At 56.2% G+C, this 116,300-nt stretch overlaps 3 protein-coding genes across 3 annotated transcripts in view; all 3 read right to left on the reverse strand.

The window, feature by feature from the left end:
* The window catches only part of TWF2 (twinfilin actin binding protein 2), an 8,163-nt gene extending 8,072 nt beyond the window's left edge, over nt 1-91 (reverse strand). Inside the window, exon 1 of the mRNA XM_054594523.1 lies at nt 1-91. This exon is cut by the window's left edge and continues 54 nt beyond it. The gene's annotated coding sequence lies outside the window, so the exon portion shown is untranslated.
* Nucleotides 92-14,306: 14,215 nt separating this feature from the next.
* Nucleotides 14,307-36,116, reverse strand: EDEM1 (ER degradation enhancing alpha-mannosidase like protein 1). The gene is made up of 12 exons (XM_054594518.1): nt 35,544-36,116; nt 29,676-29,748; nt 26,683-26,786; nt 25,483-25,654; nt 24,362-24,545; nt 22,285-22,459; nt 20,821-20,941; nt 20,218-20,388; nt 18,970-19,043; nt 17,938-18,034; nt 16,124-16,327; nt 14,307-14,463 (listed from the first exon to the last, which is right to left on the reverse strand). The coding sequence occupies exons 1-12, from the start codon at nt 36,047-36,049 to the stop codon at nt 14,374-14,376; spliced, it is 1,971 nt and encodes a 656-aa protein (XP_054450493.1). The 5' UTR covers nt 36,050-36,116; the 3' UTR covers nt 14,307-14,373.
* A 6,982-nt stretch (nt 36,117-43,098) lies between these two features.
* Nucleotides 43,099-78,257, reverse strand: ARL8B (ADP ribosylation factor like GTPase 8B). The gene is made up of 7 exons (XM_054594524.1): nt 77,968-78,257; nt 53,805-53,885; nt 52,136-52,209; nt 51,660-51,753; nt 49,503-49,570; nt 49,157-49,227; nt 43,099-45,336 (listed from the first exon to the last, which is right to left on the reverse strand). Exons 1-7 carry the CDS (start codon nt 78,088-78,090, stop codon nt 45,287-45,289), a joined length of 561 nt encoding a protein of 186 aa, XP_054450499.1. The 5' UTR covers nt 78,091-78,257; the 3' UTR covers nt 43,099-45,286.
* Nucleotides 78,258-116,300: the final 38,043 nt, after the last annotated feature.

Below are 116,300 nucleotides of genomic sequence, written 5' to 3' on the forward strand. Positions count from 1 at the left end.
CGGAGCCCTCGGCTCGGCCCCGGCCCCGCTAGCTGGCTCGGCCCGGGAGCAGGAGGAGGATGTGGCGGGGGCCGCCCAGCCTCGCGCAGCTTCCCGGGCGGGGTCGCAGGACCCGCCCCCAGCGCGCCCCGCCCCCACGGGTGCGGCCGGGCGGAGGCGGGACTTGGGGCCGCGCGTGCGCGCGCAGGGCGCAGCTTGTTCCGGGTGGGCGTCTAGCGGGGAGCGGGCGGGCGTGTCCCCGCGCCTGCGCGCGCACTGGTGGTGGAGAAGGGGTCCTGCGCGTGTGGGCTTGCAAGCCGGGTGGAATGCGCACATAACCCCATTTGTGGCCGGGAAGGGGATCGCGTGTAGATGGGCGTGCAAGTGTTTGTGCGGCATCCTTTGCCCCGGAGACCTTGACCGAGCGCTTCCTGCGGGGCAGCGGGCACCAGAGAGGCGGCCCCGCCCTGTCGCTGGGAGTCCACACTGACCTCCCTGGCAGGCAACCCGCAGAGTGTGAGGGGCCTCTGGGAAGAAGAGAAATTTGAGTGGAAACCTGGAGGGAGGTCAGCCTGGCCGAGCGGACTCTCCTCCCTCCCCGCCCCCACCCTCACCCTCACCCCCCGCGCCCCGACCCAACCTCGGGGGCGGGGGTGGGGGGAAGCTGCATGTGCAAAGGCCCAGAGGTGGGAGGAGGGCCAGACCTTGGTGAGTCTGGGGAGCTTCCCAGCTGCTAACGACTGGATTCTCACCAGCAGCCTGGCTTTGTCTGACATCAGCTCCTGCCTGCTGCTCCCGGCCAATCAACATAATGTATCTTCCAGGCCACTTGATTGAGTGCTCGATGAGTACAGGACCTTGCTCGGTCCAATCAGAGCCTGTCCCAGGACTTTGGCTGGGAACAGTGGGGAGGAGGCCACCTTTTGGGTTTGCGGTTGCTGATGGAGTGTGGCCGCTCGTGTCAGGCCCTGGCTTGAGCTCCCTGCCCACTTCCCTGCTGCCTCACTCTGATCCGCTTGCAGCAATGAGCTGTCTCCTCTGGGCTCTGGGCTCCCGGGCTCCCCAGGGTCCAGCACACACAGGACGGAAGGGTTGGCGAGGCGTGCTCACCATGTCCACGCCAGCACTCACTGGGGAACGTAAAACCCTTGTGTGTCCCTGCGGCGTGACCTTGGAACAGCTCATAGCCAAGTGCCCTCTCCCCCAACTCTGGGCCCTGCCACAGCCCAGAGCGGGCCAGCAATGCCGAGCCTCTGGCCCCATCGGCTCAGACCTGGCCGCCTCCACAGGTCCTTGGCCATTTCACGGCTCGACCAGTCGGAGACAGAAATCAGCCAAGAGAACAGATTAATGAAAAACAGGAAGGTCACGTTCTCTAGAAACGTCCATCACTGGGTGAACTGTGACTGCCTTAATGACAAGCGCTCCCCTGCCGCCTGGCGGAGAGCTCCCACCTCACCCCCGGTTCCCATTGCTGCCTGACATAGATGTATCAGGTGGCGGTGGCTCTATATCTCTCTCTGCGACTGTGTCCGTTGTCGTCCACCAGGAGTTAGGTTTTTGTCCCTGCTGTGTCCCCAACACCTAGAACAGTGCCTAGCGTCGGTAGGTGTTCAGTAACATTTGCCAAGTAAACCAATGTCTCACGTGCCTGGCTGGGCAGCTCAGCTGGTTAGAGCAGCATCCGGATACACCAACGCTGCAGGTTCGATCCCCAAGCGGGGCATGGACAAGAATCAACCGGTGAATGCATCAGGAATTGGCACAACAAATCGGTATCTCTCTCTCCCTCTCCCTCTTTCTCTCTAAAATCAATTAAAAAACAAAAACAACAAAAACAAAAAAACAGCCTTGACTGGTGTGGCTCAGTTGGTTGGGTGTTCTCCTGCAGACCGAGGGGTCGCCGGTTCAATTCCCGGTTGGGACACAGGCCTGGGTTGTGGGCCAGGTCCCCCGTTGGGGGCGTGCAAAAGGCAGGAGGGAACCGCTCAATGTTTCTCTCCCTCTCTCCCTCCCTTCCCCTTGCTCTAAAAACAAATAAAATCTTAAAAAATAAAAAAAAACAAACGTATGTCTGAATGAACCATTAGAGCCTGTGTGTTGCACACTTACTGCAGGAGGGGCACGTGTATTTAATCCTCAGGATGGCCCTGCGAGGCAGGTGGTATTGTCTCCCTCTTGCAGACACAGCATCGGAGGTTCGGAGAGCTGAAGTGATTTGATCTCGGTCACATGGCAGTGCGTGTTCCCAGCCACCGTAGTTTCCTTTACTTAAGAGGCTGGTACAAAGGAGGAGAAGCCCTGCTGGGCAGCGGCCATTGTTCACTCCGTCCACACCCCACGGCTCTGCGATGGGGGTTTAACCGCAGAAGGGCACCTCCTGGGAGGCGGGCGTTGGCGCCCTGTCCCTCTCAGCTCCAGTGCCTGGGGTGCGGGCCAGGAGCCCCAGGCCAGCAGGGTCCCCAGGCCAGCTCGTCTCTGGCCAAGGTCTCACTTTGGGCACAAAGATGAGAAATCCACACAGCTCCTCGGTGAGGCCTGGGCTGAGCAGAGCGTCTGGGAGGAGATTGGTTGTTCCTTTTTTCCTGATGTTTCTCAACACAAAGTCAACCATTGAAATTACTAGAACTTCTCTTTTTTCAGGTGGGTCAAAGGTGTGTCAAAAATAAGCAAACTATAAAAATAGTGGAGAAAAAGGGAGAAGCTTGTAGAACCTTGGAGTGGAGGGGACCTTCTGAATGTCACCAAACCAGGAAGCGTAAAGGGAAAAATGAGTAAGTTATTCCACGTTTAAAACGAAAAGTCTATGTGGTAAAAATTCACCATCAAAGGCAAAACACAAACTAACTGGCTACAAACAATATACGTGTCATTCACTGTAAAATAAAGAGCTGATTTCCTTTATATTTAAAGTATTCTCATAAATCAGTAAGAAAAAGACAGCAAGTAGGAAACTGGGCAAAGGATACAGACTATCCAAACAGAAGGAAATACAGATAATCTTTCTCAAAACTATGAAAAGTTGGTTCTCCTTTCTTACTAAGATAAACAGAAATCAAACTAGGCCTACAGATTTTTTTACCTATAGGTAAACATTAAGAACTTAGTCACGGGGCGCAGACATGGGCTGCGGGAGAGTGAATGGGTGCCACCTTCATGTAGGACCATCCCTACAAAACGAGGAATGTGTATTCCCCGCCTTTTTAACACTGAAATGCACATAACATAAAATCAGCCCTTGGAAAGTGAGCCCGTCGGGACCTTCACTAGGCTGTGCAACCTCTGCCTCCAGGTAGTTCCAAAGCTTCTCCATCAGCCGCTCATGACACAGCTCCCCGCCCCGCCCCGGCCTTCCGCCGGCGGCACCCGGCAAACACCAGCGCACCGTCTGTCTCCACGAGTTCACCTGCTCTGGGTGTTTCACAGGAAGGAATGGAGGCGCGCATCACGTGGCCTTCTGCGTCCGGCCCCTTTCACTCGGCTCAGCGCCTTGGAGGGTCATCCGCACCGTGGCACACGCGTCCGTGTGTCCTTCCTTTTCACGGCAGGACAGGGTGCCGTTGTGCGTCTCTGCCGCGATTTGTTTATCCATTCCTGCCGGCTGAGGGACACTGGGTCGTGTCCCCCTTTGGGCCACTGGGAATAGTGATGCCTTTGATCCAGCAATTCCCTTACCGGGAACTGATCCTACCAGTGTGCCCACACGAAAAAACGAAAGCAAGACATTGGAAGCCGTTGAAACGCTCATCACGGGCAGGGGCGGGGGCGGGCTACGGGAAGTCTGCACGTCTGCAGAGTTGGCTCCACAGCCTGGACAGAGAAACAAGGCAGGTCTTCGAAGACTAAGACGAAAAGCGGAGTCTCATATGATAATTTCAAGTCAGGCCTCTCAGGAACTTTGTCCTGCCCTTCCGAGAACCGTGGTCGGCCAACGTCAAGGTCGTTGCTTCCATAAGGAAGCGAGTACAGCCTTGTCAGAATTGTTCGTAACATATTCTTTTAGGACTGGTCAGCACAGCCGGCCGAGGGCTTTGAGGTGGTCTGGCACGGCCATTGATGGGCCCAGCGAAGCAGCCTGCTGCCCTGAGACTCTCGTGAGACCTAGGTGGGGGGTCCCCATTCGGGTCAGCGGGCTTTTCCCAACAAATCATTCAGCTCTTTGCGACCCTGGCTTTCTGGACCCCCGCGTCCTGTTAGTACAGACAGTGAACAGTCACATTGTAACCGTCGAAAATTCTAGCAGTGGGAATGGTAACCTGCCCCGCCATTCTTTTGCCCTCGTTTCTGTGAGCGCTGACTCTGCCTAATACGTAGCCTGTAGATGAAGTGTGTTTGCGTAAGACTCCTACGAACTAACTTCAGAAGATACCGACACTGACCTTCAGCCGCCCCAGGTCCGGGAGGTTTGCTGACCTTCCGCGGCGGAGCCGGGACGACGTGAAGCGGGATGACCGACCCCCAACCATCCGCACTTGCCCTGTGGGAAGGGACCGTGCCCCTGTGCACGTGAAGTCTGCAGGCCCTCCCTTGACCTCTGTCTGTCCCCCTCTTCCTCTTTATAAAAGCCTCTGCCGCCCCTGAGGGGGGAGACGGGCTCCGAGACGTGAGCCCCCATCGTCCAGTGGCCGGCATCTGAATAAACCCCCCCTCCTTTCCGTCAGCACCTGCCACTCCAGGGCTGGCTTTCGCCGCCGCGGGCAGCCAGACCTGCGCTCGGTGACAGTCCACTGCCTTTTTCAGGTCCCAGTGGCTCCTGTCTCTCTGGGCTCAGGTCCACTCCCCCCCATCCTCAAAGTGCCTTCTCCTTTCTGCCTCCCTCTTACAAGGACCCTGTGGTTCCATTCAGGGACCACCGGACACTCAGGACACTCTCCCTGTCACATGATCCCTACCGTCATCACCCCTCAGAGTCCATTTTGCCACATAAAGTCGCACTCCCGGGCTCCAGGGGCGGGGGAGCCGCCGCCGCCGCCGCACCCAGCTCATTGGCCTGTGCGGCAGGAGCGAGCGGGCCTGCCGGCTCCCAGGGCCGCTGCTTCCCTCCCCCGGCTCACGCTGTGTCTTTAACCCCAGCCTCCCCCCCCCCCACCACCACCAACACCTGCCCAGTGCCGTGGAGAATCTTCCTTTGCTTAGAGAGAGCTCTGGACTTTGTTCTCGGCTCCTGGGAGCTCATGCCACACCTGATGGTCAGGGGGTGGGGGCTGGCCGTGCCCGAGAGACCGCCGGGTGATTTGGACGGGACTTTGGGTCATGGGGTGGGTATCCGTTGACAAGGAGACTCAGTTCAGTCGCCGGGCAATCAATCAATCCATCACCCAAGCAACCACACCTGTGTAACAAAGCCCCGGGAAAAAACAGAAGCCAGAACTTGGGTGAGCCTGTCCTGCCTGGCGATGCCCTGTGCCTATGATCACAGATCAGTGCCAGGAGACAGTGCACACCGAGAACAGCAGAAGCCACACACTCGAAACTCTTCCCGACTCTGCTCTACGCGTCTTCCTCTCAACCAGCCCTTTGAGCGGAAGAGGTGATGACTCAGCCCAAAACAGGCAGAGACCAGCGTTGAACCCATGTTCTCTGAGCTTAATATCATAACCCCCTGAGTGTCCGGGGACTGCGACAGTTCCAGCCGAAAAGATGGAGTGCCGGCTCCGCCGTCTAAACCGTCCAGGAGCACGTGCTCAGGCCCGGCTGGACCCCGCGCGCCGGTCCCCGGGCGGGCGCGGCTCCCCAGGGAAGCCCTTCCCTCAGGGCGGCCCCCGGGAGCCCCGAGCTCAGCCCCACACGCAACTTCAGCAGCTACCAAAGCGGTTTTTCATTTCCTTCTCTCTCCACTGGTTTCTAGAAAAAGCCCGGGGACTGAGTCTCCTCCAGGAAGTACAGAGCCCTTCGCTGAGGCTATCGCTGTCGGGGTGACCGGGCCGTGCCCCCCTAAACCATGGGTGCGGACAGTGGGGCCTTCGACCTGAGCAGGGCGCGCTGAAGGCCAAGGCGCTCTTCCCAGAACAAGGATTAAAGGGCAAAATATGAGGGGGGCCCAGAAATAACCCCAGAATTGTCTGCTGGAGGGTGGGCCCCTTGTAGGACAGGCTTCCCCGCTGTGGGATTGTCCTGGGAACCCCCCTGGACCAGTGCACCCACTGGCGTCGTTGTGAGAGGCTGCGTTCGGCCCCAGTGAATTTTTTTTGAAAACTCTTTCAGCACATTTGCCATTTCACGATGGGTGATTTACAATGCACCTGCATACACCGTGCTCAGTGTTCAGCAGCTTTTGACCAAAAACGGCCTGACCCCTGTGCCCCACCCTCCCTAGTCACCCAATCTCAGTCCGAGAGACTTTTTTTTTTTTTATTTCCCCAAATGAAAAAAAGTCCTCAAAGGGAAACATTTTGCTGACATGGAAGAGCTGAAACAAAAACTGGCAGAAGCACGAAGAGGCATCAAAACGAACGAGTTCAAAACCTGTTCTGAGCCGTGGAAAATACATCTCGATGGGTGCATCACCTCATGGAAAGGACTTTGAAGGTGACTGAGCTTAAACGTGTAAGAATACACAATTGTTTATAAATAAACTATGGGTTTTTTGGGGTCCCCTCCAGTATAGCCACCCAGACATATCCGTGTCCTCTCTCATCCAAGAAAAAACCAAGAGCACCCCCCCATCCCACCCTCGCCCCCTGCTGGCCTCGTCTCTCTTCACGTGCTGACACTTCAGCGAAGGCACAGTCTCGTCACTAGGCCCCGACTGGGCAGGGTGCCTGGCGCGGAGGCGTCCCCCAGCCTGCCTTCCAGCCCGAACAGCACGTGGCTCCGGCGACAGGCACGTTGAGGGGAGAGCAAACGCTCGGCCGCCTTCCACCCCTCCCAGCCCAAGACTGGCAGGACCCGGACCCGCCTGTGGCAGGAAGAGCCCCGGCCGCCCCTCAGCTGCAGAATCCAGACTTTCCCTAAATCCTGGGGGCCGTGATCTGTGTTTGGAAAGAGTTCCGGGCACTGCGGCGGCTTCGGGAACCGCGGCCTGAGAAGGAGCTTTCCTGACAGCGAGGACAGCATGTCCAAGTGTGTCCACAGTTGGCAGGCGGCTGCCGGATGCCAGGGGGTCCAGGGAGGGTCCAGCAGGGAGCTGCCGCCATCAGCCTCCTCCCAGCCCCTTGGAGAGGCTGCCTCAGGCCACCCAGGAAATGGCCAGCAATCACGCAGGGGATTCTTTTTTTTAACAGATGTACAGAAAGAGGCTTATTAAGAGGGATCAGCCTTGCAGGTCGAGCGGCCCCAGGATGAGCTGCTGTTGGCAGGGAGCTCAGGGCGGGGCAGGGCCAGGTGGGGAGTTCCGGTTCAGGGCCGAGGCCGGAGGAGGGGCAGCTCCCCTGGCGGAGGACGGCGGTCCCGGCTCAGCACAGATCCGACCTGCCCTCCTCCGCGGCTCTGTCCTCTCCCGGCCCCCACGGGTCGGGCCAGGCCCGCGCTGGGGAGGGCCACCTTGTTTCCTGGGCCAGGGAGCCGGGAGGGGCTGGTGGGAAGGGCCGTGGCTTGTCACGCTTGCAAGAGAAAGCGTCCCACAGGGAGGTGGCTTGGCCAGCACCTCGGGGCGGAGTGGGAGGAATGGGAGAGTCTCCCTCAAGTGTGAAAACTGCTGGCCAGGGGACCTCAGCGGGTGGGCAGCAGCGCCTCCTGTGAGCCTCTCTCTCAGCGCCGGGCCAGCTGCCCGGGGCAGCCGATCTGAGGGCCAGGCCGGTTTGCCGAGCAGAACCGCCCCTGCGGGCCGGGCCCTTTAGGGGCCGCGGCTTGAAACCCCGCAGAACCATGCGAGGTGGGAACCATGGGTCCCGCCTCACAGACGTGGAGACCGGACTCAGAGGTCTGCAGGCTCGCCCAGCCGAGGAGGAGAGTCCAGACTGAGACCCGCCACGTTGCCTCCAGACCCCCGCGCCTGCCTTCCATCTGCCCGCTCGGATGCAGAAAACGCAGGGCTGGGCGGCGACTTCCAGGAGGGAGGCCCCAGGGGACCTCGTGGTGAGAGGCCGAGCGGGGGGAGGGCTGAGGCCGAGGCGGAGTAGGCAGCCCCGCCTTCCCCCTCGGCTCCGTGTGCGCCCACGCCGGGTCGGGTGACAGCACCTTCCCGAGGGGGAAGGCGAGCCCCCCGCCTGCCACTGTGGAAGACCCGCCGCTTCTTTCCAAAGGCCTGGGCAGCACCCGCTTCCCGACGGACTCACCCCGCGCTCGGACACATCCCCGCCCCCGGTGCGGCCCGCGGCGTCTCCCTAGATTCACTCTCTGGCCACCGAAGCCCCAGGACACCGGGCACTGTGAGCCTGGACTGGGAAGTGCATAGGAAGGAGCTGGATCGCAGGGCCCGGTCCGGCAGAGACACCCATCACCACTGTCCTCGCCGCCGTGGCTGGCATTTCCATGAGCAGCGCACGCCGCGAGTTCCCCCAACGAGATTCCAAAGGCCCGCGAAGGCCCGCGTGCGCACGGCCGCCGCGGTTTCCTGGGCGCCTGCGCTCAGGGCTGGAGTTCCGGGAGCGGCACCGAGAGAAGCGCGGCAGCAGCGGCCTCTGGTGGACACGGGCAGCGTGGACAGCCGCTCTGGGAGCAGGGGCTGGCGAGGCCGGACGGTGGGAACCGGCGCGTTTCCAGACGCAAAGGGGGACTGGGCGGGCAGAGGCGTGGTGGACGGGGACGCTGGAAGGGCCCCAGAACACGGGAGGCTTCTCCAGAGGGGCCACACTTGCATCGTCCCCAGTTTTGAGGCCCGTTTTGCTGTTTTTCACACTGTACCAGAACAAACCAAACGACGACTTGTATTTCACGTTTGTGAAGCCCACTTCACGTCCAAGGTTAAAATTCGCGTGTTATGCGTTTTATGACACACACGCCGGAGTGTCCAAGCCATGTGGGCGGTGCAAAGAGCGGACGTGAAGGGGGCAGCCGCACAGCCCGGCCTGCCCAGGAGCCGGGTGCCTCTCCACCGTCGCACGCGCCCCGAGGTGGCGCCGGGACACGCACCGTCTGCGGCGATCGTGGCCCTGTTTCTCCGTGTGGCCTTCCGCCTGTGTCTCCGGCTCTAAGCACCGAGTTCAGTCTGGGTGACCGCGAAACTGCGTGTGCACGCGCGGTCCCGCTGTGACGCGCTCCTCCCGTCTGTGACGTTCCGTGGGCACATCGATTCCTTTAGAAGGACACTTGGGTGACTTTCCAAGTTTTCGCTTTGGGAAACGGCGCTGCTGTAAATTAGAGCCTCCGGTGTCCGCGGAGGCCCCTGTGCAGCGGACTCCCTATACCCGAGAGCGGCAGACATTTTGCATTGGCGGCCAGAGGGTGAATATCTGGGCTGAGGGACTAGAGTTTCTCTCCCAACTGCTCAGCTCTGCCTTTGTGCTGGGGGGAGCGGCCACGACCACGTGTTAAAAAAAAAAAAAAGGTGTGAGTTTAACAAAACAAAGCAGAAACAGGCAACAGGCAACAGGCCCGGATGGGAACCTTGGTCCAAAATTTGCAGACTCCTGCTGAAGATGACTTGCTTAGAAGGGGAATTGCCCCCCGCCCCCGCGCTGCTGCACAATGGCACAGCAGCCCCGAGTGGGGCAGGGCGCGGGCGGCCGGGTCAAGGGGCAGGGGCACACCCAGCTCTGCGCGGTCAAGGCGAACTCTCCCCCGAGCGGTTCTGCACAGCTGCGTCCCCGCCCGCAGGGCAGACGCGCCCCGGCCACTCACGACCTCACCAGCACTGGTATCGCTCCTTGTTGCCCAGCTCCCGGGGGCGCCACTGCGCAGCGTCCCACCAACAGGTGGCGGACGTGAGCGCCCGTGTTTCTGGCAGCAGTGCTACCTCTGCGGGACGGAAGGGAAGCCATTTCCCGTGGGCGCTTGGAGCTCTTGTCCGGGCCCAAACGCCGCGCGCACTCGCGGTGGAGCAGGTTATCTCGGTCACTCAGGTCCTGTCTTAAAGCTCTGACCCCCCCACATGCCAAGGAAGGACAGGCAACCAAGACTGGCAGAGGCCGCGGCCGGAGGACCGTGGACCACGCTGACATCCTGACACAGGAAAGCCACCAACTCGGGAAGGCAAAGGGGGGGCGGGGGGTGGCCCTCAGCGGTTCCTGGGGCCTCGGCTCCGGTGAGACAAGCCTGCGGGGGGAGGGGAGGGGGGCCGTGCTGAGTGCCCCAGGTCCCCATTCCCTCCCCTACTTCACCGGAACTACGAGATTTGCTGTTTTTATATTTTTTAAAAATTCTATCACTACATAATACTTTATTTTATTTTTTAAAAGATTTCATTTATTTTTAGACAGGGGAAGCGAGAGAGAAATAGAGGGAGAGAAACCTCAGTGTGTGGCTGCCTCTTGCGCGCAACCCAGGCCTGTGCCGTGAAGGAAATGGAACCAGAGACCCTTTGGTTCGCAGGCTGGTGCTCAATCCACTGAGCTGCACCAGCCAGGACATACGTCACATTTCATCTGAAGATTTTAGAAGCTGCTGAGAAAGACTGTAAACCACTGTTCAATATTAATGAACTCATGAGACCCAATCTCTGCTCTTACGCGGGGAAATGGGATGTGGAAACCCAGACCCAGGCCCTGCATCCAGCCCGCCCGCCCTGTGCCGCCCGCCCCTCCTCAGCGCCCCTCCCTGCCTAAACCCCTGGGCTCGCCCTGGGGCCGTTCGACTGGCCGTGGCTGCAGGACGGGTCCCGCGGAGCCTGCCAAGGGCCGGGCGCTGTTTTAAAGCCCTTCACACGGACCGGTCCGCCCGGTTCACCCTGCGGACTGTCACCACCCCATGTAACCGATGGGAAAACGGAGGCTCGGGGAGGTTGTGAGCCTGGAGGCTCAGCCAGGACTGGGCGTGGCTCCTCCCGAACGTGGTGCTCTGCTGGGCCACCCGCTCCCACCGGCAGGGCCCCTTGGAGAGGGGGGCAGGGCCCAGGAGGGACGAATGGCCCTTTGGCCGCCCCACAGCAGCGTCTGGGCGTCTGGGCCTGCTTGGCCTGGGCCCTCCTGTGCCCTCGGGCTTGCACTGCAGGACTGGCCACGTCCGCCAGGGCCCTGGCCTGCGCCTCAGGTGACTGTTCAAAGGCCCGTCAGGACTGCCCGGGACGGGAGCTGGGGCACAGCCGTCCTGGGGCAGAGCCAGCCATCTTCTTCAAGACCCCCTGCCAACCCCCGCACGCCCCTGACCTGCACCCCTGTCCGCAGGGACCCCGCAGGCGCCATCACTGTTTTCCAAGAGGGCGGGCAGGAGGACCGTTTCTGCCCCCAAACCCCCCCGAACAGACTTGGCTCCGAAACCTGGAGGCTCCAGAGCCTCAGGGGCTGAGAGCGAGTCCGTCCTGGGTGGTGGCAGGCTGCTGTGCGGGGAGGGGGGGACAAAGGCCGTGAAAAGGGACAGTCGGGGAAGGTGGCAGACAAATCTGGTGGCTTAGCTGTAAAAAACAGGAAGCTTTTATTCATCTGACTTTTACAGTTTCCCTTAAAGACCCCGCCCCCGTGTGCTCTGTAGGTGACTTGTCTGTCTGTGTGGGTCGGACGGAGAAACACAAGGACAACTCAAAAAAGAATCTTTTAATAAAAATTGCTCATAAAAATCCTAATAAATTTCAGAGCAGGATATTTCTTAGTACATTTATAAAAGAACATTTGGTCCTTTTACAAAAAAGCTCCCTTTTAATTTAAATACACTTCTTATTTACAGATTAGACATAAAATATCATCTCTAGTTGCAAAGCATATTGCACATTACAGAGAGAAGCCATTTGTGAATTTCTAATAGGTTTTTCCAGAGTTTCCGACTCTAGATTTCTTTAAAAAAAATTTACCTTTCCTGTGCATAATAAATAAAAATGCAGCTTGTGTTTTGCTATTAAAACGACCACAAAATACCTTTAAAAATAGTTCTCTGACTTTGGGCGGGGGCAGGTGGGGAAGGTCCACAGGAACTGAACACTGGCACCAGACTCGCGCCCTCATGGGCCACTGCCGGCGGGAAGGTGACCCTGAGCCCTGCTCACACTGGCGGGCTGCCCCCACTGTCCCGGGAGCAGCCCCAGGACTGCCCTGCAGGGGAGGCCCCGGGGCGGGGGTGGACGTGGCTGATGGGAGAGGAAAGACGAGGTGGAAGCCACCGCCAGCCCTGCCTGGCGGCCAGCGCGGAACAGGAAGCGTCTGAGAAAAGAGCTGCGGAGCCCCCGGGAAGGAGGGCATGCCAGACAGTGCGACGGGGTTGCCCACACGCTGAGCTAAGAGCGGAGCCGGGGAAGGGGGTGGCCGGGCTCGGCCCTCCACGGCACGGCAGCGCGTGCCTAGCCAGGTCCGAGGCTGTCACCTGCAGACACCGCCCTGGGCACCGACAGAGAACGAGGGCTCCACGGGTGGCCGCCCCACAGTCCGGGCAGCCTCCATGCAGAAGCAGAAGCCGGAGCCGGGAGGCCTGCCCGGAAGAGGCGGCGACGGGAGCTGGATTTCTAAAGGCTCTGCACGGCTGGAGAGCTGGCTGTCACCTGTCCTCCAGGAAGGGGAGTTCCTGTCCCATCACCTACAGCAGCGAAACCGCCCTTCCCCATGGCCCCCCAAACACTGGCATTGTGTGGACCACAGTGAGGGAGACACCAGCTGCTCCCCAGGGGGCTCCCCGGCAAAGCCCTAGCAAGGGAAGGCCCCGACACGGGACAGAACAGCCAGAGGCCTGCGGAGCGAGGCCCAGCCAGAGGGGATCGCGGAGCGCTAGCTGTGTCACTGAACCGGGAGGGACCGGGATGGCACAGAGGGGACACTCGAGGGGCCTGCTTTCTTGCCCAAAGGGACCCATCCTGCCAAGCGGGTCGGGAAGGCCTCTCCTCGGTTTCTCCCGGAGAAAAGCTACGGGCGCTTCTGCCTGCAGGGCTGGATCTGAAAGGAGACACTTTGGTTTTACTGGGCCAGTGAGACTGTAAATTTTCTGTGCGGCCAATGAGACAGTGTTGCTAAATAGAATGCTTCTGAAATAAAGGAAAAAAATGGTAACACAGAAGCATTTGATTCTTTTACTTTAAAACAACTGGAGTAGTAAATGTTTAAAAGATGGTGGGGATACATTATTACTGAAAATTACCCTTTTAAAAGTGGAAGAACTGAATTCTACATCTTTTTAAAAACAGTAACTAATTTTCAAGAAGGAATACAATGTGTCCCTTTGGCTGATGACAGAGGTAAACAGACCACAGACCACCTGTGAGATCTCGCGCAGAGCCGTGAGCGAGCGCGGCGCGTGCCCGGCGGGGCCGGAGGCCGCAGCGGGGCCAGGCCAGGGGTCCGGGTCCGTCTCTGCCTGAGCGCGCAGCATGTGGTCAGAGAGATACAAAGAAGGAAGCGAGAAAGAAGGCGCTGCAGCACACATTTCTCCCTATAAATGCTTGCTTAAAATGTCAAGTTGAAAGGCAATGACTGGCCAAGAAGTTTCCAGAGTCCTGCTAACTAATACCCATCAGGCCCCCCTCCCTCTCACCATGGTCCCGCCGCAGAGCGGTACAGAACTCGCCTCTTGGAACCAAGGCAGGAGCTGTGACCCAAACCGAAGCCACGTAAGGCACTGACCCAAAGCCTGTATGACAGAGAAACGGCTCAAGGATGCTAGAAAGTCCTCTGATCACTCCTGCCCCCAACTGAATGGATTGGCACTAGACACAGGAAACAAAATTCTAATCCTCGGTCGGAACCGAGGGTCCTTGGTTAGTAAGTGAGGCAGACGGAAGCTCAGACAACCTTGGGGTTTTCTCTCCCTGAAAGACACACACCCTGGTTCTGGAACCAGGCGGGCTCCTCCAGCAAGTTCACATCAACGTGAAACACATCCACAAGGGCCACCAGCGAGCTCTCCAGAGCAACGTGACAACTGAAGAGACCGCCTGTTAGAATTCAGGCAACGCCATTATTTGTAAGCGGATAACTAATAATACTGAGATGGTTACTTGGCGTGCAACTGAATAACTAGGTTATTTCCCCTGTACGTAATCCCAAATCAGGGGTGGGTATCGGGGAGAGCCCAGCTGTCCAATGAGAGGCAGGATGACAAGGTGCAATCAACAGGGACGCCCAAGGACTTCCCTGCACCCACAGCCGGCTGCCAGCGAGGCGGCCGCCCGGGGGAAGCTGTGGAGGTCCGTCCAAAGCGGCCCGTCGGCTGCGCTGAGCGCCATCAGCACAGTCACCAGGAGCCGCCTTCCAGGGGCCTCCCCACTCCAAACTGTATCCATAAGAAAAACAGGGCATTTTATTGAACAGAAGAGAAACAGTGACGTGAGCAAGCCTCTGCTGGGCGCGGGCGCGGGCCGGGCGGCCCCCTTGGCCCGGGGCGGCCCGCGGCGTTCGGTCCGCCGTGTTTGGTCCGGTGCGACTGGCCCACGGGGCCGGGCGGTCAGATGAGGCCCACCATCTGGTCGATCTGCCGCATGTAGACGCTCTTCAGGGGCAGCGAGTACCTCCTCTCGTCAGGCACGCGACTGCACTGGGGAGAGAAAAGCGGTGGGGGACAATGGGGACTTCGCAGGAGAAACCGCGCTGAGCCTCAGGGCTGGGCTGGGTGGCCGGGCCCAGGTTTCTCAGCCGGGCGCCGGGACGTCTGGGGCTGTCCGGGCGCTGTGGGAGCGTTAGCAGCGTCCCCGGCCTCTGCCTCTCGGTGACCCCCAACCCCACCGCCTAATGTGGCCACTGAGATTGTCCCCAGACACTGCCCACTGTCCCCGAGGGCTGACGTCCCCCGTGCACAGAGGGGCCCGGCCTCCACCTTCCACGGACTGCGGCCGCGGTCCCTCGTCCGCCCCCGATGGGCGCGTTTGCTCTTAGGAAAAACTGGTTTTTCTGAGTTTATGGCTCTTCTCATCCACAACTAAAACCTAAAGGCTTAAGAGTGCTTTTAAAAAAAGTTATTTTTTTGGTAATCAAAGGCGTTTTTCCCTCTCCCCTCCAAGGAGAGCGAGTGTGAGAAACAAGCATGAATCTGGGACAGTCCCCACACACATGGTGACGGGCTCTTCCCCAAAGGACCCGCCCCCGCCGCTCCGAACGGACCGCGCCTGGGCCTGGGCCTTGTCCTCAGGAGCCACGCCCGACAGGCCCCTCAGCTGGCCAGGTGTCCCACCCGCACTCTTTCTGCCTGAGCACCTGGCCCGCTGCCCCCGGAGGCCCCTCCTGCCTCCACGACCCACTGAAAGGCCAGCTCCTCTGAGAAGCCCTCCTGACTTCCGGCAGCCTGCGGCCGGGCCCTCCTCCCAGGACCTGGGGGACTGGCGGGCGCCCCACTAGGCTGTGCCCTGTCCAGATGGGGCCCCTCAGCGCCCAAGCGCCGGGCCAATGTGGCAGCCGGCTCTACCACGTGAGCGTCGCCTTCTGGTCCACAGGGCACGACCTGAACCTGGGAGTCGCGGGACTTTGTGCTTTGGCCTCTCACTTTTGTTCACAGGCTGACAGCCAAGACCTCCGGGCGGACACAAAGGGGCAGGGCCTGGGGTAGCGGGCATCTCAGCCCCAAAAGGCTCTGCCGAGGGGAGATGGCATGCAACGCCTTTGGGACAACGAGGCCTCCTGTTCCAGCCGGTGTCCGGCCCGCTTCCCGGCCTCACTCCCAACCTCCCCCCGCACCTGAATTAGTTGCTGGGCAGCGGGGACCGTGGCGAGAGACGCTGGCCCCGCTTCCACATCTCCCCCGCGGTCTGCCGGGTGACCCGCCGGCCCAGGGTGCGGCCGGACCCCCATGGCCCTCTGGAGCGTCTACACGAAAGGTGCGGTGGCCAACGCCGCTTCCTGCTCCTGCTGGGGCGGTGCCGCCTCCCTTCCACCCGCCCTCCGGCCCACGTGCCCCCCAGTGCACCCTGCTCCAGCCAACGCGGTGACTCTGACACAGGTCCGCCGCCCTCTGGCGCCGGGCAGGTCGGAAGGAAGGAGGGCGAAGTGCACCCTCAGCTGGCTCGGTCCTGCGGGGGCTCCTGCCGAGGCTGCCCTCGGGCACCTCCCCCGCCCCCGCCCTTCCAGCTGCTGTGACCGCTGTCCCCACCGGCCCCTGCAGCTTGGAGTGACACAGCGCTGCTCCTGTGGCTCCCCACCCCTGACGCCGCCAGCGTGCCTTCCTCCGCACACGAGCCGCCCTGGACAGAGCGGGAGCAACTCACGTTGGAGCTGGAGTTGATGACCTTCGCATCGTGGGACTTGGGCCTGTGCGCGGGCTTCCCCGCGGGGCCCCGCCCGCCCTCCTCAGGGAAGAGCCCCTTCCACGGCGGTTCCCGGATGTGCTCGTCCACAGACATGATGTGCCCCTCCGTTGTGAACATGTACCTCGTCCCGGACCTGTGCACTGGGTTCTCCTCATCGAAGAGCTAGTGGGGAGAAAAGAGAAGAAAGGTGTAACTGGCGACCTCGGTGCCGGGGGACCTGGCTCCCGGGCGCAGCCCCTGGGCTCTGCAGTGACAGACGCGGGGAGGCATCAGCGAACAACTGCGGTTCCCAACTTGGCTGCGAGCCCGAACCACCAACTTTGCTTTGACTCGGGTGCCCCCGCACCCTGGCTGAGTCACAGGGTTCGGGGCGAGACACAAACCCGGGCGGTGGGCGGAAGCCCTGGGCTTCCTGCTGGGTCCAGAACTGCCCGCCCCCCCCCCCGGCCCCCGCACTGTCAGATGCGGAGGGAGGAGGCAGGTGGCCTGTCCTTGGCACCCGCAGCTCGCGGGCCACCGCCCCGCGCATCCATGTGCCTGGGTGGGACCAGGCTCTGGGGACACAGGGTGCCTGGGACGGTCCCTCCTCCAAGGGCTGGCGGGGAGGAAGCAGGGCTCCATAAAGGCCCAATGACTGGACGCTGGGACATCTCAGGTGGAAAGCACCTGGGAGTCTCCTCGAGTGCTTTACAAAAGAGGGAAAACGGGGTGCAGCGCCATCCGCCATGCCTGCGTGGCAAGTGGGGGAGGGCAGGCTGGGCCCCGCTTCTGCCAACCCTGGGTCCTTCCCCCAGACCCTAGGGGCCTCCTGCGCTCCCTGCAGGCCCACACTGCAGACAGCCCCACAGCGCGGCTGCCGCACGGGGTGCAGCCTGGCCCTGGTCAGCCTGTGCCGCCACTGGGGACCCAGTGAGAGGGGACCCGGCAGGTGGCATCTGGGAGCAGGACACTGGCTAGACCACATGGCTGCTGGGAGGCACGCCTCCTCGGCGGCCTCCTGTGGAAAGTGGCACTGAAGCATGGGACTGGCACGTCCAGCCCCAGCTTTGCCCGTCACGAGCCCACTGTTGGAACGGCAGGCCCTGCGCCTGCGGAACGGGACGCAGCAGGGCTGTGAGGGCGGGCCCGGCTGGCTCAGCACCCCCCCGGAGCCGCCCATCGGGGGACCACGGCCCCTCGGTCTCCGTGACGCAGCGCCCGCTCTCGTCCACTGCGCTGTCCCCACCAGGAAGTCCCGCCCCTCCGGGCCTTTGTATGGAGCCAACCGTGCACAGGTGCACCAACGCCACGCGTGCCTGTCGCAGAGTGCAAGGCGGGGAGAGCGCTCGAGAAGGGGTCAGCACCGGGGTTTAAGCCTCGGCCCTGCCCGTCGCCTGGCGATGATGCTCAGGCAGGCCCCCCGACGTGTCTGTGCAGCCCCCACCACGGACACTGACTGGGAGCTCTACGTGACTACGAGCCCCGCGGCTCCTTCTAGGTGCAGACTCTCTGTCTCTCCGCACACGCGAGAACGTGCGCGGGGCCGGAGAGTCAGCCCGGCCGCAGATCTCTGCCCAGATCACACCGTGAGGAGGAGGACAGACGCCACACTCTTCCCGGAGAAGCCCCCCAACCACCTCACTATGTGGGCCCTCCGTGGGCCGTGGCCACGCTTCGCACTGTTTGCAAGCTCATGTCTCTGCTTGACAGAGCCTCCCCAATGCCGAGGTTCCAGGCCACGGGGAGCAGGGCCAACCGCTTCGGGTGGCCGGGGGACCTCACGACACACATACCAGGTACAAGTACTTGCAGGTCTCGCTGAGGAAGAAGCTCTCCATCCGGTCCTCCTTGGACTTGTCGATGACGTGGTGCAGCGTGGCATACCCGCACCTGTGGAGGGCGCCCCGGTCAGTGCCGCCTCAGCCCCGTCGCGGCCACGCCCTCACTGACGGGGCAGGGAGGCCTAGTGACGGAGGGGTGACCGCACTGCCCATGCCATGCGACAAACACATTGTGCTGGGTTCAGGGGCTGTCTGTCTTTAGCCGGACTGTCTGCAAGTCACTCACAAGTGGCCTAGGCAGCCGAGTCCCCGGGTTAATTGTAGGGAAAGGGCGGTGGGGTGCTGGCCGGGGTTTGCCGCAAGCATAGCAGGCCGCCGGGAAAACGGCCGGCTGCCACGTGGGAGGCCTGGGTTACACGTTCTTGTCCTAATGTTTATGGAACTGACGTGTCATTTGGATAGCCTATGACAGTTTCTTTTTAATTAAAAAATACTTATGACATACTACCTAGGTGAAAAAAGGTCACAAAATTGAAATAGGGTTTTTTATACATACATAGATACACACATTAAGGATACACACAGTTCCCCTGGCTGGTGTGGCTCAGTGGATTGAGCGCCAGCCTGCGAACTGAAAGGTCACTGGTTCGATTCACAGTCAGGGCACAGGCCTGGGTTGCGGGCCAGGTCCCCAGTTGGGGGTGCGCAAGAGGCAACCACACACTGATGTTTCTCTCCCTCTCTTTCTCTTTCCCTTCTCCTCTGTCTAAAAATAAATAAATCAAATCATAAAATGCAGTAGGGTTAAAAACAAAAAATACAAAGTCTGCTGGAACCTTACAAACAAAAATGGTGAGAAAATAAAAAGCCATTCCTGCTATAATGGACAGGCTCTATTACATAAAAAGGAAGCAATTTCCCTATAAAATTAACCTTAATGACCCGTCCTATAAATTAAAATGCTGGAGCGAATGAATAGCATTTCCCCAGAACAGCTGAAAGTGCATCCAGAGGGGCCGCCAGAGGCGGGGCTGGCGGGCGCACCTGACCCTCGTGTGCTTCTCCAGGCTCTGCAGGATGTCCATGCCCACGTGGAGGTAGAAGGGGTTCTTGGTCGCCTGGAGGGAACAGGAGAGCGTGTGACCCGCAAGCCCTGAGGACATGCTGGCAGCAGACCTCGCAGGCACTGTGGGCATTTGGAGCCGAAGGGCCACCGGCCAAAGGGAGGCAGCGTGCTGGGGCAGAATGCACCGGGGAGGTGCACTTCACCCACTGGGACTCCCAGAGCCGGGGCTCCCGCTTGCTTCCTGCTTAGCGCCAGCGCGCAGCAGCGAAAGCAGAGACCTCAGGCAGCTGCGGCTGGACGCGGGCTCGGGGGAGGCTGCCGAGGCCAGGCCGCGAGCAGGCAGCTGTGCCCTGGTCCTAGGAAAACAGCGACCACGAGGGCGACGCTGAAAATGGGAAGCAGCGCAGACAGAAATAGCGAGAAACCCCAGGCAGCTCTCCCTCTCTGGAGAGGCCCCCTCGCCCAGGAGCACGAGGGCCCCCGCCAGTTTCCCTGGGCTTCTCCGCTTTGCATCGAGAAGCCGAAGAGCGGGGCTCAGCATTAGGACGTTCCCCACTGAGCCTGGGCCCCAGCACCGAGGCCGCTGCCAAGCACACGCCGGTCACTGGGGCCGGCCCCGCAGGTGCTGTTCTGGGCGCACCGGCTGCACTGCACGCCGCCAGCGCCCCACGCAGTGTGCAACGGGAGGTTCTATGTGTGTGCATGTGTGGCAGGCGAGGGACAAACACCAGCCCGTGACTGCGGGGGAGGAGACCTCGCAGGGAGCGGCAGTCCCTCCGGCACGGGAGCCACTGCACCAAGGACGAACACTCCGTGCTCTCAGCATTGAACAAGGACAGGCGTTCAGACATTTCCCTGACTTTCCCTGACCAGCAAGAAAAAGAACTGTTTTGTCTGAATAATTATTGCAGAGACCGGGTCCCACAGCACACAAACTGCACCCCCAGAAAGAGTGTTTGGCCAGATCAGTTTGGAAAACGCTAGGCACCGAATCGACCTTGATTATCCAAGGACGTGAGAAGGAGCCCTATGGTGAAGACACGGCTCGGCTCGCAGAATGGCAGCTTAGCGCCGTCGTATGACGGCAGACACAGCCCTGGTCCCGTGGAACCGCGAGTGGTGCCACCACGGAACACTGCAGCCCTGCACCGACCAGCAGGTGTGAGCCGAGGGCCCGCTGCCCGGCCGCCCCCACGCTGGACCCCGCAGGCCGGGCGGCGCAGCACCTGGTAGAGCAGGTACGTGGACTCCACCAGCTCGGGCCGCAGAGGGTAGAAGAGCACGTCGGGCGCCTGCAGCTGCCAGTTGTACCTCTCAGGCAGCGCCCCGTACCGCTTCCAGATGGCGTAGTAGAAGGCGTGCAGGCAGATGGCGTCTTCTACGTCTCCCATCAGCACCTGCGGGCGGACACAGGGCACCAGGCTCAGGCGCTCTTCCCACGGTGGCAAGACGTGACACGGAGGCCGCGGGCCCTCCACCACCCACCCCGGGTTGGACACAAGACCAACCCCAAAAGCAGCAACTTGGAGCCACACAGCGCTCGCTATGGGGCCCTCAGGGCCAGGTGGGCAAGAACAGCATAGGTCAGGGGTTGCTGAGCTCAGAACAAGAGACAGCTGAGTAAGGGGACATCCAAAAAGACACGCGGTCACTTTTCAGGCGTGGCTACGTGTTTATCTACAGCCCGGATCAACACTCTGGCAACTAGCGGCACAAACAGAATCACTGAGACGGACTGTGGCCTGGACCTCCCAGGTCCGAAGGGACGGGGGTGCGCGGGGTCCGGAAAAGCAAGGCCCTCCCCTCGGGGCGCGATGGGGCGCCAGTACCTGCAGCCCGGGGAAGAAGGCCTGCAGGGAGTCGATCCACGTGTTCATCAGCTGCCCGCTGAACATGTTCACGTTGACATAGAGCGGCGGGTCTCCTTCTCCCTCGTTACAGGCTTCCCGGCTACGGGCCCAAGCAGAGCGGTCAGGGTGAGGGGAGGGACCTCCGGCGGCCCGGCTCTGCCCCGCAGCGGCCCTGGGTAGTTTGACTTAAGTGACATCAACATCAGCCTTCCTCCCTCCCCTTCTTTTACGCCCTTGGCGACGGGAGCCCGCACCTGTCGGTCCTAGAGTCTCGCGCCAGGGCACACCTGCGGCAGCACCGAAGCTGCAGCTCAGCCTTGGGATGGGTCAGACCTCGCTCTGCTCGCAGAAGGCGCCCTTAGGCCCTGACGCTCGGGTCTAAGAACAGGGCCACGTCCGTCTGGAACGTGGCGCAAGGCCAGGGTCTACGCGGGATTTGGCCTGAGTGGGGAGCCTGGTTATTTCTGCAGAGAAAAGGAGCCTCTCGTCTAACGGCCCCACGCCACGGGCCGCAGGAGCGCATCAGAGCTAGACGCTCAAGGGACTGCCACCAACTCTGCTGGGGGCTTTCAAAAGCCAGAACGCCAGCTCCGGCCAAGCAGCCGTGAGTGGAGCGCAGCCCCTGCAGAGGGGAGCCCACGACGGCCGACGTGGGACTGGGTCCAGGAAAGGCCCTGCCGCGCAGGCAGCCCCGGGGCCGGGACGGGCCGGCCCCGAGAGAGGGGGCACCCAGGTGGCCGTCACACTGCAGCGTGACGGAGGGGCAGCAAACGGTGCCGTTTTGTGGCACACGGAAGGGAGAAGCGTGGCCACTATCCTGCTCCCACCGGGCACGCAGGCCGGTCCTGACAATTCTTTGGAAAGTGAAAGACATGAAGTCTTCGTCCTGTTCCATCTGCAATGAACGCCCCGATAAACAGGGGCACCTGTCACTCCGCCAGGCAGCTAGGCTCCAGGACAGTCCCCAGGGGCCCCACCTCCCTGCCGTCGCGCCGGGGCGGCCCCTCCCGCGCGGTGCCAGGCCGGTCTGGGCCGCCGGTTTGCCACTCTGAGGTCAGGTCGTGAAAGCATGTGGCCTCCTTTTGGGCCTCCTTCCTCCTCAGCAGGATGCACCCGTGAGCTGCTGACGAACAGCTCCGAGGGACCGAGGCCTCCGGCTGACAGCCAGCGGGGGCTGGCGCTTGACGGAGCTTGGAAGTGGGCCCCCCAGCCCCGACTGGACCGTGACAAGGCCATGGCCCCCATGAGAGCTTGGGGGCCACCTCGTGAAGCCCTGGTCAGCTCAGCCGCTCCGGCTCCTGACCCTCGGACGCCGTGTGGGACGCTGCCTGCTGCCGTGAGCACTGGGTTTCAGGCGGTTCGTTATGCAGGAGCAGCGGGCGGCTAATACACCTCTTCGCCCCCAAGTGGCTGACAAACAACGGGCGCGGGCAGAGGACGTACCCCCTCCGTAAGTAGTTCTGGATGCTCTGGTAGGCAGCGTTGAACATGTCGAGGTCTTCCTGCTCTCCAAAGAGGATGTAGGATTTCAAGAGGTACTCGTAGAAGGAGTCCAGTCCGGCTCCCAGGCCGCTCTGCTTCCCGACCCAGTGGCCTGTCTGGATGTTGACCACATTGCCTGTGGGGACAAACAGAGACTGTCAGGCCCCAGCTTGGGGGCGGGGGCGGGCGCAGCCTGCTTCTGGGGTCCTGGTGCCTCAGCCCTTGGCAGTCAGAGAGAGAAGGACAGCTGGCCCCCGCTGAGGCCAGTCCTAACAGCAGCCTGGTCAGCCGGGGGCCTTTCCGAATACACGGGGTTCCGTGCGGACTCAGATGCGGGGGAAACACCGCATGCCAGAGCCAAACAGGGCGGGCGCGTCGCTTCTCCAGACGGACGGCCCGTTTCAAAAGCCAGAAGTGTACGCAGCTGTTGGCGCAGGTCTGCCACTCCTGGGGACTCACCCTCAGAACACTTTTAAGGGAAAGTGTTGCTGTGGTTCATCAGGGAATTACAGATCATATAATTTACATTATCTGTAGAATGGAAAAAAAGGGAAAAAAACAAATAATCTAAGGGTCCGACATCAGAAGGAGAGCTGATGGACTACTGGGTGGATTTTAAAGACAGTCACTTTGATGGCTCTGGCTGGTGGGGCTCAGTGGACTGAGCACTGGCCTGTGAACCAAAGGGTCGCCGGTTCGATTCCCAGCCAGGGCACAGGCGGGGGTTGCAGTCCAGGCCCCCAGTAGGGGGCATGTGAGAGGCAGCCACACATGGGTGTTTCTCTCCCTCTCTTTCTCCCCCCCTTTCCTCTGTCTAAAACCAATCAATGAATCAATCTTTTAAATAGGAGTTGTATTAAAAAAAAAAAAAAGGCAGCCACTTTGAAAACAAGGTACCCATGACTTGCCAGCTGGGAGGCAGAATAAAAACGTTTGTTTACACTACAGCTTGAAAGTCCGTGAAAGCCGCAGTGACGCAGGTCACTGTCCGGTGACGTGGGGTGACAGGCGGGGTGGCGTTTTTGTTTCTGCTGGCGTTAACTGCGACTAACTTGTAAATCAGTCTAAGAATGTGAGGTGTAATCACAAATCACTGTTTAGAAGTGGAGCCATACGGCCCCACGACAATCAAGTCGCTTCCCAATGACAAAAATGCATTTCTCAATGTCCAACAGCGACATGAGGGGGAACCCGTTTTTAAATCACACCCCGCGTCAGCGAAACGCTGAAGACCACCAACGCTGAAGGGCGACCCCACGGGGATCCGGCGCTCCTGATCCCTTCTTCCTGCTTTTATCTATTTGGAAATTTTTGCAATTAAAAATAAAAATACCTTGGCCTAACATTCTCAAGGGAAAAGTAAACCCACCTAATGCAGGTTTAATCCGAGCTTTCAACCTACAGGTGACGCTGAACGTGGGCCTTTGGGGGCTGGCCCTGCCGTGCGATCGAAATCCACACCCACTGCTGACAGCCCACCGCAAACCTTGGCGAGGTCCAGGCGCCACATATTCTGTGCCTGTCCTGTATACTGTATTCTTAGGGTTAAGTAAACTAGAGAAAAAAGTTGCTATGAAAATCATAAGCGAGAGCAATTTTATGTGTAGTTTTCACTGCCCAGCCCTGCGTCTGAGCGGGCACGCTGCTCAGGCCGACCGGCCGGCCGCCGGCCTGGACTCCCCGACAGGACGTGCAAGCGTCCTGTGTAGAACCTGGCATCAGAGCGGCAGAGCCTGCCTCACGGCGCTTCCTTTCACAGCATTTTCGGGGACAATGGCTTTGGGGTGGCATCTGCCGAGGAGCAGGTCGGAGGGGGTCTCAGAGGGCAGCAGCGTCCTCTGCCGGCCGAGCCTCACGGCCGGGCGCTACGCAGAGGCGGCAGGGAGGGGCCGGACAGGGCGCACGCTGAGGGCCAGCCTCCAGCTCGGATTCAGAGGCCCGAGGAGGCAGGCGTGGGGAGGAGGGGGGCGCCCGAGAGAAGAGGGAAGGACACAGGCCCATGCTCGCAGTCCCCACAGCCGGGGCAGGTGCCCCGTACCTAACAAGCCGGTGTCATTGCTCCGGAGGTTCCAAAGGGCTTTCACGGCGCGTCTGGCCACCCACTCGAAGGTGGAGTCCCCCAGCAGCCGGCTCAGGATCCCAAACTCCACCAGGAGGGAGCCAGCGCCCGCTGTGCACGTCTCGTTATTGCTGTCGGGAGGCACGCCCGTCTTCAGGTTCACCTGGGGACAGGAAGAGACACTCACGCAGGCCCGGCTGGAGGACCATGGGGCCAGGGGGGCGGGGCCAGGCTGCACCACTGAACGGAGGGCCACACCCACTGCAGTGGGTCGGCTCGCGGCCTCCCCAGAAGCAGGAGGGTTTCAGATATACACACAAGGCAATGAGGACGCCGGGGCCTCGGCTTACGCGTAAGAGCAGGCCTTAGGGAGTCATGGGAGGGCTGTCTGCTAGTCCCCCCCCCCAGTTCTCCTCGTGGTCATGCAGTGCCCGGTCTGGCGTGAGACCAGGCGGCTGGGATCCCGTGCGCATGCGGAGTGGGCTGTGAGCTCACTCCTGCGGGGAGAATGTAAATGAACCGCAGGCTGGAGGGGAGGACAGTGGTCCGCGACAGACTGCTCATCCCTCGGGCGCTGTGGCCGCCCCAGAGGCCGGCTCGGGTCCCCGAGGAGTCTGCGTGCGGCCAGCCAGCTGCCACAGGAGGGCACCTCACTCCAGATCCTGCCCTTAAGTTGGCAGCTAACTGGCCCGTCTGTGCAGGCTGAACTGGGAAGATCCGCAGGAAGGACAGTCACCGAGCTCCCACAACACCCACGGGAGGGTCTCGGGGAAACGTGCCCCAGCTGGAGATGAAGACAAACCCCCAGACTATTCTGCAGCAGGGACAGAAATCCCCCAGGCGACCCGACAGTGCGGAGCATGGGAACGCAACTCCTTCCTTAACGAGGATTATGATATCAGGTGTGTCCCTGAACGCCCAGCACACAGTAGGTGCTCAGCACATGCCAAAAGGACTGAAAAACGTTTACATCATCTCTAGGGCCAAACTCTCTCAGACACAGCTTTCCTCTTGCATACCAGCCCCCTCCTCGCCCCACATAAGCCAGTCAGCACAGACCCCCGCGCAGGACGGCGGTGGACCAGGGGCCCTGTGCTTACCCGGGGGTAGGGGATCCCCGTCTTGGTGTTCTCAAAGGCAGGGAGCAGCCGCACGGCCAGGTCGTGAGCCATGTGCAGCAGCTCGTTGTCGTAGTCCTCGATGGTCATGTCCCCGAAGGGCTGCTTGGAGTCCGTTATTATTCTGTGGGCGGAAAGGAGGCTCCCCAGGACCCTGGTGACAGAGGGGCACAGAGACAAGGGAAGCAGGTTGGCCGGGCATGCGCACAGGCCGGGTCAGAAAGACACAAGCAGCCTCAATCTGCGTGACTCCGAGCGGCTTGGAATCAGGAGGGCTGGACCTTGGTTTCCTGAAGCTCCCCAGTAAGAAGAGCCCGTGTCTAGTTCACCACGTTACCGAGAGGAAGAGAGGCATTGCGCCAACGACCCCACGCGAAGTGACAGCTGAGGTCTGTCCCCTGACCCCCTCATCCGAAGTGGGGGCTCCAACTGCGCCCAGAATAAACACTGCCTTTTCTTTCTGATGATCGCTCTGGGCTTCTCTTGCTTGGGGAAAACGCTTAGCGTTAGGAGAAACAAAATAGGGCGTGGTGGCAAATACTAAGTAACTTCTGGTTTTGGCCGCCAAGCAGCTGATGGGGAAGAGGCCCGGTGAGGAAGAGGAGGTGATGACCCGCTCGGAGCGGGGGTCCTGTCCCCAAAAGGTGGTGAACGATCTGACCTGGGCTGTGACAAGCTTTCATAATTTTAATTTCAAATAAATGGTACCTCTGGAACATTATGAAGTCAGACAATTTTCAAAAATAAAATTAAAAAAAAAAATCACAATATATCAAGCTAAAGAGGCAAGATACCAACCCGGGAACGGAACGCACGCCCAGTCCCTCAGGGGCGCACGCGGGGAGACGCGCCCTGGGCGGCCAGCGGTCCTCTGCGGTGGCAGCAGAGGAGGACTCTCACTTCCTGCCGGACCTTGCAGGGGTTTTCTTGGGACACAGTGAAGGGAGGAAGTGAAGCCAGACTTACATTAAGGGAACATTTTCTGTTCAGACCAAAATGTAATTGCTCTGAAATGTCAATTGTTGCGGGTTTGACAAACGCAAGAAACAAAGGCACAAAGTGGCCAGAGTGCCACACGTCCCCATGGGCCCCGGCCTCGATCTCGCAGCTGGGGGACCTGCATGGGGGTCCCTGGCCTCACACGCACACAGGGGGCCTCTGTCACCTTATGGGCTATGTTACCTTATTGTGGCCTCAAAGACTTGGACGGTGGAATCTTTGTCAAATGAAACTGTGTTGATCACTAACTTGACTGCTTTCTGGAACTCGGATGAATTTCCCATTATCTTTAAAAAGAGGAACACAAACCATTACAACAGCCTGGAACGAAATGGACGCGGAAGGGTTGCGGGGGCTGGGCCATGTCTCCTAGCATCTGCGTGGGGTACAGAAGCCCAGCCAGGCCTTAGACTATCGGCAGGGACACATGGCAAGCCACTTCCTCCAGCTCCACAGCCACACCTGCAAATGGCAAAACCGTGGACGCGATTCGTCCTAAGACCCCCGCAGCTTCCCCTTCCGCTCTCCCTCACACAGGCGTTAGCGGTCCTCGAGTTCTGGAAATCGCAACATTGAAGAAACAAAACTCGAGTTCTGGAAATCGCAACATTGAAGAAACAAAACTCGAGTTCTGGAAATCGCAACATTGAAGAAACAAAAATACCACCTCCTTGCTGCTCCTCAGATAAACGGGCAGCTTGGGTGCTTGGCTCCCGGGAGACTAAACATCTGGAAAATGGTCCAGATGTCTGAACGCTTGGAGAAATACAACTGTTATCTTTCAGAGCACAGCATAAAACCAGGGACGCTGGAAACAAACAGAACAGCAATCCGCGCGGTCCCTTTAGGAATGTGCCCTACAGCCTGGTTCCTGTTTGGGGGGCGTGGCCGTGACACCCTGCCAAGCGCTCTCTCCTCTGTGGAACGCAAACTGGGCACCAACGTTTTCAGATTAACCTGAGCGGAAAAGCTTTTGTGCTGTCCAAAGTTTTACAGCGTCGTAAGGATACACACACCGGGAGGACGCGTCACTTACTCAGACCCTCTCTCTTTCACGTCTGCCCTGGTTCCTAGCGCGTCCTGGTTGGGGGCATCTCCCCTCACTTTTACTTCCCTGGACCTCGCAGAGCAAGTACAGGCAGCTCCTTTCTGGCCTGAAAGCTCTTTCCTTTTAAAAGACCACGTGACCGCGCTGCAGGCCGCACCGCAGGCCGGCAGATTGCTGTCTTCGAGGGGCTCTGCTCTGCGTCTGGCAGGGCAGTGTGCACGACACACGTGCGGGAGCCAGTTTGAAATGTTACCAAAGAAAAGGAAAACCTCAACAGAAGTAGCCCCTGAAAAACAAGCCTAAAGTGTGAACACAGCAAAGGCCGGATGTTGTACAATGGAAACCACAGAGAGGGTCTGTTCCTCCCAGATGTGCACTGGTGCCAACATCTGCCAATGCCACGGCTACCGGGCTGGTCTCGGGTTGAGTGGAAGGCGGAGGAGGAGGCCACGAGGGCAGCTTGGTGCCACAGTTCACTGCCATCGTCAGCGCGGACAGCAGGGCGGACACCCTTGAGCAGGCTCCGAGCGCTGGTTGCGCCCAAGGAGGGCAGCGGGTCTCTGCCCTGCGGGGCTTCTCGGAGCCTCTGAAGTGCTGGGGTGCGCGGTGGCTCTCCAACAGTGGGACAGACATGCAAACTTCCCCAGGTTCAGTTGAGGACAGAATTCTACTTTCAAGGATGCCCTGGAGTCTGTGTTGGGAAGCGCTGGATTGGCAGGAATTCGTTCTTGGAACACTTCGTACTTGCAGTGGGTGACAGAGATAAGGTCCTGAACTTGGTGAGCGAGGCAGGGGATGGCGGGGGAGAGACAGGTGGGGTGAGAGGGCCAGGCTCCCACAGCCGTGTGGGAGTCTGGGGACTTTGTGAAGCAATGCATGCGGCTGAGTCAGATTGTCACCTTCTGTGAGTCAGCTCTAACCGGGCCGCACACACCAGCCTCGGCACGTCTGGTTGCGGCGGGGGATGGTGGAGTTGGAGTCACAAACGCTGGAGGGGATCCTGGGAAGCCAAAGTGCTCTGCGTCCCCCGCTGGGCAGGCTCCCAGCCCTGATCCCCCATTAGACGGAGGGCCAAGCAGAATGCAGACTTCGCAAGGCCCTTTCCAAGTTCTGGAGCTTCTTTACAAGCTGCGCTGCACGCACCCATGCAAGCTTCGCCAGCGCTGTGCAACTCTGGCTCCTGACACTCGAACCTCTCGCCAGGAAAGCGAGGGGGTAAATTATTAAACGCAGGACCGGGGCCTGCACCACATTTTCTAATGGCAAAGGCAGGCTGGACAATGGAGGGGAAAGATGTGACAACTGCCTGGGGCACAGTCCCCTGGGAGCTGTGTTCAGTCAGGGGGTCAGGAGACCAAGCACCCCTCCTGCCTGACCACGAGCACCTGCCACAGGGCCAGCTGCTTCCCACCCGCTCAGCGACTCTGGTCAAAGGTCACTCGCTCCCCAGAGCCGACTGGGTGAAGGCAGTACCCGAGGCGGGGCCCAGCATGTGGCGCCCCCAGAAGTCAAAACAGCGCGGCACAGGGCCGCACGGGGCTCCCACACTCGCGGGGCCCAGGAGCTGACAATGTGTTCTTGTCTGCTGCTCCAAAACACCTCTCCTGCCATCCCAGTTCACAATCGCTGTGAACTGGAACGAAATGGGTCCTGGCTGGTGTGGCTCCGTGGAGGGGGTGCTGGCCTGCACACCAAAGGGTTTCGGACCAGGTCCCCACTAGGGGGCATGTGAGAGGCAACCACTCATTGGTGTTTCCCTCTCTCTCTCCCCCTCCCTTCCCTTCTCTCTCAAAATAAATAAGATCTTAAAAAAGAAGAAAAAACTTCAATGAAATGCTCTTTTGATTCTTTGAGGGAATAAACTAGTGGGTAACTGGGAAAAAAAAGAGATTCCCCCCAAATCATCCCACTTTCCTGTTCATTTCTTAGGGGGATCACCTTCCCCTCATCTCTCCTCCGATGCTTTTCTTGCTCCAGGTATTAAGGTCAATGAGGGACACGAGTTTGAGAGCTAGGAGACCATTCTGAGTGTCAGGTTTGCTGGAACTCCCATCCTTGGGGAAACTAGGATTACCACACTCCAAAATAGCTTAATTAATTTAAAATAAAAACGAGGCTGGATACTTACTGCAAGTGTATCTAACGCATCAACCAGGGTCAGAGAGTAGTTCCCCAGGACGTCGTTGATGTTCAGATTGGAACTGAAAGAGAAACAAAGTAAAGTTCAACAAAGATGCTTTATTTTAAGAGAGGAAAAAAAAGACAGTAAAATACAACATCTCTCAGAAACTAAAACTGTGGCCGACTCTCCTTACGATTCGGGGGAGAATCAGGGTGGGGAAGGTCCTGCTCGCTCACAAGTCCAGCTTTTACAGTGTCTGCAAGTTGAACCAAGTCCCAGAACAGCCGAGACAACTTCTACCACGGGGGGAAGGAGACCCAACCGGAGCCGGCAGACGTGACAAGTCACCTGCCGCCTCTGGGACGCACCCTCATCGCCCCGAGTGATGTGTCTGCTCAGCGCCAGCAACCTGCGACTCTAAAACCAGTAGGAACGTGGGGCGGAAAGGGAGAGCCCTGCCCCACGCCTGCCCCACGAGCGCGCGACTGCGGACGTCGCCCACTCTGCCCCAAAGCGGCACGTCCTCCGGGGCGGGCGGCCTCCGTCCCCCTCCTCGGTCCTTGGGCTGGGGCAGTCCATGAGCTTCTTCATCCCGTGTGTCGCTACTGCCTCGCCCAGAGTCCCTTGGCCCCGTGGATTCTGGGATGGGCTGTAACAGGAGCCGCCACACACCTCCTGCTCCAGCCGCCTCCGCCCCCACCGACGGGCTCCGCCCCCACCGACGGGCTCCGCCCCCACCGACGGGCTCCGCCCCCACCGACGGGCTCCGCTCCCTGAAGCCACCGGAGACCAGGCCCAGGCCTGCAACCAGGGCGAGGCTGCTCTGGCACTCTGGTGGGTCTCCTCCGTAACACTGACTGTGACAATGACAACAGCTCGGGCACCCCGGAAGGGCAGGGAGGGAGAAGCAGTGAATGTCATCTGGGCAGCCCGACAAGTTCTGGGGCGGGGGGTGGGGGTGGGGGTGGGGGTCAGGGATCCTCTCCCCACAACCCAGGGCTACCGCAGGATCGCAAAAAGCTGAGAAGGGGAGAAATACGAGGGCATTCACAGGCCAGAGTGACAGCCCCAGTTTTAGGGTCGTCGGTATTCTGGCATCTTCCGTCAACCCTGGACCACTCTCTCTGCCCCTTGGGATGCTCTAGTGTGTCCTTGTCCCGCTGTCTTGGCTGGACTGATGGCCTTACAGGGAGCACGTGGCAGCTCGACATGGCAGGCGCCTCTTACCTTCCGGGGCCTCCTGGTCGTTTTATGCTGTTATGCCCCTTAATCTGGGACAAAGCCTAAAGAGCAACATTTTAGGTCCATTTTTTAAAAAACAAACTATGTAGAAGGCTCCAGAATGGGGGCTGTCTTGTGTCTCACAAGCCATGAAGGCACAGGGCTGAAAAAGCTCCCTTCCTGCCTCTTCTGTTTGTCCATTCTTTTTTTTTTTAAAGATTTTATTTATTTATTTTTAGAGAGAGAAGAGGAGGGAAGAAGAAAGAGAGGGAGAAAAACATCAATGTACAGTTGCCTTGTGCGCCCCCTACTGGGGCCCTGGCCTGCAACCCAGGCCTGTGCGCGACTGGGAATGGAATCGGCGACCCTTTGGTTCGCAGGCCTTTGGTTTGCAGGCTGGCGCTCAGTCCACTGGGCCACACCAGCCAGGGCTGTGCATTCTTTCTAAGTAAATGTATGGAACTGCAGAAGGCCCTCTGCAGACGAGAGCTCTGGGCTGGAGTGAGCGCCGCGAGGGTGCTGCCGCCAGAAGGCGCGCAGGAGCTGTGGGAGCTGGAGGAGGGCACAGTAGGCAGGGGCAGCCTCACACTCCGCCCGGCCGACTCCAGGCTCTGCTGGGCGTCCACACTGAACCACAGGGCCCTGCTGCTCAGAAAGAAGAAGAGGCCTCCACCCACCCACCCAGCGAAAACAGCTCTCCCACCAGCGAGCACCCAAGCCGGACAGTGAGCCGATTGCAGGGGCTGCCCGCGCCGCCTGCACAGCCGTGGGGGGCGTTACGAAGCAGGATCGCTGCGCCCCTTCCCACGTTTCACTGCGCCTTTCCTCTCGGGCTATAGCTAAAAGGGGCCCAATTTTAAAATGCCTTTCGATGCAATGCCCGAGCAGTGGCCAACAATGAATGACTGCACGCGCCGCCGTGGCAAACGCACTCGTGGCCTCACTCAGTCAGGCGGATCCGCTCGAAGAGCCCAGGTGGTCATTAAAGCACTCGTACCTCTTTTCTGTCCAGTAATTGCTCTACACGCTTTCAAAATGTGCCCAAGTGGAAAAAAGAATAACAGGGAGGGGAATGAAGAAACAAGTAGGCTCCATAAAACCCTCTTGGCCTAAACCACCAAAGTATCCTGAGTCCACTTATGCCCAACCACAGCGTTGGTGAGACCGCGCACTCGCTCTGCATAGAGCCTCCCGAGCAGCGGCCGGCCTGACTCGATCCCGTCTAAGTGCTGTGGGTCCAGAGATCCACCTCCTAGGGCAGGGCTGGGCCCCGAGGCCCACGCCACGCTGGCTGGCCACACCGCGGCGACGCCGACCCAGCCCCCCACTTCACGACCCTCTCCCGCTATGAACCGTTCAGGGCTTCTCACCCCAAAACAGAGACCACGCAAGAGACTATGGCCTTTGATGGAAAATTTTTTGATCACATTGTTAATGAAATCAAATGTGTGTAAAAACATTTCCCATGTGCACTTAACCCGTACCAGCAGCTCAGAAGTCTGTCTGGTGCTGGGCGGGCACAGAGGGGACCCGAGGAACAGTCCTGTGCTCAAGAGACAGGTGGCCTGGGGAAACGGGCCACGGGAAGGAGGCGTGGAAGCTGGGGTGGCAGCTCAAAGGGGAGGAGTCCGAAGGAGGACGGAGTCGGTCAAGGAAAACCACCTTCAAACAGGTCAACTGGGCCGCGAGGACGACTTGGCCTGACCTGGAGGGAGGACAGGATCCGAGAAAGCGCGAGGAATGTGGACGAGACCCTCTCGGGCCAGGGGTGCCCAGGAACGACTTGGTTCAGGGGTTCGTTAGTTTGAGATTTGCTTTTTTGTTTGAATAGCAACAGGTTGGGAGAAAGCAAAGAAGAATCTCGTGCCCGATGCCTGAAGCATCACTATTCACAGGGTGGCAAAATTGTAATATCCAATTTACTTGAAGGAGCTTTGTGTTGTTTTTTTTTTGTTTTTCTATTTTTTGTTTTAGATTTTATTTATTTATTTTCCGATGGGGGTGGGGAGGGAGAAAGAGAGGGAGAGAAACATGAGTGATCGTTGCCTCTCGCACGCCTCCAGCCAGGGATCTGGCCGGCAACCCAGGCCTGTGCCGACAGGGAGCCGGACGGCGACCTTTCGGTTCTCAGGCAGGTGCTCAGTCAGCTGAGCCGCACCAGCCAGGGCTTGAAGGAGCTTTGAATTTGGACCCTCCAACCCAAACTGGGGATGTGAGAGGAAATGACTTTGCATAACAATCTGTAGCTGGACAGAAAGACTTGCTATTTTTAAAGAGTTCAGGTTATATTTACTTCATGTTAACCACTCACCCTACCACTAGTCAAATAAGATGGCGAGATAAGCCTTGAGAAAATGTGACTAGAAAAAAAAAACCACACACATGTTCAGCGGCCGTATTTTGGTTCTGGACCTTTTAAATAATATTCGAACAGCTCTGCCACTCTATGTTTTAAAAGGAACCCTAAGAATACATTTGACAGCAGTCATTGGAACACATTTGATTTTTTAAAGTAGCTGAAAGATTTCTGTCACAGGGTATTTATTTTGGAGAGCAGAACGCGCCCTGTTGTTTCAGAGCCAGAACGGCGAAGCTTAGCTAAACATTACTTGAAAATACTGAAGTCTGGGAGGAGTGCAGGTAGAGGAAGGGGCCTGAGCAAAGCCCACCTTGCCACTGTTCAGACAGGCCCAGTGGCAGGGGCGACTCAAGGCCCCCGTAGCCTGGGCTTTTTCACCTCCTCAAAGACGCCAACGCCAACCCAGATGCCACCGCCCTTACACGCCACCCTTCCTATGGCCTACGTGTCTCAAAGCGCCCTAACCTCACTCTACGCAGAATGGCTCTGCAGAGCGAAACCCAAACACTGGCGAGTGGGCCCCCCCTGAACCCAAGGCCTGTGCTGCCCAGGGCCCAACAAGCGAGCCGGCTGCCCGCTCCCCTGCCCGGCGAGGGGCTCCGGGTCTCCAGGGTTCTCGGACGCATTAGGGAACGCACAGAAATGTCACCAACTCACTCTCCAGACTGCGGGAGTGCCACCCGAGCGTGCTACACATCACAGGTCGTCATTAAACTTTGTCCTCAGGTCCCCGCCACAAAGGAAGGCAGAGAGAAAGTCTGTGACAGGCAAGAGGGTCCTTTTGAACGTGTCCTGTCCCTTCTTGTAACCCCATGAGCACAAGACAGAAAATACTAAACTCCAAAACATGCACACATGCTTTGATTTCAACTCTGCAGAGGACGCGTAGGCGCAGTGGCAGGGGCTGGTAGGAAGGCCAGTTAAAAATAGCTGTCTGGTGGCATTTAAGGCTTTCGTTTTCCAAATTTTAATTTTTCACAAAAAATTAAGATCAAAAGAAAATATATAGGTATAAAGTCCCATAGAGTTAAGCAAAAACAAATAACTCGTTAATTCTCACAATTTGGAAAGGCCCAGTACTTTTTTTCCTCCAAAATTTAATAAAGCTTTCCCTTAAAAAAAAAAAAAAGAAAGAAAATACATTTAAGTGTATAAAGACTGATAGAGAAAAGCGAGAAAAAGCTCATCAGTTGGTCCAATTTTGGAAAGGCCCAGTCCTTGGAAGTCAACCTGGGACGTGACCACGTGTCCCTGAAAATCATGCTCTCAAACTGCACCATAACATGTGGACTTGTAGAGAAACAAACTGTTTTAAAAACCCTTCAAGCCTCTTCAGGCTCCTTTTCAAACCTAAGGATCGGACTGGCTGCTTTTCACCAGGTGAGGAAAAACCTGTGCGGAAACGTCCAAAGGCACCCACAGGGCGTGGTCGCGAAGGACCGAGCAGCCCATCTCCTCAGCTCCCACCTCGGGGTGGGGGACCCGGAGGGAGGCAGGCAGTCACCTGTCTGGCCCAACAGGGTGAGTGACAAAGCACACCTTCCCTCCGGGGAGGAGGTCCTTAGCTGGGCGTGTCGTCCTCTTGGACTCTGAGGTCAACCGCGGTAGCCCCCGAAGCGCAGCCTTCACAAACAAGGCTGGTGGAAGGCGGAACTGGCCGGTGGAGCTGGGGACTTAGGGGACGGACACAGAGGGCAACGCGGCGACAGTCACCTCAGCGGCCAAGGAACCGCACCCTGAGTATCAGGACCCCAAACCTGGGCCAGATGGCCCCTCCCTGCTACCTAAGTATCTGCTGCCCAGCAAGCAGCCCCGTGATGAAGGAGAAAGGGTGTCGCTCCGCTCTACCTCAAACTCCCTGCGGGGCTCTGCGGAAGTCCCTGCCCGGGGTCAACTCCTGGATTTTTATATTTTTAGACAGAAGAGCCAGGGGTAGGGGTGGCTCCCGATAAGGGCTTATTTCGAAGCTGCGTTTACAAGAGATTTCATTTCACTCTATGTTCATCTGAAGACGGGCTCCAGATGGGAGCCCAAAGCCCCCCAAGTCACCTCTTGGCACTGCCACGGTCCCTTCCGGGCCCCGGGCCTCAGTTTCCCCATCCGTAAAAGGGGCTGCGCTGGACAGCCGTCCTGTAGTTCCTGATTCCGGGAGAATGAAGAAAGAGGACAGCCTCCGGCCCATCCAGGCGCCGCCAGCCCGGGGGGCCTCACGGGGACCCGCCGAGGCGGCGCGGGCGCCGGGCTTCCGGGGCACCGGCAGGCAGAGGGCGGCCCGGGCGCGGAGGGCTACTTACGGGTCTCCGCGGTCAGGCCCGCGGCCGCGGCAGTCGATGGGGTTGAGCTCGTCCTGCGGAAAGGCGTGCGCCATGTAGTTGTCGTAGCCGAAGACGAACATGCCCCGCGCCAGGTCGCGCATCTGGGCGCGCAGCTGCGGCGGGAAGGCGCCGCTGTAGCGCCGCTCGTACTCGTCCGGGCCGCGGCCCCGGCCGCCCAGGACGTCGCCCCAGTGCGCCGGGCCGCACACGCCCGGCCGGGGCCGCCGCGGCGCCCGCTGCCGCCCCGCCGCCGCCCCGGGCCCCGGCGGCTGCAGCCACGACGGCCCCGTCGGCCCCTCGGGCGTCCCGAGCCCAGGGGCGGGAGACGCGGGGCCGTCGGGGCCCGTCAGGCGCTGGAAGCCGAAGCTGAGAGGGAAGCGCTGGTAGAAGCCCATGCTGGGCCCCAGCCCGAAGACGAGCCACAGCGCACCGTGGAGGCCGAGTCGCAGGAGCAGCAGCCCCAGGACGAGCGCTCGCCATTGCATGGTCGCGCGGACGCCGCGGGCATCCTCCCAGCGCGCGGGGCCTCCCGCCGCCGCACCCGCGCCGCCCGCCGCCTCGCTTGCTTCCCCTTTAAGGAACTCCGGGCTGACGCACCAGGAACCGGCCCATTGTCTCCCGCCCCCGGGCCCTCCGGCCTGGCCCGCCAGGCCTCGCGTTCGCCCGCCCGGCCGCCCGGGATTGGCCCGGCCCCCCAGCCTCGAGGGGCGCGGCGCTCTGCCTCCCGCGCCATAGGCCGCCCGGACGTCCGCAAGCCCGCCCGCTCCGCCCTAGGCCACGCCCGGCAGGGCCACGCCCCCGCACTTGGCTCCACCCCTGGGCGGTCCGGAGTCCCGACGGGCTGGCGTGGCGAGTAGAGGCCGCTCAGGCTCCGGGCGACGGAACTTCCAGCCAATGGGAGCGCGGCACGGGAGCGCCCGCGGGTCGCGGAACACAGACGTGGCCCGGACCCGCCGGGCGGAGCCGGGACGGGCAGAGCCTCTCCAGCTGTAGGTCAGGGGTGGTGACAGTTAAAATACGTAGGGAAAGAGGAGGGACGGGGACACATCTGTGTAGAAGGAGCTACTTTGCATAGCGAGGGCAGAGGTTAAAAAATTTTTTTCAATTGCAGTTGACTTTTGATATTATTTTATGTTACTTCCAGGTGTACAGCATCAGGATGGTGTGGTTAGACAGTCATATACTTTATAAGGCGTCCCCGCCCCGATATTTCCATCTGACACCATACGTAGTTATTACAATATTGCCTGTATTTCCTATGCTCTACTTCACATGCCCGTATTTTGTATCTACCGGTTCCTATTTCTTAATCCCGTCACCTTTTCCCCCAGAAGGGCAGGGTTTTTAACTTGCCTGTTCATAATGGGGGCAGGATACTACCATTTAGCTCCAGATTGCGCACAATGGTATCCTGAATTGTGCTCTTTTAATTAGAACGCTCTAATTTGTAAGAAGCTCTCATATATTGTAAAATACATGTTCCCAGGTCCGGTCCCGGGCCAATCAAACTCCGACGGAGGCTCCTGGAAATATGTGTTAACAAGTGCTCTTGGGCGATTCTTGGCATCTGGCAATTTCAGGAAATACTGAGTTATGTTGTTGCCTTTGTCTCGAAATTCGGTCTCCAAACAGGAGCGGGGGGGCGGGGGCTGGAGGAGTCAAGACTGGTACCGCCCCCGAATGAGCGCTCCCAGATCCATGGCACCAGGGCCGCTCCCGCGCCTCCCACTTGCCCTTCTCTCTCCCGTGCACCGCCGCAGGAGCCCAGCCTTTGAGGCGTGGGCTAGATTCCCGATCAGATCACTCTACCCCTCACCCTGAAGGGCAGTGGCTTTTAGGTAAACATTCCACACAGGATTTTGTTTTCGTTTGTTGGCTGCCTTTGGTGATGTCTGCTAAGGTTTGTGCTCAGTCAATTTAGACCATGTGCCTGTTATGCCAGGTTCCTGAGAAGCTTGGGAAGCGAGGCCTGTGGGGGGGCCCACGTCAGAGACTGGCTGAGTGACCGGGGAGCGGTTAAGGGGGCGGCGGAGTCCTCCTGCGGGACACTCATCACACTCTCACGGGGCTCTGCCAGACCAGGGAGGCGTAATGCAGACTGGGAGGGGACCCAAAGAAACATTGAGTTACAGCACAAGGTCTAGTGAAAACAAATCTCTTTTCATAACCCCAAATTACCCAAATTGGGAAAGATGCTTTTGATGGTAAAATCGGCAATAGCTGCCAATTGTACACATCCTGTGGTTTCCAAAATATTTCACTTGTGTTTTCATTTACTCTTCACAGAAAACCTTGTAAGGCCTATTCTGCATGCCGTAAGGGAAGAAATCACGTGGGCAGCTCAAGTCCTCAGAGCTAATTGGCTCTTGGCAGAAAAAGAGCTACTGCCCAGGTCCCACAGGGTTCCCGGGAAACTGACTACTAGCTGGCCCCCAAGGCAGACGGCCTGGTCTAGCTGCTCTTCCCAACCACTCCCTGGGCGACACCTTTGACATCACTGCTCTGCAGGGTGCAGCCTGACTCAGAGGCTGGGGTCAGAACAGTGCTTCCCACCTGAATTCAACTGAACCACATGGCCCTGGCTGGTGTGACTCAGTGGACTGAGTACCCACCTGCAAACCAAAGGATGGCTGGTTCAATTCCTAGGCAGGTCACATGCCTGGGTGGCAGGCTGGGTCCCCAGCAGGGGGTGTGTGAAATGCAACTATACATGGATGTTTCTCTCCCTCTCTTTTCTCCCCCTCTTCCCCTAAAAATAAGTATTTTTTTAAAAAAGACTGTGCCTTCCTAAAAAAACAAAAAACCTGAACCAAATAAAAATGGAGTACCTTGTGCTAGCCCTTTAGGTTAACCTAGAACTCCCTTCAAGGTAAACGTGCCTGATAAGATTGGTACAGCCCCCATATCTAATCAGACAACCCGACTTCCTGAAAAATCAATTCTTTTAAGGAACTCAGCTTGTTTTGTGATAGGTTTTCCTGCACATAATCTCACAAGAACATCTAGGGACAGATAATAAGGTTTAAAAAAACTTCCATGAAACTGAAATGCACTATGGTAAAATGGCTTTACCTGGGCTGGGGGGGTGCCAAAAAGATGATAGCCCCAAAACCCAGACTCGGAAGTGTGATTGCCAGGGGTGTTCAGACCTAGCTCTGCCCTCTGAGTGACCTGGAGAAGCTCTCTGGACCTGTTTGCTCATCCCTAAAACAAGGGTGCCAGGACCGGCACTTGCAGTGCATGCCGGTTGTAGGGCTGAAATTACTTAGCGTAAAGAGTGCACCCACGATGGGACCACGTACCTAGTGAGCCAATGGCCACGACCGTTCAGCTCTGTGAACTCAAGGGCAGAGTCTCGTCAGAGCACCTGGTCCAGATACCCCTGAGGTGTTGGATGAATTACACGGAGCCCCTCTTATTTTCAAAGCACTGTTTGCAGGGGGTGGGGGTGGGCGGGGGATGGGCTTAAGGACAGTGTAAAATAGGACAAGGGCTAAAACTCCATGGTCCAAGAACAGCGGAAAAAAGCTCTGCGTCTTCTAGTCTAATTCCAGTTCTATTTAACTCAACCGATTCCAGCTGGGACACATCACTGTCCTAAATCTCTGTGGTGTGGGGTCCTATCCCAAGTGATCCGAGTTCAAGCTCCCTCTTTGCTGAAGGAGGTGAACTGGCGAGTATGGGTTGCAGCACCTCTGAGATGCCCTCCGCTGTACGGAAATGGGGACACTCCCGTTTTCAGAACCAGTCTCGCGAGTCCAGGCGCGTGAATCGGTGCTCTAGGTCCTTAGAACAGCAAAGCCAGAGGAAGGCTCGGCCCCTACCACGGGTCTCAGAGCATGTATCAAATATCAGGGTTAAAACAGGCTATTAAAAGGAGAAGGCCGTGGCTGATGTGGCTCAGTGGATTGGGCGCCGGCCTGTGAACCGAAAGGTCGCTGGTTCAATTCCCAGTCAGGGCACATGCTGGGGTTGTGGGCCAGGTCCCCAGTTGGGGGCAACTGATCTATGCATCCTTCCCACATTGCTGTTCCTCCCCCCCTTCTCCCTCCCTTCCCCTCTCTCTAAAAGTAAATAATTTTTTTTTTTAAAAAGGAGGAATTTTCCTACTCTAAGAATTTAGAAATAATTTGTTATCCAAAGCAATGTTGTAAAAAACTCAAATTATGTGATGATGGCTTTTAAAACTCGTTATTGTGTCTTTCTGAAGCAATATGCGCTTGCTTTTTAAAAAGGGGGTGATAGACTTAAACAAAAAATTAATAAAAGAGGGGGGGTTCCCTATAACCCCACTATTAATTTGGTGACGATCCAACTCTAGAATTACGGTACCATTTTTCCACAGCTCGGTAAGAGCGCTAAATTGCACATTTGGTTTCAGACTGAATCGTGTATTACCGTTCCCTCCTACTGGGTGGGCAGAAACCTTTAGGTCTGCCAACGCAGGGTTGGTGGGATCCCGGGGTCAGAGGCTGGTCCGAATACAAGCCGGCATGCCTGTGGAGGACGCGTGGCGGCACTCACGGTCAGGATGAGCACGCTCACCCTCTAACCCGGCCATGCTTCTGTGGACGGCTGCACACCACGCCACGACCCGCTGCAGTGCTGCTTACAACGTAAGAGGTTGTAGCCCCAGCGGGCGGGGCTCAGTGGATTGCGCACCGGCCTGTGAACCAAGGGGTTGCAGGTTCAATTCCCGTTTGGGGCACAGGCCTGGGGTGCGGCGCCAGGTCCCCAGGAGGGGATGCGTGAGAGGCAACCACATTGATGTTTCTCTCCCTCCCTTCCCCTTTAAAAATAATAAAAAAAAAAACATCACTCCCCCCGCTGCCAAAGACAGTGGCAAGCTGTCCCCCGGAATCAGCAGCAGCCACTGCCCACTGAGGACTGACGTTGACGACCGGCCTGTCTGTGTGCCCTTAGGTTCCTGAGGCGTCCGGAGGAAGTGGGAGCCGTGCAGATCCCGACTTTCCAGGGCGCAGCGAGCCGGCGCTGCCATGGCAAACGACGGCAAGTCCCGGCCCTCAGGCCGCCGCCAGCAGAAGCAGGAGATACTTCATTCACATGATGGGCAGCGAGAAAGGACAGGCTCTCAAAGCGTAGGCACGGCGGAACGTGCTGTGGGACACAGACCTCCTGGGCTCAGGGTCTACGGCCCCTTGGCGGGGTGCAGAAGAGCTGGCGGGAGGAGAGGGTGTAATTAGCAATCCTTCGTGTTCTCCTTGCCACGTTCAACAGCGAACACTGTTGGCTTTGTGGCCCCCCCCAAACTCTGTCTTCTTTACTGTCAAAGGAAGTAGCTTCTAACCAACGCTCGAGGTTTCTCCAAGCCCCAAATGAATTCTGGCAGACTAGCAACGCAGCAGCTATAAAATGTTCAACATTAGCTCTAAACCACTTAAGCCCAAATTGGTAAATATTTGTCCATACACCAGTACATAGTTCTGCTTTAACTTTTTATTTTTAAGACTTTACGTATTTTCAGAGAGAGGGGAAAGGAGGGAGAGAGGGAAACATCAATGTGTGGTTGCCTCTCCCCACACCCCCTACTGGGGACCTGGCCCACAGCCCAGGCCTGTGCCCTGACTCGGAATTGAACTGGTGACCCTTTGGTTTGCAGGCCAGTGCTCAATGCACTGAGCCACACCAGCCAGGGCTGCTTTAGCATTTTTAAATGGCTTTTAAAATATAAGACGCTCTGCTTGTAGCATTTTCTTCAAAAGCAAGATGATGTTACTGTTATCATTTTGCAAAATGCCTGTGATCTCCAGCCCTTAAATATTTGTGTTCTGGGATATTTTCAAGTGGGAGAAACATGCAACAATATTTACAAGGATAAGTGGGCATTTTCATCTCTCTCTCACCAGCGTCCACATCTCTAGGCTGCCAGACCACAGCCAGTTAGTGGGAGAAATTACTCAGGTATGGATTAGAAACCCAGTGCTTGTCATGTTACAAATGGGAAACTGCGGGGCCAGAGGTGGTCAGAGGCTCACAAGCGGTTTTCACAAGAAAAGCGGCCGGTCTCTCAACGCCCATGGGCAGAGCCAAGCCACGGTAACATTCTCCATCGGCAGCTGGTTTCCAGGACGTCCCTTCCTTTTATGAAAGCCCCAGTGAAACCCGAGGCTGTGGTATTCTCCCCGGCTCACCATCCTGCTGGGAAGCCTGAATTACTCAAAGCACCGCTGCCTGGAGATCTTACCAAAGATTGGGGAGGGGGGGGGCGGCAGTGACTGGGACAGGGAGGTGCAGCTGTGGCTCAGGCTGAAGAGCCTCCCCAGGCTTTGCATCAGAGACCTGCTCGCCTCTGCTTCCCCAGGAGCGTCCAAGAGGAAGCCATTACAAAAGCGCCTGTTTTGATTGACCGCTGAGTTTTAGAGCTAGCACGCGGCGGCTGTTTAAGGGTCCACAGGAAGCACCTGCGGCGGTCTGCGCGCAGTGGTAGGGCCGGCCGTTCCCGTAAGGGAAGTGGGCAAGGCAGGTGTTGCTCTCCGGTGCCCCTTTTCAGTATCTTCACCGAGGACTCAAGGCATTGAGGTCACCACCTTTGAAGTTTGTAACAAAACAAAAACATTTCAAATCCCAAACACAGCGGTTTCCCTGGCACCGCAAATTTGAAGCCAGCTGTTGGGCCCCCGGGACGTCCCAGTTTTGGTGCTGGCCAGGGCGCATCTGAACATCCACTCCAGTCGCAGCGCGCCAGACCTGCTGGGGCTGGAATGGCCGAATCTGCGGGGTCCTAGTGGGACCCTGTCCCACGTGGAGAACGAACACATGGGCAACGACCCCCTCAGCCAAAACAACGAGCGCTCACCGAAGGGGCCCCATCCTACAGTCAGCTCACCTGACAGAGTCAAGCGGACCCATCCCAGAGGTCTCCATTTTCACAGCTGGAGTCCTCAGTAAGAACTCTAATAAGCTGAGCATCAAGGGGGAAGTAAGCTAACTCTACACCCTGCTCCCCCCACCCGCTTCAAGAGTTGCTTGGATGGGAGGGCGGGGAGAACAGCGCTCAACTGAGCGCTCGACTCAACACCCCACCAACTCCAGGACAGGACCGTGACCTGCCGGCTGAGGGCGTCTGTCCCAGGACGCAAAGCCCCGCGCCCAGCTCGCCAGGCGCACAGCTCGGACAGAAAGAAAACGCCAAGCTGAACCTCTCTGAGTGAAAACAAGTACCTTCACTTCTCAAAGAGCTGATGAGGTCAATGTTCACTTTTATAGTGCAAAAGGGCAAAAATGAGCGAAACAGGCCAAATGGTCTTCTTTAGAAATGTCCCGTTGGGGGAAAACCACTAAGTTTAACATTTAAATCTGTTCTTTCTGGAACTGATGTAGGCATGGCTTGCAATTTCAGTTTACCAGCAGAGTTCTGGTATGATTTTGGAAACAAAAATGGATATAAAATGCTGAACTAGCTCTTGCAACTTCAGAAGTCCTCGATTTGGTCAATCATGAGAGTTTACAAGCAGTAGCACCTACGGTACCCACCCTGAAAAAAAAAAAATCACAGTATCAATCACATGGATATCTTAAAAGTTTATTTCTTCTTCCACTAGCCCGGACCCCGCCCTCTGCGAGCTGAGCCGGTGTCTCCCGCGCCCACGGTCTGTGGACACTGCTCATAGGAACGCTCTTCCTCCTCTCCCCGGGAAGCACACGCCTTCCACCACGACACACACGTTTCAAGTTAAAACTGTCAAATACAACCCTCAAAATGCAAGTTTATTGAATAAAGCTGAGAAGAGCAGTAAACAGACGAAAAATGCATCCACCTAAATAAAAAATTCACGTATGTATTTACAAAGTTCAGTAACTGTGAAGTTTTCACATGCAGAGGTTAAACGCACAGGAAAATGGCGGTAGCGGTGTTTGGATGTCTTGAAATGCTGAAAGCAACGGACATACAAACACGTTAAGGTCGAGCTACAGGTCGACTCACGGACCTATGCAGTCCCTACAGTCACACGTTCCAGTTCCGATTCCTCCTTTTAGGCACAAGCAAATTGCCACATTCTTTGTCCTGGTTCACAGTGACCACTCATGGTGCTGAACCACAGCAGCAAGTTTAACTATCCCTTGATTTACAGAACCATCCGCCCCCATCAGGGAGTATGTAACATGCTTCAAAAATAAGAACAGAATTTTAAAAGCTGCGATTCTACTCATAAAAATGTGGCTGGAGAACAAGAAGCAGGGTCCGTGCAGCAGAGCGCAGTCCTCCGTGCAGACCAGCGCCGAGGCCGCGGCCGCCTGTGCGTGGAAGCGGGTGCTCGCGAAGGACTCGCTGCTGACCGCACGCTGAGCGTGCAGCACAGGCCACACGAGTGCTGCTGGACCAAAGGATCAAAACCTGGGGGTAGGAGGCCACCCGGAAGCGGGAAAGCCACGCTCTCGCCTACTGCCCTGGCCAACGTGAGCCACAGCTTACGGTGGCCCGGCAGGAGCGCGTCCCGTCACGGGCATGGAGGCCACTCGACTACAGAGCAGGCTCGGCTGCTTTGCCATCTCCGTCTCACAGGCGTCAGCGGCCCACAGCCGCAGACCCTCAGCTCTGTGTACCACTGACTCTGCCCCAACCTGCAGACACACTGCGGGATCACATTCGGTAAAGCAGGCAGGTCTAGAGTTGTCACGATAATCAAGATGTCTAATGGCACCAAGCAAAAGGGTGCCAAACTTTATGTCAGTAAGAGAGAAAAGAATTTTTTCTGTGTTAAGTATCTGTTGTGCTGAGAGTCAACTTTATGGCTGGATATAAAAAGTCAGGAGTTAAGAGTGTCGTGCAGCTGCACCGATACAAATGATTGGAGATAGAAAGAACCAAGTCTGACATTCTTAACACGTTTTATTATATTGGCCGGAATGCTCTAAATTCATGAAAGCTTTTGAGGAATTCTTCAATTTCCAACTCCTTAAAAAAGTGTGTTGAACCAGCAAAACAAAACAAAAAAAAAAGGAGAAGAAGAAAAAGAAAAAATAGAGAAGTGATGGTCTGGACAGATATAAAACAGCACGCCCTACTCAGCTCCTCCCATGTCCCGGCTGCTCTACGGTGATGAAGAAGTCTCAGAAGGCAGCAGGTTTTAAAACTTCATCACGTAAGGTCTCACCCATGTAAAGAACCAACAACACTGATCTGGCGCCTCTGCTCACTCCTTGCAGGCCGTCTTTAAAATTCCTAAGGCGTAATTAGACATTTCACATGCATTGCTGGGTGATGGAAACATTAGGTTTATACCCCACACGACTCAGCTAAAGGTTCTCTAAATACTGTGTGTGGCACTAAAAACTTCATGCTGTATCAAGTCAGTACCAGTGTTAAGCTACTAGACTCTATAATGAAATACCATAGACAGACGTTTACCAAAAACCAATATAAAAATCTGGCCCAGAAAGACCAGAACAGAAATATGCAATTTTCTTGATTTAAGATGGTCAAAAGTCATGTTTTTTTTTTAAAAAAAGCTCTACACACTGTTTAAGACAAGTATGTGTAAGAAGCCTTTGTGTGTGTGCTGACTACCATGACGACGCTAGCTGACTCTTTATGAAGGGTTAGGTACACACATCTTCAGCAGTGCACATGAGAAATAAACTCTGAAAAAGGCAATGTCTTGGGTGTAGGAAGGACCGTGTTCTGGGAAGTACTTCAGAGGAACGGACAGTAATTGCAGGGTTACAGCCAGGAAGGACTGGAAGACTTCAGGAGATGCTTTTCAGCTTCTTCTGGATTTTGAGTGTTGAATAAGCCACTGAAGTGTGATATCTAAAGATGGAGGGAAAAAAAGGCATTAAGATATCGAAGTCCAAAAACTGAACATCAGAGAGAACACTTAAAACGCAGCTAACTCACAGCACGTGGGGCCCGCCTGTCCCGCCACCCAGGTCTCCCGGGGCCACCCGCGGAGTGATGGCCAGAGACACTTAAGAGTGCGGCTGTGCGGAGCATGCTGTGCCACCTCGCACTCGTTCGTAAATTCACGGCCTGCCGACGAGACTGGGCATGGCACGCGAAGAGCCAGACATGCAGACCCTCTGCCCTGGGTGCGCTGCTGGTACCATGGCCGGGAACACACCCGTGTTCACGGGGGGGCTGGGTGCCACCCCCAGAATGCTGGGCGGAAGGAGCCGCGCGGAGGTCTGGGTGGACTGTCAGTGTCCCGACGCGGCTGAAGCGGAGGGGCAGTGAGGGGCGCCACTCACTGCTGAGGCTGGAGCAGGGGTTCCCATGGACCCTTCTGCCGTCTGGGGCTGGTTAACTCTTGGCTGGGCAGGGAGGAGGCCGCCCTCCTGTGCACAGCGGGGAACTGTGCGGCACCCATGACCTTTACACCACATGCCATCACCGCCATCCTCCCTCAGCTGTCACGTCCAGTGCTATCTCCAGACGTTGCCAAATGTCCCCTGGTGAGCAAAACTGTCCTCAGCTGAGAACTGCAAGGCTAAGGAGCCAGGAACCTTGTATGCCACTGTAAGGTGCTAGGGAATTTGGATTTTATTCTCAAGTCAACAAGTTATTGGAGAATTTCCAGCAGGGAAACTGTACCAGTTTATTCAGTAAGATCAAAAGCGGCGGCAGAGGCACCTGGAGGGCCGCCAGTCTAGAGACTACTGACGGGGACAGAGCGGGAGCGGTGACAAGGGCCCGAAGCCAGTTGAGTGCCGTGGGGGCGTGGAGGGGGCCAGCGGGCAACGCCATTAAGATGCAGGATGACAGGCGCTGGTGACTGATCAAGTGCGGTGGGTGGGAAAGGACCTTCTGGTCTCAATGACTGTGTCACAGAGCTGCTGAGTGACTCGGTGACGAAGGAAGAGGAGGCTTGAAAAAAAGATTTAAGAGTTCAGCCGTAGGCACGTCAAGCCTGAGGTGCATGCAGAAGGCAACAGTCACAAAGGTGCCGACAGGCAGGTCTGCAGAAGAGAGGGGGACCCGCGGGAAATGCCCCACAGGTGGCCCGAGAAGATGGCCTCCGAGATCAGCCAGGAAAAGCCCTCAGGCTGAGAAGATCCATCAGCTGCACCAGAACACTGAACTGCTGCCCGAGTTTGTCCAGGCGCACCGGCCGGGCGACGTGGGTGCGGGCACCTGTCAGAGCAGCGCCCCGCCCCGCCCCGCCCCTGAGGACGAGGGCGAGCCCCCTCGCGCAGGTCCCCGCCTCACTCGCATCAGAGGCTGTACGCGCGCACTGCCCAGCACAGCCGCACTGCCCAGCACAGCCGAGGGGCGGGTGGGAGCCAGCGCGGCCGACCGTGTGCCAGGGGCAGAGCCGCACTCATCTGAACTCAGCGGGGAGAAAGGGGAAGCTGAAAGCGAGCCGACCAGGGTCAGGCACTGCAGAAACTCACTTAAAAGAAAAAAAATCTCGTGGACCCTGGACAAAGGGATCCTTAAGAACGGATAGAAAGGCAGACAGGAAGTAAGACTGCCATCTTCCACAACAGTAAGGGCTGCAGCTCAGCCGTCTTGGCAAAGACCCTCCTCCCGGAAGTGACCTGTTCTGTGTGTGGTCTAAGGACACAGGGCCAGGGAAGTGCTTCCTGTGCCACGTTAGGGAACTGGAAGGGCAAGAGGCGAGATCATGTGCACTTTTGGGAGCAATTTAGTAAACTGATAAATTTGATACTAAAATATGCCATAAAAGCTAAAATTAAGAGGAATGTTCTGACTTGAAGACCCAAGAAGTCTAAGCGACTTGGCTGTTCGTTGTAGCTCTGCTTCCAAAAAGCAGACACGCCGACTCACGGGCTCCTTGGCTTGAGTCTAGTGGAGAGCGCAGCTGCCTCCCTGGGGCTCCGCTGGCTGCGGAGCCGCACAGCTCGTGGGGTGGGGGCGGGGGCGGGGGGGGTCCTCGCCAGCTCCCCGCCTGCGCCGCACACACGAGCCCAGGAGACTCTCTTCAGGGAGTCTCTGGCTAGTTCATCATGGCTGATAAAACAAAGCATTTTTTTTTTCATTTCAAAAATGCCCCCTCTATTTCAGGAAGCAGTAAACACGCGGGAAGCCTGGGCTTACAAAAGAGCACACTGTGTGGAAGGTGAGGCTGCCGCGGACCAGGGCTTCTCAGCCTCGTCCCCGACCTTTGAGGCTGGACGGGAGTTTGCTGTGGGGTCTGCTGGGCGCTCACAGCATCACATCTCTGGTCCCTGTCACTAGACGCCAGAATCACCTTCTTCACGTGGCAGCCCAAACACATCTCGAGGCATGGCCAGCCCTCTCCGGTGGAGCCCTTGCTGGGACCTGCTGCTGCGTAAGCACGTGCTCTCTTGGAGGCGCAAGTTAAAATTTGACAAGAGTGTCCCCCCGCATAGGGGAAAAAAAATTAAAAGTCAACTCTGTGTCAACTTAAATACTTGAATAGTCTGTTCTCAAATTACCTGGATGTAGCTCCAATGTAACAAGCCACTTACTCTACCCATTTAGTAGAGGCGAACTTGTCCACTGGCAAAGCACCGGGCTCGGATTGCTCTGCACGGTCTTTCAAGGAAGCCCAGCATCAGCCAGAAAAACTATCAACACTCTGAGCTCATGTTTAGGAGGCTGAGGAAGGAGCTGAGATACAGACTGGAAGTGGCTTGGGGGAAAAAGTGAAGTATGATGAGAACCAATATTGAAATGAGGGATAAAGGAAAAATAGCAGAATATCTTTAAAGCGCACTATTTTGGCACTATTCATGGGACTTTATTTCAGTACACTTTTGCTTATTAAACAATCCCTTAGCTATTTTTTAGTTAAGAGATGAAAATTGAGCCCTACATACTTATTCTCCAAGGACTCTGGACTGAACAGTGTCCCCTAGAACTTCACGTCCACCTGGCACCTTAGGGTTTACTTGGAAACAGGGTCTTTGCAGAGGTAACCAGTTTCAGTTGAGGCCAGGCTGACCCAGCTGGGCCCTAACCCAGTGGTGTGTCCTCGTGAGAAGAGCAGACAGACATGCGGAGGTAGGTGCAGAGGCGGTGGCCACGGGAGGCTGGAGGCAGACCCTCATGACGTGCGCGTGGGCCCGGGTGAGCCCAGGACGTAGGGGAGGTGAGGCCCCTCCCTGGGCCCCGGCCTGCACCTCCATCTTGGACACCCGGCCTCCTGCCCTTGAGAGAACGCACTGTTCCACGCCGCCCAGTTTGTGGCACTTTGCTATGGCAGTCCTAGGGCGTCTGGGCAGACGTTGAGTAGGTAAAAGGTATTTTGGGGTTTCTTTCTCCAACAGAGTGATAACACAGTTTAGTAATATACTGGCTCCATAGATTAAAAGTTGTTACAGTACCTACGGACCAATTTTTGTAAGGCCTTATTTCAAGAATGTAACTCTGTTATAAAGCACAGCTGGACACCAGCTCTGTGAAAAGTAACACCATAAACTGATATCCCGTCTGCTTAACTTCGCGCCTCTACTTCATCTGCTTCTTGACGCAGCGCAGACCAGATTCAGGGTGCAGCGCGGAGGCTGGAGGGTGTGCCGGCTACTCTTCTCCCTCGGGCAAAAGCAGCCGCACTCTGAGCAGGAGGTCACTTAGACAGAAATGGGGGAATAGACAGAAACCTCCAGTGACAGCCCTTCCTTCCAAAACACCTGTCATTTCTTACCTATATTATCCTTTTCTTTGCAAGAAATTGAATAGCAGCAGATTTCTCTATCCTGAATAGCAGACAGGTTCCTGTAAGAAGCAGAATGAAGAGGGTAAGTCTGTGTTGAAAATAGCTGTTTCATTTGTCATTCTTTGCTCAGTGTTACTTGCATTTTCGTTACTGAGCTGAAGGGGCTGTTTCATTGCTCCCTCCTCCACGGGCTGAGTCTGTCCACCTAAAAGCATGGCCAGGCCAGCCCTGGCTCATGCGCTGCATCACGACGCGGAACAAAGGGGTGGGCGAAATAGCACATTCAGAACCGATTAAAAAAAAAAAACAACCCATCATTCATTCAAAGACGTACATTTTTTCAATGAGTTGTTTCTCATCCAAGGCATTAGGAAGATCTCTCTTGTTTCCAAGGACTAGCACCTTTAAAAAGAAAAGATATTAAGAGTAAACATAACATGAGAGCATGTCCCAGAAGCATATCATATTCATCAGTGTAGATGTTCAAATGAGAAGGCTGCCCTGGCTGGTGTGGCTCAGGGGGCTGGGCGTCATCCCGCAAACCGAAAGGTCACACGCTTGATTCCCATCAGGGCACATGCCTGGGCTTCGGGCCAGGTCCCCTGCTGGGGCACGTATGAGAGGCAGCTGATTGATGTTTCTCTCCCTTTCTTTCTCAGTCCCTTCCCCTCTAAAAATAAATAAAATTAAAAAAAAAAAAAGAATGTTGCCACAAGGCACAATGTTAAAGCATTTTTGTGTAACTGGTGGTTGACCTCATTTCATCAAATTAGCATTCACTTTTGATTTCTTCCACGTAGATGCCCTTTAACCAGTATGTGGCTGCCAACTTCTACTCAAACTATTCTAGGTCTATGGTGTGTGTTCTGCTATCTCTTTTAATTGACTGATTTGAGAGGGGGTGGGGGGAGAGAGAAACACTGATGAGAGACAGACGCCACCCCCCCACCCCCCGGCCCACCACGGCCTCCCGTGCGCAGCCCACCCAGGGCCAGGGCCCGCCACCTGCCGGCGCACAGGACGGGCTCTAGCCGCCCTGCCACGTCCTGCCCGAGTTCCTGATACTACACCGTATGCGTCTGCAATCAGCTGTTGGTGCTGGGCTGGCACCTTAGCCCTCTTCCACATTCAGGAACCTCCCACCTCCGGACCCTGCCCCCCAGGAAAGCTACTTGCTTTGTAGGTAGTTCTCCCCCAGCTGTGGCTTCCCGTCTGCCACAGCCCGGACAAGAACCCGGGGCCCACACACACCGACTGCAGAGCCAGGAACGCAGGAAAGCGGGCGGGGCAGACCCGTTCCGACGCGAGCGCAGCACCCTGTCCGTTCTAACGAGGGGCCTGCCAGCGCCCGCCCAAGACCGACTCCCGCTCGTGGTCCCCAGACTAGCTTTTAATGGAGAAGAAAAAATCAGACATGGATTCAAAACCTGGCTGAGCGACAGACTGGGGGCCACGTGGCCTGAGCAACACCTGTGACAGAGGAGGAACACCACCCCCGACTCCCTGTTGTGAGGATCAGCTGAGGGGACACACCCGAGTGCCTGACTCCCCTGCGCTTGTTGGGAGGCCGGAGCTGGGCCCTTGGCCAGCACGCCTTCCACCTCAGCACGCAAGCCAGGAACGAGGGACTGCCCCCGACACCTGCCTTCCCACCCACGCCCGGCCGGAGGGGCGTGTTCCTGAACGTCGCTAGCACCTGTTCCTGTTTCACCATCCTGTCTCCCGCCATCTTCGTCTGTGCTGCTGCAATGGGTCAGGACAACGTCAACAGTTTCTAATACTGTCTTGTGCTCCTGCAATCTACTCTTACACTGAACTCATGATTTAAACAATACATCCAGTTGCTTAAAACACTGCAGCAGTTTCCCGCCCAGTCTCGCTGACTCAGCGGCCCCCTCCAGAGCCCCCAGAGCTGCGTGGCTCGCCCCCTGCCCTCTGTCCTGTGCCTCCCCTCCGGCCCCACTTCCTCCTGCCAAGGAGCCTCCTCCATCTGGGCCGCTCTCCCTCCACACAGCGCTCCCGCCTCAGCTGGGGCACCGCCTCCTTCTCGGTCTCCCTGCTCCCCTCCAGCCCCCCCACCGGCCCCCAGCCAACGACTCTCGCAGCCCAGGCTCCCCTCCCACGCAGCACTGATCTGCGTGCCACCCGTCCAGGGCTTCAGGCCCCCCGCTCCCACTGGACCACCGGCTCCACGATGCGCCGTGTCGCCCACTGCCCCAGCGCGGCGCGCGGCCCTGCTGCACACAGCTTAGCAAAGGGCTGGCGGACAGGGGCAGAAATAGCACAGCGTCCACGGCACGGCACGGCACGGCAGGCGTGCAGGCAGCGTCAGCCCTCCAGGCTTCAAAACAGACGGCCTTCCACTGACAGCGAACACAATCAGTGTGATGGTATACTATCACACGCTATCACACACTATCATTTAGTTTTAGTAATACGATAAATTACAGATATTATACATACTGTAAAAGAACAAGCACTCTGTACTTACTGGAATTCCTTGTAACTGGGGTTTATCTAGAAGGTTATGTAGTTCATTTTGCGAGGCTTCTATCTTTTCACGATCTGCAGCATCTATCATGTAACTTAAAATAAAACAAAGTGATCTCAGTGTGCCGTCATCTTTGATGATCACAATTAATTACGAAACATTTTTAAGAGTCACACTATTGAAATTGTTAATCAGAATAAAACCCTAGATAAAGATAAGATCATCACCCAAAATAGTTTTAAGTAAGACCATTCTTAGGAGCTGATACATTACAGTAACACATTTACGTCCCCTAGCTCAGAGCTGCATAAACAAAGGGCACAGATAAAACTCTCATTCTACGATAAAGTCTCATGCAATGAGTTACACTAAGGAAACCCAAGAAAGACTGTCACTGCCAAAGATAAAAGGACGAGCCTTTGGAAACAGTAAAAGCCGCCCCCCAGCCCTGCACTGACTGCTGCGGAAGAGCTTACACGATGGCATTGACGCCCCGGCAGTACCGCTCCCACATGCTCCGGAACCGCGGCTGTCCTCCGATGTCCCAGATCTGCAATCCAGACAGACAACGCTCAGCACAGACGCTTCCGAAACGCGCGGAGGAGTGTGCTCAGGTCCAGGGGGCTGGAGCTCACGCACACTCTTAACCTGGAAGTTCCTGGGGCCGCTTCTGAACTCAAAGTTCACACTTGATGTACGTACACTAAATCTGTTCATGTTCTGCTTGAACAATTACTGGAAATACAGCAGTCCTCCCATATCCACAGGCAATATGTTTCAACACCCTCGCCCTGCAGCGGATGTGAAACCACGGACAGCGTCAAATTCCACATACACTGGCTTTTCTTATACATATGTACCTATGATAAGGCATAATTAATAAATCGGGCACACTAAGGGATGAACAACACTAACTGATAAGAGGAAAACAACTACAGCTGTGAGCGACTGAAGGGCAGGCAGCGTGCCTGGTGTGGGCCTGACCGACACAGGAGGCCTCAGGCCCCGCGCGGGTCGGAGCAGGACAGCACAGGCTCCACCGGACAGTGCGCGATGGGAAGCTTACGGCCGGTTCACTTCTGGTGTCTTCCATTGAATATTTTCGGCCTGTGGCGACCGCGGGTAACCGAGACGGCAGGTAAGGGGGACTACTGTATGTATCTGTGACGTAACACTTCCAGAACCTCCAGAATCATGCGTCATCCAGATCCGAATGCCCAGGCAGAAAACAATTCATTCAGAATCTATTATGGCTTTACCGGCTAACTGGGGATGTACATCACTGCCTGATAGTTTTTAATTATTCTGTAAATAATGTAGCCAATATCTCTACCTAGGTGTTTTTCTTAAATAAAATTATTTTATCATTATGAAAGCTACTACCACAGTAATTTCATTACTGTGTCTACTATTCCAGATGATGGGCTACACGGAAGCCCAAGTCACGGTATTTATCCTCAGAAGGCTCCCCCTTTAGCTGCAGGCTCTGGCGCCCGCACCGAGAGGCGCTCGCGGGAGAGGGCGGGAGCGGTCGGGAGCTCCGCCAGGGAAGCCGTGGCAAGTATGCAGTGAACACGCCCTGAGCTGCCGAGCCAACCCAACCACCGAACCCAACCCGCCACGACCAAAACCAAAATATGGTGCCTAATAAATAGTCCAATAGTTATGATTCAAACTCATTCTAAAAACAAAAGTATGTTAAATTAGTAAACTTTTCCCCATTTTATAGTTTTAATTTTAAGGCTGAGTAGTAAAGAAAGGGAAAACTAGGTTATCACATTCGCTACCACAAATATACTAAATTACCAATATTATAAATAATAAGTCACTATTTTTCAATATACAATTGGCCCATGACATAAGGTGATGTCACATCCCAAACACTCTGAAGAGTTGTTTATTCCCAGGACCACCTACATCCCCAGCCACCACCTCTGCCAACCCTCACACTAGGCTCCCCACGGCATTCACCGCTCACCCCTTCTAACTGAAGGAAGAAAAGCACAACCGAGCCGCACTCTTTCGGAGCAGGCCATGCGCGCCGGGAGAGCCGCGAACAGCCACGGGAGAGGCCAGCCACAGCGCTCCTGGCTCCTGGCCGCTGGTGCCGCAGTGTGACCGGAGCCCAGCGCGGGGGCAACGTACCTTTATCGTGACGTTCCCTTTAGTCACCTTCCTCATGTTGAAGCCCACAGTGGGGATCATGTCCTCGCTGAACTGGCCCGACTGGAAGGAAGAAGACACGCAGAATTAGGAAACCACCATCTGACCCCCCAGCGCCGACGCCACGTCTGCGCCCCTCGCAGCGAACCTTCATTTATCAGGGCAGCGACAACCTGCCCCAGGAAGCCAGTCCCCGCAGCCCCAGCTCTTGAGAGGCCAGCACTGTGTCATAGCAAGATATGTTCTCCGACTAAAGATGGTTTTGAAACTAAGGAAATTTTTTACATATTTCCCAAAGTGTAAAAAAAGGAAACATTGTACGTTACAACTACATGTGAAAATTTATTAATTCCCCCACCTACACATCCTTTTCACAAAGTAGAAGAAAATCAGAAGTAAAACTTCATGTTTTTCCGTTTTTAGCATTTATATTACGCTGACAATCACTGTTGAAATTCAATAGCTTTTCTGAGTTTCTCTTTTAACAAGGCTTATAAAACATTGTGTCATAAAGAAATTCTCCCTTTATGTGATTATTTCTGCTCTCCTTTTGGTTCATTACCTTCCTGTCATAAGACTAAAATTAAGTACTTTCTCACAGTATTTGTATAGCTTTTTCAAATTTAAAATTTGGTAAGAGCATAAGAAAGTTTCTTTTTTTCCAAATGGATAACAATAATCATCTCACTCATTAAAAAACCCACCCTTTCCCCACTAGTGTGAAGTGGTAGGCCAAATTCTACCCAGGAGTTCTATGTCTGAGTCCTGCATTCTTTTCAATGAGCCTGTTTATTCCTGAATTAGGACATGAATTACTGCATGAATTTGGAACATTTCTGGAATCATCCTGATCCACCTTTCACATTCCAAATAAACATTAGACATAATGATATTTAACCGCTATCACGTCTCTCCATCCAGGCAGATCGTCCACATTTTTTATCATACTCCATTTTTTTCAAAATTCCTTTTATTGATTTTTAGAGAGAGAGAAGGGGGGGAGATAAAGAAACATCAATTCGCTGCCCCCCATACACACCCTGACTGGGGATTGAACCTGAAACCTTCTGGTGTATGGGCTGACGCTTCAACCAACTGAGCTACCTGGCCAGGGCGGTCCCATTCCTTATTTTGACTGCAATTGTGAAGGACACCCAACGAGTCACGGATAATGCTGATTTTATATACTCGTATTTACATATTTTATTTACAAAACACTAATTTTTCAGTCAACCTCCTCCTTTTCTGGTGAACAGCCCAGGATTATGAAATATCTCAAGTATGGACTGACTAAACAAATACAACTATTTTAAAGGCCCGGACAGCCGCTGATGGTCAGCGGGGACCCCACGCTGCTGGGCGCACCGGCGGCCCCAGGATCTCTCGTCCTGTGCACTGAATTCCAACTTCACAACGAATTTTCTCCATTCAACTCCACAAGTCCTACCTCTTTTTCCCCTTGTTCGGTGGAGTTTGGGCTAATTTCAAAAAAAAGTTAACACAGCTGTAATCACTACTTTCATTTATATTAGACACTATAATTCTCAAAACTTTCACATATGATTCTATGTGGAGATCTAGTCATATTGAAACTACATGCATAAAAACTCATCATAACAAAAATAACCATGATTTTAAAAACTGGCAAATGCAACACCAAAGGCATGACCCATGAACCAACAGTTAATAACCTGGACTTCTTGAAAATGAAGACCCTCTGCCCTGCGAAAGACGCTGTCAGGAGAGTAGAAGACAAGCCACAGCCGCAACCTTCCAGCGCCCGAGCAGCCAACAGACTGTCTCCAGAGGGCACTGGCGGCCTGGGGGCCCGGCCGGGCAGGGGCAGTGGGAGCGAGGCCCGGCCAGGGGCCACCTGGACACCCGGCTCCACGCACTGCCGGCTGCCTCAGGACCTTCCCTGCATCAGCGGTTTGCTTCGTGTGCACTTTGTTTTCTTTCGAGCATCTTTTAATTTTTCCACTTTCAAACTGCGCCCTGTGACGGAAGGGTACAGGCCGTCTGAAGGCGCCGCGCGAAGCATCTCAGCCCGCCCAGCTACGGCCCCCGCTCGCTCCTGTTAGCGCGAGCCTAGCCCGTCACCCCCCCACCGGGTGGAGGAAAACCAGCCCTGGCTGCTCGCTCAGCCCTCCGGTCCCTGCCCTTCGACCACTCCCCATGGCAAGTGTCAACAGGTATGAATTTGGCACCAACTGAGTGACCGGAAGAAAAAAAAAGGAAAGGTACTGAGTAGGAGAAAATGTTTGCAGAAGACACACCTGCTTCCCAAATACACAAAGACCTCCAAACACTCAACGGTATGAAAACCACCTAATTGAAACCCAGGCCAAAGCTCTCCCCAGAGACCTTACCAAGAACGCAGAGGGCCGAGGGCCTAGGAGGGGCCGCTCCCCCTTGGCCGCGGCAGGGAGTGCACGTTCAAGCGGGGCACGGGGTATGCCCGGCAGAGGGCGCGGGGACTTCACCAGGCGCTGGGGAGGGGAGGTCGGAGAGCAGCAGGGACTCTCACGGAGGGGGAGGGACGCAGAGCCCACGGCTGCTGGGAAGACGGCTCAGTGGTTTCTGGCAAAACTGAACACGCTCATACCCCGCGATGCGGCAACTGCGCTCCCTGCTACTTACCCAGAGGAGCTGAAAACTCTGTCCACCCAAAAACCTGCACACGGAAGGTTAGAGCAGCTCTGTCCACCACCGCCCAGGCGTGGCAGCAGACACGCTGTCCTTTGGGAGGTGACGCACAAACAAGCTGTGGCATGTCCAGAGGGGGAAGGTTATTCAGCACGAAAAGAGATGTGCCACTGAGCCATGAAGAGACACGGAGGAACCTTACGTGCGTGTTTAAACGGAGACCCAATATGGCAGGACTGCATGTGTGCAAGTCCAACGATAGGACATTCTCAAAAGGGCAAAACTCCAGACACAGTAAAAAGCGCGGGCCGGGGAGGGGCAGAGCACAGGGGGATTTTAGGCAGTCCCACACTGTGCGCGGTGCCACGGTGGCGCATATGTGTCAGCACACACTTATTTGCCCAAACCCACCGAATGCACAATCCCAAGAACGAACCTTAGTGTGAACTACAGACTTTGGGTGGTAATGACGTGTCAGCGTAAGTGCGTCATTTGTAACCGATGCCCGGACTGGACCGCTCCGGTGCAGGGTGCTTTGGTAATGGGGGAAGCTGAGTGCAGGGGCTGGTGGCACGTGGGAAATCTTTTCACCTGCTCCTCAATTATGCTATGAACCGAAAACTGTTCTAAAATGTCTTAAAATGAAAAAAAAATGGGCAAAGGACTGGAGTAGGCATTTTCTAAAGGAAATATGGAAATGGTTACTATGCACATGGAAAGGTGTTCACAACCACTAGTCATTACAGAAATGCAAATCAAAACCACAAAGAGATACCACCTTATACCCATTAGAATGGCCATTATTTAAAAACCCCTCAAAAACAAAATACAAAGAAATAACAAGGACCACGACGTAGAGAGGGCGGAGCCCTGGCGCGTGGCACGCGGGAGAGTAGACTGGTACAGCCCACGGACCACAGAGCGGCAGTCCCTCAGCTGAGCAAACCCAGGGCTCCCGGGGGACCCCGCACCTCTGCGTTGGGGTGCTGGCCCCGAAGGACGGGGAGCCAGGGCTGGACACGTTGCGTGACACCCGTGTTCACAGCAGCATCGTCCACCTGCCACCTGAGTGTCCGCCGGCAGGGGAACGCAGAAACGCAGGGGGCCCAGTCTCCACAGTAACGCCACGCAGCCTGAAAGGCCTCCTTCCTGCTACAGCACGGATGTGCTCTGAGGATGCTATGCTAAGGGAAAGAAGCCAGTCACGGAAACACACACTGAACGATTCCACTTATACAAGGAACCTTGAGAAGTTAAATTCTAGAAACAGAAGGTAGAGTGGCTGCTGCCACCGGCCAGGGGGCAGCGGGGAAGCAGGGAGTTTCATTTGGGAAGATGAAGCGTTACAGGTGAAGTGCGGGGGTGATCACACAACGAGAATGTACCGCTACGGACCAGACACTTAAAATAGTTTGTCTTGTGCACTTTACCACAATTAAACTAGTATGATATAAAGACGCAATGATCACCCTTTTACAGAACAGGACATAAATTCCCAAGGTCACACAGCTCAACAGCAGCTGATCATGTTTCTCCTTGAAGATTTTCACTCCAAGTGCACGCATAGCCCTTTTTTCCCTATTTTTTTATTATTGTTCAGTTACACTTGTCCCACCCCCCCCCCCACCCCCGCGCTCTGCGGCCCCGCCCCCGTCGTCCGTGCCAAGTCCTCCTTCGGGCTCCTTGGCCTGCCCCTCCCTCTCCTTTCCCCGTTCCACTCTCCCCTCTGGTCACTATCAGTTTATTCTTTTACTTCCATGCTTCTGACTCTGTTTTGCTCGTCTGCTTTGTTCATTAGGTCCCACTTACAGGTGAGAGCGTACGGCACTTGTGTCCCACCCCCCGGCTTACTCCACTGAGCGTAAGGCTCCCCAGACCCAGCCGCGCTGTCGGGGAGGGCAGGAGCCCCTTTCCTCCTGCGGCGCAGCGCTCCCTTGCGCACATGCACCAGGTTTCTGAACCGCTCACTGACTGATGGGCACTCAGGCTGCTTCCCAGCACCTGGCTATTGTAAATAACGCTGCTATGAACACTGGGGTGCACAGGTTCTTTTGAATTGGTATTTTAGAATTCTTAGGGTATAATCCCCGCAGTGGGAACGCTGGATCGAAAGCCAGTTCCATCTTTAGCTTTCTGAGGAGGTTCCACACTGCTTTCCCCAGTGGCCGCGCTCGTCTGCATTCCCCCCGAGAGTGCGCGACGGTTCCCTTTCCGCCACAGCCCCGCCCGCACCTGTTGTTTGCTGGCTTATTGACAGTGGCCATTCTGACCCGTGTGAAGTGGTCATCTCATTGTGGTTTCGATTTGCACCTCTGAAGGCCGGTGATGCTGAGCATCCTTTCCTGTGTCCCTGGGCCCTCTGGGTGTCCCTGGAGAGGTGCATGGGCTGTAATGAATCTCCAAGGAGGGGTCTCTGTGAAATAATGCCTCACGTATGTGGTATCACTTATGTGGTATCATGAGGAAACAGGTACTTTACACAACGATGTGGCCAGAAAGAGCAGCTGAAGTTTCTAGGTACCAGCACTTCCAAACCAGCTTGCCCTGAAAGCTTTCTAAAATGCAACACATGCTTGGCTAACTCCTCACACACAATCCACTGGACATGATTTACTGTGTTCTCAGTGTTTCAGAGTTATTTATCTGAATATAAATTGTTCAATTTATTGAACAATTGTTCAATTGTAAAACAAGAAAACTAAAGTCCTTCTGGCAGTAAAATTTCATGATTACAAAATGAACATCCATCACCCCACACTTAAATGACGTCCGGGGCTGCACTGGGGCGCCCTGAACTGACTTTACTGTTCTTTACATTCCTTTCATTGGTGACACTGTTACAGATGTCCCCCTTTGCCCACCTCCACCCGGGCCTCCGCCACGCTGTGGTCTCTGTCCGAGGCTTGTGCACTAAGTTCTTTAGCTGGTCCCTTCGCCTTCTTTTGGCCCCCGCCCCCCGGCAGTCAGTCTGTGCCTGTGCCCTGAGCTTCCTGAGGTGCTATCCGTCACCCGCCTCCCCAGCGCCTCTCGCTGCCGGCAGAGGCCAGCAACAGCCCCCGCCGGCGGCGGCTCGCCTGTGGTGGCTGAAAACAGGGCGGTCAAGGCCTTGGTTTTTAATCCCGAATTGTCAAAATTAAACGAATGTTTGATTCTGACGCATGACTTCCATGGTCTGCCTGTTTTTCAGTCTTAGAAGCTTTTCTGCTTCTTTCTCAGTGTCAGCCCCTACTAGTTGCTGCTCAGCCATCAGCTGTGTCTAGATAGCTGAGAACTTATTTCTATGCGGTCAAAACGCCACTAACCTGGGATTAGCACATTAGGAAAGAAACAGGTCCTTAAAAATAGTACTTAGCTGTGTACCAATCTATTTATCTTAACAAGTTTAACCATCGCGTGCCACCGAGCGCTGCTCGGGCACTGGAGAGAGTCGCCCTGAGCGTGCGGCCTGCACGGGGAGAGCGAGCCTGCTCCCTGTGCCGCCTTCTTACCCTGCCGGCCCAAGTCACAGGGCAGGGGCCCTGGGTTTCTCTGCTTGAGCAAAATAAACCTGAAGTGAAATAAGGTAGTAAAAAAAGAGATTATCTTGGAATCAGGGAATTTTATTACCAGTTATGCTGCTCACTAGCCACACGCAGGTCATTTTACTTTTGCGGTTAAGCTGCCTCACCTAGAAGGAGAGGGGGCGGAAGACTGTCTTCCAAGTCACAGCCGGCGCTGACACGTGTCCAGCGAGTGATGAGCGCCGACAACGGCAGGACAAGGCGCCCCGGCTCCGCTGTGTAGCCCTTACCTGGATTCAGTGCCGCAGACCAGAGATGAGGCGAGTGGAAAAGGGGAGGGAATTCAAAGGAAAGAGAGGAGCCAAGGTCAGGGCAATGCCAGGAAGGCAGCGCAGAGGCAGCGACCCTGCGCTGGTGGAAGGACCTGGCCGTCCCCTCCGGCAGTCCAGTGCGGCGGGGCCGGTCTGGGGAGCAGGCTGACCAGGCAGACCGCGCGGCGGCCACGCGGGGCGTCGCCCTCGCCGTGCCTTCAGGCAGGGAGGCCCTCAGCGGACGAGGCTGTGCTCTGCTCCTTCAAGCGAGCGGGGCGGGAAGGTCGCTGCCTGCCCCGGGGGGAGGAGGAGTCCCACTCTGCCTGCCCCGCCCCGCCCCTCACGGCAGCGGTCCACTCCGATCCTGGCCTCCGGAAAAGTGGACAGTACGAGCGTGGCCCTTTGTTCTCTAAGGGTTGTTTAAGGCTTTGGTTATCAAGCCACTTTGGAAAGACAATGAAATAAGAGCACAACAAAGCCTCATACAAATTTCTCCTCTTGGACAAAAGAGGCTACTCTCGCATGCTGAGTGCAGTGGCCTTTTTTTTTTTTTTTAAACCCACGCTATGACTCAATTGTTTAACTGCCAAACTCCATACATTTAACAAGTGAAAAGACATGGCCAATAAACACACAAGGTAGTCCTATTTTTTCCTAAGAACTTTTTAATTCAAATGTGAAATTACTACAATCAATACTCATTTTTCTAGATGGTAGCATTATGATGCTAATACGTGGACTCTCTAGAGCGCCTGCCGCAAAAACCAGAGGACACCTCCACCGGGCTGTCGAAGTTAACATCGCCTCAGGCAACCGACATCGTGCGCCTACAGAAGGGACACCGTAAGGCCACATAAGGACACAATGTCCCCTCTGCAGGATGCCAGCTGAGGATGCACATTGAATCTAATCATGAGAAAATATCAGACAAACCCAAAATGAGGGACAGTCTATTAAAAAGGGGGGAGGGGCATTTGGTATTTCCCAAAAATGTCAATGACATGAAGACAAAGAAAGGCTCCAGAAACGTCTGGTCTAGAGGGGGCTAAAGGGACCTGATGACTAGGTGCTGTGCTTGGCCCCAGACCAGATATTGTACTGGAGGGTAAGAAAAGCTACACGCGACGTGCCTGGGTTAACTGGCGATGCGCTATCGTTTTTCAACGCAATAAAGCTGGTCACTAAACTAGCCAAGTAAGAAAACAGCCCTCCCCTCAGGAAACACAACCGTGAGCGTGTGCTCGGGAACCAAGGGCCCCAGCGCACGCCCCCCACCCCGAGGGCGACACGCAGGGCACGCGGGCGATGCAGCGAACGCAGTGGGATGTCAGTGTGAGCGTGGCCCCGGTTACGGTCACCCAGGTGTTGCCTGCGACGCTTTTATCCTCCCAACTCTTGGGTGAACTTGAACTTATTTCCAGATAAAACATGGTAAAACAAGGACCTCAACGGGGAACAATTAGGCACCGCCTCAGCCGGTGTTCTGGCAAGGACATCCAGAACTGAGCACGCCAGCCCCACCGCACTGCCACCCGCCGCCGCGGGACAGCGGGACCCCGCACGCGCAGCCCCAGGAGTCCCACGAGTCCCCATCTGGGCCTGCCCCTCACCATCCCAAGGGAACACAAGCTCACAAATGTCTTCCCACAGAAAAATCCGCCGTATAGTCCGGATGTAGGAAAAAGCCTCTGGACTTTCAGACTGACATCGTAAAGCCTGCCCCAGTGCTTTAATACCTATCATGAGCTGGGAAAGGAATTAAATATAGTGTGTTCTTCCAAGGCGAAGCTCTTCCTAGTTTCCAGAAAAAATACTGCCGCCTTAACTTATTTTCGTCTCCTTGTCTTTCTAAGCACTTACAGTAATTACCTCTGTGAACACACACCCCCCGTCTGGGGACAGCCCCGGACAAGACTCGCTGTTTAAGGGACGAGAAAAGATACACTCACACTCACTCACTGTCACGGCGCAGCAACGGCCTTCCTTTAGGGGGACCTCTTCTCCCTCCCCTCCAGGCTCGGGCGGCCTCGCCCAGCCCACCTGCCTCCCCCCTTCGCACAACCCCTCCCTTAGGCCCTCAGGACAGTGGGGTTCCGACCAGCACCAAACCACCCTCGGAGCAGAGCCTCGGGTCTGTCTCCGGCACATCGGCGATCACGTCAGGCCTCGGCGGGGTATCAGCTCCAGGCCCGGGAGAGCAGCAGCAGCCAGATGAGGCGACGCCGTGCGCCTGTGACTCCCCGCTGCGAGCTCCTGTCCTGTCCCCCGTCTCGTCGGGCTTCGATAGGCACAGGCAAAGGGACCCCTTCAGTCCGGTAACAGCTACAGCAGCATGTCAAAGATCACATAATGTTCCTTTCCTCCCAATTTTAACACTTTGAGCAATCTTTCCCTAAATAAATCCCAAAAGAAAATCGTCCTCAGTTTTATGTGCAACTCTGAACTGCCAACTACATACAAAATTCCTTCCCACAGAATGTCAGTTTAAAAGCAAATGTTAACAAGATTCATTGATGCAGTTAAACCTTAATAAAAAAATAACATTTCTCAAAATGCCAGTGGGTCTGCTGGTGTGTGTTCTGGGAGGAAGGGGCTCTCTCAGTGCTCACCACAGGGAAGTGAGGAGCAGGCAAGGGCGCCGATCTCAGGTGCTGCCTCCGCCCTGCCTCACCCGCTCCTGCTCCGGCCGGACCCACCTCCTCCCGCCTGGAGTGCGCGCCACCCCTTTTCTGCGCCTCTTCCTTCTTGAGCCTCCAAAGCGCCTGCAGGCCGAGCGCCTGCTCCGAGGCCTAGGATGCAGGGTCTGCCTCCAGCCCGCCGCGTCCGGCCCTCCAGCATGCTGGCGCTGCGGGCCACCCCGGACTCTGAGGGTCCCATGCAGGAGGCTCCAGGTTTTAGGGTTAACATTGATAGGGTTTAAAAAAATACAACAAAGATTAAATTTAAAAAATTGCTGGAGTTTGTTTTGTCCTTTTTTGTTGTTAAATTTACAGCAGCATGGCAAGTGATCAGGGTTACTGAGCGGGCTGGGGGTGCACAGTCTGTGCTCAAGATGACTCAGATCAACAAACAGGACCGGCATGTTTTATCCACACTGGCAGGGTCCACAGCCCCCGGGACATGCCCACACTGAGTATAAAAATTCTCCAAGTTAGAGCTTTGTATACAGCATGGTGGCACACGGAGCTCCTTACTACGCACTGAATGCCTGTCCCTCAATCCATCTCACTTGCTGCAGCTGCCGCCGTGCCCTTGCCGCTCTGCAGGCCGTTGCAGGACCTCCGTTAGGGCCTGAAGCGCTGGCCCCCTTGGGCCTCCACCCCTCCAGAAGCTTCCGTGCAAGCGGTCTCTAACTGCGGCCTTCTGTGTTCCCCACACCTTCTGTTACCTCCGCTCTGCTAATGGTTTCACCAAGTCTGTATCCAAACGCCAGCTGAGGGAGAGTCGGGCTTGCTCATCTGGGCGCCAGGGTGCTGGCGCGCATCCCCAGTCCACGTGCGGGGACCGCGCCACATGCTGCACAGCGGTTCCCCTTCACGTCCAGCAATTCCAAAGGGGCAGCAATGACGTAAAGATTAACCCCCGCAAACCAGGGCTGGGAGCCCTAGCAGACATAGCCTGTGCTCACTCGTGAAGCCGCTCAAGCGTCTGGATGCTTTTCCCACGAACACTGGGACTCTTTGAGAGACACCCGCATCCTTATGGAAGAAGGCAACCCATCTTCACGTGTGGGCTGCAGCCGGTTCTGAAGACCTGAGGGTGGGGGGAGCTGGCGCACAGGTCACATTTTTCAGGCCTTGATTATTCTATTGACTGATCTTTAAACATTTCAACCACTTTAAAAATTTTTTTAATTTTTGCTTTCTTATGTAAATACATTTTCATAAAAAAAGTAATTTTATTCATTTAAAGTTCAGGGTATTTAGGGAACTAGAATGGGAGACTTATTTTTCACTGGATGCTCTTCTGTGTGTCCATGTAAGGGATGTTAAGGGGGAAAAAAAAAAGATTATAGCCCTGGCTGGTGTGGCTCAGTGGATTGAGTACCAGCCTGTGAACCAAAGGGTCACTGGTTCGATTCCCAGTGAGGGCACATGCCTGGGTCGCAGGCCAGGTCCCCAGTGGTGTGTGAAAAGTAACCACACAATGTTGTTTCTCTTCCTCCCTCCCCCTCTCTTAAAAAAAAAATCTTAAAAAAAGAAAAATTATAAAAAGTTTCCTTCCAAATCCTTACATAGCCTTCTATTACTGAACTTAAAAAAGGGGAGTCCTAAAACCATCCAAATGTCACAAATCAGTAAGTTATGTATGTGAGAAAAGTCCTTTAGTCTTAAGGAAAAAAATCCCCAATGGAAAGACTTCAGAATACATAACAAATGTTTAAACTACAAACAGGAAAATAAATTTCATACTTTTTCAAACAAAACAAGAAAGTCTAGTCTTTATCAAAACTGATTAAAGCAAGCCAGAATCAGAAGAAAGAAAACTCTGACTGTAATTAATAAGGCCCATCCTAAGAAAGTCCAGCCACGCAGCTGATTATGAACCGCCTGAGCGTCGCTCAAAGAGGCCCAGCGGCCGAGGGGCTGCTGTGAGGGCCTCGCTCCCCCTCTCCGCAGTGCGGGCCGGGCACAGCGAGACAGAGGCAGTGCTGGCGGTCGGGGCGCAGCCCTGCAGCCAGTCCGCCCACCAGGCGCGCTCTCCGGCCTGGCCCCTCGCCTTGGGGTGCGTCCTCCGCGCCGGTCTTCACCTCACAGAGCTGCTTAGAAATTGAAGGGCTCGGACGCACACGCGCCCCGAGCGACGCCGGGCGGGCACAGCAGAGTGCCCGGGGAGAAGCTGAAAGGCAGCTCCCAGGTTCTGGTTAAGGCGCAGTGAGCACGCTCCACGCTGTCCCTCCCCTGCATGTCACGGAAAACCTCAGACTGCGTGTGTGGCAGCCACCTGAGGATTCCGAGAGTGAGCGGCAGCGGGCAGGTTAGAAAAGGAAACCAGAGCTCACATCAGTCTGGTGCCGCTGCCCAGGTTCCCCCTTTCCTCCTGCTCTCCCAGCCTGAGTTCAAAGGCTGCCCAGTCACCAAATGGAGAGGTCTGTCCAGGAGGTAGCCAGGCGTGTGATATGAAAAACAGACACATTTACTGAGAAAGCCACACAATACAAGAACCACTGTGCACAGGACAGTGACGCCTCAGTCCCCTTTAAAACAGGCACCTCGGGCCCGCACACGGCTCTCCCAGGTGCCACCAGCTGCCCTGTCGTGCTTCCCTGAACCTCACTGACGTGTGTTCTTGAATCTCTTCCCTCTCAGAGGTGTTTTAGTTTTGGGAGAAGCCAGAAGTTGCAGGGCGCCAAGTCTGGGCTGCATGTGGGCTGAGTCACCTGGGTGACTTGATGTTCTGCCACAAAACTCTGCACAAGAGGTGATGCGTGAGCAGGCGTGTTGTCCTGATGAAGCTGCCCAGTGCTGCGGCCTGTGAGTCATCCACATAGTTTCCGTGGAGGAATGTTCAAGTTTAACACAAAATTTGATGCAGATTCATAGCTCTACTCACTCATTTTTAATGCGACGGCAACACAGTACCCATGCTCAATGGTGCCTACCGCCCCCACTGACTAGTACAGTGAAGTCCTTGTTGTTCACACATGTGCCTTCCAGTCCACTCTCTTTGGCTGCCAGGTTACATCGATGTCACGCAAACTATTCTTGTTATATTGACAATAGTTGCACTTCCCCTGCACAGACCTCGTATACCAGGCACGAACAGGAAAATCTCCAAGAGCAGCCTTTCCCTTTTGGTCTGAGCAGCATGTATGTGTGTGTCGGGGCGGGGGGGGGGGGCACAGCAGGACTGAGAGGGTGGGAGAAATCCCCTCTGTCTGTCCTCCTCCTCCTGCCGCAGCCCCCAGACAAAACCAACCCGGGAAGCTCTGAGCACCGAGGGCCTGGCAAGTACCTAGAGAGAAGAAAACCCTCTCTTATCATAGAAACTGGTCCAAAAATGCTTGGGCGTGTGTGTGTGGGGGGGGGGGGTTGGGGGAGACAGAGGGAGGAATCCTCTTGGTTCTTTTCTGTCTTTACCCCCCCACCACTGGCCCGGAGGGGTGGGGAGAGGCTGTGGGCCAGGCGGCATCGGGAAAATGCATAAAGGAAGAATCCAGAGAAATGGACACCGTTCAGTTGTGTACAGACTCCTGCCTGGGCTCACCCCCAAAATGTGACGTGGCTCCGACCCCGAACAACATATCAGAGGCTTTGAGAACTATGGGGCAGACTGTGAGCCGGGTCCCTTGCTGACCCCAGGGTGGCGCATGAGCAGGAGGGACGCAACCAGCACTACCGAGATGAGCAAGTGGGACTGACTGAGAACCAAAGCCCAGAGCGGCCTGCCGGTGCGAGGCGGGCGGCAAGCCGGCCTTTTCCACGGGGTTTCAGCAAAACCCAAGTCTTGGAACATTCCAAGTGCCTGAGATAACTGAACATATAAAGAATCAGAAAACCCTCCACAGCCAGCCAGGGGAAACAACAAGCACACGCCCACATCAGGACGCCCGCAGGTCGCCACCGCACGTCGCCATCGCCAGCCAGGGACGGCTCCCGGGACCGCGCTCCGGGCGTGAAGGGCGAGCGCCCTGCCGGGACTGGGCCCGAAGGCTTCAGAAGGTGACTGAGTGCTACAAAACAGAACAAAAACATGGAATTAGTAGTTTTAAGTCTCTGGGAAAAGAAATCTACAGGCCCAGATGGCTTTACGGGTGAGTTCTGTCAACCAAACATTTAAATAGGAATAACACCAATTCTACATAATTCCTTCTGCAAAACAGGACAAACAGCAACATTTCCCAACTTGTTTTATGACTCCAGTATCACCCTGATACCAAAAAAAAATAGTTTACAATATCTGAAAGCTTGATACGCTATCCCCAAACAAGTATAACGATGTAGGGCAGTCACAGGAAATAAGAGCAGCAAACTGCGAGCTGGAAAATTGAAGCTAAGTTCTAGCCAAGCTCTACAAGCTGAGGGGCTTCCTTATTCCGTGACTTGGAAACAACAGTCCTTGACGAAGGGACGCCTCTCACCTGTTGAACTGTCTAGATTGGGAGTTCTGTTCAACCGAAAGCTGGTGGGTGCAGGCGGGGGAGCGGGTGCCGCAGCCTCCCCCCGGGGCGCTGGCGGGACCCGTCAAGTCCCCTGGTGCCCCAGGACCGGCGCGGCTCCTCGCAGCACAGCCGCCTCCCACAGGGTGTCCGTTCCCTTCTGGTCGAAGCCCTGGCTCCTTTTTAAGCAGCCTGGAACCCTCAAGGGTTCACCAGACACAGAATGAAAGGCAAGAATAACCTGTGTGGAAATCGGCCGGGGGGCTCAGTTCCTGTCGCACACACAGAGCAGTACTGCTTTAAAAACCACGAATGCGTGGTCCCCAGAGCGCAGAACACAAGCTGACTGCGCCTCGTATGGGAAGGGATGGGAAGGGATGCCAAGGCGCTGTGCCATTGCTACCCTCGAAAGATGTGAGCGGGAAGGCCAGCGGCAGCCCTGGCTTCTGGGAGCCCTGCAGGAGCCGAGCTGCCCGGTCAGGACGCCCGGGTCCACGCCGCCTGTCAGCTGCTCCTGCTTCCTGGTCAGCTCCATTTCTTTAAGGGAAGTTACACAGTGTTTTTTTCTTTTTCCCCTTGGGCTGCAAAGAAATCCAATTGGTGACGAACATCTGACACAATCCTGAGTGCCTCATTCTACTTTCAGAGAAATGCACCTCACTGCTCACAGAAACCGTAACATCCACTACTAGCTATCTAGAGCCGCAATTAAAATGTCAGAGACGTTACTGAGAAGTTAGCCAGAAATGGCCTCCTAGCTTCGAACTTAGCCATGACTCCCGCTGCTACTCGGAGCCCCTCGGTGTGAGATGTGAACACCCCTCCAGACACAGCCCAGGACCACAGCGGTCCGGACGCCCAGCCGTTCCCTTCTCTACCTGGAGGGCCAGTGGCGCTGCAGAAGCCCTGCCCCACGCGCAGCACCAGTCCTCCCGCCTCAGCCTCCGGAGACGGGCCCAGGGGTCCCCGGGGGCAAGCCTGGCGGCAGCACGCACACACACACAAAACGTGGCTCTGGGGGAGGCAAACCCGGCCCCTGGCCGTAGGCTGCGTGGAAACCCGGGCTTAGCTGGTCAGCCCTTTGCTGCAGGTGGGCAGCCGTGTCTCCTCCACTAGTGACGCCAGGCGGGCTGCTTCGTGCCACCCCCACCGCGACACATTTGTGCCACTGTCCACTCTTTGAAATATCAAAGTTACTAATTCCCTAAGAAACCTAAGCCTAGAACGCGGCCCCTCTTCCAGCTGTCTGTTTACTTACACGCACAGGCAGACGCTTCTCTGCTCCCACGCCCGCCGTCTCGCTGGCACGGGGCGTGGGCCTCGAAGGCCGCGGTCTGCACGCACTCCCTGTCAGGGCCGTTTGCCATGCCTGGCTCTCCCTGGGTGTCCCCGAAGGAACGCCAAACACTCCACGAGCCCCATCGGCGTGAACTCTTGAGTGAGGGACAGCCATGAAACACTGAGTCACTGTCCACTGCTCAGGTTCCAAACTGCGGTGCCTCCCAGATGCTAACATCATTGTTTATTCAGCAGCTGTCTACAACCCCTCGCGTTAGCAGCCCAGCCCGGTGGGGAGCCTGGCAGGGAAGCAGCAGCCCAGGAAGGGGTGGCAGCGACGGACGCCGGCCAGTTAGACGCGCTCACTGTATCAGGACCACATCATCACCATCAGCTAGGACACGTGTCGCTGACTGGCACGATTAACAAGAATGGTGATGACAGCACCATGACACCATTCACCTTACTGGCCTCACTGATGGACAAGGAAGCTTGACGTCAAGGTCACAAGGTCACACACACAGCTACATTAGTGGCCAGACTGGGATTTGAACCCAGGTCCGAACCTCAAAGCCCTCCTGTTACTTTTCACTCAGCTGTAACGCGTCAGGCATGGGGGCTTCTTGGTGACAGATGAGCAAGGATCCTGACTTGCAGGGAGGCTTGAAGTGAATGGGGGGCTGCTCAGCAGGAGCAACAAAAGGCCAGCTCAGCGGCCAACGAAGAGGTCGCAGACACACACCAGGCGAGTGTTCCACGGGCCCGTGTGGCGAGCACCAGCTCAGAGCCACCCCAGCCCCTCCTCCCCGGGCCAAGGCCGGCAGCGACAACCGCGCTCCCCGGGGAAGGCGCACCGAGCGCACCAGCACGTCCATCAGCGGGGCGCCCAGACCCCCCGGCCGCCTGCCGCGGTCCCAGCGCAGGTCGGCCTGTTACTCCTGTCTCTCCTGTGGTGCCTGCAACCCTTCCTCAGCAACCAGAAACCAGTCCCTGGCGGCCTGGACACCTCTGTCCCGGAGCTCAGGAGCCTCCCATGACCCTGTGAAACTGAATCCTTCCTCAGGGCTCACTTGAGGGTGGAGGGCGGGTCCGCTGCACCTGCCTTCTAACTGGAGCCCACACTCCTGCCTGGACCCCAAACACGGCCCGGCCCCGCCTGACCCCACACGCTCGACTATGACCCCCTGCCGCTCTGCCCCACCAGGGCAATTGTCCCGGAGCAGCTGCTGAGTCGGGGCCACGGCTCCACTCAGCAGGCACAGGTAACAGGGAAGTCTGCAGTCCAGAAGTAGAGACAGAGAAGTAAGTGGCACACGTACATACACTTTTTAAGCAAAACACTATAAACAGAGCAGAGGGCGACTGACTTGGCCCAGAAGAAGAGCTGGGACAACACCCCCCGAGCCGGGGTCTAACAGCGTGACGAGGGCCATGGGCGGGAGAAGGGGCGCCAGGTGCTAACGCGCCCGGCAGGCAGCGAGACCCCCGCACCCTGAGCACCGCGCTCCCCACGCTCCCCGCCGGGCGCGCAGCCCCAGGGCTGGCTCCCTCGCCGCCTCCTCAGTGGCGCTGGTTTTCGCAGGCAACGTGAAGCCTCGCCAGCATCTGCCGCCCTCACACCCACTGACGTTCGTGTGTTCCGAGAAGGGTAACACAGGGAAGCAGGACCGCCTCACTGTTACAAGAAACTACATACGGCTAAGCGACGTGAAGTCAGACAGAGAAAGGCAATACTTGATGATCTCACTTCCGTGTGCGGGAAAGAAAAACAGCAGCTGGAGCGGGTGCCGCCAAGGCCGGAGCCCGAGGCAGAGAGGAAGGAGGAAGCCCAGGCACACACGGCCAGCTAGTATCTGACAAGGGAGCCAAGAGCACAGTCTCTTCAATAAATGGTGCCAGGACAACTGTACACTCCTCCTGGAAGCTCGGCGCAGCCCTGCCTCCCGGGGGAAGCAAACTTTGTGAACTTTTGAAATGGCCACATTCCGATACAGCTCCTGGAGCTGGGTCTGCACCACCAAGCTTTATCAAAAAATACAATTTCCACCCAGGACAGACACAAGCAGTGAACAGCAGAGCACCGGGAACAGACGCCCGCCTGCCGGCACTGACCACAGCGCTTTCCGAGGCGGCCCCCTTTGATGTCCTCACAGACCCTGCCCTATTCTCCCCCCAGAATACAGTTGGCGCTTCTGCCCAAATTTGTGTCTCCTGACTTTGCAATCCCTCAAAAAATGTCCAAGTAAAGCTTTAAAAAAAAAAAAAAAAAAAGTTTTACCGTTTTTTAAAGATCTTACTTATTTTTAGAGCGAGGGGAAGGGGGGAGAGAGATCGACCAGCTGCTTGAGCCAACCCAGAGCCGGGGCGTGAGTCCTGCCGGGGACTCAGACCGGCGACCTTCCGCTGTGAGGGCTGCCGCCCAGCCCCGTGAGCCGCCACCCCGTCAGGGCGAGGCTTCTGGTTTCAAAGCTGAAGAAAAGAGTATTTCAAATTACTCCATTAGAGACTTCGATTTTGGTGTGTCACATCCTAGAAAAACTAAATGTCGTGAATTATCATTTAAGTTTGACCTATTCACCAAATAGGTTAATGTTTTCCCTTGGTTTTTCTCATATATAAGCTCAAAGAACATGAATCAACTTTTATCATTACAAATGATAAGTTACAAAATTTCAAAAATTCATACATATGCTATAGCCTCAAAAATGGTCTACTTAGCAGATTTTCTTAGGCTCTGATTTAGAAAAGAGTATTTTTAACACCCCCATGCCAAACAAAGCAGCATCCCACACGGTAAGGACACAGGGAAATATGCCAGGATTCCGGGGCATAAACTCCGAGTGCAGTGCACCCGTGAGTGCGGACTAGCTGGGCTGGGACAGCTGGGGAACACGAGCCACACCTGCGCGGCTCGCCCGGCGGGTTAGTGAGAGACAGCGGGAAGCCGCTCTGCAGTTCCACACGCTCCCGTCCTGGCAGCTGCTGAAACACAAACAGGTGCTGCTTAAAACACGGCACACAGAAACGGAGCGGTGTCTACTATGACAGTTTTAAAGTACTGCAGCTGTGTTTTACCTTACCAACAAAACTCAATGTTTTGCCCTAAAAATATCAAAGGACAAAGTGCTTAACTGAAGTCCGACTTCACGTGGGAAACCTGTTCAGAAGACCTTCTCGGTGAGAATGACCACTTCCCGGGGAGCAACTTGGCCACCTGACAGGAAATACGCTCATGTCCTTTGACCCCAGTCAGGCCAACTATGGAGCCCATCCTCAGGAGATGCAGGCCATTAATGGACAACAGCAAAACCCTGGATACCACCCAGTGCCCAATGATGAGGAAATGACCAAATGTATCATGATATCTCCACAGATATGCTGTAAAAGAATGAATCATGAAGGCATTCAAAGCCGTCTTCTAAAATTTGTAAGGTACCATAAAAGACCCAAATAGCCAAAGAAATCCTGAGAAAGAAAAACAAAGTTCCTCATTTCAAGCTATACTATAAAGCTATAGTCATCAAAACTGTGTGGTAGATACTGACATAAAAACAGACACACAGACCAATGGAACAGAATCAAGAGCCCAGAAATAAGCCCAGGCACACACAGCCAACTGATATTTGACAAGGGAGCCTAGAATACAGTCTCTTCAATAAATGATGCTGGGATAACTCTATATTAACCTGTGAAAGAATGACACTGGACCTGTATTTTACACCACTCACAAAAATTAACTTAAAATGGATTAAAAATTTAAATGTGAGCTTGGAACCACAAAGCACCTATAACAAAATAGAATTTTGGCGTGTATGACACTTAAAGTTCCAGCAACAAAATAAAAAATTTCCAAGTGGGACTCCATCAAACTAAAAAGCTGCTGCCTGGCACAATAAACCATCAACACAGCAAAATGGAAAACTCTGCATACAGAATGGTAGGAAATATTTGCAAACCATGTCTCTGCCAAGGGATTAATAACCAAAATATTAAAGGAACTCATGCAACTCCATAGCAAAACACCAGCAGCAAAAAAGACAATTAAAAAACAGGCAAAAGACCTGAATCTACATTCCCCAAAGACGACATATGAAAGGTCAACAGATGTATGAAAAGTTGCTTAACATCACCAGCCACTAAGGAAATGCACATTAAACCCATGATGAGATATGCCACCTCACACTCGTTACAACGGCCGTCACCCCGATCTCAGCCGCAAGGCCTGGGGGACAGAGCGGCCACGGCCTGGGTGTGGGCAGGGGGTCTCCGCGCGCTGTCGGTGGCGCTGCAAACCGGCGCAGGCCGCTGTGGGAAACAGCACCCTCAAAAAGCCAAAGTAAAAGGACCACGTGATCCAGAAATCCCACTTCTGGAAATATATCCAAAGGAAATGAAAATTAAGTCAAAAAGGTACCTGCACCCCCATGATCACGGCAGCACGAGCCACCACAGCCGGGACACGGAAACCAGCTGCGAGTCCCACGGATGGACGCGCGCACACAGCAGCTGTGGCGGGGAGGGCGCGCGGGGTGTTAGCTCAGCCACAAGCAGCGAGGCGGTCCTGCCATTTGCAACGATCCGCACGGGCCTAGAGGGCACTGTGCTCCGTGAAGTACTCGGAGAAAGGCAAGGACTGTAAGATCTCACTTACACGTGGAATCCAACCACCAAAACAAGCAGCCCTGGCTGGCGCAGCTCCGTGGACTGAGCGCCAGCTGATTCCCGATCAGGAAACATGCCTGGGTGGCAGACCAGGTCCCCATCTGGGGGTGTGCAAGAGGCAACCACATATCAATGTTTCTCTCTTCCTCCCTCCCTTCCCATCTCTCTAAAAATAAATATTAAAAACAAAACAAATAAAGCCACACCCCTAGAAAAAGGGATCAGACTTGGGGCTCTCAGAGGCAGCGGGTGGTGGGGCGGGGGTGCGGGGAGGGACTGGAGGAAGGCGGGCGGCGGCACAGATTCCCAGCAGCAGGATAAGCGAGTCCTAGGAGTGCGGTGCGCTGCACAGCCCCGGCTACCGCCGCGGCGTGGGGTACAGGAACGTTGTGGAGGGTAAACCCTGAGAGTTCTCTTCGTAAGGAGAAAAACTTTTCCCTTTCTTTTCTTTTATTGTATCTATATGAGAACCTGGGAGTTAGATGATTACCAACATGGTCACCACCTCACAGCATCATGCTGGATGCCCTCCACTTGTACAGTGATGCATGCCAATTGTTTCTCAATAAGACTGGAAAAAAGAAACTGTGCCTTAAAAAATGGATAAAAAAGTGGTTTTAGATGAAGAAAAAGGCATGCATCAGAACTAAAAGAAAACAAATCAGGATACACACATAATAAATACTATTTCAAAACTTTTAAGAAAGGTGTTTGGATACATACATTTAAAAAAGACAAAAGGAACCATTTTTGAAATGCTGACAGTGGTTAACCCCCCACTCTCTCTGAGAGGCTTAACAGGTGCGCGTGCTCAGCTGCGGCACATCTGGGTCCACTCGGCAGCACGCAGCGCTGCGCCCCCACCGCCCATGGACGGGCACGCTGGGCGTCGGTGGTCTCAGGCCTGCACAGGAAAAATGGCAGGATGGGACTTGGGGGGCGGCAGCAGCGAGGGCCCCAGGAGAGACGCTCCTGGGCAGGACGCCGCGCACAGCCCCCGCAGCGGCTCCATCGGACACCCTCCTCGCTGGGAGCCTAGCGGCTGCAGTCAAGCTTCAGGCCTGCTCAACTTCAGGCATGAGCCATGGCAAATTTTGTTTAAAAATGGTTTTTGCCATTCTTACCCCCAAATAATGAAATACTGCTCTCCAGACTTGTACAAGGAGCATACTTATCTATGAAAAAAAGACTTGCTCTGTGGTTCTAACCTCAAGTGGCTCTGCAGAGGCTGACAGGAAAAGGAGAAAGTGCTCCAGCCCTGGGCTCTAACATCGTCTCTACGACTCATCAGCGCTGTGGTACGAAGACTTTCACTTTACCTTTCTGGGTCTCCTGGCCTCACCACTTCATTGAGGTTTCTACAAATTTTTAAAAAAATAAAATAAAAAATACTGCCCTGGTTGGTGTGGCTCAGTGGATTGAGTGCCGGCCTGTGAACCAGAGAGTCACCGGTTCAATTCCCAGTCAGGGCACATGCCTGGGTTGCGCGCCAGGTCCCCAGTAGGGGGTGTATGAGAGGCAACCACACAAGGATGTTTCCCCTCTCTCCCCCCCTTCCTCTTTCTCTAAAAATAAATAAATAAAATCTTTAAAAAAAAAAATCATCTAGGTTCAGATTTCTACAATCTTCCCAAATTACCTTTCCTTAATTTTCAGCAGTAAGAAAGTTTCCTTGGATTAACCTTTGTGGCATCAACCCTTCATAAACCTGTAAACAAATTTTTACAAAACTACTCATTTCAAAAATACACAATGTCTATCTATAAAACTTGTGGCATTTTGGTAGATCCTGTTAAACATTTCTTAGTAATTACCCTAGAGCCCATTTAAAGCCTCGTTAAAGCTAAAGATTGCTCAACATATGCCACACACACGGCCCACGGTTTATTGCACAATAACTGCCAGGACACTAAGCGACAGGCATTGTCTCGACCCGACGCCGCTCCCAACACTGAAGGCTGGAGGAGCTTCTTTCTGAACATCCAGAGCAACGCAAACACTACGTACGTCAAGTGCCTCCACGTAAAACGTCAGGTAAAGTGAAGTAGCATTTCAGTTTTAAAACCACGAGAACATAAATTTTAGGAGTGAAACACTCTGTAAATAAACTGCCTAATTTCAGAATAAACCAAACTTTACATACAAGTATTTGAGCTTCACAAACCATCTGAGTAAGTTAAACAAATCTATTATATTTTTTTAAACTTTTAAGGCAGAAGGTATAGACACACTTTAATTTGATGTTTACAAAGGAACTGATTTTTACTCAAAGAAAACTGCCTTCGTCTGAAGCTTTTGGTACCTGGGAACTTACTTATTCAATCTAAATAAAAGGGGTATGTAGTGCTCAACACATTTTATTTGAGTCTAAAAAACACATATTTAATACAAAATACAAAAAAACAGTACAACGGACTTTTTAAAAAGATAATGCTAACTTCACTTTGCTGGACAGTTTCTATCTGAAAGTCTGTAAAACCACTTTTAATTACAAACTTCTTCCTCGGATGTCATCTACGAGGATCACAGATTAGTTTGTAGTCTGAGTTTTAAAAAGACATTTACTGAGGTCTTTTTTCCCCAGCATCTTAGTCAACACACAGCCAGTCGCAGCCCCGGTTTTCTCCCTAACGACACCTATGCACGCCGTCATGGTTCAAGAACAGGCTGCTAAAGTAACAGCGGAGCCACTGGTACACTTTGAGTTCAACAGCTTCCCAGCTTTTTTGTTGTTAAAAAATAATCTAATTTTTAAAAATGATAGGGGGGGAGCGGTGATAAAACGCGATTCCTCTCCTAAACCCGCAAACGCACCGGGACGGCCCAGGCTGCATCACACAGAGACGCAGCAGAGGAAGGGACCCCAGGGAACTCCCTTGCCCGGCCCTTCGCTGGGCGGGCAGGACGCCAGTCACTGCACAGGCCACTTCATTTACTCCTCTGAGCGCCTCTGAGAAACCTATTATTATCTCCACTTACCAGATGAGAAAGCAAAGACCGAAAGGGGATACAAGGCTGCAAAGTGGCAGGGCCAGATGGCAAACCCAGGGCTGCTCGGCCTCAGAGGTCACGCTCTTCACGTTCGGCTACACTGTTCTGAGTTCCTCAAAGACTCACTAGAGTTTTGCTGAGGCCTCCCAAGCGCAACTACTCCTCTGCAACAAATACAACCGACTGTATGACATGCCTATCCACACGACAAATTAGGTTTATCTTCTCAAGCGGATGCACTTACAGGGAGACTCCAAGTCTTCTATCAAGGAAATACCAGAAAATGCAGTTACCGAGCTCCCGGGCACTGACGCGGACCTTTTCCACATAACTCACAAGTCCTAACATGGGCCCTGAGCCGAAAGTTTTTGCTTATTGTTCTTGGCGGTGTCAGATGCACATTCCACCCTACATACCTATTGACACACAGCCATTTCAGGCCAAAAAAAAAAAAAAAAAAAAAAGGGCGGGGGAGGGGAGGTCGTATTAAGAAAAGAGCCAAAGGGGAAAATGAACTTACAGGCAACATTCTTCAACGGAACTTTGGGTCTCTGCTCATCTCGCCCCCTCCCAGCCTTCCCTGTTCCTGTTTCTCCATGCGCGCGGGGACGCAGAGTCACGCGGCCGGCATCTTCTCCCACACGGGAGCTGTGTTTGAATCATCCCTGCAGCCGAACCCGTCCGACGGCTGGCCTGCTGGTACAGAAGGATCCCAGCCGCCGTCCCAAAGGTGGAAGAGGCGCGGCCACCTCTCCTGACAACAGTCCCAAACTCGGGACAAAGCCCTACCAGCTGAGACTGACTCACGGCAACCCCTGGGCTCCAAATAGACTGACGAGGAGAACCTTCCACTCATTTCTTCCCGCAACCAACTAGACAACCGTAATTTAATAATCATCCTTGCACTCAGTCACTGCTTAACAAAACAGCATGTTGCATATGGGTTCCTGGGACCATTCCCTCCCCACCCCTGAGACACCCACGCCCTGGGCCTCGAATAAGCCCTGTCCCTTCCCTCCTCTGGTAAGGAACGCCCCACACCCGGTCTGTCAAGGTGGTTAACTTTCTTACAGATCCGTCTTGCTTCCCACTTGAGCCCCTCTCTGCCGGCTCAATACCCGCGAGGCACGGCTGCGGATACGCGGGAACTGTCCTCAGCTTCCACGGGTCAGCGCAGCAGCCACCAACTCATCTCGCTCTCTGGGGGAACGCGTGGAACCCGCACCCGTATGACAGAGGGCATGCTGCGCATGCCATTCAGGAAGGAGCCCGCGCTGGGGCTCCAGGCCCGGAGCGGCGACTGAACGGAGCCTCTCAAGTCTCCTTTCTCCCAGGACGGACGGGCTCGCCAAGTCCCACCCTTCGCAAAAGTGACAGGCTGGAGTTAACCCTTTGGCGGCACCGACAGAGCAAGTGGCAGGGAAGCCCCAACCCCACAGGCGCTTTAAATGCGTGACAAGCCAAGTTCACCCTCCCCGAGTCCCTGCCGCGTCCAGGACAACCGCAGCTGCCGGTACGCGGGACGCAGCTAGTCCGGCCCTGGGCCGGGGAAGGGGGCCAGCGCACTCGCCCCGCCCCCGCCGCCCCCCCGCCCCGCGGAGGGGCCCCGACTGGGCCCGACCCGGCCTGGAGCGGCGAGCCGGCGGGCGGCCGCTCACCGCGATGACATTGACGAAGGTGGTCTTGCCCGAATACTGCAGCCCCACGAGCGTCAGCTCCATCTCCTCCTTCCAGAAGAGCGAGCGGAACCAGTCCAGCAGGCGGGAGATGAGCGCCAGCATGATGGCGGCCGGGACGCGGGGCGGACGCGCGGGCAGGCGGGCGACGGCGGCGACTTCCACGCGAGCGGGCCTCGGCCCGGACCCCCCAACGGCTCCTCGGGCCCCGGCGCGACGGCGAACGCGGGCGGCGGCAGCAGCCGGGCCAGGAAGCCGAGCGGGTCATATGACTTTCCCTCCCCCCCACGCTGCTCCCGCGCCGACGTCTGCGCCGCGGAAAGAGCGGCGAGGCGCGGCGACCAGGCACGGCCGCCGCCCGCAGCGCCACCTGCTGGGGCCTCCGCGCCGCACCGCGGGCCCGGCCTGCCCTGGGTTCCCTTCTGCTACTCGCACCCTTCTTCGCTCATTAGCGTTGGTTAGTTCCTCTTTCCACGATTGTTGATGGACGGTCTACTTCGTGCAGAAAGACTTCAGGACTCGAGGGTTCAGCATAAAAATCCCTGTCCTACATTTGTGGCAATAGCGAAAGCTGGAAGCCAGAAGTAGGGAACTGATGAAATCAACTATAGTGTGTCTCTGAAAGGGAATACTATACAGCTATAAAAAAGACGAGGAAGTTCTCTATAAACGGACACGGGATAATGTCCAGGAAATATTTTCAAGGGAGAAATGCAAGGTGCAGCCTATGTATATAATGATATTTTTGGTATAAGTGGGAAAATAAGAATATATGTGCACATATATTCTTATGGAAAAACAGGGTAACTTTTCTTCTTCTGGAAGGAGGGGATGGAGCTGACACTCGTGGGGCTGCAGGAATGGGAATGACACCTCTCTAGACACCTTTTTATACCACTTTGACTTCCAACCATGCCAATGATTGCTTTTTCAAAGCTTAACTTAATTAGAAAATTGATAAAAATATCTTCAAGGCTTTCAAATAAAAACAAAAATCCCTGCCCTCATGGAGCTTACGTTCTAATGAGGAGATACGTGACATAATGAAGAGATAGCAGATATACTGCCATGTAGCACTGGCTTTACAGAGAAAGCTGAGCCACAGGAGACCAAGCATCCGCTGCTCTAGTGAGGGTCAGGCTGCACCTCTCCCTGGGGTGGCCCTGGTTTGGGAAGAAGTGAGGAGAGCCAGGTGCACATCTAGAGGGAGTCCGGTCCAGACAGAAGGAACAGCAAAGACCCCCGGGGAGAGAAGGCTGGAATGCTCTTGGAAAAGAAATAGTGGGGCTTCCCGGATAAATAAGGCAGGGGGAGGGAAGGGGCGTGGATAGAGAAAGAGGGAGGCACCAAGGGAAGGAAGCCCCGCGGCCTTCCTTTGGTGTTATGCTTGCTGTAATGGGAAGCCAGAAGAGCGGACCAATTTACATTTTTTAAAGTTTATTCTGGCAGCTTCATGGAGAACTGGCTGTAGGAAGCCTTTATAGGTCAGATTGTGTCCCTGTTAAAAGGGATGTTGCAGTCCTCACCCCAGTACCTCGGAATGTGACCTTGTTTGGAAATAGGGCCATCGTAGATGTAACCAGTTAGGGCGGTCATAGTGCAATAGGGTGGGCCTCCATCCCAAAATGGCTGGTGTCCTCACAAGAAGAGGAGACGAGGCACAGACCCGGGATGGGAAAGGGTGAGTGTTGCAGCTGCGGCTCCAAGGATTCCCAGCAAACCACGTGGAGCTGGGGGACAGCCGTAGAATAGACTCACAGCCTCAAGAGGAACCGACCTCGCCAACACCTTGACCCCGGCTGTCTAGCCTCCAGGACTCTGAGACAATAAATGTGTACGGTTTTAAGCCACCCAGTTGGTGGTCCTCGGTTACAGCAGCCCTAGCAAATGAATACAGAGGGATGGAGCAGAAGCACTGAAAGGCCCCTGGCTGGTGTGGTTCAGTGGATTGAGTGCTGGACTGCAAAGCAAGGGGTCGCCGGTTCGATTCCCAGCCAGGGCACATGCCTGGGTTACGGGCCAGGCGCTCAGTGCAGGACATGCAAGAGGCAACGACGCTTTAATGTTTCTCTCCCTTTCTCCCTCCCTCCCTCTCTCTCCCCTCCAAAAAAACACAAAGTGGTGAAGGGTACGGGGCTCTTGTGTTAGTTTAAGGGGGTGATGCTTGCAGAGGCTGGGACTGTGACCTTGCAGGCACTTGGGGGTCAGCAGAGCTTCCAGGGAAAGACCGGCAACCAGCAAACAAAGAAAAAGTAAACAATTAGCTAATTACAAAATGAGAAGGTGACGATTCCTCAGCCTTCACAATGGCGGTGATTCCTTCCACCTCTGATGTCATTCCTTACTGGAACAGTCACGTCTCACCTCCAGATTCTAGATTCCCATTTAAAACACTTTATAAATTATTTTTTATTGTAAACATTTGTAAAAATTTGAACAATACAGAGGTGGGAGAAGGAAAAAGCCACCTGTCTCTCGCCACTCGCCGTCCCCGTCTCTGAAGTGACCCAATTTGATAGTTGACTCTTCTTTGATCAAATATACACATATTCATATATGAGGTGGGAGTCTTCACAGATGTACAAAAATAAGCTGTTGTAGGAATTATTCTACAGTTCGCTTTTCCACTTACGGTTTTTAATATTTTATTAAAAAGTAAAGTCAAGAAATACTCAAATCCCATCTTCTAATTATTTTACTACTAACTTTCTAATTATTTTCATTATTATGTATGAAGCCATTTATGCATATTGTACCTTTTTGATAGAAACCCCCTAGGGCAGAGGACTGCGGACCATCCCGTCCCAACTCCCTGTTTGTCAATGTGGGTTGGTAGCTTGAAATCGACCATCGTGGGAACATGAACACCAGGGAAATTGGCAAACACTACCCATCAGCTCCCTCTTCCCCAGAGAGCCAGTTTGTTAAATGTTTACCAGCACACCGATAACCCCTAACCCAGAGCACTGAAATGAAGGTTAAAGAAAACGACATTCCACCAGAGCAGAAGGAATGAAAGACAGGATGATTTACCTATGGCGTCGCCCCGGCCTAGTTAGACCGACTGCCTGGCACTCGCTCCTCGGCCTGTCGGCTGTGTGAGGTGTGCACGTTGCTTGGCGTCCCTGTGCCTCCATGCCCCGCAAAGGGAAACACAATTGTCACCTGCCCAGGAGGATTGTCGTGAGGGGCAAAGGAATGGGTCCACGCGAAGCCCTTGCAAGAACGGTGACGGCCACATGGCGGTTCAGCAAATGGTCCCTGCGAGGTCAGGAACACGGCGACCCCGCTGCACCGGGCGGGGCTCCGTGTCCCACCTGCGCAGCCGGGGCCAGGACGCCACTCTCACCTGGCGTCTGAGTGAGGGAGCATTTTCTGCGGGCACCGTCCTGGGAGCGCGCGCTCCCCCTCGCACGTTGTTTGGAATGAAGTGAGACAAGTGGGAACGCGGGGTCGTGTGCTGAGACCCGGGGACCCACGCGCAGGGCGTGTGTGGAGGTCGGGGTTCCAGAGTCCTGGGAGGTGGGTGGTGAGGGCGGAGCGACGCGCGAGGACTGCCCCGCGCCGGCGGAGCGGCTCTTGCTTAAGGGAGGTGGAATCCTGTGCGTCAGAACTGGCCGCGCCTGGGAGGCCCTCCGGGTACAGCGCCGGGAGAGCTGAGGTCTGGCGAGGGAGACGTCCCAGGCAGGAGCCTGATTTTAAGTTGTAATCTCCGTAAGGACGGGGCCATTTCTACTCAAATCAACAAAGCTGTTTTGAATAAATGCGTGGGTCAGTGTGGGGACCGTGAAATCTCATGTTCAGGCATCGGTGTTTTGACCTTTGTATTTGTCTAATGGGACCCTAGTTTTGGACGAAGGAAACAGGCGTGACACGTTCCACACGCTCCCACTGGTCTGTGTGTCAGCCTCTTAAAGTGAGGGCACCGGGGCCCTACCCACGCGGCCCTCCTGCATCCGGGCCAGGTGGGCTGCAGCGGCAGACCTTTCATCATCCACGGATGTCACCGCAGGTCATCTAGACAACCCGGCCGAATCTGCAAAGGGCAGATGGCAGCTCTGACTTTTGTTTTTATTTATTTTTTAAAGATTTAATTTACTTACTCTTAGAGAGGGGGAAGGAAGGGAGAAAGAGAGGGAGAGAAACATCAAGCGATTGCCTCTTGCACAGCTCAAGCTGGGGAGCTAGCCTGCAATCCAGTCCCTGGGAACCGAACCTGCAACCCTTCGTTTTGGAGAAGATGTGAAGAAGATGCTCAGGATCAGCTCTGACTTTAGAGAGAGGAAGAGAGAAACATCCATGTGTGGTTGCATCTCACGCCCCCTACTGGGGACCCGGGCTGCAACCCAGGCCTGTGTCCTGACTAGGAATTGAACCCTCAATCCTTTGGTTTGCAGGCTGGTGCTCAATCCACTGAGCCGCACCAGCTAGGGCTCAATGCTAGGGCTCAGCTCTGACTTTTAAAAGGAGTGTTGGCCTCAGGAAAAGAGAAAGAACCAGTTAGGGAGTTCTTTTTAGGAGAAACATGCCGCTTCTGAAACAGAGCTAGTCTGTTCCATCTTAAGAAAAAAATAAGAAATTTGAAAAAAAATTGAGAAAGTAAAAAAAAAATAAAAAAAAAAATCAAAGGTAGAAAACCAATCCTCAGTGCAGCGTGGGCTGGTGCCAAGAGCCCTCTCCTGGGAAGGAAAGCTGTGACTGGAATAAGCCCTGTCCCCGCTGCGAGGGTGAAGGCGTGTGAGTTTCCACAGCACGTCGTTCCCCACCCTCGGCTCCAGCGCCCTTATCTCTGCAGCAAAGGGCTTGGATAAGATAAAACTTAAGAACCTCTTATATCTGAGACCTTAGGATTTCAGAGCAGCTGGACTGAAACGTTCAGGAGTGATTCCAGCATGAGAAAGGAAATAATTCCTTATTTTAAAATAGCCTTTATTTTTACAGGGGAGTTTAAGGTTCACAGGAAATCGAGCCGATAGTACAGAGTTCCCATAATTCTCTTCCCCCATCACAGATTCTCCGATTACGTTTGCTTCGTTTGTTCCAATTCAAGAACAAATATTGCTACTGAAGCTGGACAAGCCAGCGTTTGTGCTGCCTGTCGCCTGCCAGGCCCAATAAGCAGAGGCAGGGATTGGGGCTTTATGGGCCCTTCAGTCTGATGCCTGGCGACCTGAGAAGACAGCAGGTTTGTACGCTAACAGACCATCTTCAATTCCATTTTTAAATCGACCCTTTTTATAAGGAGAAGAAAGTGTAGGTAAAGGGTTTGGAATTCAGGGAAAAGTTAATTGGATTAGAAAGCTGCAGCGTTCTTGCCCTGGGCGGTGGTCTTTAGCTGTGCCCTGGGCGGCAGGCGTCTCACCCTGGGGTACAGCAGCTCTGCTACCACCTGGAATTGCTTGCAGTCCTCCTGAGGCACAAAGGTGGAACAGCTTATGGTCTCCTGGAGTCAGGGTGGGTCAGACCTTCAGTTCCCGGAACAATCGCTTTCACATACCTTGCTTCCTAAGCTTATTAGCTAGTGCTTCAACTAAGATTTTCCAACTCTCCAGTCCTGCATGACTACGTTATTAACTCAAGTCCATAATTTACATTAGGATCTGCTCTTAGGGTTGTGCATTCTCTGGGTTTTACCAAATGCACGATGTCATTACCCACCTTGCTGAATCATACAGAAGAGGTGCACCGCCTGCCCTAAAAATTTCCTGTCCTCTGACTAGTCATCCCTGAGATAACTTTTTCAACGTCAATAGTCTGTGATTTTAAATATTTAAGAGAAACAAAGAGCACAAAAATAACTAAGCAAAGAGTCACCAGCAGAACTCAGAAACTTCCACATGACGCTTTGACAGAGGAGAAGAGGGTCCAAAAGGATTTGTGTGTCTGTTGGAGCACCTTGATTCAGCCAGTCCTGAAGCTGTTGTTCTGAATTTTTCAACTGTTTGAGACAAGCAATCCCTCTCTTCCTAAACCAGCTGGATCTGAGCTTCTGTCAGGTGCTCTGGTGAGAATCCTCCCTAAAACAGATTTGAGAAATCAAAACAACAGAAAAGTGCATGCATGAAAAGACCAAAGAAAGGCAGTGAAACAAATGAAATGCTATGAAGCAGAGGAGATGACAGACGAGGAAAAGAGCACAGAGGTACAGTTATAAACTTTACTTTTTACAGGGGTCGCTGTGTGACCCAGCTCCTGCTGCTTTTGGGGGTTGAGGACTGACTAGCCAGTGCATGGCTGATGGAAAAGCAAGCGCGTTAGAGCCCGGCCGGTGGGTGTATGCCTCCCAGGCCTCTCACTCTTGCTTTTGGGAAACTGCCTCACCTCTCTCTGAGCCTTAAATATGTATTATAATTGCCTCTCAGCGTTGTCACGAGAGTCAAATGCAACAGTATGACAAGGTCTCTTAGCCCAGGGCTCTGCCCATAGAAGGTGCTTACTAAATGGCATTTTTCTTGCTGCTGCTGCTTCTTCTTCTTTTTCTTCTTCTGCTTCTTCTTCTTCTTCTCTATTACTTAGAGAGAGGGGAAAGGAAGGAGAAAGAGAGGGAGAGAAACATCCATGTGTGGTTTGCCTCTTGTGAGCCTCCTACTGGGGACCTGGCCTGCAACCCAGGCCTATGCCCTGACTGGGAATCGAACCGGTGGCTCTTAGGTTCACAGGCTGGCGCTGAGTCCACTGAGCCGCACCAGCCAGGGCTGTTTTCCTCTCTGACACCCCAGATTCTGATGTTTCCTGTGGAAACCCTCGCCCCACCGGGAGGCCTCCCAGGGTAGGAGACAGCCAGACCCCAGTTCTCTCCGTCAGGTGATCCACATCTGGTCTCCTGGAAATGCGAACCGTACTTTGTCCCCACCAACCGTGGGGACAGGGCTGCCTCAGGGTGGTGATGCCTTTTTGCTCCGCAGTCAGAACAGCTGGCCAGCCCCACGTGTTACGTCACTGAGGCAGGAGCCCCTCCCTCCAGCATGTCCCTTTCAGCCCCTCCCCCCCGGTTTAAGATGACAAGCAGGCACCAACACACGCCCCTCGCGGGTGGGGGAGCGACTCACCTCATGGACAGTCTTTTGCAAACACCGCCTTTTCCTTTCACTTCCCTCCGTGAAGGTAGGCCCTTTCCTACCTTCAGTGGAGCTGAAGCCTTCAGCCACGCAAGGCCTCTGCTTTCCAAGTCCCGCCGGCGATCACGTTGACGTGTGATATCTATTATTTGGCACTTCAGCCAAAAGTAGCACAGATTGGTTTCACGGTAACCATTCGTTGTATGCTATTGTGACGAGCCAAACCGAGGCGCTCTGAAGGCAGCGATTGTCTTACTCAACTTGGCATCCAGCGCGGGGCCGCGGCCTGACGCCCGGCAGGGGCGGTGTGAACGCTTCCCAGGCGGCGGAGGGCAGCCAGGCTCCTGATCCACCTCCCTTGGCTGCGGGGCGGTTGGGTTTTATTAACCCCCTAAAGCGACCGCGGGCGACGGAAGAAAGAGGCGGGCGCAGAGGACTGAGACGGCGCGGAGGGCGGTGGGCGCCGGCGGCCGCAGCGAGCGGGGCAGGGGACGCGATCGGCCCGAGCTCCGGCTGGTGGCGGGCCCGCGGGGGCGCCCTGCGCGGGCTGGTCCGGGCGCCAGGGGCCGCACCCGCGCTCCGAGGCGCAGCGGGGTCGGGCGGGGACACGCGCGAGGCTTTCAAGCAGCCAAGCTCGAAGGCGGCCTGGGAGCTTCCAGGACTGGACGTGTCGGTCCAACACACCCCCGGCGATGACCAGGCCTCGGCGGTGGCCGGCTCCGCCGCGCGCCGGCAGGTGCGTTGTGATGGGGGGCGTGCAAAGAAAACCTGGGCATCGGGCGCTGGGGCCAAAAACAGCCAGGGAACATTGAGGAGAGCTTTCAGATTTTTTAAAAAAGAGATCATTATTATGTTATTGGTTGCTTGTAGGAGACTATAAGCCCATTTGGGAAAATGACTAATTTGCCACTTGGAGGAACTCGTGCCTCTTCGCCTTCTCAGCACTTCCAAGCGGCAGCCTCTCCACCGCGTCTGCCAAGTTAGTCCACAGCCTCCCCGGCAGGTGGCGGTAGTGCCCGTGCTTAGCTGTAGAGCTGAGTAAATGCGGACGGCGAGTTTCTACGCTTTCTCAGGGGCTTATTTCTGGGCGTTAGGGAGGAGCCACAGCTTGAGGACCTCTCCTGCCGGGGACGAGGAGCCCAAGCCAGGCCGCGGCCTCTGCGGCGGGCCGCTCTCCTGCTGGGAGGCCGCCATGGGCCACACCGAAGGGCCCCAGAGAGAGCCAGGCGTGTGCTTCTCAGAGGCTGGGAACGCCAGGCCGCAGGGGGGCTGCCCACAGACACTTAGTCTCCATCACTCCTCCCACGCATGCTGCCACGTTAAAAGGACTGTGGCCCTGGCTGGTGCGGCTCAGTGGATTGAGCGCCGGCCTGAGAACCCACAGGTCACCGGTTCGATGCCCAGTCAGGGCTCCTGCCTGGGATGCAGGGCAGGTCCCCTGCAGGGGGCGCAAGAGAGGCATCCACACATCAATGTTTCCTTCTCTTTCTCCCTCCCTTCCCCCCTCTCTAAAAGTAAGTAAAAATAAATACACACACGCACACACACACACACACACACACACACACAAAGATCTGTGAAGTCTTCATCAAATTTCTGTGTGTTCCAGACCAGTTCAGTTATGAAATCAAAGAACTTAAAGAACTTACGGTCGTTGAAGCAGGAATAACTTTTTAAAAAATCCTCACCCAAAGATATGTTTATTGATTGTAAGAGACAGAGGAGTGGAGAAGGGGGAGAGAGAGGGAAATATCGATGTGAGAGAGAAATACCAATCGGTCGCCTCCTGTATGTGCCCTGACTGGGGATCGAACCCACAACCTAGGTATATGCTGTGATCAGGGATTGAGCCCACAACCTTTTGTTGTGTGAGATGACTTGCCAACCCACTGAGCCACACCGGCCAGGGAGAAATAACCTTTTACTTGGCATTTTACTTGGTCCATGGCACAGAGTTGTTGCTGAGAAGCGTCTGCCCAGAAGGCGACTTGTTCCCCAAGAGCGTGAGGCTGCACCCGGGGCACTGGCCGGAGGAGGTGGGCAGAAGGGGCGCGCGCCACTTGTGGGCCAGGGCGGCTTCAAGGAGGGCGTGCCCTTCCTTCTCTCCCGCTTCCGCCCGCACGCTGCGGCCCCCAGGGCCCCGAGGCCGGCAGAGCCGGGAGCTGAGACAGGCCACCAGGGATGCCTGCATCAGACTGCTCTGAGCGGCGAATGCCCTTTTACGGTACGAAGACCCTGAAATGGGGGGTTTAAACCACCATAGGAAGTAGCGTTTCCCCGATAAAACAGAGGCCAACCTCCACCTCCCTACCTCTGTCTAGTGTTTTATTCTCCTCACAACGCCTCCTAGAGACAGTGTGTACAGTGGCCAGGATCATGGGCATTGTGCCAGGCTGACTAGAGCTTGAAGTCCACTTCCAAAACTAAGCTAGAGGCCTGCTCTTGGGCAAGCCATTGGACTCCTCTGGGCTTGGTTTCCTCATGTGCAAAATGAGGCTTCTGGCCCTGGCTGGTGTGGCTCAGTGGGCTGAGTGCCGGCCTCCAAACTGAAAGGTCACCGGTTCCATTCCCAGTTGGAGCACATGCCGGGGCTGCGGGCCAGGTCCCCAGCAGGGGGCGCATGAGAGGCAACCACACACAGATGTTTCCCTCTCTTTCTCCATCTCTTCTCCTTTCTTTAAATAAAATTGTTTTAAATAAAATAAAATGAGGCTTCCAGCTGCAACATCACAGGGATTGACATGCAGGGTCTTGTAGTCATTGGTCGCTTCCCAGAGGCCCAGCGGGACTCAGGGGCACAGGAGGCTTCCCTGACTAGACCCAGAACCTTAGACAGCAGGGCTGGGGGTGGGTGGAACTGGGCACAGAGAGGACGAGCCCCGGGGTCCCTGGGCTCTGACGCGTCGGAGCAGGGCCGGGGCCCTCAGTGGGGAGGCGGCGGCGCCGCTGCTCCTGGGTGCACAGGTCAGGTCGGTGGGATGGGGGGAGGGGCTCTCAGCACAGCGCCGCTCTCTGCTGGGCCTCAGGAAATGGGGCCCTCCCCTGGTCTCTAGAGAACCCCCGGGGAGGCTCTCAGGCGACACTGAGGGGAAGGAGCACCAGACCCGAGAAGGCATCGGAGGGACGCTGCAGAGAGGGCGGGAGAGGACGGGATCCCTCCCCCCGACGCCCGTTCTGCCCATTGTGCTTGGGCTCCGGGGCCTCCCCCGGTGTCCCAGTGGAAGACCAGGATCCCCTGCCCACCAGCGGCTCCTCTGTCACCACTGCCCGTCAGGGTGTCCCCGTGTGGCACCAGGCGTCGGAAGGAAGACCGTCCCTTCCCTTCCTTTGGCCAGATGCTGGCAGTTAGTAAAGCAAAAGCAGATGTTTGGCTCAAAACAGCTTCAAAGACAGATGAGGACCGCCTAGTCCCCGCCACCCTGTGGGCAGCGAGGGGGAGCAATGACTCAGACCACGTCCCGTGCCCACTTCCAAGACCCCTGCCGCCCCGCGCTCGGAGCAGCCCTCGTGGACTGGGACCCGCACCCCGGACTCGGGCCCAGACCCCTGTGTGAAGAGGCAGGAGGAAAGGGGCGAGCGGAGCAGAAAGGCAGGCTCTGGCGCGGGGCGCTCTGGCCGCGGGGCGCTCTGGCCGCGGCTGTCCTGGCCCGGGCTGCCTTCTCCAGCTGGTTTTCTTGTTCTCGGGCTTTGGTTTTTGCTGCTGTAATTTTTCAGTATCTGAACTTGGACAGATTCGCTTGGGTGGAGGGTGGGGAAAGGCTTTCCGCGCTGTGAGGGAGAACCAAGAAAATTTCAGACACGGCGTCTTTTCCAGATTCCTGTTTTTACACCACAATAAAGTATTAACATTCAAAGAAAGAAGGAAAGAGGGAGGGAGGAAAAGAAGGAGAAGACGCCTTCAGAACGGTAATAATTAATCTCGCACTTGTTCTCGGGTTCTCTGCACCCTGAGACTGACGACCTTGGACATGAGGCCGTGAGTGAGCACGTGACCCTCTCCCCACCCGAGGCAGCCACTCCAGCCCCGGACGACACTATGGAACGTGCACTATATACTGAGACAACACCTGTCTGCCTCTGTTTCCCACCCCGGGTCCTCTCTGCTGTCTTGAGTCTGATCTTTCTTCCCCATGGGAACGTCCACAGCGGAGGCCTGACCATGCAGGGGTCAGGGGCGGGGTCTTCCCTGAGGGTGAGTTCTGTGGGAGCAGCGTCCTTCGGTGAGGCCAGAACGGGACATCTTGTAAGGGACGCTCACAGACGCTCCATGCACAGTCTGCTTCCGGAACTCCAGCGCTGGCCTGACTCTGTCATTGTTGCCTTTTCTTCCTTAGTGTCCCTCAGGCGGAGCTCAGGCCGGAGGGGACAGGACTCGGGAGAGATCGGAAGCCTGAGATCGAAGTGCCAGCAGTGCTGGTTTCTTTGGGGGCCTCGGTCCTTGGTCGGTAGGTGGCCGCCCTCCCCCTCTGTCCTCACATGGTCCCTCTGTGCCTGTGTGTGCGTCCACATTTCCTTAACCACCTCTTTAAAGGTCCTGTCTCCAACTATGGTCACATGTGGAGGTCTTGGGGGGTTAGGACTTCAACACCAAAATGTGGGTGGAATACAATGTAACCCACCACAGTGGGGAATGCAAAAAGGGGTGATGTAACACCAGCTGGCATTTTTGAGTCCCTACAACCTTCCAGTACAACCCTCGTTTCTCCTCACCACCACCTGCTGAGGCGGCGGAGCGTGCCCATTTTCCTGACGGGAAGACAGAGGCTCAGAGGCCTGAGGACTCGCTCAAGGCCACCCAGTGGGCACGTGGAGAAGCTAGAACTTAAACCCAGATCGCCTGACGCTAAGCCAACACAGTTAACCATTTCTAGAAAGTGCCTCTTGTTTATCTTCACGGCTTTCTAATTGCGGTTGAAAGTGCTAACCTCCTGCATCAACAGAGCCACGTTTAATTGAATTGCGTGGTGTTTTGCGGTGTCTTCCCTAAGTCCCCTGTGGACAAGGGAGCCACCCTGGAGGTGACAGACGCCAGGTGCGGCCTGTGCTAAGGCTGGAGAAGCGTGATCAGACGCTTGTTTGCTCTTGGCAATGTCCCGGCTCCTGTGATGGTCCCCTCCCTGCAGCTTCAGCCGAAATCAGAAGGCACTCCATCCTCTGTCTCACTCGCTTGGCGTGGGCCCAGGGTGAGGTCAGCCCATGGAAGCGTCTGAGAGAGCGGCAGCCAGTTACCCTGAGAAAGCTGCTGAGCCCGAACAGATTCACTCTGCGTGCTCAGTGGGCGGCTTCCCAGGACGGAGGCCAAGATCTCTCATCTGCTTGGCTTTGCCTTTGATTATTCACTGACTGGGATGGCTTCCTTCCTATAAGCCCCATGCTGTCCTCGGTCCCAGAAACGGGGGCCAATACCAACCACCACATTGGCTCACCCATTCCAAACAGAATGTTTTTAAGAAACAGACGTGTGGTACTCATGAATATCCCCAGTTTCCCCTTTGGAATTCGCAGCAGGAGGTTAATAAAAACAACTTAGTGATGGGTGGAGGCACGCGGGCGGGCGGGAGGCCCTACAGATTCCACGGCGTGTCCCTCCAAGCGCACGTCACCACCGCCCGCTCTGGGCCAGGCGCCTTGCTTGTGGCGTTCTGGTATTATCTCCCTTCACTGCACGAAACCCGCGGAGAGGTGTAGTCACCCCCATTGTACGGACGGAGAAGCCGAGTCTTTACAACTATGTTGTCCGATATTGTAGTCACTAGCCACGGGTGGCTATTTACACTGAAAGTCATTAAATTGTAAAAAGTCGCCCTGGCCGGGTAGCTCAGCTGGTCAGAACGTCGACCTGATACGCCACGGTTGCGGGTTTGATCTCTGGTCAGAGCACCGGCAAGAATCAACCGTCAGCGGGTGGAACCGCAAGTCAATGTTTCTCTCTCTCCCCCTTCCTTGCTCTCTAAAATCAATAAATAAAAATTTCAAAAAATGTAAAAAGTCAGTTTCTCACTCACACCAGCCACGTTTCACGCGCTCAGCAGCCACACGCGACTCGTGGCTACCGCATGGAACAGCCAGACACGGAACATTTTCACCGTCACAGAAAGTTTTGCTGGACACGCCGCTCTAGAGCCTCAGTCTCGAGGTGAAGAGACTTGCCATTTGCTTCAGCAAAGGCGGGATTCCAATTGGCCCTGCCTGCTCCAAAGCTGGCTTCTCCCACTGTCCCACCACACCTAGGGCGCCGGTGGTCTTCCCTGGCCGCAGCCTCGACCCTGATTTCTTCCGCATCCCCAGGGCACGGCTTGAACGCAAAGCTGAGGGCGTATTGGGAAATGCTAGAAAATTACCAGCAGGGGGCGCGCGCGTCCCACGTGGCACAGAAACGCACCTCCTCGAGAGGCTCTTGCAAAAGCCAAACGCTGGTTTTGTGGCAAGACAGAGCCAAGAGGCGAAATTGGAATTGCGGGCATACACACTGTCTCCCCCTCTCTAAGTTCTTTTTACTATCACTCATAAGCTTTGCAGTAAAGATGTCTGAAAACTGGAAAATACAACCACGTTCGCATGCCCACTCCTTTGGCTTTAAATATATGCGATGACTCCAAATTACACCTCCTGCCCAGCTCAGTGGGTTAGAGCATCATCCCAATGCACCAAGATTGAGGGTTCGATCCCCAGTCAGGGCACATACTAGAATCAACCAATGAGTGTGTCAATAGTGGAACAACAAACTGATGTTTCTCTCTCTCTCTCTCTCTCTCTCTCTCAAATAAATTTTAAAGAAATTAAAAGAAAGAAAATTTCCACCTCTAGACAAACCTATTCCTGAAACTCTAAATGCATTGACCCAATGGCTACTTGGTATCTCACTTGGGTTCAAAGAGGCATTTCAAAATGAATTTGACCAAAAAAGGAATTCTCATTTCTGACCCCTCGGGCCTCCTGAATTTCTTCTTGGCCCATCTTCCCTCATTCTATAAATAGTACCACCAACCACACAATTACTCAGGGACAAATCCCAGACGTTGGTCCTTTGGTGGTGTCTGTCTGTCTGCCTGCCTCTCACACACGCACACACGCACACACGCACACACGCACACCCTCACCGCTCCACCAGCAAATCCCGGTGGCTGGCTCTCCTTTGGATGGAGACCTGGAATCTATTTACATCTTCTCCACCACTCCCCCCCCCCCGCCCAGGCCCTGTCCTCTCTGGCCCTGAGGACTACAGTGGCCCTTAGCTGGTCCCCTGCTTTGACACTCCTGTGCTGCTTTGTCTTCGAGAGGTCATCTACGACCAAAGCTGAGCACTTTACTTCCTTTAAAATAAAATCTGAACCCTATGGCGGAGCTCTTGTGGGCCGGTGAGCCCCCGCGAGGCCTGGCCCCCGCCTGCCCCTCCGACCTCATGCCCTGGGACTCCCCTGGCCGGTCACTAGTCCCTGTGCCTCAGGGACTTCCCGAGCCCACCAAGGCCTCTCCTACCTCGGGGCCTTTGCATGATCTCTGGTCTCAACTCCGGGGGTCTCCTCCTCAAGGGGCTTTCCCTGATGACTCCATGTAAAGCCACCTTCTCCTTTTGGCCTCCAAACTGTCCCACTTCCTCTCCTTTAGAGCATTTCCCCTGATTGTAAACGATGGCGACCTTGTTTCTGCATTTGTTCACCTGTTTACTGTTGGTCTCCGGCACTAGAATGTAAGTGCCTGTTCCCCACGGCATTTCCGACGAGGAGGAAGAGGCTTTCAGGAGAACTTACGCACCAGAAGGCATACTTTCCACCAAAACTGCCCTCTGGCCTCCCTGTCTTCAAAACACATTTGGCGTCTTTGCTTTGGAATTTCCTTCCGAGCCAAGCTACTCAAGACTTTAAGTCACAACGTGGTTCTAAACGGGTGGCAGGAACCTTCCGCGGGCACACGCCCAGTCTGGAAGAGGACTTGCTGCCATGTCAACAGCGTTTCCTGTAAGGAGAGCGCTTTCCGAACCCCCTCGCTCCTGATGGTTACCTGCGGGCAGTGGGCTTCCTGAGGGGACAGGTCAGGGGGAGCAGGGCTCATTTTAGCAGCAACACTGGTCACAGCAGCGTCCCCTCTTCCTGGACAGTGGCCTTTGCCATGCCATCTTTTAAGTGGTTTAATTGCCACCCAGAAGAGGAGGTTTCGCTTTCTGCTTCAGGACACGCTCCCATGCTCAGGAAATTCAGCACAACACCCAGCTGTTGCTTTGTTTTTCTCACCCCGCGGGGTGCAAGCTCACGCTGCACACTTGATAAAGTTCGGTGCAGCTCAATACTCAGCGTCTTCTACGTGCCAGATACAAAGCGCTGGGGTGGGGGTGCGGAGAAGGACAAACAGAGCCCCCGCCCCGACGGCCACAGTCCGTGACCGCAGACGCCCTCGCCCGGCGTGATCCCCGACCTACCTGACTCTCAACAGTTTCCTTGGAAGGACTGTTGGTTCTTCTTGAAGATCAAAATCTTCCTTGCCTCCTGGGTAGATCAGTTGGTTAGAGGGTTGTCCTCATCCGCCAAGGTTGCAGGTTTGATCCCCAGGCAGGGCACATACAAAAAAAATCAACCAGTGAATGCACAAATAAGTGGAACAATGAATTGATGTTTCTCTTTCTCGCCTTCCCTCCCTCTTTCTCTCTGAAATCAATAAACTAAAATTTTATTATTAAAATCAGAACCTTCCTCTATGAGCAAAACTCCAAAAAGTTCTCAGGAGGGGACACATAAAATCCTACGTTGCCTGTGAAGATAGTTCTGAGAGAAGAACACCAAGTCTTGGGAGCAAAAATAGTCAACGAAATAAGTCCTTGGCTGCCAAGAGGGCTTGGACAGAACCATCATTTATTCGGTGTATAAATTCTGGCACCAAAAAAAAAAGTCATTCTCATTTCCTTAAAGCAGTAAGTTCTTCATTCCACCACTACCCCTTTTTCTTAAAACAAATATTTCTGAAACATTGCCTTTACTATGCTGAACTGAAATCTATAGATAGTGTAATCTCCCAACAAACACATTTCTAAAATCCAGTATATTTTTCACCCTGGCTGGTGCAGCTCAGTGGATTGAGTGCCGGCCTGCAAACCAAAGGGTCGCCGGTTCGATTTCCAGCCTAGGGCACGGGCCTGGATCTCAGGCTTGGTCTCCAGTTGGGGCGCGTGAGAGGCAACCACACGTTGATGTTTCTCTCCCTCTCTTTCTCCCTCCCTTCTGCTTTCTCTAAAAATAAATAAACAAAATACTTTTAAAAAACCAGTATATTGTTCTACATGGGAGGAATAAAAGACACAGTCCGCAGTTACTATGTATTTCAGTATGACAGCGCTCAGATGGTTTGAGAAGACAGCGAGTAGCCGGATGTCGGTGCCTGCGTGTAATGACTACAATGGGACTTCAGAGGAGCGAGGCGATATTTGACTGAATGCTGCTGCCCCTTTTGCTTTATATCTGCCATTTCCGAATAAGGGCTTTGGGGAGTGAGCACCCAATGCAATGTACAGAGGCTGCATTATAGAATTGTACACGTGAAACCTATATGATTTTACTGTCACCCCAATACATTTAATAAAATCTAAAAAATCGCCATGAATGAAGCAGCTGTGCGTGAAGACCGAGGCGAGTGTGTGGATCTGGTGACTCAGATCCCAAGTGTGGTCCTGGCGTGAATGACGTCATTTTCCAAAAGGGAGAACAGCTCTTGGTGGCGGGCGAAGGCCTCCTTCCGGTCATTTGCCGGAAGCGTTCCTGGGAAGCTCGGGGGCTGTTACACGTGCCGGTGTTTGTGTTTATATATAAAAACATTAGGGTCTGTGCTCAAATAACAGACAATAAACGGAGTTTGTGTCAATGTCTGGGGACATTCAAATCTCGAGGGATGCAAGACAACCCTTTGTCCCACAGGCCTGTCTCATACCGGCCCCCAAAGCCGGTAGGACACGAGACTCCCCATTCCCAGCCCCACACCCCTGGGTCCTTGTGAAACCCACGAGCTTGGTCACAAGGGAACATCCCCTAAGCGTGGTGCCGCCCCCGTGAGACACGCTTCCTTGAGTCACGCGTCTCAGGGGGAACTTCAGGCCTTTCGGCCGCTCTTGGGGTTGCCGCGGCGCCGGCCCGGCCCCCTGTGACTCGCCGGGAGTCCACGGGTTAGCGCCAGGCCAGCGGAGCGGACAGTGCAGAAAGAGCAGTGGTTTGGACAAGGAAGCGCCTGCCCCTGTGAGTGACAGGCGAAACCTCAGGGAGCAGGTGGACGCCAGCTCCGAAGAGCGCACAGTAGGGTGACAGGGGAAACCAGGCAACAGATGACAGGGAGAGAGAGCCCTGTAAGGACAGGGCAGTGAGCTGTAGCCACAGGGAAGCTCGGGGATGCAGAGCAGGGGTCCCCTGGTTCTAGAAGAATCTCAGCGTAAGGAAAGCTGCAGACATTGAAAGAGAGAGAGAGAGAGAGAAAAAAAGAGAGGCGCGGAGGGGACAGCGGGTGCTGGTGAAGAACTTGGGTTTTGCGATCAGGCAGGTTCAAATCCCAGCCTTGCCACCTGCTGCGATGTGTAGCTGGGGGCCAGTTGCTGAACTTCTCTTTGACTCAGCCTGCTCGTCTGTCAAATAGGCACTAAAGACAGTCCCTGCCACTGATGTTTTCTCTGGGGATGGGACAGGGGCCCGGGGCCCTGCCAGCTGCCCGAGAGCAGGCCCCTGTTGGGATTGGCCCCCCGCACCCAGACGGCGTGCCTGCCGCTGAGCAGACTGGATGGGGCCTGTGGAAGGAAGGTGGCCCTTCTCACTGTTGTGAGCGATGACCGAGAGAAGGAACCAGGCCTTGGAGCTGGAGCAGGAAGTGGGGACTCGGTTTCCTTACTGGGACACCAGACCCCAGACAGCCCCAGTCACAGACAGAGCACAGCAGATGCCCCGGGGAGCTGAGCCGAGGCTCCCTAGTCCCTGAGCCCCCAGGACAACACCGTGCCCCCGGCCTGAGAGAGAAGGCCGCCTCGGGCACCACAGCGCACCAGCGGGGGCAGGGCTCTGCCGGCCCCAGGGGGCGCTCCACTGGCCTGCAGACGGTGGCCCCACGACAGGCCCAGGGCCTGGGCCCCTTGGTGCTCACGGCCAGGAGCCACACAGAGCGAGAGAGGCATGCGCCAGCCCCGGCCCCCTCCCTCACCAGCTCCTTCCACGTCACTGTCCTCTCTGCGTTCTGACCTCCAGCCACACCATCCATTTCCTTGTTTCTCGAAAAATGCTTCACTTCCTCACCCACATCCCCAGCACCCACATCCCCAGCACCCACATCCCCACCACTGACTCTGCCTGGCCAATTTCGGCTCGTCCTTCAGGCCTCGGCCCAAACATCGCCGGCTCACAGACGCTGTCCCCGAGCCCAGGCTGGGGCGGCGCCCTCTCCTCACCCTACCCTCGTGGGCTCCAGCCTGGGCCGCCCCAGCGCCGCGCGACAGCCACCGCAGGCTCTCCCACCCCAGCAAACACTCCGGGGGCACCCACTAGGTGGCGCCCTGGGTGCTGGGCCCTCTGCTGCACAGCCAGGCCTGGGACAGGGCCCCCGCCCGCCACCTCAGCAGAGAGGAGCAGGATGGGACCCCAAAACGCAGAGCGCGGGGACTGGGTTGGCCCTACAACACCCTCCGGTCTGCACTTAAACTCAGCTCTCAGGAGCACAGGCCGCTGGCAGCCCTGGTTGGAACGGCGCCTTGCAGCGACGCCTCACCCTGTCTCAATGCCGAGCTGCTGGCACGGACGTTGGGGGTCCCCCGCCACCCCGAGCCCATGCAGTGGCTGTGGTAGCGCACGCCTGACCAGCAGGACGCTGCGAGCCACATCAGGCATTCCGTCCCTTCCACCTGGCGGGTGGGAACACGTATCTGCCACCAAAGCCCAGGCAGGAGTGGACGCTGAAAGCTAGGTGCCCCCCTCCTCCTTGTGCCCCTCCCCCCGTATCCCCCTCCCGCTGTAGCCCCTCCCCCACCGCGCAAACCCTGCCCAGCTACAGTCCACCACGTGAGACACCAAGCGCATTTCATGGCTCCCGGGCAAGAACTCGTGGCCCCGTTTGCAGAGGTGGTTTTACTCTTTGTCCTTCCCATCAGCACCCCTGGGAAGCTCGGGTCCTTCCAGGGGCTTCCGGGGCACAGGCGGAGAGGAGTGGGCCCTACAAGGCCCGCTCTTCTGGAAGGCACAGAGAGGACAGTTTCCCAGCATTTTGCTTCTAATTTCATTGTCACTCCCAGTCTCGGAGCCCTCGCTCGGAGCAACAGCTGTGCCAGAGAGGATTCCCGGGCATGATCTTATTTAACCCTCCCAATGGCTCCATATGGAGCAGATGCGGGAGGGCCTCCATTGTACAGATGAGGAAAACCGAGGCGCCGCAGACGGCAACATTGTCTCAGGCTCCCTGCTGGGCAAGAGGCCGCGGTAAAAGTAACTAAAATGCAGCCGCGCGGCGCTGTGGTGGAAAAATAATTGCTACTTATAGGGCCCTAGGGCGGTCACATTATTAATTAATGAAGTCACCATAGCAACGCCCATGCGCATCCTCAGAGCCAAGTGTTCAGGGAACGGTAGCTGCCACTGTGGTCGTCATCGTTTTATTTTCCCTGATTTAGAAATACCGTCTGGAAGGGGGAGAGGCCGTCGCTCCGGACAGTCTGTCTTCTCCGCTCCTTGGCCTCCGCCTGGGGCCCGGGCACAAAGGGCGTGTGACTCAGGCATCGGCCCCCTGAGGTGACCTGCTAGCCCCAGTGCCCAGCTCCCCCCGGCCTAGGATGCATGATCACATGGGCCCCAAACGAGCCCCCGCGGGGGACTCGAGAGGCAGCCGCAAAGGTGACAAACCCAACCTCTGTGACGGTTCCTGGAACTAGGTGCCCCCCTCCCGCCCGTGGGGTCCTGTTATGATTCACACCAAGCGAGAGCTGAGTGACAAGTGCGAGTCTTTTTTTTTCGAGACGCTGACCCGAGGGGACCGCAGGGAAACGGAAGGCGCCTGCGCGGCGCGGAGGGCCGCTTCAGGACACGCCGCGCCCCCGGGAAGAGGGGCTCCCCGCGGCCGCACCTCCGAACGGCGGGCAGTGTCAAACGGAATCCTGCTGTGGGTGCCTGTGCGATGTCTCGTTTAGTGTCGCGGTTCCCCGTTGTAAAGAAGCTGTTACCCGGCGGGGTCGACCTCAGCGGCCGACGCGTGAGGGGCGGCGCTCTGGTGCCGGGCCGAGCAGACCTGGGGTCAGATCCTGGCTCCCCCGCACGCGCCGTGTGACTGGCGGCAAGTGTTTTTGTGACTCCTCTGAGCTGACACGGGGTCCTCACGTCCGCGTCCACCGGGCGGACTTTTCATAGGGGTTTTACCATAAAATCAAGTGCCTCGGAGGAGCGGAGGAACCAGGCCTCAGCCGCTGTTGGGAGCATTCGCTTTGCCACCAGACCTGAGGTGACAGTCCAGCTGCACAGGTCCCTCCCCCTGCTTGAGCTTCTGTGTCCCCATCTCTGCGGAAGCCGCCTACCTCTGCGGGCGGGTGTGGGGACGTGTGCGACGGCGGAAGCGATGAGCTCGGCTCCGTGCCGGGCCCTGGCAGGGCCGCCGGAAACGGGGGCGCCCCCTGCTGGGCGTGGGCTTCCTTGCGCCGCCGGCTGCGGGCCCCGCACTTCTCGGCCCCGCCCCGCGCGGGGGCGGGGGGGGGGGCCCTCCGCGCCCTCCGCCCACCAGCTGGATTCTCAGACGTGGGCTCTTGGGACGTGCTCAGGGCGTCTGTCAGCGCAGGCTGGGGCAGGGCTGACTTTTACATCGATGCCAATTTTTCTTGCAGAGATGGAGCTAATCAAAGAGTTGGTGAGGTTGAGTCACGAGATTTTGCCCCGGCCTGGCGTCCTGGGGAGTGGCTTCAAAGGCAGCGGGGCCACGTTCCTTCTCTAGGTGCGTTTCATCCTGGGCAAAGGTGCAGATGAACGCACCTGCTCTTTCCCTCTGCCACGGAGCGGGCACTGCTCCTGGTTGCAAAGGGGTCTCCGGCTGACGTCGGTAAGCACCTTCAGCGATTAGCTGATTTATTTAGTCCTGGAAATCCTGTGTGTACCGGGGCTGACAGCCGATTAACCGACCGCCAGGAGTCACTTCTTCCTCCTCTGCTTTCCCCAAAGGACTTTTTAAAAAATTAATTCTGACATTCTGCTCTGTAACTGTACTCAATAGCGAAACAGCCCGGCCATGTGTAACGGGCAGAACTCGGGAGTCAGCCAGCCCTGCGTGTGCCCACGGCCGTGAAACAGGACAAGAAAACTCCCCTGGAAGTTCAACGTGAAGAGCCAGAGAGGCCGGACACTCCGGCAGAGTGTCTGTCCCCTCCGGCACCCCACTCGCTTCCTGGGGCCCGGGTGGCAGACAGTTTGTTCCCTACCCTGCGGGGACTCCAACCAACCCTCCTCTCTCAGAAACAGGACCTCAGCTTGACTCACAGTCCTTCAAGGGACCATGTCCTTTATTCTGGGGACAGGGGCCTGGCTCCCGGGGCAATGCTGGGGAACAACTTCCACTGAGGCCCGCCCTGGCCGCCTCAGCCCTCTGGCCGAACAGAGGGTTCTGGCCAACGAGATGGGGAGCGCCTGCTGGGGAGCCTCTGGGAAGGTTCTCGTTCTGTGAGAGGCTCCCTTTCTGCCTCTGACTGTTGTCCTCTCTGGGCGGTGACTGAGAGAGCCAGCCCCTTCAGACCTTGACGGGGGCCGCCCTGCGCGGCTGGGGCAGCGCACCGAGGGCTGACGTCGGGCCAGCGGATGGGCCCGGCCGGCCACCGCGAGGTTTGGGTCCCTCGTCGTGTAATAAAGCTCCTCATTGTCTCAGTCCGCCGCTTCCACACGCAGCGGATGTGGCGCCAGAGTGGCGGGGCGCAGGGCTGGGGATCACTCCGAGCCCCTGTCTCGTGCTCCCATGTGTAAGGTCCCCGTGATCACGGTGGGACAACCCACAGTCGCCTTCCACCCCAGGGCCAGGTGACTGGCAACCACAACGTGACTGCGGCCCAAGTCCCTCTCTGCCACGTAACCGCGCACGGTCACAGGGCGCGGGGAGGAGGACGTGGACCCCCTTCAGGGTCACTGTTTTGCACACCGCCCCGCTTCTCAGAATTGCAGAAGGCAAATGAAGAGTCTACGTTAGGGGTTGGACGGCATTTGGCACAGTGAGTGATGAATAAACAGCGTTCTAGCTTCCTAAGAACTCTTGCTGTGAAATTACTCGTTGAAAAGCAACATCCTCTGGGAAACCATGGGCCTCAGCAAATGCGAGTTACTTTGACATTCAGGCAGAGTTTGTTTTGCTGTAGTGATGTCCAGGGTGACAGCATCTTCTAGCCAAAAGGGATTCCAGAGACCGTCAGCGCCAACTCTCCAATTGCGCCAGCGCGAACCGAGGCCGGCGCTGGGGGAGGCGGGGCCCAGAGAGCCGCTTGCCGGTGATGGCATCGCTGGTGAGGGGCAGGCAGGGTTGGAACGCGGCTGGGCCCCCGCGTCTGCCGGCAGGTGAGACGAGACAAGGGCTCACGCACAGCAGGCCCACGCTCTTTGTGACAGCAAAGCCAAGCCTCAGAAGTCCCTGTCGCTCTGCCACGCAAGTGGAGCCTGCAGTGTCCAGAGCCCGGCGGCTGGCGCCGCGGGCTCCCGGGGGGTGGGCTGCAGGCAGCACCGAGTCCTGCGGCCGCTCACGGTTCTCACGACAGCTCCCCTCACGTGGCAGCAAACTCTGAATATCAGCCACATTGCGGGGCATATGCCAGAGCCAGAGAGAGACAGCCTCCTCCATTTCTCGCAGGCAGGGCTGCGCTTCCCAGTGAACCTTACCCCTTCAGCTGCCACCAGCCCAGATGGCCCAGTCAGCCTTTTCTTTCGCAGGCTTCAAATAAAACGCAAGACCCTCTGAGAGGGAGCCAGACTGCACCCACTGCCACAACGCCCTCTGTGCCAAGTGCCCTGGAAGTCGCGGAATTCGCCACCTATGCAATTGGACATTTCCAGCCCGAAGGAGGAGGAGGCTGGAGCGCATGCTCAGACGCCCATCCTTCATCCAGCCTTTCAGGAAAGACCTCCTGGGTTTCCCCAGGGACCCGGCCAAAGGAGGCTCATTCCTCTGCACGGAGAGGTGCTCTGAGGGAGGAGTGAGCGTGACTGAGGGTGTTGACCAGAGGCAACCCGGGAGGCCTTCACACAAGAGGTGATGCATCCTTGCTGCAACGGGAAGGAAGAGCAGGGGCCAGCTCAGAACGGGGCGAGGGACCAGCCATTGTGAACACAGCAGACCAGAGGTGCACAGCAGTGACACAGAGAGGCAGACAGGCCAGAGCTCGCTGGCCCCGGCGAGGCGCCTGGACGAGCCCCCGAGGCCACGGCGGCGTTTCAGGCAGCGGGACGGGCGGGCAGATCCGCGGGGTAACAGTGGATAATAGCATTGCACACGCCTCAGGAGCAGAGCGTTACAGTACGACCCCTGTACCCTCCACAGTGTCCTCCCCACCCAAGGGCAGGCCGCCTTTGTCACCGTGCATTTGGCCCCTTTACCCTCCCTGTCTTCCCCCCACCCCTTCCCCTCTGAGAACCACCATTCCATTGTCTGTGTCTGTGAGTGTTGTGGCCTTGTTTTTTCCCCCCTAAAATCCTTACTCCGGGACACTTTTCATGGCTTTTAGCGAGAGACAGAGACAGAGACAGCAGAGAGAAACATCAGTTGGTTGCGTCTTACATGTGCCTGGTCCGGGGACTGTACCTGCGAGACAGGTACGTGTTCTGACCAGGGATTGAACTCATGACTCTTCGGTTACAGGCTGATACTCCAACCAACTGAGCCACCCTGGCCGGGGTAGAAGCTGTTGCTTTTTAAAATAGACTCTTGCAGCCGACAGCCCATCGGTAGCGAGGCCCAGGGGGCCTTGGATTCAGGCCGCTGTCTCCCTGTGCAAGCTCTCTCTCACCAGCCTCAGAACGTGCGCCCTGGTCTCACCTCCTGTGTCTGGGGAACCTGTTCCTTGTGTGTCCAGAGTCCTTCCTCCCGGGCCTGTCCCTGCACGGTCAGCGTGAGAATGGCGCGCTGCGCAGGCCCTCGTGTAGCTGTGGGTCTTGGGAAGGTCAGTGAGCATCTTCGGGCCTTGGTTTCTCATCCGTAAAATGATAAAAAACAAACAAACAGAAAACTCAGTTCATCTCAGATCATTGTTACGACAATTTTAAAAGAACAAGGCATGTCATGTTTAACCTAAAGTCAGTACTCAATCAACAGGAATGCTTTTAACTGGGCCTCCCTCCTCTGCAGGGGAGTCCAAGGTGCCTGCTGACGTTTCTTACACACCTTTGCGAGGGCCTTCCAAGTGGGAGGGGGCCGCTGCTTTTTGTTTTCCCAACAGGCTGCCTTTATTCAGGGAAGGCTGGTCCCTGCCCGCTACAGGGGAGAGTGGAACCCAGGTCCCCAGGTCCAGCCACTCGCAGGGGCCCGTCACCCCCGAGGGGCGGCTCAGGGTCTCGGAGGGGCCCCCCCTAATTCCGGCCCGGGCCCCTCTACAGGTGCTGCGAGCAGGAGGCCCTCTCGTTGCCTTTGCCGAGGCTGCCGGCTCCCTCTGTCGCTGGGCCACCCACGGGGAGGAAAGAACCGGGGCGGAGGGACAGAGAGAGACCTGGGGGCAGCGCGGAGGCTCTGATGCTGGTCCCTGAGGCCACGGTGTCAGCTGTTTTGTTTCCATCCTGTGAACCAGAACCACATCAACAACCCTGCAGGTTTCTCAGGTCACTGACTTCCCCCCTTGATTCTGCCACATTGAGAGGAGGTTTGACACTTACGACCAGAAGGATTGTGACAAATTGTATCTTTGTCAGGGTCACGGGTAATTCTGAATCATTGGCGATGAGCTCCAGCATTGAAAGGGGCCTCGAAAGGTCACCCAGGACAGCAGCTTTAGAACAATAACAACAACACTTTGGTTTTGAGCAGCAACATCTTTTCAAGTTTTCGGGAACCCAACTCTAAACAATGGAGAAGAGAGCAAGTGTGAGAGCCCCTCCCCCTGCCGCCCTTCCTCCCCACCTGCCCGCCTCCCGCGGCCACCGGTTGGGCTGGCGCAGCTCCTATGCCAGGAATCACCAGCACCGCATCACAGACACCTGCCCAGCGAACCTCGACCGCCCACGCCTGCAAGGGGCAGCTGCCAAGGCCCCGAGGCCGTCTTCTTCCTTCTGCAGACGTCCGGGAGCCGCAGTTCCTCATGACCTCCTGGCAGTGCCCGCCCGCAGGCCGCGTCCCCCGTTAACAGGCCTTTCCTGCCGCAGCCCTGGGATTTCCTGTCCCGCTCAGTTCCCGGTGCGCGCGTCCTCCATTCCTTCTGGCGGTTCCTCATGGGGCCTCTGGTCCCGCTGCTGAGAGGCCTGAAACAGGCAGCCTTCTGCCCACAGTGTGATTTAAGGAGGGACGTCAGGACAGAAGGCTTAGAGTTAGAGAGGGGCCTACTCAAAGCGTGTGCATGTGCACTCACACACACGCGCACGCGCACACGCAGGTTTACGGTGACCCCATTACCTTGTGCGTGTGTGTGTGTGTGTGTGTGTGGCATTTCCCCTGTGCCGGGCACAGGGCTGGCCACACCTCCCCTCCTTTCTGTTTCAGGCCGGATTTGGGGGTTATTTTTATCCCCATTGCAACGGTGAGGCCCAGAGGAGTTGAGGCAGCTGGCTCAAGTTCAAGAGCTCGCAGGCAGGAGGCCTGGGCTCCAAAGCCAGAGCTCTCTCGGTTCCCGAGCTGGGCCTGGGTGGGGTTCTACTAGACACGGCTCTCTTTGCTGCTGGCCCTGCAGCCGCGGACGATGGGGAAACGGAGGGCAGCACCAATTCAGGTGATTCCTCGCAGACCTGGAATCACCGCGTCGGGACACAAGGCAGACCCCCCTGGCACGTGAGCCCCAGAGACGCTTCTCGTCAAACGTCGCACAGCCACGGCCTGTTGGGGACCATTCGGTCCGTTATCTGAGCGTGCAGTCCGGGAAGGCGGGGGTTGCTGGGGCGGCCGCGCTGCAGGCTCACTGCCCTCATGCCCGAAGCAGCGGCAGGGAACCCGGCTCCCTTTCCTCCTGCCTGTGGACCCTCCCTCAGCTTCCTCCAGCCCGTAGCCCACCTCTGGGCGCCGCTGCGCCCGAGGAGTAGAGCCTATGCTCGCTGTGCCGCCTGCTGCCTGCTGTGGGCTCCCGGGCATGTCGACGTCCAGGCCCGTGTCTGATGTTTCCTGAAAACGGGCCGCGTGTGAACTGCGGCAGGAGTCACCGCGATAACGTTTGCGGTGACTTTTCTTGAGCGGCTGCCGGGCACAGGCGCGCACGTCCCCTCTCCCCGGCTCACAGCATGCCTCTCGAGCAGGTGCCACGATGTCATTGCTGCAGAGGTGGTCTTGGGAGTCTGGGGAAACCAGGGACATGCTGAAGCTTCCTGCCCACGGTCATCCACTTGCAAAGGGCGTGGCTCGCAGATGAGCTCCGGCAGTCGGACCCTGAGCCCGGCCAGTTTCATACGTGAAGTGGAAAAAGCAGATTTCAAACCCGTGTGGGGTACGACTCAGCAATGGAAAGGCACAACCAAGCCGGCAACGAGGACGGATCCCCGACAATTACTCCAAGCGACAGAGGCTGGGTGAGGGGCGCACGCTCTGTGCGAATTCACTCACACGGTTCGTTCCATCGACAAAATTCTAGGAAATACAAACTGACAGGCAGTGACAGAAAGCAGATCAGCGGTTCCCGGCTGTGGGGAGGGGCAGGGACCCCAGGAAGCTCCCACCACCCGAGGCTGCCGGGTTCCACTCCCTCGGTGGCGGCCGTGGTCCCAGGCGCGTCCGGATGTCACAGCTCCCCAAGGGGTAAACTGTGCATGCGCGCAGTTCATTTCAATTGTATCTCAATAAAACTTAAAGAACAGGATTAGGCAACATTCTGGTAGATTTGTTTTAAAATTAAAACATGCGTACAGATATGTGCACCTATGTGTTTATAGATATATTTACATGAGACTTAACATGACTCACAAGCCCGGAGTGATCCGGGCCGGGGTCACCGCCTCTCCCTGGGCCGCAGAGGTCACTTTCCCCGGTGCCCCCCCACCCCGGGCCCGCAGTCTCTCAGCTCCGGCTTCTCCGTCGCTCTAGGTTCCCTCTCCTGGAACAGCCTCAGCTGCCCCGCATGCCTCCCGGCTAAGCAGTTAAGTCCTCCACGGTGCACTAATCGGGGCCCCGCCTCCCGCAGACCAAAGCCTTCCCTGGAAGTGCCACCTGGAACTGTGGAATTTAATACTTTTCCTCTACGCATCCTCTTGTAAGTTCCACGAAGACAAGAGACCGCCTGTCTCTTGCTCATGGAGGGTTCCTGGTGCTCCACAGGAGGTTTCTATAGGTCTGTGTTTGAACGAATGACTAAAACGATATTTAAAAATCTTCATGAATAGGTAACTCACTCATACTAACATGTTATTAAGGAAAAACGCATGTGATTAATATTCTTTAATACGCAGCCAGCGCCATGTGAAGAATGATTATTACAATAGCACGTCCCGTGGCAGTTGAGACTGTTACCGCCTGGAGTCCCTCAGACCTGGCTGCGCCGGCTGCCGGCTCAGCTTTTCCCTCCACGTGATGGGGACAGGGGCTTCCATCACCGCCAGGACGCTTTCCTCACACCCGTAGCCTTGCCCCTCAGACCAACTGAGTATCGTCTGCCAGCCAAGGGGCCGGTCCTGCAAGGGGTCAGCACCTACAAAGGCACCTGCTGGGGGCTGTCTGCTCCCAAGATGCAAACATGCCCAAGGGCCCCCACCTACCCCTGGGGCAGGCCCAGGTTCTTCTGGAGATCCTGGGACTCTGTCCTCTGAGCCACAGGCCCAGCCCTGTTCCCACCGTTTTATCTCAACTGCATCTCACCTCAGGCAGCTGGCCGCGCGTCTGCCCGGCTGCGGGCCCGGTGGCCGCCTCTGCTCCTTGACTCCCCGCTGCGCCCCCGCACAAACGCCCCTGCCCCACAGGGGCGCCCTCCTCCCCTGCACACACGGCTCCCTGCCTCCCCTTTACCTTTTCTGCTCCTGTGCCCCAAGGCTCTGCGGCCTCTGAGCGGCTCCCTTCCCTCGGACACACCACGCTCTCCTCATTTGCTGCCCCCCCCCCCCACTGCCACTCAGATAGCGCCCCCCTTGGAGCTCAGCGCCGGGCTAAGCAAAGGCCCCCGTGACCTGCCTCCTGCCTCGTCCCTCTCAGAGCCTGCAAGACCTGCTCTGTTTGGCCCAGCACACGATAATTGTTTGATTGTGTGTTTGATTTTATTTTCTTCCTGACATTTAACAAAATGGATACATTTCACATAAGACCCTAGTTTCAGGCTTCTCTCCAAAAAAAAGAAAAAAAAAAAAAAGTAGGGGAAGAGGTGACAACAAGGGGCCCTCACTCCCACGTGGCAGCAGCAAGCAGGGGTGGCGGAGAGGCTGCCCCTCAGCAGGCAGGACGGCCCGCTCCCCAGCACCCCCAGGCCCTGGCTGGTCGCGCTGACTCATCTGGCCTCTGGAAGCTTCTGAGTTTGTAATCTGTTCTCTGGCAACAGCTTTACGTCAGTCTTCTTTCTTCCCTCCTGTGAGTGGAAAGACCCAGCGTAGAGATTCATTTTCCACTGATGTAAATTACACTCCTGCCCCAGATTAGACAGCAGAAGCAGTTACATACAGTTTGGTGTCAAGTATTTTCCACCCCGATGCAAAAATGTTACAGGGCATATTTAGAATCTTTCCCTCTCTCACAGCAACGGGTTTTTTTTTTTTTTTTTTTTCATGACAACTCAAATTCCCATGATCTAACTACCCTGTGCTTTGGGAAGTGAAGGTGACTCCAGCTGATTCCCGATCTGGAGCCGAGGAAGCACAGTTCGATCTCACGGGCAGCTTTCAGCACTGTGGCCCCTCGTGTCCCCGAGTCGCTGCTCGCTAACCGAACTGCTCTTCCGTTTACTGTTCGGAGCTCAGTGCCTATTTTTGAAGGCGACCTACCCGCTCCATCCTCAGCTGGGCCCTGCTTTCCCAGCCTCTCCCAGTTCGCCAGTTCGCTGACCCTCAATTCCTCTCAAGCCCAGAGCAGGGAGGGAGCTGGTCTGAAGTGTGGAAACACGCTCCCTGCCTGCAGATGCTGCCAACCACCCGGCCTGTGTGCACCGGAGGGGTCTCAGGCAGGTGCCCCCGGAAGCACTGAGCAAACCCCGGAGCGGGGTCCTCAGAGTGTGGGCCCCCAGCCGGCGGCAGCACCTGGGCATCTGGGAAAGCCTGCGTTTTAACCAGATCCCCAGCGGATGGACAGAAGGATGAAAAAAGCCAATTTCTTGAGTGAAAAGGACTGTGGAGTAAAAAGAGAGAGAGAGAGAGAGAGGAGTGAGGAGGGAAGGGCAATACTTTCCAAAGAGCCCTGCTCTCCACGGTTTGCTCTCAGGGCCGACGCATCCTTAGGCATCACTGGGGACACTAATGAGCTTGCTTCTGTGACGTGTATCTATCAGTATTCGCCATACGATGCATTTTACAACGATTGCTAATTGGCTTTGGAATCATCCAGGATGCACATGAACAGCTGGTTGACGCAAGGAGGGCATTGTTGCCATTGCTTTAAAGGCCCGCCTGACCATAGGGCCGCGACGCTCCCTGCCACCCGCGTCTGGGTTCCCTCGGTGGACCGCGCCGCGCTGATGGGGCCTTTGGGAAACTCCACTGCACACACGGGAAACTGCCAAAAAAGGCCAGTGTCCTCTTCAGATTGTCACGGCAGTGGCTTTCACTTGGCGTCCCCCTGAAAGCGTCGGGGTGCGGATCACAGGCCGCACCCCACTGTCCCATCCTGCCCGCCGCCCTCGTCCCCCGCCCCAATAGCAGGGGACTTCGAGCAACTCTGCCGCCGCCCAGCAGAGGGCGGTGGAGACCAGCCCTGGCGGGCGCGCCGCCACCCAGGGCCCCTCGCCGCCGCCCCACCCGGGCGCACGGTTCTCTCGCGATCGGGGCTTGCGCCCCGGCACCGCCGGCATCGGGTACCGCGGGCCGCCCGGGGCGGCACCAGGTACCGCGAGCCAGCGGGGCCGGCCGCGGGCGCGGCGGGGAGCCCGGCGGCCCGCTGTGTGGGCGCCGCTCGGAAGCCCCCGGGGAGCCTGGCAGGGGCGGAGGGAGGCGGCTCGGGCAGTCGCACGTGTTTCCCCGCGGGGCCTCTCGGGGAGGACCCTCCCGGGCGCCGGGCAATCGCCCGGGGTGCTCGCCGCGCGACGTCACCGCCTTCCCAGAAGAATCCCCCCGCGGCCGCGCGGGGGCGGGGGCTTTTGGTGGCGCGGGATGACAGCACTGGCGCGGCGCCGCCGTCACCTCTGTAGTCATGGAGACGGCCAGCCCGCCCCCAGAGGTGACCCGGCGCTCGGCCCACCGCCCGCCCGGCCTGCCCTGGCCCGTGGGTGCCCGCTGGGCCCCTGCCTGGCGGCGGAGCTCAGCGAGGCCTCGGAGCTCCGCGCGCTGAGACAGGCTGACGCCCTGAGACCGCACGGGCCGCCCAGGCTGACTCTGGAGGCCGCACGGTTTCCCCGACTAATCCTTATCTCCGTGGAGCAGCGTCTCAGGCTTCTCTCCGCGGATTCGCGGGCTCCATCCACTTTCCGTGAGCAACGGCGGCCTAAAGCCCCCGGGCGGGCCTGTGCTGAGCGCCCGGAACGTGCCCAGCGCGCGCCCCAGGCTGGCGGGACTAGGCTAGCCCGCGGGTGCGGGACGGACACCAGCTGCGAAGCTGCCCGTTTAACCTTCGCTGGAAGCTCGGGCGGCAGGTCGCATCCTGTCAGAGCAGCGACCTGAACGGGGCCAGCGAGGAGGTCGGGGCAGACCTGGGTTCCTGCACCCGAGTCCACCAAAAGCCCGTGACAGCACCGAGACCGGGCGTTTAGTCTGTAACCACCCCTGACTGACTGAGACGATCAGGGCAGAGGTGAGCCTAAAGAAGGACTAATGGCCACGTAATAATGTAGACGCAGCTCCGTTGACTGACTGCCTGCCACCTGCCAGGCACTGCGCCAGGCCTTCTACCACAATCACTGTACTTGGCATTCCCAGCCACCCTCTGAGGCTGGTGCTGTTACTTGGTCCCACTTCGCTGATAAGGAAACTGAGGCAAGAGAGGCGAGGCGCTTGTCCGTGTCCCACAGCTAACAGACGAATACCTAGTCACGAACAGAAGCATGTCCTGTTATCCTGAGTGCCCTGTACGGCCGGTGGTGCCCCGCTTTGGAGAGCACGGGGCAGGCAAACACCCCGAACACCTGGCCTGTTCAGACCCTTGCCAGCTAAGGCGTAGCATGAGAAAGCAGGCTAGGGAGGGCTCCTTTTATCTCCCTGGGGACACAGTGGCTAAGCAACTAGCAAAAAACGAGGTGAGAACCTTGTTACGTGATGTCTTAGAGTTAGAAAGCACTTCCTCTCTCTCGGATTGCGCCTCGTCCGCCCGGCACTCTCGAACTCTTGAGAAGTAGTCAGACGGGTCATCTCAATGCAGGGCACAGGTGCCTCCAAGAAGCTTTGCAGGGAAGACGTTGTAGCCACTAAATGAAACAAATGGCCTTGAAGGACCCAAGAGGCAACCCCCCAACCGTAGCCCAAAGTGGAAATAAGCCAGATGTCCCCCACCCTGGGTGAATGGAAAAATAAAATATGGCATATAGACACCATGGAATATTAATCAGACTGAAAAAGGAACAAAATTCCGACACATGCTACAACATGGATGAACTTTGAAGACATTGGTAACCGGTCACGAAGGAACAAGTTCTGTCTGATTCCACTGATACGAGGTGCCAAGGAGAGATATATTTATAAAGACACAGAACAGCAGTTCCCGGGGTGGGGGGGGAGGAAGGGAACGGGGTCAGGGTCTAGTGGAGGCGGAGTTTCTGTTAGGGATGGTGGACAAGCTCTGGGGATGGGCGGCGGGGACGGTCGCACAACACCGGACCTGCATTTAACGCCCCCGAAGTGTCCCCTTACTGGTGGTTGCAATGATACATTTACTTTTTATTTCTTGCATATTTTACCACAATGAAAAACTGTTTAAAAAAATGAAGAGCGCTCTCTCCCTTCTGCTTCAGCTTTCCCGCCGGAGGGGGACCCTCGTGGGTTTACTGACACGGATTGACTTCAATGCAAGACCCACTTCTTGGCTTTGCAGCGGTTGTTGCCTCTAACTGAAAGCAAGAAAACATCACACTTTTAAAAATAGCGCACAGTCTTGTTCTCGCTACATGGCGGAGCCTGGTATTCCCCTCAGGTATTCCAGATGAGCAAGATCTGGCCGGCAGGGGAGAAGAGGGAGTGAGTCACTGGCAAGGCAGGTGAGGTCATCGTGGGGTGACTGGCTGCAGGCCTGCGTAGGGAATGTTCCGCCCCCTCCCGCTCCCCCCCAGCTCCCATCTCCCCTCAGGAGCAACCCAGTCACTGGTCTGCTGAGCCGAAAGTCTGGCGGCTTTGGTGCAATGTTCAGTGGCAGACATTCTTCTGTGTGACTCAGTGACCCGACATCCCAACATGTGGGCTCGTGAAGCCTCTGATCACCAGAGCGGCTCCAGGGTCGAGACCCTGGACAGCCAGACTGTGGCCGAGAAGCCAGAGGGGGAAGACAGACAGCCTTGGGGAGGGCGAGGAGAGAGCATTTTTCCCTGTTTGTTGGAATGCTAACTATCTAAGAAATGATGGAATGGATCCACTTATCTTGATGATCGCGATTAAGACAACCTCCGAGAGTGGCACACGGAAGGGGACAGCAAATATTTGCCGAATGATTCCCAGTCTGGAGGCCGTCAGCAGCCAGAGTAGCCCCCAACTCTGCCTAGACCACGTTGTATTCTTACTTAGCTCCCCCTAGTGCCAGTTTTCCCAAAGGGGCACTGGAAACAGCGCTACACGCATTTTCATGGCACTGACACAGGTTTCACGTGTTAGGACAACTCTGGTTGACACAAAGAATCATGATGTTTATGCAGGTAATGAGGTTGTTAATAAGTGGTCGCGGGGAGGGACTTCCTCCAGCCTGTCTGTACACTCATTTAGCAACCATTAACCGAGGTACCATGTATATAAGATGAAAGAGAGCAAGAAAGAGAAAGTTCTTGATTTGTTTGTTTTGCCTTTTTCCTCTTTAGTCTATACTGTTGAGTCAGTCTGATAGGGTGTAAGGCAGATGAGCCTTAGCATCAGACACGCCTTGCGTGATTAGTCAGCCAGGTACTCTTGATTGCAAGGCAGGGGAACTGCATTTAAATCAGCGAGAAGGGGGCAAAAATCCAGGGGAGGACTTCAGGCACAGCCGTATCCGGGTGCCCGCAGGACAGCGTTAGGGGTCTCTTGTTCCGCAGGTCTCAGCTCTGCCGTCATAGGCCCCGGGGGTGGCCAAGGATCTTGCCTGAAGCTCTCGGCTTACGTCCCAGCAGCACAGCCACCTCACTTGGAAGAAATTTTCTTTCTCAACAACAAAAATACCTCCCAGGCTGAGAAAGAAAGAAATGCTGTTCCCTGACTCAACGGGAATGGTCACTGGGCAGGCGAGAACAGTAGGTGTCCACTCCCTATGCAGAAAGGCAGGCCTGCAGGCGCGAGCGTTTCCAGGTCAGGAGCCACCGGCCCGGTTTGGCAGTGAGTCAGCCTGGTGTGGGGACGCATGTGTCACCGGCCTTAGCGGGCCCGAGTCGAAACTTGGGCTCCTCTTGGGCTGTGTGGCCTCCTGCAACTCCCTTCAGAGGCGTCATGTGGGTGACGCTGTGTTCTGAAGGTGAGATGTGTGCTGGGCACGACGCGTGTCCTCTCATTCACAGGACAGCTTTTAATCTGCCGGCCACCCCTTGCACAGGCAAGGTGGGGTCGGGGGTGGAGGGGTGGCGCTGGAGGGACTGCGTGGCCTGCCCCAGGTTGCGGAGTCAGGAAGCGAGTTCCCACGGTGTCATTCACCCTCCTAAACGTGACCGTCCCTGAGGAGCCCACAGCCGGGCCCCGGGAAGGGGCCACGAGCCCAGGGTTTGCTTTGCCTTTCTTGAGCCTCCGGGCCCGCCCATAGACCGTCCCGATCACCCGTCTCCGCTTGCAGGTGGCGCAGTGGGTTTGACCCGAAGCCCTCTGGGCCTGGCGGTCAGTGGCCGGCGCCTCCTCCCGCACAGTTTGGCCTGAGCCTCTCCTGACCTCTCGGTCACCCCCTCCCTTCGCCAGGGGAGCTGGCCCAGAGGCTGATGAAAGGGAAAGGAAGTGCAGCCAAGTGAAGGCTGCCTGGGGGTTTTGCGATAGGCACTTTTAATTTGGACGTGTTGTAACCAGCAACGCTCTGAAGGGCAGCGCCGAGGGCGGGGCCTTGCCTGGATCTGGGGCTGGGGCGGGGGCTGTGGGCGGGCGGGGCTGGCCCTGGGCAGAGGCTGGGTGAGCCGGGAAGGTGGCCTTCCTGGGGACAGACAGGTGGGGAGTGAGACTGGGAGCTTGGAAAAGCTCCTTAATAACCATTTTATAATGTTCTGGCCTTGGGGACAGAAGTCCACATAGATGACAGAGCTAACAGGGCTTTGTTCCCCCCACCTCCACACACACACTCCCCCATGACAGCTCCTGAGTGTGCGCGAGTGTGTCAGTGGCTGTGCACACCCCCACCGCCACTGTGGAGTGGGGGCCAAGCTGTTCAGGGGGCTCTGGGGGTCCCCCGTCTACAGGCCCTGCAGTCGAGTGGGGTTTCCCCTCTCTGGCCGCTTCCCTAGCAGCAGAAGCTGCGCCCCATTCTCCCCTCCCCAACCTAGGGGACGCTCCGGGGGTCCAGAGGGCCTGGGCAGAGAGAAAGGTGCCCGGGGAAGCTCATGTTGAAATTCCACGCGACCCGGAGAGAGAGCATGAACGCTCGCAGCCTGCGGAGGGGGAAGCCGAGGCGCAAGGCGGCTAACAGGAAGGTACGTTTCATGGTAACCGATTTCCATCACCCCGAAATGCCTGCCCCCTGGGCTCTGTGACTTCCTCGCCAGCACTTCTCAGATTAATGCCTGGGGAGCCGTTCGAACGCAGACCGGAACCAGCAGGTCCGGGAGAGGCCTGAGCCCGTGGCGGTGCGGGCCCTTCCCGGGCGCTGGGCTGCTCCTGCTGGGGCTGTGCTGTGTAGCCGGGCTCCACCTCCAGGCCGTCGCTGTGAAGCTGGGAGCAGCTGGCTGGCCGCCGGCGTTGACCGCTGGGGCCGCCGGGTGGACGGTGCTGCTGAACTGGGGGTGCTGAGGATGAAGCTCATGCAGGGTTGGAGGCCCTAGTGAAACATGATGCAAATATCTCTTTAGTAACTTTTTGTATTAGTTGCAGGTGGCAATGATAATATTTTAGATACACTGGATAAAATAAAATCTATTTTAAAATGTATAGCCCTGGCTGGGTAACTCAGGTGGCTGGAGCCAGGGTTGCGGGCTTGATCTCTCTCTCTCTCTTCCCCCACCCCACCCCCCAAAATCAATAAATACAAAATTAAAAAAGATAATATATACTTTATTTTAAAAGATAATAAACTTTATTTCACTGGTGTCTTTTCAGGTTTTCACGAGTGCTAGAGGGTCACACTGTGCCTTGTGTGTTCATTGAACAGCTCTGGGTAGAGCGGCGGTTCTAAGCCACGCGGGGGGACTTTGCCCCGCCCCCCGTGGATACTCGGCCGTGTCTCAAGACGTTTCAAGATGTCACAACTAAGGGGGTTGCCGCTGGCACCTGATGGGTAGAGACCGAGGAACTGCCACCCCCCTGAGATCCAGGGGACAGCCCCTCTCAAGTGGCGATGACCCAGCCCCACATGCCAGTCGGGCCAGGCTTGCAACGCTGGCCTAGAATCACCCCCACTGTCTCCGGAATGATTTTGTTACATGTCCATTGTCTTTGTCCCCCTATTAGAATCTGAGTCCCGTGAGATCGGGGCGTCAGCTGCCCGTGGCTCCTAAGCACCGCAAACTGTCGTTACCTTGAGTGGCTCTAACCACCCGAGCCAACCAAGTGGTTGGGTTCGACCACACAAATGAGCACAGGCCCCCCCCCCCCCGCCCCCGCCATGGGCGCGGAGTGAGGCAGCGAGACTACTCTGCCCAGCAAACAGGCGGGGACGAGCCCGGCTGCGGGTGCCGCGGCGGGAGAGCCCCGGTGGCCGCACGGGAATCGCCTCCCGGCACAGGCGCGGTCGCCTCCGAGGGGCCGGTGTGTCCCCGAGCCCGCCCGCCCCGCCCTACCGGGCCTTGCACAGCCCGGGCGGCTTGGCTTTCCAGTGACTTGAGTCACCGCCCAGTGGTGGCTTCGAAGGGCTGGCTCCTGGGCTGCCAGGCCCAGAGGAAGCCCTGACCTCAGGTTTCCAAGGAACAGTCACCTCTCAGCCCTCTCCCTCCACAAGACGCCGGTGGGCGGGGAGGGTGAGGCCGAAGGAACAGCTGGGTCCACCCAGGGTGTGCAAGGGAGGGAAGGCGGCAGATTAATTTCTCTTGTTCAGATAACTCTTTAATCTTTAGTAGAAAGTCCTGAAAGCTGCCATCCTGGGCCTTCTCCCTTCCCACGGTCACTCCCCGGGGTGGGGCCCCGGCCTGAGGATGGGCGAGCCTGGGGCAGGCCCCGGAGCTGGGCTCTGTGACCTTGGGTGGCTGGGGGTGGAGGGAGCGCTCTGGGCCTCAATTTCCTCTTCTGTGCAGTGGGGGGAGGGGAGAGGCTCACTAAGCCTCTAATCTGTGTTTCCCTCTAGTGACCGGAACAGCCCGAGCTCCTCAGCAGGGCCTGGTTTCCCTCCTGCCACGTCCCTGCCTCGTGGCCCGCAGTCCAGGGCCCCGCCCTTTGTCGTGAATACAGCCCAAGCTTCTGCTGCAATGGGCTGCCTTGGTTTTGCTGGTGTGCCCTGCTCTCGATGGCCCTGAAGTTCCCGGACACGCCATGCTGCAAAGCGTGCGCGGCAGGTGCCATCGCACGTGGGGACTATGTGTCCTTGGAAGAGTTACTCACCCCCTCTGTGCCTCAGTCTCCTAGAAAATAAGAGCAGCGCTGCCACACCACGTTTAGGGCTATGGTGCTGGTGAGGGGCGAGGATACTGTGGACTGTGGACAGCAGGGCCTCGCACCGGGAAGGCAGCAAGGGAACAAGTTCCTGCCGTTAGGATGATTATTTCTGGAACCTGTCCCCACTCATTTCTCAGGAATCAGCTCAGTTGTCACCCTCTTCCAAGAAGCCTTCCCTGATTCCCACCGGCTGGCTGAGGTGGCGGCCCCTCCCCTGGGCTCTGACTCACCCTAGACTCACGACTGTCACCACCCTGGTCACAGGTGTGGCAACTGCCTGTTTCCTTCTCTTGCTCCCGCAATGGACGGCCACTTTCCCGGGTCAGGAGGCTGGAAAGGACCACCAGGGGGCCCAAACCCCAGGTAGGCTGTAGCTGGCCGGCAGCCCAGTTGGGAAACATTTTTAATGGGTTGCTGATCTGTGGCAATAGAATGAATCACTGAAAAAAAAAAAAAAAATCAAGCCTATGAAAAACTCTAAAAAACAAAGTCCATTGAAACAATAGGATGACTTCACGTAAAAGCGGGGATTTCCAGCTGTTTTTGGAAAATCAGAACCTGCCACCACCAGCCGGCGCTGCCCCCGGGCACGTGCCCAGCTGAGGCAGGCCCAGCCCGGCCCTGGCTGCACACACCCTCCGGCCCACGGAGGGGCTGACGTACGAGCCCGCCGTCTAAACCAGGACACTGAGCGAGGACTCGGGCAGACAGCCCGGGAGTGGCGGGGACGCACGCACCCCTGACTGTAGGGCGGGGTCTCAGGCTTCCGTGGGGCCCCCATCGCGCCCTTCCTGCCACAGACGTGCTGAATAAATGACAGTAACTGTCCTGGCATTTTCTGAGCATTTGCTTGATGTGTGCACCCGGTGGGCCTCCCGGGGACCCTACAGGGCAGGGACTGTTGTCTTCGTTTGCTGATGAGGAAACTGAGGCACAGCCTCTTGGCGACCTGTCCCAACCTCGCAGTGGGGGGCAGGGAGCCGAGACAGGCCGGGCCTAGAAGCCTGTGTGTTGGCGAAATCAAGAATTAACTTGAAGATCCTTCCTGGCTCTAAAAATCTCCGGTGCTTTCTGTCCCCCGCCCCTGCCCCCCAAGTTATTTTCTCCTTTCTCTCCCCGGGCTGTCTCTCCCTCGGTCTGGCCCTTCCTCTGGCTGCCATGTGTCCTCTGA

The sequence above is a fragment of the Pteronotus mesoamericanus genome, unplaced genomic scaffold, assembly GCF_021234165.1.
Source record: "Pteronotus mesoamericanus isolate MK-2021 breed Mesoamerican mustached bat unplaced genomic scaffold, CSHL_Meso_final scaffold_533, whole genome shotgun sequence".
NCBI classification, from domain to species: domain Eukaryota; kingdom Metazoa; phylum Chordata; class Mammalia; order Chiroptera; family Mormoopidae; genus Pteronotus; species Pteronotus mesoamericanus.

Excerpts from the sequence above, each read along its gene's own strand:
- EDEM1 (XM_054594518.1), bottom strand. The coding sequence starts at position 36,049 with ATGCAATGGCGAGCGCTCGTCCTGGGGCTGCTGCTCCTGCGACTCGGC. Across the intron at positions 18,035-18,969 it reads GAGAAGCACACGAGGGTCAG|GTGCGGGTATGCCACGCTGC; the intron begins GTGCGCCCGCCA and ends CGCCCTCCACAG. Across the intron at positions 16,328-17,937 it reads CCTGCAAGTACTTGTACCTG|CTCTTCGATGAGGAGAACCC; the intron begins GTATGTGTGTCG and ends TCTCCCCACTAG.
- ARL8B (XM_054594524.1), bottom strand. The coding sequence starts at position 78,090 with ATGCTGGCGCTCATCTCCCGCCTGCTGGACTGGTTCCGCTCGCTCTTC. Across the intron at positions 49,571-51,659 it reads CCCAGTTACAAGGAATTCCA|GTGCTAGTCCTTGGAAACAA; the intron begins GTAAGTACAGAG and ends TTCTTTTTAAAG. Across the intron at positions 45,337-49,156 it reads CAAAGAAAAGGATAATATAG|ATATCACACTTCAGTGGCTT; the intron begins GTAAGAAATGAC and ends CTCCATCTTTAG.